This window comes from Sorex fumeus, unplaced genomic scaffold (genome assembly GCF_029834395.1).
Source record: "Sorex fumeus unplaced genomic scaffold, SorFum_2.1 ptg000045l, whole genome shotgun sequence".
Lineage (NCBI taxonomy): Eukaryota > Metazoa > Chordata > Mammalia > Eulipotyphla > Soricidae > Sorex > Sorex fumeus.
In genome coordinates this window covers 5,059,564-5,202,375 of record NW_026606102.1, presented here as the reverse complement: position 1 = coordinate 5,202,375, position 142,812 = coordinate 5,059,564, and the positions used below count along the sequence as shown (strand labels likewise).

At 51.9% G+C, this 142,812-nt stretch overlaps 2 protein-coding genes and 1 pseudogene across 2 annotated transcripts; 2 read left to right on the top strand and 1 right to left on the bottom strand.

Annotated features, from left to right (window-relative positions):
* The first annotated feature begins 18,534 nt into the window (after positions 1–18,534).
* L1TD1 (LINE1 type transposase domain containing 1) lies at positions 18,535–19,749 on the top strand. The gene has a single exon (XM_056122208.1). The coding sequence runs from the start codon at positions 18,535–18,537 to the stop codon at positions 19,582–19,584; it is 1,050 nt and encodes a 349-aa protein (XP_055978183.1). The 3' UTR covers positions 19,585–19,749.
* Positions 19,750–29,540: 9,791 nt separating this feature from the next.
* Positions 29,541–61,916, bottom strand: KANK4 (KN motif and ankyrin repeat domains 4). Its single transcript, XM_056122207.1, has 9 exons — positions 61,901–61,916; positions 57,595–59,442; positions 55,251–55,362; positions 51,665–51,874; positions 46,363–46,450; positions 43,565–43,784; positions 37,724–37,866; positions 35,396–35,596; positions 29,541–30,041 (listed from the first exon to the last, which is right to left on the bottom strand). Exons 1-9 carry the CDS (start codon positions 61,914–61,916, stop codon positions 29,937–29,939), a joined length of 2,943 nt encoding a protein of 980 aa, XP_055978182.1. The 3' UTR covers positions 29,541–29,936.
* A 26,205-nt stretch (positions 61,917–88,121) lies between these two features.
* LOC130031097 (60S ribosomal protein L27-like) lies at positions 88,122–88,539 on the top strand (annotated as a pseudogene).
* The last annotated feature ends 54,273 nt before the right edge of the window (positions 88,540–142,812 follow it).

The window sequence follows — 142,812 nt, the reverse complement described above, 5'->3', positions numbered from 1 at the left end:
GCGCTCGACCCCTCTGGCTGGAGCCCGTCCACCCCAGGTACCGGCTGGCGAGGGGCGAGGGGGCGCGGCGAGGGAGCGCGGGGCTCGGGGGCGCCCCGCACCCCTTGATTTTCACAAGCTGCACGGTTTCCTCTGCAGCCGGGGAGAAGGGCCTCCCGCGGGCCCCCTTCCCCGAGAGTGGGGAAAGTCAGAGCGAGCAGAGGCAGGAGGAGGAGGGGTGCGGGTGCTCCCGAGTCGCTGCAAAGTCCGAGCTGCGTTTCAGAGGCGGCGTGGGGTGGGGGGGGGCGGGGGGGTTGATGTTGTTTGTTTGTTTGTTGTTGTTCGCAAGTGGAGTTAGCAGAGAGCCTGGCACCCAGGCCCCTCTGGGCTTGCTCTCTGGACCCCTCCCGAGCTGCTTCTCGGCCTGGGACTTCATCCCCAGCTCACCCGGGTGGAGGGTGTCTTTCTCGGGAACTCTCTTTGGAAGTGCTAACTTTCCTGGCCCGGCCCTCATTGTTAAGGGAGAATCAGTGGGATTCTTCTGCAAGTGGCCGGGGGGATGTTAGCTTTGCTGCGGGTGCCTAGGGGCCGTCGGATCCCATTGCACAAAGAAAGTCACCTTTTCCACCCCCTTCTGCTCCAACTCCGGCCAGTTCTCATGCAAACGGTGGCACGGTTAGAACCGGGCCTTTCCCCCTCCGCCACCCCGACAGACTCGAGCTAATTTTCTCCGTCTTAAACCGCAGACGTCGGATTTTCCATCTGCACCCTGCGACGGAGCTGGCGGGGAGACCGAGTCTTGCCCTGCAGAGAACCCCGTCTTGTCCCAGGCGAGCCCCAGCGGTAAGCGGCTCAGACTTGGTTGGGGAAGGTGGGGGGGGGGGGGGGGGGAGAAATGCACGCGTGCGTGCCTGCGCATGCGCGGCCTTGGAGCCGGGCCTGCAGGAATTGACCTTTGCCCCCAAGAGGAATGAGTCTGCCTGTTGGGGAAAAAATCTGGGAGGGGGCTTCTCTGGGCACTGTGGGAGCTGCCAAGGTCTTAGATCTTCCGTTCTAGAAATCACCAGGATTTCCGTTTCACCTTAGAGTTGCAGGTATCATGAAACACTTTTTGACTTATTATTTTAAAATTGAAGGGCGGGGCAAGCAGGGATCACCGAACTTGCCTTGCTCCTGACCAACCCGGGTTCCATCCTCAGCATCCCGTTTGGTACCCAGAGCCCGCCTGGAGTAAGCCCTGAACACAGCGGGGTGTGACCCAATAATCTAAAAGTTTGGGGGGGGAGTCCCCCATTGAGCACTACATACCCTGGTTACTCAAACCTGAGTATCTCTGGCCCCATGAGGTTCATTTAGCTCTGCTGCTCCATCTTCTTAAATAAGATTTTATTTATTTATTTTTGGCTTTTGGGGTCACACTTGGCGATGCTCAGGGCTTACTCCTGGATCTGCACTTAGGAATTACTCCTGGCAGTGCTTGGGGACCATATGGGATGCTGGGGATCAAACCCTGGTTGGCCACATGCAAAGCAAACACCCTACCTGCTATACTATCTATCCAGTCCCCATTAAATAATACTTTAAATAATAGTGTTTTGATAACTGAATTGAAGTGCTCAGTGCTGGTTAGAGATTGGTAAAATAAATGTGGTCTTTTCTCTACACCCCCCCTCCCAAATAAAAATCTGACGCTCAGAATTCAAATCCTTCTGTTCAGAAAGAAGGGAAAGTCCCTAAAAAGTTTGATTGTGATTTTGTTTTGTGCCACACCTGTCAATGCTTAGGGTTACTCCTGCTCTGTGCTCAGAAATTACTCCTGGTGGGGCTTGGGAGACCCATATGGGATGCTGGGGATAGAGCAATCGCAAGGCAAATGCGCTCTGTTTTCGCTTTGGATGAAAAGAAAGGTTTTAAGGGTCGTGTTGGACCAAACTGGCAACTGGCAGGTCTAGCTTGGGCCATCAGAAAGGGTTTGGCAAAAGACTTTAAGGACATGTTAATAATTGGGTCGGGAGGGCCAGGGGCATGCATGGCTGTGCTCAGGATTTTCTCCTGGTAGAGCTCAGGGGACTATATTTGGTGCCAGGGATCGAACCTGGGTTGGCATCCTGCAAGGCAAGCACCCTACCAACTGTACTGTAAATCCGGCTGACTTTTTGTTTGTTTGGATTTGGTTTGGGAACCACCTTCTCTCCGCTCAGAAATTAAACTCTTTAGTGATGCTCAGGGGACCATATGGGATGCTGCAGCTGGAATTGGGTCTCCCATCTGCAAGGCCAGTTCCCTGCCAGTTGTACTACGGGTCTAGACCTCCTGGCCTGACTTTTTTTTTTTCACTTTTTTTTTTTAATTTAATCTTATTTTTTATTTTTTTACTAGTGAGACACCATGAGGTACAGTTGTAGACTTACAAATTTTGTGCTTGGGTTTCAGTTATACAATGATCAAATGCCCATCCCTCCACCAGTGCCCTGGGATCCGTGGTGGTGGGAACTGGCCTGACTTTTAATCTTTTCTATGGTGGGTTTTATTTGTGTTGAAATTAGAAAAGGTAAGAAACTTGTCTTTTTTTACTCTCTTGCCCCAGTCCCAGCCCCAGGCTGGGAAGGTGCTTGCTTTTCATGTCAATTCACCTAGGAACTGTTTGATTTACATTTCCTTGTCTGGAGTCAGCCACCTTTTCACATGTTTATTATCTACTGGCATTTCCTGTGGGTGGATTAACTGCAAAACAGGTTTTTGTTCCTGAATTTGCTGGTGGTATTGGGAGTTTCCTTTTAGCTGGAGAAGAAATAGTTAATATTCCCTACCCCATTCCCTGGCCACCCAAAGTTTGCTGTGGCATGACCAACACTGGGGCCTGGTGTTTTCCTCTACTCAGGAAAAGGAGGATAAGTGGAAATACTTTGATGCCTTTCTTTTTCTTGTGGTCCCGGGGCTGAGATCTCCAAGCCTGCTCAGATCGGGGCTGAGCATCCCCCACCCAGATAATCCACCTTCCAGTAGGCTGGGGTCACACCCACCAACTGGCCCCCTGGCGCCGTGTAATCCCATCAATGGCCAAGACCCAGAGACTATAAAACTCCGGGAAACTGACATCTTATTATCTCATTCTTTCTTTGGACAAAATGGCAGGTTACTGAATGTAACCTGCCCACACGGCAGAGTCTGGCAAACTCCCCGTGGCGTACCCAATATGCCAAATACCAGTAACAATGATGGGTCTCATTCTCCTAACCCTGAAAGAGCCTTTAACATGGCACTTTTTAAAAAATCTCAGGGCTAGAACGAAGGAGACGTTACTGGGGCCTGCTCGAGGCAATCGACGAACAACAGGATGGTCGTGATCGTGATCTTTTTCTTGGCTGGGGGCAGGCTCTGATTGGTCTTTTGGAGGCCCAGAGGATGGGGAGAGTTCTTGGTCAACTGGGCTGCTGGTTCAATGCAAGAGCTAAGTGTGAGAATGAGGTGCTGTGAGTGCCCGCTGGTGCCAGGAACACCCAGGCCACCCTAGGGCTTGGGAGGCTTCTGAGGTTGTACCCAGTCCTGATGGTTAGGGGACCAAAGAAGCACAGCTGCTTGCCTTATATGTGCCTGAAACTCTGTACTACCTTGTCAACGCTCAATGCCCTTTTTAGAATGGCATTATAGGGCCGGAGACATGGGACAGATGCGTAGGGTGCTTGCTTGCCTTGCCTTTCATGTCGTCGACCCAGGCTTGATCCACACATTCCATATGATCCTCTGAGCACCGCCAGGAGTGATTCCTGTGCACAGAGCGAGGAGTAACCCCTGAGCATCTCCAAGTGTGGCCCCAAAACAAAACAAAATTAAAAATGAGGGCTGGAGCGATAGTATAGTGGGTAGGGTGTTTGCCTTGCACGTGGCGAACCCTTATTTGATCCCCAGCATTCCAGATGGTTCCCCAGCACTTCAAGAGTAATTTCTGAGTGCAGAGCTAGGAGCAACCCCCGAGCACAGAGGGGTGTGGCCCAAAAAAGGGGGTGTGCTCCAAAGCAATAGTACAGCAGGTAGGGAGGTTGCCTTGCACACAGCCAGTTGAGGTTCAGTCCTCAGTACTCCATCTGATCCCCTGATTATCACCCCCAAAACTAAATAAAATGGCATTAACTAGTCACTTTGTTTTTTGGTTTTTATACCATACCCTGAGGTGCTCAGGGATCACCAAGCCGTGCTCTGGATAGCAAATGGTACTAGGGATCTAACGAGAGTCCCTTGCAAGGCAAGACTTCATTGCTGTACTATCTTTCCAGGTCCCTTTGTTTCGGGGCTATACCTAGTAGTGCTCCAGTCTTACTCCAAGTGGTGTTAGCCCAACAGTGGATTTTTGTATGCTGGTGGTAGGTTCTTGAGAATTGTGTGAAAGATTTGCATACAAAACTCGGAAGATTCAAAGTTAGTTTATTTATTTATTTAGGCTTTTTTTTTTGGGTCATACCCAGTGATGCTCACGGGTTTGTCTTGACTCTGCACTCAGGAATTACTCCTGGCAGTGCCCAGGGGAGCGTATGGGATGCTGGGCGTCGAACCCGGAACTCAGGCCAGCCGCATGCAAGGCAAACGCCCCCCGCTATTCTATCGCCCCAGCCGGATGAAAGTTAGTTTATTATATAGAAAAGGGAGATGATTTCAGGCCTCTCCTTTACCCATGAACGATGACCAGGTCCTGTCCCTGACTCTGTCCGGTCTCATGAACAACTTCCCAGTCTGGTCCCGAGATGCCCGCCTGTCCAGGCGTGTCCAGGCTCATGCCTCCCTGCCTGACCTGGGGTCCAGGGAAGTCCTTTCCTAAAAAGGCAGAAGGGAGAGAGCTGGCACTTGGGGCCTCCTTTTATCTGTAGCTAAGTCCTACCCCCAGCCATCCCATTCTACATTCTGATTGGCTACCAGTTCCAATGGCAGAGATTTAACGAGACCTGGTGCTCCACATACACCTCAGCTCCTGCTGTATCAGTGTGGATGAGGGGACCACATGGAATGGGGGGATTGAACCACGATGGCCTCATGCCCTTTGTACTCCCTCTCCAGCCCCAGGTCACTTTTCTTCATTTTTTGTGCCAATGTAGCTCAGGACTCCTTTCTCAGTACTCCTGACCCAGCTCTTGGGGCCGCTCCTCCCTGGTGGAGAAGGGATGGACCCCAGTACTCCCTCCTGCGTGCTCTCCAGACCTTTGAACTATTTTCATGTACTCTGTACCTTCCAACCCCGCTACTTAGATTTTCATTACCCAAAAGAGTCTAAAAGACGCCCAGGCCTCTTTCCAGTGCAAAAAGGGGCGTTTACCCCAGTACTATAACAAAATTTTCAAACATTGGACTCTTTTCTTACTTCCACAACTAAGAAAATCAAGCATCTTTTCATAGGTTTTCTCTTTGTTCTCATTTCTATGGTTTGGGGTGTATGCTTAACCAAAAAAGGGATGCTGTATATATTTTTCTGCAACTTGGTTTTTCCTTCAACATATTCAGGACTTGTTCAACGATGTGTTTTGGGTTTTCCTGTTTCATTTTTGGGACACACCCACCTCATGGCTCATGGCTCTGCTCAGGAATTGCTCGTTGGGGTTCCAAGGACCATACACGATGTAGGAATAGAGCATGGGTCTGCCACCTGCAAGGCAACCGCGCAAACCCCTGTACTCGGTCTCTGGCCTTAATAATGTGTTTTCCTTATTAAATGGCATTATTTCTTGCTTTGCTCTTGTTTTGGCATACCTACGGGTCCAGCCAGGGCCTCCTGCATAGATAGCATGGGCTACAGCTATCTGAACCATTTCCTGGACCAGTCTGTCTCCATTTGTCTGTATTACTTCACCCCAATTTGTGGTCTTCTTTAGCATTTGCTATCATTTCAGTCTTTTTTTTTTTTTAATTTTTTTTTGGTTCATACCTGGCAAAGCTCAGGAGTTACTCCTGCCTCTGCACTCAGGTATTAGTCCTGTGCCCGGGGACCATATGGGATGCCAGGGATTGAACCCAGGTTGTCCGTGTGCAAGGCAGACACCCTACCCACTGTACTATCACTCCAGCCCCTCCATGTCTTTTGTTAGGCATATTAGAGCAGCATGTGTCTTAATTGAGAGTCCAGTGATTTTTCTCTGCCTGTCAATTTGGGAGGAGCTCTTCTAGATAAGAGGAGTAAACTCTTGGGGTTGGAGATACAGTATAGCTGGCAGGGAGCTTGCCTTGCATGTTGCCGACCTGGATTTGATTCCCGGCACTCCAGGAGTGATCTCTGAGCACAGGAGTAAGCCCCATACCTTTGTGTTGATTTAAGAACAGGTACTTCCCCATTGTCTCCCATACCTACTTTCTTTTCTTTTTACTAAGTATTTTAAAGAAAATGATGAATATCAACTTTTTGGGTTTTCGGGGGGGGTAGGCTATACATGGTGGTACTTGGGGCTTACTCCCAGATCTTCGCTCAGGGGTCACTCTTTGAGGGCTTCGGGGTCCTATAAGGCGCCTGTGATTGAACCCCAGTCAGCCATATGCAAAGTAAATGACCTACCTGTTGTACCGGCTATCCAGTCCTAGTGTTAAGGCTCTTAAGTTGTTCCTGGCTATATGTCATTGTCCATTCGATCTGTCTGATAAAAATACATGTGGTCCCATGAATTAAAAAGTTATTTATCTGACATTTTCTATGTGGTTGGTTTTGGGGGCCCTATTGCCAGCTTTGCAACCATGTTGGGTTGGAATCTCACCCCACGCCCCCGGCCTATGAATCTTAAGCTCTAGCCCTTTGTTCTGCTTCTCCAGCATTTTGTTTTGGGGCCACACCGAGCTGTATGCAGAGACGGCTGCTGGCGATGCGGAGCTCGAACAGGCATCAGCTGTAGGCAAGACGAGAGCATTTCCCCCTATACATTTGTTGAGAAGCAGGGACGGAGAGATTGGCCCCCTCCCACATCTCACCGTGTACCTGGTGTTAAACTTCCATTAAGTGTATCACTGGCATTAGGGCTGGTGTTTCTAGGAGGTTGGTTTGGTTTGATTTTGGATTTGAGGCCACATCCCTCCATGCTCAGGAATTACTCCTAGTGCTCAGGGATGGGAGGGTCGGGCGTATGGGATGCTGGAAATTAAACCTGGGTCAGCAGCATGCAAGGAAAGTTCTCTGCTATAATAACTTTTAGGCCCCTTTTATTTATTTATTTATTTATTCGTTTGCTTTCTGGGCCACACCCCACACTGATGAATTACTCCTGGTTCTGTTCTCAGGAATTACTCCTGGTGGAGATCATGTGGGATGCCGGGAATTGAACCCAAGTTGGTCCATGCAAGGAAAACGCCCTACCCGCTATATTATCGCCCCCAGCCTCACCTTTTTTTTTTTTTAAGTGAGGTTATTCATATCCTGAGTGTTCTTTTTGTTGAATTTTTTTCTTTGTTTGATTTTGGGTTTTGGGGGGTTATTCCTGGCTCTGTATTCGGTTTACTCTCGGAGGTGTTTGGGGACCAGGCAGTGCTGGGGGTTGAACCAGGCTTGCACTCCCCTTCACTGAGCCATCTCCCTGGCCTGCTACAGTTGCCTAAAGCCTTGGTCTACTTCTTGGTCATTCTCTGATGAGTGTAACTACTTGGTAGGAAAGCCAGCCTCCCACTACTCTCCCTCATCGTCTTCCTCTTCCACTAATGCTTGCATGTAATGTTCCCTCTGCCCAGGGGGGCTCCCTCCCATCCTTTACGGCGCAGGAAGAAGAATTGGATCATAACCAGCAGTGCTCAAGAACTGCTCCTGACTTTGCCTGGTAGTCACTCCTGGTAGCGCTGGCAGATCGTATGCGGTGCTGGCAGTTGAAGCAGGGTCAGCCACATGCAAAGCAAGTGCCTTAACCCCTGTACTGTCTCTCTGGTCCTGTCCCTTTCATTCTGTTCATATTATTCATCAATAGCTGTGCAACTGGTATTCTCTTGTGCAGCTGGGGAGAGAACCCAGAGCCTGACACATGTCAAGTTTGCACTTTTATCTCTAAGCTCCATCCCGAGTCTTCTTTCTCAGGGCCAGCTCTACCTCTTTCCCTGAAGAAAGCCCTCCCTGGTCTTGAATACATCTCCTTACACCTATGGAACTCACAACCTGCACCACGCGACTATGCACAGCTGCATTTGCGGGGCAGGGTGTTTGGGCCCCACTCGGCAGTGTTCAGGCTTACTCCCGGCTGTGCTGGGGGATCACTACTGCTGCTGCTCCAGGGAACCGTGTGCAGTGCCAGGCATAGAACCCCGGGCTGTCCATGGGCAAGGCAAGTGCCCTATCTACTGCCCCATCTGTCTGGCCTGACTGCGAGGCTTCATCAGAAACATTATGGTACAGTTTGTTTTGAGAAAGCAAAAAGTGCCCTCCGGCCTCTTTGCATGCGTGAAGCCCTGGATTTGATTCCCAACACCACTCCCTCCAAAAAGTCAGTGAATAGGGCTGGAGCCATAACACAAGAGGTAGGGCATTTGCCTTGCACGCGGCCGACCAGGGTTCGATTCCCAGCATCCCATATGGTTCCCCCAGCACCACCAGGGTTAATTCCTGAGTGCAGAACCAGGAGTAACCCCTGAGCATTGCCGGGTGTGACCCAAAAAGAAAAAAAAAGTCAGTGAATGCCTGTAAGTTCAAAACTGTGTTCAGAACTTGCATTATTTATTTATTTTATTATCGAATCACCATGAGATACAGCTACAAGCTTTCCTGTTTGAGTTTCAATCATACAATGATCAAACACTCAATCATACAATGATCAAACACCCATCCTTCCACTAGTGTACATTGTCCACCACCAGTGTCCCCAGTATACCTCCCCTTTCCAACCTTCCCCCTGCTTCCATGGCAGACGATTTCCCCCATACTCTCTCTCTACTTTGGGACATTATGGTCTACAATACAAATACTGAGAGGTTATCATGTTTGGTCCTTTTTCTACTTTTAGCAGACATCTCCCATCCCGAACGATTCCTCCAACCATCACTTAGTGATCCCTTCTCTATTCCAGCTGCCTTCTCCCCCAGCTCATGAGGCAGGCTTCCAACATTGGGGCAGTATTCCTGGCCCTTGTGTCTACTGACCTTGGGTGTCAGTCTCATATTATGTTATTTTATATTCCACAAATGAGTGCAGTCCTTCTATGTCTGTCCCTCTCTTTCTGACTCATTTCACTTTGCATGATACTCTCTATATCCATCCACTTACAAGCAAATTTCATGACTTCATCTCTCCTAACAGCTGTATAGTGGTGTTTGTTTTGTTGAGTTGGATTTGGGGGTGCTCTGGGAGTGCTCCCACCTAGCACCTCAAGGATTGCCCTCTGCCCATCTTGGAGGACCATGGACACTAGGCTCACTAGCCTTTTGAGCTATGTCCTCAACCCAAGAAAAATTTCTAAATTATTATCTCTTTTGTTTGTTTGGGGGAGGGGACAACTGGCAGGGTTGAGGGTCACTGCTGGGAGTGCTTGGGACCATGTCATACTGGGGCCCAAACCCAGGCATCCTGCAAGCAAAGCATGTACTTGGGCTTTTTGCACCATATTCCAAGCCCTGTTTGACACTCTAAAGAACATAAACAGCAAAGTTGATCATATAGGAAGCCAGTCACATTCCATTTATTTGCCTTGTGCTGGCTTTTGCTGTCAGCTACTGATTCATTCCTTTTATTCCTTTACTTGAATAAGGTTTTAATAATCATGTTGCAAAAGGTAGGCTGATAGATTTTTTTTCGGTTTTACTTTATACATTTTGTTAGAGTGACAAGAAGATGTGGCACATTTTCTTTCTTTCTTTCTTTCTTTCTTTCTTTCTTCCTTCCTTCCTTCTTTTGTTTCGTTTTTTTTGGGGGGGGGGGATCACACTCAGAAGTGCTCTGGACTTCTTCCTGACTCTGCTCAGGAGTCACTTGTGCTGCTCAGGGGACCATAGGTGAGGCCTGAGATGGATACCTGCTGCATCCCTCCGGCCCCTAGAGTGGCCATTTCTATTATCTTTTAATTCAGTACACAAAGCACAATTAACAGGGCACAGTTTTTTATTTTATTTATTTATTTATTTATTTATTTTATTTTTGCTTTTTGGGTCACACATAGACATGCACAGGGGTTACTCCTGGCTTTGCACTCAGGAATTACTCCTGGCAGTGCTCAGGGGACCATATGGGATGCTGGGAATTGAACGCGGGTCAGCCGCATGCAAGGCAAATGCCCTATCCACTGTACTATCGCTCCAGCCCCAATAAGGCACAATATTTAAAATTTTTTTGTTTTAATGAAGGCACTGTATTTCCAAGTTATTCATGACTGAGCTTCAGGCTTACTCTGTTCCAACACCAGTCCCATCACCAGTGCCAGCTTTCCTCCAGTGTCAGCTTTTTCTTAATGTCTCCAGTTTCCCTCCCACCCCCATAGCCTGCCTCTAATGGTAGTCACTTTTTCAAAAAAATGTGAGCACTGTGGTTTACAGTACTGTTACTCATGGGGCTTCATGAAACACATCTCAACGCCACTCTCTCCACCAGAATGATCACATCCTCTACCATGATCCCACTGTCCCTCTCCCCGTCCTAAACCCCCTTCCTTCCCCTGTGGTCTGCTCCCTACTGAAGACAAGTTCTCAGCAACTGTCAGGCACATATTCTTCATTTTTGTTTGGGGGACATACCCTGTGATACTCAGGGGTTACTCCTGCTCTGCACTCAGGAACTAGTCCTGTTGCTCTGAGATATAGGATCTGGGATGCAGGGATCAAACCTGGGTCAGCCACGTGTAAGGTAAGTACCTTACCTGCTGTATTATCTCTCCAGCTTAACAATCATTCTTAACAATCACGTTTTTAGAGGTAAAGCATTATTCAGGGGGGTATGGTGCCACCAGCAAGTCAATCTGTACCTGTGAGGCGAGTGCGTCAGCAGCCTCATGGCGCCTTCAGACTTCCAGATACCCCCAAATTGCTGTTGTGCCTTTTGCCAGACCCCAAAAACTTGGGGCAAAGTTTACCCAGAAAGTAAGCGGCCAAAAGTTAGGTATGTGGGAGACACACCCACAAACCACCTCTGGCTCAGCTATATAATTGGAGGAATGGCCTCTCTGGTTCCTGATCGAACTGCTTAATGGCCATGATCCCAGAGACTCAGAAACGAATCTCAGAACCCAAAGGCTTTTGGCAGAAAAGTGTCCTGTTCCAGCAGCAGGTTACTCGCGCTGGGTCACTCCAGGTGGAAATAGGTTTTGTGCCTTGGCCTCTTACCCCTGATGACCCAGTGGCCACCATCCTCCAGAGGCCACTGGACAGTCAGGTTTGGACCTGCAGTGACGAGACACATGGGGCCTCATGGGATGGAGGTGGAGCCGGCCCTTTCCTCCCCATCCCAACAAAACTCTGAGTCGTCGCCCACGAACGGCTTCTCTGGCTCCTGATCGAGCTGCTTAACAGCTATGATCCCAGAGACTCAGAAACAAATTTTGAAACCCAGCGGCTTTTGGCAGAAATGCATCCTAACCCCACAGTAGGTTACTGTCGCCGGGCCACCCCAGGGGGAAAAGGGTGCTGTCCCTCCACCTGCTCCCTCTTGGCAGCTCGATGGCTGCCATCCGCCAGAGTCCACTGGACAGTCAGGTTTGGGCCCGCAGTGATGAGACACGCAGGGCCTCATGGGATGGGGGTGGAGCCGGCCCTTTCCTCCCCATCCCAATGAGATCCAGAGTTGCTGCCCATGAACAGCTTCTCTGGCTTCTGATCAAGACGTTTAATGGCCATGATCCCAGAGACTCAGAAACAAATCTCAAAACCCAACGGCTTTTGGCAGAAATGTGTCCAGTTCCTGTAGTAGGTTACCAGGGCTGGGCCACCACAGGTGAGAATAGGTTTCGTGCCTTGGTTTGTTCCCCATGGCAGCCCAGTGGCTGCCATCCTCCAGCGGCCACTGGACAGTCAGGTTTGGGCCCACAGTGACGAGACACTCGGGGCCTCATGGGATGGGGGTGGAGCCAGCCCTTTCCTCCCTGTCCCAATGAGACCCCAAGTTGCCGCCCGCCCACAAATGGCCTCTCTGGCTCCTGATCAAGTGGCTTAATGGCCATGACCCCAGAGACTCAGAAACAAGTCTCGGAACCCAGTGGCTTTTGGCATAAATGCGTCCGGACCCCACAGTAGGTTACTATCACCGGGCCATTCGAGGGGGGAAAGGGTGCTGTCTCTCCGCCTGCTCTCCCTAGGTGGCTCGGTGGCCACCATCCTCCAGAGCCCATTGGACAGTCAGGTTTGGGTCCTCAGTGATGAGACACACGGGGCCTCATGGATCAGGTGGAGCTGGCCCTTTCCTCCTCATCCCAACAAGACTCCAAGTCGCCGCCCACGAATGGCCTTTCTGGCTCCTGATCAAGCGGCTTAACAGCCATGATCTCAGAGACCCAGGAACAAATCTCAAAACCCAGCAGGTTTTGGCAGAAATCCCTCCAGATTTAAGTGTTAAAATTTCGGAATTTCAAAATCAGGCAGCCACTATGACAGCCACGTGACATCATATGTTATTCATAACCAGCAATAGAAAACAAATTTTCCACTGTTGCCTTTTCAGCAGATCTGAGTGTTGAGGTAAAATCCCAAATAGTAATGGTGGGTCTGGTGTCAAAATATTGAATGTGATCAAAGTAGAGAGAGAGTAATGTGGAAATCATCTGCCCCACAGGTAGGGGGAGGATGTGGGATGGGGGTATACTGGGGTTTTTGGAGGTGGAGAATGCACACTGGTTTAGGTACGGGTGTTTCATTGTATGACCGAGACTTAGACCCAAAAGCTTTGTAACTGCTCTCACAGTGATTCAATGAATAAAATTATAAAAAATGAAAAAAAGCATTATTTGATAAACAGTTCCTTATCTTTTTATATTTTCAGGTATTAATTTTTAAAAATTGAGTTTGAGAAGGCTAGCAGTCCTACGAAGGAAACATTACTGTCCAGGAAACAGAATTCCTATTTTAACAACATTTGCAATGTCCACTGTGCAATCCAAAATTCCTAGACTTACAAAGAAGCAGGAGGAGGCCAGCCAGGAGGAGGCCAACCATATGGAAAGCATTACGTTGCTAGAAAATGATCAGGAAATGGCCCAGATAATGAATTTTGAATTCAGAGATGTGTCAACTATTATTACAGACAGGTTTAAAGAGTTGATGGAAGATCTGGACGCAATGGTTGACAAGATGAAGGAATCCCTTTTGAATGATATGAAGAAAATTTTAGGAATAAGTGCAATGTCTGAAATGAAAAATTCCAAGAATGCCAGTCCAAGAAAAGAATGGCAACGAAGAAAACATTCAGTCTCACAGAATCCAGGGCTGGTAGAGAAAATAGGCAACTCTAAAAGTAAAACTATTAGTCAAGTGAGTAAGAGGTTAGAGAAATCTCAGGAACATAGTATTTGCCAAGGCAAGGAATTGTTCCAGAATACATCAGAAAATGTCAAAGCCATGGAAAATATGCAAGAAACTATGAGCGAGAAAGATGACCAATACGGAAATTGCAACACCTGTGAAGTTATAGGTGAGAGCACAGAGCTTAAAGAAGATGGACTGGTCAAAGGAATGAGACGGAGGGAAAGCCCACATCACTTCACAAATAAAGGAAACAGTCTCAAAACTTCCAGAGAAGAAAATGAATTGACAGATGAAGGGGCAGTTTTCCGGCTGGCAGCCGACTTCTCATCAGCAACACTAGATGTTAGTAAGCAATGGAGTCACGTCTTCAACCTTCTAAGGGAAAATGGTTTTGAACCAGAGTTTCTCTGCCAAGTGAAATTAGCATTCAACTGTGATGGTGAAATGAGGACCTTCTCTGAACTGCAAAGCCTCAGCAAATTTGCCAGCCAAAAGCCCTTTATGAGAGAATTGCTGAAAGTGCTCCCGGAAAGGAAGAAAACAAAGCGAGGACGGAGAAGATACAGGTTTCGAGAAAAATCGGTGAGTGTATACTTCAAAAATTGGTTTGGGGCTGGAGCGATAGCACAGCAGGTAGGGCATTTGCCTTGCATGCGGCCAACCCGGGTTCGATTCCCAGCATCCCATATGGTCCCCTGAGCACCGCCAGGAGTAATTCCTGAGTGCAGAGCTAGGAGTAACCCCTGTGCATTCCCGGGTGTGATCCAAAAAGCAAAAAAAAAAAAAAAATCAGTGTGAGGTATCATAGTTGGCACTGTTATTTTGTTTGGGAGCCACACCTGGTGATGCTCAGTAGTTACTCTGGCTCTGCATTCAGGAGTCATTCCTGATGATGCTGAGGGGACCATATGGGATGCCCAGGAACGAATCTGGGATGGCTGCATGTAAAAGGATGGCTGCATGTAAAACAAACATCTTACCTGTTCTACTGTCTCTCCATCCCCAGTTGGCATGGTTATTTTAAAGGCTCAATCAAGACTTTGAAATTTTACATATATTTATACATTTTGCTATTTGGTCCAAACCTAGCTGTGCTGAGGGCTTATTCCTGGCTCTGCTTACTCATAGCAATGCTCAGGGGGACCATATGGAGTGCTGTGGATCTAATCAGGGTGGTCATATGCAATGCCAGTGCCTTGATCACTGTACTGAAGCCCCTTAAAGTTATTTTTTTAAAGGTATTTTGGTTTTTGTTTAGGGACCACACCTGGCAATGCTTAGGGATTATTACTCCTGGCTCAGCATTCAGGATTTACTACTCGTGGTACTTAGGGGACCAGGGATACTGGGGATTGAACCTGGGTCAGCTATATGCAGGGCAAGTGCCCTACCCACTGTACTATATCCCTGGCCCAAAAAAGGTATTTCATTTTTTTTAGGGCTCATACCAGGGTTAGATTCTCTGTGGTATTGGGTTGGGAAAGGGGCCACGAGATGTTTAGGGTTGGGCTAGGTTGGGCTATGAGAGAACATATGTTTGCATGTGTAAGGTTGTAATTTCTATTCCTCACATGGCAAAAAAGGGGGGAGATTATATGTATTTCAGATATTGAAAATGTTACTTTATGCGTAAATAATGAAAGTAAATGCAAGAAGAATAGATTTAAAATCATAAGGAAAATGGACCGAATGAATTCACCTGAAAGCCCTCATAGAACAGGAATAAAAACAAATATTCGTTGGGGCCAGAGGGATAGAGCAGCAGGCAAGACAATTGCCTTGCAACAGCTGACCTGGGTTTGATACCTGGCATTCCATTGGGTCCACTAGCTTGTCAAGAGTGGATCTTGAGGGGGCTAGAGCGATAGCACAGTGGGTAGGGCGTTTGCCTTGCACACTGCCGACCCGGGTTCGATTACCAGCATCACATATGGTTCCCTGAGCACCGCCAGGAGTGACTCCTGAGTGCATGAGCCAGGAGGAACCCCTGTGCATCTCCAGGTGTGACCCAAAAAGCAAAAAAAAAAAAAGGTGAATCTTGAACACAGAACCAGGAGTAAGCCATGAGCACTGCTGAATGTGTTGCTTCTGCCTCCCTCGCAAAATGCACCAAATATTAATGGACCAATTTTTTTTTTTTTCTTTTTGGGCTGGAGCGATAGCACAGCGGGTAGGGCATTCGCCTTACAAGCGGCCAACATGGCCGACCCGAGTTCGATTCCTCCGCCCCTCTCGGAGAGCCCGGCAAGCTACCGAGAGTATTTGATATGCCAGACACAGTAACAACAAAGTCTCCAATGGAGACGTTACTGGGCCCGCTCGAGCAAATCGACGATCAACGGGAGGGCCTTTACCTTTACCTTTACCTTTCTTTTTGGGTCACACCCGGTGATACTCAGGGTTTATTCCTGGCTCATGCACTCAGGAATTACTCCTGGCAGTGCTCGGGGGACCATATGGGGTGCTGGGAATCGAACCTGGGTCGGCCATGTTGGCCGTATGCAAGGCAAACGCCCTACCTGCTGTGCTATCGCTCCAGCCCCTGGACCAAATATTAATGCTTGTCCTGCAATAGATATAAATAATTTAATTCAGTTTGTTTTCCTGTTTTGTGGGTGGATTGTTTTTGTTTTGGGGACAATACCCTGTGGTGCTCAGGGCTTACTCGGGCTCTGCTCAGAGGACCATATAGGATGCTGGGGATTGAACCCTTTCTGCAAGGTAAGTGCCCTACCTGCTGTATTTTTTTAACCAAATCACTGAGATAATGCAGTTACAAAGTTGTTCATGACTGAGTTTCAGTCATAAAATGTTCCAACACCCATCCCTTCACCAGTGTACATTTTCTGCTACCAATGCCTCCAGTTTCACTCCCTCCTGCTCCCCTTCCCTGCCCCCACAGCCTGCCTCTATGTCAGACTTCTCTCTCTCTCTCTCTTTCTCTCTCTCTCACACACACACACACATACACACACTCACACACCCACACATACACACATTCACACACACACACTCTCTCTCACACACACACACTTCCTTTTTAGGCACTGTAGTTTGCAATACTGTTACTGAAAGAATGTCATGCATATCACTTGACCTCCTTTCAGCACTCAGTTCTTGTCCAGAGTGATCATTTCCAACTATCATTGTCACAGTGGTCCCTTCTCTGTCCTAACTGCCCTCCCCTTCCCCCTTTGTGGCAAACTTCCTACCATGGACCAGTCTTCCTGGCCCTTGTTTCTGTCTTTGGGTATAATTCACATATTATGCTTGTTTGTTTGTTTGTCTTATATCCTGCAAATGAATGCAATCATTCTGTTTATTATTCTCCCTCTGACTCATTTCACTCAGCATGACACTCTCCATGTTCATCCATGTATAAGCAAATTTCATTACCTCATTATTCCTAATAGCTGTGTAGTGTTTCACTGTGTGAATGTACCTCAGAGTCTTATTTTTATTTTACTGTTTGGCTTTTTGAATTATACCTGGCGATGCTGAGGGGTATCTGCACTCAGAAATTGCTCCTGGCGGTACTCAGGGGACAATATGGGATGCTGGGGATCGAACATGGGTCAGCCGCTTGCAAGGCAAATACCTGCAAATACCCCACCTGCTGTACAATTGCTCTGGCCCATCTGTTCTTGGGCTCTTGGGTTGTTTTCAGATTCTGGCTATTGTGAACAGTACTGCAATGAGCATAGGCGTGCAGATGGATTTTCTGCTATTTTGGGTCACTAGGGTATATTCCCACGGGTGGTATTGCTGAGGTCTTAGGGAAGCTCAATTTCTAATATTTTGAGGAAAATCATACCGTTTTCCAGAAAGGTTGGACCATTTGGCATTGCCACCAACAATGAATGAGAGTCGCTTTCTCCCTGCATTCATGCCAATACTGATCATTCTTTCTGATTTGTTCCAGTCTCTGTGGCATGACTGCTATATTCTTTCCAGTGGCCCCTGAACTCATTATCATGGACTTGGCTGGCAATCACTTTATTTATTTATTTTATTATTGTTTTGGGGCCACATCCTACAGTTCTCAGGGCTCACTCCTGCTCTGTGATCCCCAAAAGGAATCATTCCTTTGGGGCTCGGGGAACCATATGGGGTACTGGGGATCTGGCAAACACTTTAAACTGCTTAGCAGCCTAAAGTCCCAGAGATCTTTTTTGTTGTTGTTGCTTGGTTTTGTTTTTTTGCATTTTTGCCCTTTATATCCAGCTGTTGTAATTGACAAATTAAGTAGCTCCAGGTTCTGGGGACCATGAAGTTCCTGGTACCACGATTGGCAGCATGCCAGACAACATTGGCCTTAACCCCTGCCCTAAAGGAATTTTAAAAACTGCACATTTAAGCTACTTTGTTCATCAGATCTGACAATTACATGACTGTCACCTAAACTACAATAAAGTAAAACTACCTATAATAAGCAGATATTCATTAAGGTCGTGATTTGGTCTTGTACACTATGTTGGGAGTATGGGTTCAGTCCCCGGTACCCATATAGGCCTTGAACCCTGCCAGGAGTGATCCCTGAGTGCAGAGCCAGGAGTAAGCCCCAAGTACTGCTGGGTCTGGTTCAAAAGACCCAAACTGCCACCCCACATCCCCAAATAGTAATAATATAGAAGTAGTTTTCTACATATTTCCTAATTGCCAGTATCATGGTCCTATTAAATTCAGAGTCTGATGGAAGACTTATTTCATTTAAAAGTTAAATAAGCAATTTTTTTTTTTAACTTTCAGGATCAAACTATACCCGACTCCAAGTGTGGATCTGGGGAACCTCCCCATGAGGGCTTGAGCTTTCTATTCATTAAAGAAGTAAAGGTTCCTAAGTCGGGAGAGAACAGGGACTTCAGGACGCAGGAAGAGGAGTCTTCTGTCTGGAAGGAAAAAGAAGATCCAGAGAAGACAGAGTCCTCGGAGCTAGAGGAAGAGAGAGAAGAGGATTCTGAACTGGAGGGGGTAGAAAAGGCCTCTGGCTTTGTGGGGGAAGGAGACGAGACCTCAGTTCTGGATGCAGAAGAAGAAACCTCAGGGCTGGAGGAGGAAGAAGAGGAACGGGAGGAGGTGGAAGAGGGAGATGAAGACGAGGGGGATGAAGAGGCCTTTGGGTTGGAGGAAGAGGAAGAACAGTGGGCATTTGACTCAAGCTATCACCATCACACCATGGTGGTGTCAGAGCCTGGCGTTGAGGAGATAGCCATGGTTGGCCTGGAGGTGGCAGCTGTGCCCAGCAGTCACAGGGGTGGAGCACTCTGTCCACCCTCTGCTTTCACCTCTGGCTTTGCATCAGTAGAGATGAGTTCTGACGAGCAGAAGCATCACTCATGGACGGATGAGAGTATTGCATCTGGAATCATCCGTCTCTTAAACAACACAGAGGAAGATGAGAGAGACAAAACTTCCCACACCGCAGAGCTCATGTCGAAAGGTGCTGCTGACTCAACGCAAGAAACAAAAGACTTTGGAAGCGTTATTAGTATCTTCAAAGAGCTACAAGAAGGAATCGGGAATATTAAACATTACCACCCAGAAGTCTTGCAAATAAAGAGTTCAATCGATGCCCTGAATAGCAGAATAGATGTCTTTGAACTGAGAATGAACAATCTAGAAGATCAAATTGAAGATGGATCCAGGAACTCCGTGGATCCAATCCAAATGGCCAAGCACATCATCAACAAAGAGAGGCTAAGAGATATCGAGGATACATCCAGGAGTGCCAATATCCGTTTGATTGGGATTCCTGAAAATTATAATAAAGAAAATGGAGCAGAGGATATAATCAAAGAAATAATTGAAGAAAACTTCCCGGAACTCAAAAGAGATTCCAGCCTTGAAATTGTCAGTGCCTACCGCGTCCCCAGTAAATTTGATGAAAATAGACTCACTCCTAGACATATCTTAGTGAAGTTTTGGAATTCTCATGACAAAGAGAAAATCTTACGGCTTTCCAGAGAGAGAGAAGAGATAACCTACAGAGGAACGAGAATCCGGCTGACAGCTGACTTATCATTGGGCACGCTGGATGCCAGGAGCAAATGGGCCAACATCATACGAGTTCTACAGGAAGAAGGCTTTAAGCCTAGAATCCTCTACCCCGCCAAACTGGCATTTAATTTTGAAGGCAAAACAAAGATCTTTTTTGATATTGAAGAATTCAAAGACTTTATTTTTTGCATACCCTCTTTAAAAGGATTACTGGAGAATATACTTTAGCAATCGAGAGTGACTCTAAACACTTAAATTTCTGTTTCCCTTCCACGACCAAGTAAAACAAGGGAAACTAGAAAATAAAATGCTATACCTCTCCAGGGTGATGGACAATTTAAAAGCATGCTTAAGGACGGGGCAAGGGTCATATATTAAGCAGATGTTGGTCAAGTTAAAAAATTGGTGGTAACCATGTAGCTTATGTAGAAATAAGTTTTCTAAATCACTGTGGGAATCTGTTCATGTAATCATAGACTAGAAAGTGTGTGTTGTGTGTTGTGTGTGTGTGTGTGTGTGTGTGTGTATACGTGCACGCAGAGAGAGGGGGGAGGAATCCATGGGGAAATGTTCGAGATAATTAACAAGATGAGATAAATGGGGAAGAAGGCAAAAAGTTGAAACTCAACAAAATCTTGGTCATTTGTCACATGGATCTTGAACTTTTATTAAATCCTTTGAATTGCTAAATTGCTTTGCTTCTTAAAGTTTCTGAGATATTTGATCACTGGTGCTATCGTAACTCTTTTTTTGAGGGGGGAGGGGAGATCTTGGGCCATGGCCTGCACTGCTCAGGGATTACTCCTGACCCTGCTTGGGGAACTGTTGACACTCTCCCTGCCACAAGCCCTTGACCACTAGAGGTCACTGGGCCTGTAGGGAGTAACCCGGGTCCTGTCTTCTCTGGGAACCAGGCTGTTGCCTGTGGAATCTGATATTTCTAAGAATAACATAGGTAAATTGGCCTTGATTTGCCGGTAGCCAATAGCTTGAGATGTGGGAAACAGACATCTTTGGGTGTCAGCCATACTTCAACCATAGAGCATCAAGGACAGAGCTCCAGCAGCTTCTTCCTAGTCAAACACCCTGCCTCCCTCAGCCTCTTTTTAACCCTTGCTTTTCCTAATAAACTCGGTCATGTGTCTACAAGTCTATGGCCTTGTGAATGTGAGTGGCCTTGTCTCAGCTATGCTGCATGCGAGTCTTTGAGCATCCATTGCCCTAAACCAACAAATCGTCTCCTCATTCCCGGGATCCCTGTCATTACTAGATAACGACGGGGACCACATGTGGTGCCAGGAATCCTAACCTAGTTCAGTGAGATGCAAGGTAAGTATCTTATCCTTGGACTGTCTCAGAGCTCCCTTATTTAGAGCCTATTCAGATGTGCCCAGATAAACTCCATTATCTCATGTCATGTGGTATACTGGGCAGACCCATATCCTTGGGCCCCAGCACTGAACCCTCAGCCTGGTTGGCAAAATGTAGCTGGGAGTATCCCCTGAGCATTGCTTACGAGGGCCCACAAATAAACCCCCATCTCCGATCCCTTAGTGGAAGTTATACTACAGAGTCACTTGCCGTGGAAGGTGTCACGTACAGGCTTCCCTTAGGAGCAGATGCTTCTGGAGGCCAGCCAGACGACAGGCTTTCCTAGAGCCCACTGTGACTGCCAGCCTGGGAGGCTCTACCACTTCCTTTGTAGGTGGGGAGCCTGTAGGCGTGGACCTGTCCAGCTCGTGTTAGGCCTGTGTCCAGCCTTAAGCCTGGCAAGCACAAGCTTTTGATGATTGTCATTTCACGAAGGCTGTCTGGGTGACAGCAGAATGACCCGCACCCCGGCAGGGCTCTATGCCTTTTGGGAATGAGGCTGTTTGCAGTGACTGAACTTGCTCCCAGCTGCAGAACCTGAACCTGCCCTTGGAGGAGGGGAGCCACAGCTATTTTCCCGCCTTTGGAAAAGAGTAGGAACTGCTGAGAGTCAAGAAGCAGAGGGCATGGAGAGATGGAGCACAGGATCTGCATGTGGGAGGTTTAGTTCCCCAGCACGGCATGGCTCCCACAAGTGTTCCCAGGTGCGACCCCCTATAGAAATCCAGAGCTGGGGCTGGAGCAATAGTACAGCGGGTAGGGTGTTTGCCTGTCATGGGGCTGATCCAGGTTTGATTCCCAGCATCCCATATGGTCCCCTGAGCACCGCCAGGAGTAATTCCTGAGTGCGTGAGCCAGGAGTAACCCCTGTATCGCCTGGTGTGACCCAAAAAGCAAATATATTTATATTTATATATATCCAGAGCTGGCTCCTGGCTGAGATCTTCAACACATCTCAAGGACTTCACGTGGTAACTTGGAGATGTTTTCAGAGCAGCCAGTCAGCAACATAGCAATGTGATGTCCTTCTAGTGGCTCCTTGAAATTGGTCACAGTAGGTTGAAGCAAACTACCAAAACACCAGTTTTCCGCCCCAGTCCTGGCCATGAAACTGCAGATGTCCCCAAGTGAAGGCCAAATAGCTGCTTATCCTCTGCACTGGAAATCAAAGGTTTTTTTGGGGGGGGCTTTTTGGGTCACACCTGGCGATGCACAGGGGTTACTCCTGGCTCTGCACTCAGGAATCACTCCTGGTGGTGCTCGGGGGACCATATGGGATGCTGGGAATCGAACCCGGGTTGCCGCGGGCAAGGCAAATAAATGCCCTACCCGCTTGCTATGCTGTGCGGACGCGCCAGCCCCTGGAAATCAATTTGAATGGGACTAAGTTTGAACCTAAGGGATTGGTTGGTTTGGGATTTTTGTTCTTGTTTTGTGGTTTTGGCTGTGGGTGAGGGTGTTACATCCTGGATGCTCAGGATGTTACTCTTGGCTCTGAATTACTCCTGGCTATCCTTGATCCTTGGGGGACCATAGGGGATGCCCCAGAGGATCAAATCTGGGTCAATTGTGTGCAAAGCAAGCAGCCTACCTATTGTAAAAGTAAGTAAAGGCCGTAGCATTGTTCATAGATTTGCTCGAACGGGCCCAGTAATGTCTCCATTGGAGATTTTGTTGTTACTATGTTTGGCATATGGAATACATCACGGGTGGCTTGCCAGGCTCTGCCATGTGGGCGAGATACTCTTGGTAGCTTACCGGGCTCTCCGAGAGGGGTGGAGGAATCGAACTCGGGTCAGCCATGTTGGCTGCATGCAAGGCAAATGCCCTACCGCTATGCTATATGCTATATGCTATATGCTGGAGCAATAGCACAGCGGTAGGGCATTTGCCTTGCATGCAGCCAACTACCTATTGTACTATTCCTAAAGCCCCTCCTGGGATTTGGGAGGGTGGGTGGGAGGGGTTTACTGAAACAATGCTGAGTGGCAGAACAGCAAGGACACCAGGCCTGTCAAGCCAGCAAAAGGGTTTGGGGCCACACCTGGTAGTGCTCAGGGCTACTCTTTCCGTTGCTTGGGGATCAGAGCTGGGGGTGCTGGAGGGATCAGGTGGTGCTGGGGATTGAACCTGGGCCTCCCACATCACTTATCCCATAGTGCCCTACAGCCCAGACAGGGTCTGTTTCTAAGGGGGACATGGTTTTCCCAGTCACCCCTGGGCTTATGATGCCTTCATTCCTGAAGTCAGGACTGCTTATACCAATGCTGATACCGGCAGATATTTCCAAACCCTGCATGTGAGATCCCAGGTTTGACTCTCTGCACTGCAAAATCGAATATAAAACAATGACAGAAACTTACCTACCTTTCACATGTGGTCCCTTAAGCACAGAGCCAGGAGTAAGCCCTGAGCACAGCCATGTGTGGCCCAATCCCAAGCAAACCACCCTCCCCCCGCCCAACACTACCACCTCTGCCAAGTATTGTAGTTGAGGTAATATGCTAATAGTGTTGGCATTTATGGTACTGGAGTACAAGATTACTGCACTTTCACACCACTAAAGGGTCCAAGACCACTGTTCATATTTCATCTTAGTCCCCGAGTCAAAACCACACAAAGACACACACACACGTGCACATATAATACAGAGTATATATATATATATATATATATATATATATACATATATATATATAGGGCCACATGGGCTGTGCTCAGGGATTACTCCTGGTGTTGCTTGTGGGGCCATATGAAGCACTGGGGATTGAGCTTGGATCCACCTCATGCAATGTAAGTGCCCTGCCCACTCTACTATCCAGGCCCTAAATTTCTGGTTTTAACTTCATTGTTTCATTTCGCTTTCTTGGAAATTATTAGAATAATAATAACAATAGTTCTTGTATTTTCTCCCCTCCCGCACACATGGCCCACTGTTTGGTGCCCCGTCAGTGTTCTGTGATTTGTTTATGAATGGACAGGTGAAATGACTTGGAGCCCACCAGCCCCAAGACCAAACTGAAGAGCTTTTCTCTTTGACATCTTTGGCCCTTTGAAGTTTGAATCTTCATCCAGTGGCTCATGGGATGGGCCTTCCTCTCTTGGAGTTTGGTCCTTGTGAAGGTCTGTAATGGTTCTTATCAGTGAGGGCTCTCTCTGCACTTGGAGCAGTGCCTTCAGGGCCAGAGAGCTGATGGGTGCTCCTGGCACTTGGCAATAATGTGTCTCTGCTCAGATCTTCCTGAGGGTCAGTCCCCTTGTTTCCTCATTGGTAAGAGTTAACTAAGTTACTGTTGTATTACTTAGCCCTGTAGTTTCTATTTAATGGCATGACTTGTAAAGAACCGTCTTAGACATGCTTCCCTTTACCTTTCACATGAATCCTTTGGGGTTTCATAAGAGAGAAGGAAATGAAGATGGGAGTCTTGGTGTCACAGATCCTCTACCACCTCCAGGGAGGTCTCGCCTTGCCCCAAGCTGATGAGTGAGAACTCCCTCTGCAGAGCCCCCACTGGCCAGGTCACTTTCCCATTAGATAAGTCCAAGTTACAAATCCTTGCCCAAGAGCTCTCCTTCACTTCCCAATTGATTCCTGCCCCTTAGGACTCTGGAAATGCCATGTCAGTCTTCAGGGGCATCAAGTATTCTTCCTCTCTCATGTACCCAGAGGCCTTGAAGACCTACAAAAGAACCTAGATAGTCTCAGCTCTTCCCAGCTGCATTCTCACCTAATGCCTGCAGGTTTCCCATGTGGACTCATCCCAGTTAAGTGGGACAGGCAAAGCGTGAAAGCAAAAGAAGGACACATCCCTGGGGAACCAGTGGTCCTAGGTCCACAGTGCTCCTCAGCTATAGTCTGAGACTGATCATCTTGATTTATCTGTAATAGAAACATAAGATAGCACAGGGGTAGGGCGTTTGCCTTGCACACGGCTGGCCCGGCCGACCCAGGTTCGATTCCTCCGCCCCTCTCGGAAAGCCTGGCAAGCTACCGAGAGTATCTTGCCCACATGGCAAAGCCTAGCAAGCTACCCGTGACATATTCGATATGCCAAACACAGTGACAAGTCTCACAATGGAGACGTTACTGGTGCCCGCTCAAGCAAATTGATGAACAACGGGAGGACAGTGCTACAGTGCTTGTTAATATTTTAGTTTTTAATAAAACTATTATCATAATTAAAAAAAATATTTTAGTTTTTGAGCCATATGTGCTGATTTCCAGGGCTTACTTCTGGCTCTACACTCAGGTATCCTGGTAGACAGAGCTCGGGGGACCATATGGGGTGCTGGGGATCAAACCTGGGTCAGCTACATGGAAGGCAAACACCCTACCTGCTGTGCTATCTTTCCAGCCCTGAATAGTGTTATTTCTAACCTCTAGAAGTAAGGTGATTCTTCATATATGTTTTATGCGATTGCAGTAACTGGTTAATAAAGAAGATAAGCATCTTCTGCGGGTGTGGATATGCTCCATCTGTCGCCTCTCCGGGTGGGGTGTTACACCCATCAAGAAGGCTTGGGGTGCCTTAAATCAGGGGTTTTTGGTACCTTGGAAGGCGAAAGGATAAGAACTCTGGGGCGGGGGAGGGGGCGATCAAAACATACAGGAATTGGGCAGTAAACAGTCTAGTAATAGAGAAGTCATGACTAGCTAGCCCTCGGATGTCAGGATCTGACCACCTAGCACCTCACTTGCCCACGGGGGTTAGATTCTAAGTGAGGAGGGTGTAGAGAGCCCCAGGGTGTTCCGTCCCCTCAGCCTCCAAGCACTGCTGGGGGTGGCCCTCAACAAAGCCGAAACAAAAGGTTGTCAGTGTAGATTTCCAGATTCTTCTGCTTCAGCTCGAGAATTTCATCCCCTGGTGCCTTTTTTCCCAAGACCCTTCGGCTCCCCCAGAAGAGGCCTCTGCTTCCCCATTGCGCTCCGGGCTCAAGGCCAAGTTCCCAATTTGAACTGAAAGTGACATGTGGCTGCCAACCCCCTGCGCTTCCTGCCCCCCAGCTGCAGGCCACCTGCGGTGCTACGATGCTGGGGTGCACCCCCAACCCCAACTCCCTACCACCCTCCCTGCAGCACAGCTGAGGCCCCTGTGCTTTGGGAAGGCCCCGACCATCATCCCTACACATACACACACACACACATACACACACACACACACACACACTTTATGGCTTCTCTCTAAAGCTCCCACAGGGGCACAATCTCCCGGACTCCCTCTGGCAGAGACGAGCACCCCAACACAGCCCAGAACCTCTCTAGTCAGCCTCCTCCCCCAAATCTTGACCACTGTCTGGGACCCCAAATGGAGAGGTAAAAGGTTTGGGAGCCTCTTAGACTCAGCTCTGAGCCTACGGGTTTGCTTCCCTCTTAACACACACCCATTTCCCTGATCGCTCCCCTGTTCCCAGGAAGCCTTCCCCAGGCCACGCAGGGGGCCCTGCCTGGGTGTCCCCAAGAGTGCCAGCTACTCCCCAGTGTCCCCGTGAGACATGCTGAGCTTACTTTTCTTTGAGTTTGGGGTCACAGGGATTTACTCCCGGCTCTGTGCTCAGGGATCCCTCCTGGTGGGCTTGGGGGGCCCTCTGGGGTGCCGGGGATTATACCCGGGTCAGCTGCATGCATGGTGAGCACCCAGTGGTCCTCCTTCCCTGCTCAGGTTAAGTTCTGTGTCTCTTATCGGTCAGTTCTCAGTCTTTCCACTGCCTTCAGAACAAAGCCTGCCCTGACTGCAGAGTGGGCTGTTGGTAACTGCTCCCCTCGTATTTCCGGTCTCGTCTAAATCTATATCTCACTCAAATCCTGTGTGACAGGCCTAGGTCTCAGACTCCCGTGGTCCCCTTGCTCAGCCCGGGCAATCCAGGCTGCCATGCCTGGCCCTCGCTCACCCCTTAGCTCTCCTCTTCTTCACAGCTGTTCACCTCAAGTGAGTGCTGTGCTGCAGACCTTCCTCCAGGAAGCCTCACTGGGTTTCTCAGGACTAGCTCAAGTGACCTTTGTTGTTCTCTGGAGTATCATGGGCTTCCTTCAAACCCTCAGTCTCCCCAAGAAAAGGGTCAGATGACAGTGTGGTCTGTGCCACTCTGCGTCCCCTCTGCAAGTCCAGCCCCAGCACAGTGAGCCGTCTGAATTGTTTGGTTTTGTTTTTTGAGCCGCAATGGGTGGTGCTCAGGGGATCAGATGTGGTGCTGGGATCAGCCCCAGCTTGGTCATGCACTCTACTGCATTATTTCTCCAGCTTTTCCCTTAAAAATAATTTTGGGGCTGTGGGTGGTGGGCACAGCTGTTGATGCTCAGGGTGTATCCCTGGCTCTGTGCTCAGGGATCGCTCCTGGCAGACTCAGAGGACCATATGGGGTCCCGGGGATCAAACCCGGGCCAGCCATGTGCAAGGCAAACACCCTGCCTGCTGTACTATCGCTCTGGGCCAACTTGAAACCCTTAAATTTAACTTCTCTGCTGAAGAAAGTGTCATGGGTTTGGGGTTTTTGTTTTGGCCTTCTAATTTGAGGGGGCTATATCCACCATGGTGCTTGGGGACCACACAGTGTCACGGACAGATGGGATACAGGCATGCAAAGCATGAACTATAGCACTTCCCCGGCCCTAGTAAGTTCTTTTAGTAGGAACACACACACACACACACACACACACACACACACACACAAAGCTACCTGCAGAGACACAACAGCAAATAAGGTTTACACGAGAAATTACAGAGAAAAGCTCAACACAGTGAGACAACAGGCTGACAGGCGGCATTTTAATTAGTCAGAACAGGCCAGAGCCTCACTCTCTGGGTGGTGTGGACCAGCAGGCAGCATCCCTTGGAACTGGTAAATGCAGAATCCTTGTCCTCCGGCCCAAACAGCGCTTTCTACCGGGATCTTGGGCGATCCAGAGGTTCAGCCCCCTTTGGGAAGCATTAGGCTAGCACATCGACGATGCAAAGTTTTGCTCTTACGCAGTGCTCAGAGATCAAACTTAAGTCACTGAAAGCGTATCAAGTCCTTTCGGCTCTTCTCTCTGCCTCTGAGCAAGGCTGTGTCCTTTCTAAGCGTCCTGCTCTGGGCCTTGGAGCCTCTCCTGGGAATCATGACACACAGCAGTTCATCATGCCATTTCTGTAGATGCCCGTAGGATGGCAAATCGGATTCTGTTGTTTGTTGTTGTTTGGGGACCCTATCTGCTGGGCTGTGATACTCACTGCTTTGTGCTCAGGGGTCGCTCCTAGTGGTGCTCAGAGGATCACGCAGTGCTGGGAGGTTAAACCAGGACCTCCCACATGCAAAACATGGGTCAGCCCACGGAGCTCCCTCTCGGGCCTCCACCCTGGATTCTCAACCGTCCACCAGCGGTTCCCTGTACAGCGCCCCCTGGAGGCAGGCTGTTTGAGTTCCATTTTCAAAGACTCTCATACAACCCAAGGTTTTGAGATTGCCCCACCAGGCACTAAGCCAATTGGCATCGGAATTAAAATGCCACCCCTTCTTGCATTCCTTCCCTGTTTCATATAAGGGGGTTCATTTTTGCATGAATCGGAACATTTTCATAAATCATCTTGTGTATTACTGAACATGGCGCGGGGAGCCCGTAAGATTAAGGAAGTGGAAGGAAGAATTGTTCAGTGGGTTGATACTAGCCCAGAGCGCACCAGCCTTGCCTGGCTGGCATGCGTCTGGCCAACCCTGGCTGCCAATCCCGTGAGCAGGAACCTGGAATCTCCTAGGGGCTTACAGTTCACTCCGAAGGGTGGTGAGGGAAAGCAGGGGGGTGAGCAGAAGCCTTGGTACTGCTGGAGGAAGGACAGGCAGTGGCTTCGGAGGATGATGCCCCATCCCCGGGGCGGCTGCATCGGTCATTTCACAGACTCAGAGCAGCTCGCATCGCTGGACTCCCCTGAAATCTGCATCCCCACTGGAACGGATTTCTAGCTCATTCCACTTGTCCCCAGTGCCAACTGGATTCTCTAGATGGCTCTGAAACGGTCAAGATAATCTCTGGCAATGATGCCAAAGTGCATCTAACTCCGTTAAAATATTTGCAAAGGGGGCAGGACTGGAGAGATAGTACAGTGGGTAGGGCGGTGTCCGCCTGGCATGCAGCTGACCTCAGTTCAACCCTTGGCACCTCCTGTGGTTCCCTGAGTCAGGGAAACTGAGTCAGTATGGTTCTACATACTCAGGGGTTACTCCTGGCTCTGGTGCTACTCTGGTACTCAGGAATTACTTCTGGCAGTGCTTGGGGGACAATATGGGGTGCTGGGGACCGAACCCGGGTTGGCCACATGCAAGGCAAATGTCCTACCTGCTGTACCCACTATACTATCGCTCTAATCCTCCTATAGTCCTCCGAGTTCCACTAGGAGTGATCCCTGAGCACAGAGCAAGGAGGAAGCCCTGAGCACTGCTGGGTAATTTTTAAAAATAATTTTATTATTATTATTATTGTTTGTTTTTTTGGTCACACCTGGCGATGCCAGGGCTTACTCCTGGCAGTTCTTGGGGGATTGGTTGGCTGTGTACAGGGCAAACATCCTCCCTACTATACTATTGCTCTGGTTCCAGGTGATTTTTATTTTGTTTGGGGGCCACACTGGCAATGGTCAGGGGACCCGATGTGGTGGTGGAGGATCAAACCTGGGCTGGCATGTGTATAGCAAGCGCCTTACCCGCTATACTATCTCTCTAGCCTCTGCACCAACAATTCTTCCCAACTAAAGTCCCACTTCCCTTTAGCTGTCTGTGGACCGATCCTCCCAGGGCACGATTCCGGGGGGTCTTCACTCTCCCTCCTCTCTGACATGCAGACTCACAGGGACACGGTCCTATATCCGGGTTTCCGAAATGACCAGACGGTGCAGTGGCAACTTCCTTGCTTGGCTTATGTGTGCCCGCCTGCCCGCCTGCTGGCGATCCCATGGGTCGAGTCCCGGGAATTCAAGGCTGAGGATGTTTAGGGTTTGTGGCAAACACCCCAGCACCCTGTACCTTGCACCCTGCTCTTACCCTGAGTCGTCTGGGGGCTGGACCTAAGGGGGCAAACTACAAAGCTCTCGCATGATCAGAACGATCCATCAGGGATGGATGTGCATAGCTGACATAGTTCCTCCTCGCTGGCCGTGACCTGTGCCCTCTCCGTGGGCGGGCGGGCGAGGAGTGCAGAGAAGGAGTCCCTTGTCTCCCCGCGTCCAGTTCCAGCACAGCCCCTAGGGCTCTGGGGAGCGGCCTTGCTCCGCGTGGGCTTGCAGCAGCCCGGCAATTTCCACATGGGCGGGTGACTTCAGAGCAATGGACAAAGCTGTCTGGCCAGCCTGCAGAGGCGAGAGAAAAGGAGGAACACAGTTCACCTGCCTGCCCCTTACCCCAGAGTGGCAGGGGGGGATGCATGGGGCCCGGCATCCCGAGACCCCAGGAGACAGGGGAGGCCAAGGGCACAGGATCCTGAGGAAAATGCCCCTTCTGGGAAATGCGGGCCCAGGGGGAGGGAGATGTGCTGTTGATGTTTGCATCTTGTAGTTTTGGGGGCTTGATCCCAGAGCCTCACCCCTGCGAGGTAAGTGCTCTACAGTTGAGTCATATCCCCCACACTTGCTGCTTGATTCTTTTTTTTTCCTTTTGGGTCACACGAGCATTGCACAGGGGTTCCTCCTAGCTCTGCACTCAGGAATTACTCCTGGCGGTGTTCAGGGGACCATATGGGATGCTAGGAATCGAACCTGGGGCGGCCGCGTGCAAGGCAAATGCCCTATCCACTGTGCTATCGCTCCAGCCCCTGCTGCTTGATTTTCAACTCTGAATTTTTATGAATTTTTAATCTGGAGGCCATGCCTGGTGGTGCTGTTGAGGACATACTCCCGGCTCGATGCTCACTGCATGCATGTGGGCACGCAGGTGTGTGTATGCACTTGGGGGACCATATATGGTGCAAGGCAAGTGCCCTGCTGGCTGATGGATCACTCTGGCCCTCTGATTATTATTTGTTGGGGCGGGGGCCACAGCCAGTGGAGCTCAGGAATGACTCTTGGCTCTGCACTCAGGGAGGGCTTGTGGAGGGCTTGTGGAGTCTTCTATGATGTTGGAGACGGAACCCAGCAAGCCAGGCAAGAGCCCTACCAGCTCTACAACCTCCTCTCTGACTATCCTCATTTTTCTTTCTTTTTTTTTCGGCTTTTGGGGTCACACCCAGTGATGCTCAGTGGTTCCTCCTGGTTCTGCACTCAGGAATTACTCCTGGTGATGCTCGGGGGGACCCTATGGGATGCTGAGGATCAAATCTGGGTTGGACATGTGCAAGGCAAAAGTCCTCCCCACTGTGCTATCACTCCAGCCTCTCCCCTCGTTTCTAAGACCTGAGCCTTAGAAACGGGCTCCAAGCATGGCAGGACATGGGCACTAATACCTCCTGCTGTCTTCTGCACAGCAGGCCATGGCCATGGCCATGCAGGAAGCTGCTGATAATGCTGTGGAAGAAGCTGTGATCAGGGGCTCTCGCTGGGCTGTGTCGGCTTCTCTGTGCAGACTGCTGAGCAGAAAGGCCAGTGAGATGGAATGAGACATGGCTCAAGGGTGGCTACAGTCTTTTTAGAGAGGGATCAATTGGGCTGGAGCGATGTAAGGGGGTCAGGACATCTGCCTTGCATGTAGCTAACCTTGGGTCAATCTTCGGAATCACATGGTCCACATGAGCACCACGAGGAGGGCCCTGAGTCCAGAGCTAGGACAGTCCTTGAGCACTACTAGGTGTGCCCACCCTTACTTTCTCCCCCAAAAGAGTGGGTCAAGGGCTAGTGTTAGTAGAAGGTTTGTCTTGCATGTGAGAGGTGCTGGGTTTGATATTCAGCACCACTCTCCAGAAAAAAACTAAGAGTGGCCTGGGCTCAGTGCCCTGTGCAGAATGCTGGGGTGTAAGCAGCCACGTTTCCAGCAAGAGATTCTCTAGGATTCCTACTCAGCATCGCTGGTGCGTCTTGTTTACATTTTGCCGCACAGCTACTAATGGTTTGGCAGATGCGGTGAGTTGCTGTAGATGGGGGCATTCCCCTAAAATGAAAGATTCCACCAAGAAGCAGGTGTGCAGTGTTCCCAAGTGGCTTCAATCTGTCCTTTTGTGTCAAGAGGGGTTCCCGCCACCGAGGACTCCACACACCCCTGGAGATGATGGCAGCGCACAAGGAGAAACCACAGAAGTCCTAAGAGGATGCTTCGGAGAGGTCAAGAGTGCGTGTGCAGGCATGCAGCTATGTCTATATGCATGAGTGTGTGCATGCGTGTATGTAGGCACGTGCACGCGTGCAGGTGTGTGTGTATGCACGAGTGTGCATGCATGTATATGTGTGTGGGCACGCAGGTGTGTGTATGCATGAGTATGTGTATGCATGCATGTGTGTATGGGCATGTGCATGTGTGCCGATGCATGTGTGCACGCATGTGTGTGCATGCAGACACGTGCATGCATGCAGGTGTGTGGGCATGTGCATTGATGCATGTGTGTGTGCACTAGTGTGTGCACGCATGTGTGTATGTGGGCACATGCATGTGTGCAGGTGTGTGTATGCACGAGTGTGCATGCATGTGTGGGCATGTGCATGCATGCAGGTGTGTATGCATGAGTGTGTGCACGCATGTGTGTATGCAGGCACGTGCATGAGTGCAGATGTGTGCTTGTGCATGAGTGTGTATGCATGTGAGTGTGCATACATGTATGTGAGTGTGTATGCATTCAGGTGTGTGTTTGTGTGAGGGTATATGCATGCATGAGTGTATGTGTGTGGGCATGTGCATGTGTGCAGGTGTTTGTCTGAGTGTGTGTGCATGCATGAGTTTGTGTGCATACATGTATGCGTATATATGTGCATGCAGATTTATAAATGTGAACGGCCAGATTGGTGGGGTTGAGCAGAATAAGAAAGGGCCTGCCAGTGGGACCCCAAGAGAAGGCATGTGGGCTTCATAAAATTAAGTTCTAGGACCCAACCCAGGCACCACATGGTCCCTGAGCAGATATCACTAGGTACAGCCGTGGAGGCCCCCAGAACCACTGGGGTGGCCCAGATCTCTGTGGCACTACAGGTCCCGAGCCATATCACGTTCTCAGGCCTGTGCAAATGAACTGTGGCCCAGTTGGTGGGAATGGCCAGTGGGGGTACCAGGCCTCCCGAGGACTGTTCAGGAAGTCCCCAAACTTCTGGGGCCCTGGGTGTAGCTCAGGTGGCAGAGCACATTCCATGCATGAGGAAGTCCCTGCGGCTGATACTGGACATGGCCTGGCCCCCTTCCTAGCCATGCGCATTGCCCTGCACGGCCCCTACAACAATAACAGTAAGACAATAAGAACCTTTCCCGAAAAGGATTCCCCATAGGTTTCCTCTGAGTACTGTGTGTTCATGGGTATTTGCGGGGCTGCTGGGAAACTCTCTCTGAGGGGGACAGTGGAACTGGCCTGTTCCCCAGGGCCCAGCAACCCCAAGCTGGCCCCAGCTTTGGGTTCCTGGGTCCACTCTCACGTACTGTTGGAAAGGAATGTTGGGTAACATGAGAGATCCTTCCCACGCTGATGAGGAACTTGAGCCAGCTAATTCCTAGTGAGTCTTGTCTTAGATGGAGCAAATCTGGATCAACATTTAAGTTTTCAGCCCAGGAGTCTGGAAAGGCAGCATGTGGGTTTACTCCGCCCAGCCCCCAGGATTCCACAGGGTCCGAGGCGGCACGCAAACACCAAGTGTGGGATGATATTTACCATGGGAACGAGCCCTGGGCCCGCCTTGGGGGACCCGGGGCTTTGGACAGGGACCATCTGGCCTGGACAGCCTACGTGTGTGGGCTTCTCATCAGCAGACGCCAAGTGTACGAGCTCCGTTCTGTTCTGAGGAGGAACAGGGGGCCTGGAGAGCGTGTCCTCCAACTTCTCTCCCAGAGACTGAGAAAAGGATGCGGGAGGCAGGGCCGTGCATGGGCACGAGGCTAGGGACACTGCATCCGGGACTGGTGTTGAGGGAGTTCTTCCAATTTCTCACGGGAGAGCAGCATTTGTCACCGTGTACGGGGATGGGAACGTTCCCAACACAGACACATGCGAAACTGTTCCCTTGTATAGCCGGACCTAATACAACAGCAAGTGGCAATATTAGCTGTTTTTCTGTTGTCATAGTTCATTGGGAAGGGGGGCAGGGGGAAACATCTGATGGTGCTCAGGGGCTACTGCTAGTTCAGTGCTTGGGGTCACTCCAGTGGTGCTCTGGGAGCCATGTAGTGTAGGAGACTGAAACAGGGCCTCCTGCATGCGAAGCACGCACAGGCCCATGGAGCTTTTTCTCAGTCCCATTGTTATCTCAGTTAAAAAAACAACAACAGGTTCGATCCCCAGCATCCCATATGGTCCCCCAGAACAGCCAGGAGTGATTCCTGAATGCAGAACGAGGAGTAACTTCTGAGCATTGCTGGGTGTGACCCAAAAAGAAAAAAAAAAAAGAAAAAAACCAACAACAAAAAAAACAGAGAAGGGCCAAAGTGATAATTCAGTAGGCAGGGTGCTTACTTGCACGTGGCCGACCTGGGTTTGATCACCAGCATCCCATATATTGCATTCTGAGCACCACCAGGAATAATTCCTGAGTGCAGAGTCAGGAGTAACCCCTGAACATCATTGGACGTGGTCCCCCAAAATAAACATTTTTAAAAGATTTTTTTTAAATTAAAAAACAGAGAAGTCAGCTACCAGCCCTGTTCCAGAGACTCATAAATAAATCTTGAAAGAGATCAACTCGCCACAAAATTTTCTCGGATACCCAGTCCCAGCTGAGACCTCCAGGTGATCTTGGGAGGGTGGCGGGCCATGTTCCCACCCACCCAAAGCCCCCACAGCTGCATCTAAATCCCAACAACTTCCGCCATGCCTCTGGACGGACTGCACACGACTGAGCTCCACAAGGACACTAACCTGCTGAAAACTTTCAGGTACATGGGGTGTCTTTTATCTGAAAACTCCAGGCCTTCTCAGAGTTGGGATGGGTGACCTCCCCCCAACTCCCTGTACCTCCAAAAGCCCTGGCAGCCATGGCCATTCTCATTTATTCATATTATTAATGTCATTGGTTTCTTTTGGCTTTTTGGGTCACACTTGGTGATATTCAGGGGTTACTCCAGGCTCTGCACTCAGGCATTACTCCTGGTGGTACTCGGGGGACCATATGGGATGCTGGGAATCAAACCTGGGTTGGCCACGTGCAAGGCAAATACCCTACCCACTGTGCTATCACTCCAGCCCCTAATGTTCATTTGTGGGCCATGCCTGGCAGAGCTCAGGGACTATACTTGGTTCTGTGCTCAGGAATAACCCCTGGTGGTGCTGCGGGGACTATATGCCATGCCAGGGATACGAACCAGCATGTAAGACAAGTGCCTTAACCTCAGGATTACCTCAGTGGCCCCTTGCAACATTGTAACACTCCCTTCCGTGTGAAGTCAAGTTGAGGGCCACCTGCTCTCTCAAACCAAGGGAAGGAAAGGGGAGCGGAGTGGTAGGGAAAGGAAGAGAGGTGGGCAGAGGAGGGGAAGGGAGGGAAAGGAAAAGAGGGTGGGCAGGGGAGGGAAAGGGCAGAGAGGGAGGGGCGTTACTTGTTGGTGAATCAACAAGTTGATGAGTCAACATTCCATCCATCCGTCTCACCTTGTCGGTCAGGCTACTGTCGCAGGCCGGGTGCGCCAGGAGCAGCCGCACCATGTCCGTGTTGCCGTGGTGACAGGCCAGCATGAGGGCGGATGCTCCGTCGTGGTCCTGCAGGTTGACCTCTGCGTGGCAGCTCAGCAGCGCCTGCACCATGTCCTCGCGGTCGTGGCTCACACCCAGCATCAGCGCCGTGCGGCCCCCCTGCACGGAGCACGTGGGCGTGGGGAGGCTGTGGCCAAGCAGGGGGGAAGCCCCTGCCCGCTGGGTGGTCTCGGACACTGTGGACAGGCACCTCCTCCAGCTCCTGGTGCAGGACATGTCCCATCCACCCAGTCGGAGGCTCCCTCCTCGCAAGAGTCCCTGACCCGCTAACGCAGGGCCACTTTCTGCCCATCTTGCTCAAGGACTATGCTACTGCTACTTGGCGTGGAAAACATCTGTCAGTGCTCAGGGTCAATCCAGGCTGTGTTCAGGAGTCACTCCTGCTGGATCACAGGTGCTGATGGGGACGAAACTGGGGTTGACTGTGTTCACGGCGAGTTCCTTAACCCCTATTCTAGCTCTCCGACCCCATGTGCAAAAAAAAAAAAAATCTTTTTTTTCTGGGCTAGTGATGAAATCCAGACTTCCTTCCCTGCAGGCGAGTGCTGTAGCCCTGAGCCTTATCCCCAGCCCCGGATGTGAATCCGGACACATTAGCTTCTGCTGGTGTCCTCAGGCAGAGACACTAAACAGAGACATCGCGACTGTTCCCCCTTGTCATCGCAGTCAGCATGGAACAGCAGCAGGGGCTTCTGGGCACAGACACTAGCGTGGGCAAACTGGGGTCAGGAGTCAAGCCAGATGGAACTCGCCAGCTTTGGGCGGTGACCTGGACGCCAAGTCCACTGACCTCTCTCCCAGTCAGTCCTGGTCTCGGAGGTTTTGTTTGTTTGGGTTTTGGGGGCCACAATCAGCAGTGCTCAAGGTTTACTCTTGGCTCTGTGCTCAGGACTTACTCCTAGCTCTGTGCTCAGAGATATCCTCCTGGTGAGGCTCAGGGCTCACTCCTAGCTCTGTGCTCAGGGCTTAATCCTGGCTCTGTGCTCAGGGCTCACTCCTGGTTCTGTGCTCAGGACTTACTCCTGGCTGGTGCTCAGGGCTCACTCCTGGCTCTGTGCTCAGGGCTCAGTCCTGGCTCTGTGCTCAGGGCTCACTCCTGGCTCTGTGCTCAGGACTTACTCCTGGCTGGTGCTCAGGGCTCAGTCCTGGCTCTGTGCTCAGGGTTCACTCCTGGCTCTGTGCTCAGGGCTCACTCCTGGTTCTGTGCTCAGGGCTGAATCGAGAAGGAAATGTGAACATCCAAGCTACTCAGGTAGGCCGTGCATGGTTCTGTGCTCAGGGCTCACTCCTGGCTGGTGCTCAGGGCTCACTCCTAGCTCTGTGCTCAGGGCTCACTCCTGGTTCTGTGCTCAGGGCTGAATCCTGGTTCTGTGCTCGGGGCTCAGTCCGGGCTCTGTGCTCGGGGCTCACTCCTCGCTCTGTGCTCGGGGCTCACTCCTCGCTCTGTGCTTGGGGCTCACTCCTGGCTCTGTGCTCGGGGCTCACTCCTGGCTCTGTGCTCGGGGCTCACTCCTGGCTCTGTGCTCGGGGCTCACTCCTGGCTCTGTGCTCAGGACTTACTCCTGGCTCTGTGCTCAGGGCTTACTTCTGGCTCTGTGCTCAGGGATCCCTCCTGGCAGGGCTCAGGGAACACCTTAAGCAGAGCTGGGGATCATATCCGTGCCAACAGCATCCAAGACAAACCATGTATTATCTGTCCATCCCTGAGATCTTAAGGTTAGAAAATATTCAGGCATAGGAACGATGTTACACAGAGGATCCAGGGTCCTTTTGAACTAAAAACTACAAGGGGTTGGGGGGTAGGGGGGTGGTTGGAGCAACAGTATAGCAGGGAGGGTGTTTGCCTTGCACATGGCCAACCTGGGTTCGATTCTTGGCATCCCATATGGTCCTCCCAGCACCACCAGTAATAATTCCTGAGTGCAGAGCCAGGAGTATCCCCTGAGCACTGACAGGCGTGACCCCGAAACAAACAAAAAAAAAACCCTCTACACAGGTCTGTGGAGATGGCTCAAGCACACCCCAGGCCTATGCAAGACTCTGAGCTCAATCCCCGCCACCACGTGGTCCCCAAGCACCTCCAGGTGTGGGCCCTGAGCACGGCTGGGGATGACCCCTATTTTGAGAAACCCTCTGTGGAGAGATCCACCCGGAAGTCCTCACCTACTGGCAGGATAAAGCAGGGAATGCCTATCAGTACTGCAGGAGCTCCCATGCACGGCCTACCTGAGTAGCTTGGATGTTCACATTTCCTTCTCGAAGGAGCTTCCACACGACAGCCATGTCTTCGTCGGTCTCTGCAGACGCCAGGGGCGTGATCATCACGGCCGTGTAGCCAGCTCTGTTCTGTAGGTCCACGTTGCAGACGCCTGGAAGGGCAGCAGGGGAGCTGGGATGGCTGCTGAGAGGCTGAAGGGTGGGGGGTCCCCTGGGGAGAGTCCCTCTCACAGGGGTGCTATCGGTACTGTGTGCTTAACGTATGTTTGTTTTTTCTTTTTGGGTCACACGGGAGATGCTCTTGGGTTACTCCTGGCTCTGCATTCAGGAATTATTCCTGGTGATGCTGGGGGGGACCAGGGATCGAACCTGGGTCGGCTGCATGCAAGGCAAACACCCTCCCCGCTGGACTATTGCTCTGGCTCCATTTACGTTTGCTCTCCGGAGCCGGGTACCTCACAGGTACAGAGCAGCTGCCCTGGGGTAGAGCTACACCCCTGACTTGTAACGGTGGTCAATTTCTTTTTGGGTTTTTCTTCTTTTGGGGGGTTTGAGACACACCTGACAGTGCTCAGGGCTTACTCCTGGTGCTGTGCTTAGGGACTGATCACTCCTTGCCAGTCTTGGGGACCATGTAGGGTGCCAAGAATCAAACTTGGATGGTCATGGGGACAGCAAGCACCTTCTCCATATATGGTCGCTCCAGCCCCTCTTTCTAAGTTTTCTGAAAGGACCCACTGGGCAAGGTCAGAGATAACGATAGCCAACTGCCACGATTCCCAGCAGGCGTGATTTCTCATAGTGGATGCAACCCTGCAGGTTAGTGAAGCTGCAGGAGGCGGAGGCGGAGTAGCCAACAGGCAGCAGCTGGTTTCTGTCTGTCTCCTCTCACTTGTAGCTAGACTCTAGTTCGTTTGTTCTGGAGCCGTGCCCGGCAGTGCTCAGGGCTTATTCCTAGCTCTGTGCTCAGGGATTATTCCTGGTGGGCTCAGGGGACCATATTGGGGTGCTGGAGATGGGACCAGTTGCAAGCCAAGTGCCTTACCCGCTACACTACCACTGCAGCTCCTGCAACTCTTTTTACTTTGGGGGTGGTGGGGGCGTGGGCCACGTTCCTGGGATGCTCGGGAGAAACCCTGCGGTGCTAGGGATCAAACCCAGAGTACCTGCCCACGTGCAAAAGTGCTCTCCTGCTCAGAGTTATCCCCCCAGTGCTCTCTGTTTCTGTCTGTCTGTCTGTCTGTCTCTCTCTCTCTGAACAAATTCGCAGATGGTTCGGGCTTAGGGGACTTCCCCAAGTACCTAGTGATCTTGTGCAAGAACCTGGAGGCACGGAAAATGCCACAGGGCAAACACAGAAAAGCTTCTGCAGAAAAATGGAAGGGAACCACGCCTTCCTTTCAAATTTGTCAAATGTTTCAGTTTGGGAGTCATACCCGGGGATGCCCAGGACTTCCGCAGGGATCACTCTGGTGGTGCTTCTGCCATACTATCTCTCCTGTCCTTTTACTTCCTTTTTATTTTTTTTGTGTTTTTGCTTTTTGGGGGGGTCACACCCGGCAATGCACTGGAGTTACTCCTGGCTCATGCACTCAGGAATTACTCCTGGTGGTGCTCGGGGGACCATATGGGATGCTGGGAATTGAACCCGGGTTAGCCACGTGCAAGGCAAACGCCCTACCTGCTGCTGTGCTATTGCTCCAGCCCCTACTTCCTTTTTAATATTAAAGCAACTGGGGCTGAGAGACAGTACAGCAGATAAGGACATTGCCTTGCACAAGGCTGACCTGGGTTCCATCTCTGGCACCCCATACGGTTCCCTGATCTTCACCAAAAGTGATCCCTGAGCACAGACTCAGGAGTTAGCCCTGAGCACCACCGAGTGTGGCCAAACCACCAGCTTCCCCCCAATAAAACAATTGTGAATAGACATGTATGTGTGTGTATATATACAGATATAGATAGATAGATAGATATATCTCAATTAAGAATATATACACACATCACATTTTAAAAACATTTTTTAAAACATCCTTTTTTAAAGACGTGCTATTAAAAGGAAACTGAAGAGATTTCTGCATTGTGACCCACTGGGAGAACCTTCAGGTACAGACCCTCGTCAGTGGCACACAGGACCCCTCAACTGCATGGAACACCCAGAGCCCCGTGACTCCTGCTTCAGGGAGAAACCTGCGTGTCTCTGTCTTTGGGGAGCTAATCAAGTTCTCCTGGTACAAGGAACCACTCGCCTTTCTCAGCATTTCCTCTCTGTAACTCTGAAAAAGAACCAGACGAACTGCCTCGGGTTATAGCAAACTGAACATGGATAGACTTTAAAGCACTCAGAATGGCGCCGACGACATTTTTATGGGTGTTTTCACCCAGGAAGGGAACAAGAGTGGGTAAGGCATTTGCCTTGCACACATGCAACCCTCATTCGATCCCTGCGTCCCATAAGGTCCCACCAGCACTGCCAAGAGGGACCCCTGAATGCAGAGGTAGGAGTCAGCCGCGCTAGGTGCAGCTCCAAAACCAAAACAACAAAGAGACTGTCACTGTTCATCGAATTGCTGGAGCGGGCCCTGTAACTTCTCCATTGGAGACTTTGTTGTTACTGTGTTTGGCATATTGAATACAAAGAAACAAAGAAACAAACATGAAAAAAACCCAGCCGGTAAGGGCTGAGTGTGGCCCCCTCCTACTGCCAGAGAGTCTTGTTCTTACAGTCTTGCTCAGGAAGAATTCAGCGCAATAAATCTGGTTTATGGAAAAACGTCAGTGGGGATCCTGACAAGTTCTGTGCAAAGGGAAAAACTGGCATCCCAATTCCGCCCCCCCCCCCCGCCCCCCTGCAGAAATGAGCTCTAATAACAGCGGTTTGCTAGAGGCTAAGGAAATAATCTGCTCGCTTCCGCTCTGGGGCCCCTCTGGAGTACTGACTGGATTCTGTAGACAGCAGCTGGGGGCTGACCATTAAGTAACAACGGACAGACGCAGCTGCCTGACAACACTGTCCAGTCCTGGGAAGGCTGTAAATATTTGCACTGCCTTGTGCATTAAGATCTTAAAATATTTTAAAGTATAACTTACGATATTTACATAAAATCCTTTATGTTTGCCTTTAAGATGCAAAGGAGGTTGGCTTGCAGCTCCTTGCAGCAAGGGCTTGATCCCAGGGGCTCAGAGAAGGGCCCAGGCATTCCCTGGGAGCCTCCCTGGAGGAAGGGGGGAATGGGCAGACAACTGAGCATGCTCAGACTCAATCTACTTCTCGGGCAGCCCAGCAGGGTCAGAGCCCAAGGACATACCATGTCCAGGTATGCTGCAGGCGCCTCCCTTTACAGTTAGCCAGAGGCCTCTTACCTTCCCCTTAAGGAGTCCAGGCCTGGATGGACGGGCTTGCCCTCCTGCACACCCCTTTCATAGCAGGGCTGCAGTGCCCATGCTCTCAGGCCCCTCCCCTGCCCCAGCAGACCTTCTGCTTGTGGCTATTTCACTGTGTCCATAAGTGAAAGTGACACGTGTCCAGCCACTTGAAGGTTGGTGGGTATTGACTGGATTCTTAGGCAGCATCTGCAGAAATAGCCACCACCACATTCTCTATGACCTGCTCCCTGGCTTGGCCTGGCCTGGCCCCACCAGCAAGGCCCTGAGCTACTAAGAGAGGTTCTAACTCACTGATGTTTCCAGCATCTCAGTGCTCACCCCCACATCCCGCACACTCGTCCCCACCCTTCCAGCCCACACACACACCCAAGGCGAGAGAGACGGATCTCAGTGGGAATTCTGGCTTAGCTACTTCATCGCTCTGCGGCCTGGTCCACACGACAAGTGCTCTCTCTCTCTCTCTCTGTGTTCTCACTAAAAAAAGGCAAGTTATGGGGCTGAAGAAATAGTTCAGTGGGTAGGGCACTTGCCTTACATACAGCTGACCCAGGTTTAATCCCCGGCATCCCCTATCATTCCCTGAGTACCACCAGGAGTAATTCCTGAGTGCAGAGCCAGGAGTAACCCCTCAGCATCGCTGGAGAAGGCCCCAACACACACACACACACACACACACACACACACACACACACACACACACACAGAGGAGAAAGGCAAGTTAAACCTACTTCCCGGGAGAAGGCTGGAGAGAGAGCCCAATGGCTTGAGTGCAGACTTTGCAAACAGAAGTCCTGAGCCCAAGCACGATGGGGTCACCTGATCACCACTGTAGTAATGCCCCAATCCCCAGCCCCCGCCCCCAGAGCTGGGAGCAGCCACTGAAGAGTGCCAAATATAGCCCAAACACCACTCCCTGCCCAACCTAGCACACCATCCCTGCACAGACTGTCTACAGCACTGCTCTGTGTCCGTGGCACCATGCTGCATGGGCCACACAAGGCATTTAGAAGCTGCGGGTGTTACCTGTAATGACAGTCCCTAAGTCTGCTGTCACGGGGACACTGGCTCCAGGAATCATGCACCATTTTTTAATTTTTTGCGTCACACCCGACAATGCACAGGGGTTACTCCTGGCTCTGCACTCAGGAATTACTCCTGGCGGTGCTTAGGGGACCAAATGGGATGCTGGGAATCGAACCTGGGTCGACCGCGTGCAAGGCAAACACCTTACCCACTGTGCTATCACTCCAGTCCCGAATCATGCACCTTTCTCCATCATTTACCACCTTCAAACCATCCCTGGACCCAGCCAGCAGTGGGACCCAGTGCCTGGGAGACACTTAAAGTCACAGAGCACATGCTTTCCAGGTTCCATCCTTGGCAGGATCGGGGCTGTGGCTCAGTGGTAGAGCACACGCTTTGCATGTGGGAAGCCCTGGGTTTGACCCCTGCACTCTCTGTCTCATTCCTCCTGGCTTCTCATCCACCACCGTCAGTCACAGATGCTCTCGGATCCCTACCCTCCTGACTCTGTGCTCAAGGACCACTTCTGTCACAAGCCTCCCCTCTCACTGTGGCCCCCTGCCAAGGCACCCCCTTGGTCCTGCCCTACAGCCCTGCTCCCCTTGGGTCCCCAAGCCTGCTGGTGACCAACTGATGCTTCCCAGGGCACTGGGGTGTGCCTTATCTAGACCCAGACCTGCTTCCCCCAGGGGAGCATTCCTGTGATTGACCCTCCATACCAGGGTCACAACAGTCCCACTCCCTTGTCACGTTAAATCTCACCCTAGCTGGAAGCACTCTGGGGTTCAGTTTCCGGTTTCCGACCAATCTCCCGGGTGCTCCCACACGGGACTGATCTCTGCCAGCTGCCTTGCTTCCGGGCACCCTCATCTCCCTTCTCTTGAGTCCCACAACCACATCCTGGACCTCTTTCTTAGGAGCCAGGGTGCGACTTCACCTGAACTATCTGCTGACCGCCCCTGGGGTGCAGAGGGTTTTCACCCAGCTCCCCTTCACCTCCCTGAGAGTCTCTAAGCATGGCCCTCCCTATCTGATGAAAACGAATTCGATGGAGACAAACTGGGCAGAGGCAGCCCGGACAAGCTGCCACCCCAGAGCTGCCTGGATACAAGATCTCTGCTCTCTGCAGCACTGTGTGACCTGAGCAAGTTTGTTTTTTTTTTTTTGGGGGGGGGGGAAATCCGCTGGTCCACACCAGCTACGCTCAGGAGTGAGCCGGTGGCGATGCTTGCTTGAAAGACCACAGAAGAAGATGCAAGGGGTCAGCACCAGGGTGGGTGGGCTGCAAAGGCAAACGCCTTGCCCCTGGCCGTCATCTCTCTCCCTGCCTGCGTTTTCCTGTCCCAACACGAGAAAAAGAACGCTCCGCCCGTGCTTCCGTGCGCGGGGGAGGGAAGCCAGCGAGCTGGCAGGGGCCGTGCCCGGACCACAGGGTCCCACCTGTCTCCAGCAGCAGCCGCACGATGGCGAAGTTGGAGTGGGACACGCTGTAGTGCAGCGCCGTGTTGCCGTTGCCGTCCGCCAGGTTCACCAGCAGCCTCAGGAAGGGGGCCGGGTGGGGCTGCAGCCCCCCGAGGTAGGCGGCCACCGCCGCGGGGCTGGACGACTTCCGGCTGGAGATGCGGAACCACTCCTGGCTGACGATGCGCAGGTTTTGCCTCTGAAAGCCCGGGAAAAGGGGGCGTGTCACCTGGCTGCGGGCCAGCCCGCCCCGCCGAGCCACGCCCCGCGCCACGCCTTCCCGCCCCGGCCACGCCCACGCCCACGTGATTGGCTCCCGGAGGACTCGCCTCCGCGTGATTGGCTCCCGGAGGGCTCAATCTCCAGTGATTGACTCCTGGAGGACTCCGCTGATGAGGATGGGCGGGCAAGCACCTTGGTGTGGGTCTAGGGGAAATTCCTGCCACCATCCCACCATGGGAAGCAGCAACAGTGATAAGAGGGATGAAAGGGAGGGGGGTTGGGGTCCTTGGGGGGAGGAGTTGGGTACACCGGTGATGGGTGTGGTGTTGGAATGATGTGCATGGGAAACTATGACTGACTATAGAATCTCAACTAAAAATTTTTTTAAATTTCTTTTGGTCTTTGTTTGTTTGTTTTGTTTGTTTGTTTGGGCCACATCGGTGGCGCTCAGGGCTTACTCCTCTGGCCCTGTACTCAGCGGTCACTTTTGGCAGGGCTTAGGGATCTATATGGGAATGGAACCTGGGTGGATGGTATGCAAACACCCTACCCAATGAACTATCATTCTGACCCCAAAATAAATAATTTAGTTTTAAAAAGAAAGGATAGAAATATATATAAATATATATATTTATATATGTGTATGCATATATATAATTTTTTTTTGCTTTTTTGGGTAGCTATGCACAGGGGTTACTCCTGGCTTTGCACTCAGGAATCACTCCTAGCTATGCTTGGGGGATCATATGGGGTGCTGGGAATCGAACCCAGGTCGGTCGTGTGCAAGACAAACGCCCTACCCACTGTACTATTGCTCCAGCCCCAATTTTTTTTTTTTTAAAGAAAAGAAAGGAGAGCCACACTATACCTAGTCACACAGTGCTTTATAGCTTGAGTCACGGTAATGTGGGTCAGGTGCCAGGTGTACAAAGGAGAGGTGAGCCTGTGTCATGCAGGATGGCCCTCCTATTCGGCCCTCCCCAGACTCCATCCTGCATGGTTTTATTATTTGCAGTGACGGGTGGTGTGTCACTGTGTCACCCCCTGCTTTCCCACATGCAAAGCACACGCTCCAGCCCTTTGAGAACCGCAACCCCCCCACACACCCGCCACAGCCCCCCTGAATGTTTTTCATCTCCTAGGCATGACTTCAGACACCACATTTGACTAATGACAAAAATGCCCGCTGAAAGTGAAGATCAACAACAGATTCGAATGATGCTGGACAGGAAACCCAAACAGCTGGGCCTGAGTTCCCCTTGGCTTTTAAAAAGCTTTGCTAGGACCTTGCTGAGAAAACGGGTTACTCGACCGTGCTTGGCCGCATCTCATCCCCACAGGTAGGAGAGGCTGGAGCACGGAGCGTGGGCTCCATGGGTCTGAAAGGAATCACGTTTGCTTTATGACAGTGAAGAGTGTGGGACTAGGAGATGCTTTCACCATCAGAAAAGATCTCAGGGCCTGGGAGATGGCTCAAAGGGCTGGAACACCTGGTTTGCTGCACAGGAGGCCTAGGTTCAGTCCCCAGCACTGCGTGGAGTGGCTCCTGAGCACTGAGCCGAGAGTCACCCCTGAATACTACCAGCTGTGACACCTTCCCCACCTCCCCACACAAAAAGAAATGATTTCATTCTCACTTGGGACTCCATCTGGATTCACTAACCCACGAGGCCAGGCTTTAGTCCTGGCTCGGATGTGTGACCTTGGAAGTGAAAGACCATTTTCCTGTTTTTGTTTTGTCTTTACCATATCAATGATGACTTTGGGGGCCACTCCTCCTAGCTCTAAGATTGGGGATCTCTCTCTCTCCTCATCTCTTTCTCCTGGCCTCCTGCACACAAAGTATGCGCTCAGCCCACTGAATTATCTTTCTGGCCCCTGAAATACCTTTTTTGAACTTCATCTAGAAAACTGAAGCAAACCGACAGCTGATTCCTGACTTAAGGCAGCTCTGCAAAGTCCTTGCATACCGAGCTTCTTCTCTATGTGAATGCTTTGATCCTAACAGGAAATTGCTGTCAGTTTGTAAATCCTCTGACAGGGTTCAATCTCCATGGACCATGGAGTTAAGGAGCAGACTGCGGTATTTTCCAGGTTTTGGTTGCTTGGCCCAATGCTGTGCTTGCAGAAAATCCAGCAAAGACTGCAAAGCGAACTGGCAGGATTAACATAGGTACAGGAGACCTTCATTGTTTTGTTTTGTTTTGTTTTGGGAACACACCAGACGGTGCTCAGGGAGACCAGATGTGGTGCCAGGGATCAAACCTGGGTCAGCCACATGCAAGGCAAGCGTCTTACCCCTGTACTATCTCCTGAGCCTTTGGAAGGAATAATTTTTTGGGGGGGATGGGGCTTCTTTGGGTCACACCTGGTGATACACAGGGGTTACTCCTGGCTCATGCTCTCAGGAATTATTCCTGATGGTGCTCAGAGGACCATACGAGATGCTGGGAATCAAACCCGGGTCCGCCATGTGCAAGGCAAACGCTTTACTTGCTGTGCTATCGCTCTAGCCCCAAGGAAGGAATAATTTTTAACCATGTGGAAATCTTTACCAAGAGAGGGTCTGTGATGGGGCCTGCATCCGGCAGATGTTGGCTCAGCACCTGGCACGCGTTAAGAAATTCTTCAGAGGGTTTATACCTAAACAACGACAACAAGAAGTGTGTTTGTGAGTTTCCAGGCCCGAGAATGAAGTGATCCTTACCTTGACTTTCATTTTCTGTTTCCCTCTCAGCAGTTTTCGTGCCCAAGCCAGGCAGGGCCCTAGAATCGGAGGCTTCTCTCGAGACAACGGGCCAGAGGGCAGAGACTGACTCAGGACTAGACTCACTGCCGGCTCGAGGCCCTGAGTTTGATCCTCAGTGCAACCCTGCTGGGATACCCAGCGCCACATCCTAAGTGCGAGCCCCTGCCGCCCTCAGCATGGCAGAACACAGAGAGGAGTTGGGTAGGGGGAAGAAACATGGGTGAGTGTCACGCCTGAGGTTCTGAACTCTCCCTGGGAGAGATCGAGCAAGTCACATCAATCTTGTTCAGCTGTATTTCGGGGCTGGCGCCAATCATGAAGCTTCCTGGGGCCCACTCCCCCCTGCAAGTCCTGATGTGCTGGGGAGTGGAGGGGTGTCTTTCTGATTCTACTTTCAGGTCTCCAAACTGACCTGGCCTCCTTGCCTCTTTTCAGGAAAACAAATCCCTCAGCACTGGCCCTGGAAATCTACTCCCCTCCCCCCTACTTGCTTTTGTTGTTGTTGTTCATTTTGGGGGCCATAACTGGCAATGCTCAGGGCTCACACCTGGCTATGCTCAGGGGGCCCATATGTGGTGCTGGGACTGAATCTCAGTTGACCATACACATGATGGGTGCCATAACCTCTGTCCTATCAATCAGGCTCCAAAATCTGCCTTTTAAAAAAGGTGAACAGAGGGCTGGAGTGATAGCACAGCGGGTAGGGAGTTTGCCTTGCACGCAGCCAACATGACCGACACAGGTTCGATTCCCAGCACCCCATATGGTCCTCTGAGCACTGCCAGGAGCAATTCCTGAGTCCATGAGCCAGGAGTAACCCCTGAGCATCGCTGGATGTGACCCAAAAAGCAAAAAAAAAAAAAAAAAAAAGTGAACAGAAAGTGCCCCCAGGGCTGGAGAGAGAGCACAGTGGGTAGGGCGTTTGCCTTGCATGTGACTGACCCGGGTTCGATTCCCAGCATCCCATTTGGTCCCTGGAGCACCACCAGGGGTAGTTCCTGAGTGCAGAGCCAGGAGCAACTCCTGAGCATCACTGGGTGTGACCAAAAAAGAAAAAAAAGAAAGAAAGAAAGCACCCCCAATTGTACATGAGAATACTATCATTTCTCCCTCTTGTTCCATGCGCCTTCCCTCCAACCTGGGGGAACGGTAGCAACCACTCTGGGAAACACTGCTTTAGACCAATTTCTTTGTGTGTTTGTTTTGGGACCACGCCTGGTAATACTCAGGACTTACTCCTGACTCTACACTTGGGGATCACTTCCAGTGAGCTCGAGGACCATACAGGGTGTCAGGGATCGAACCTGGGTCTGCTACATGCAAGACAAGCACTCCATCCTCTGCACTCTCTCTGACCTTGCAAATGTTTTACATCTTATTTTTTTTTTTGAGAAGGCCCACACCTGACAGTGTGCAGGGCTTACTCCTGGCTCTGTGCTCAGGAATTACTCCTGGTTCTGCTCAGGGAACCATGTGTGGTGCCAGGGATAGAACCTGAGTTGACAGCGTGCAAGGCAAGTACCCTACCTCTGCACCATTGCTCCAGCCCCAAGGTCAAATATTTTCTGCTTGAGTGACTGGAAAAACCCAAATCTCCATTCATGATGGTGCATTTCTTCCTACCGCTCTTTCCTGAGGGCCTCGAAACCTGGTGGGCGCATAGCAGGAATAAAGCGAGACACTCTTGCATGGGGCTACTGGCCAAACTTGGCCCTCTTCCCACATGGGGCAAGGGGCGACTAGACCCCACCTTGGGGAGCCGAGGTGGGACTCTCATTGCTTGGCTTCACACACTCTTCAGTCCCAGGGCACTGCGAGGTTGGAGCAGCCCTGTGTGAGGGTCAGCCCCCTCACCCGTGTTCTGACACTGGTGGGCCCAGGTGGTAATCCCGGCCCCTCCTATTCTTCTTGAGACCATGACTGGTGTGGCCAGTGCAGCTTGGGACACTGGGACCTACTTTCCTCAACCACTTCTCAGCTCAAGTGCTTAGGGAGAAGGCAGTTGGGATAGAGGAGGACCCACTACGACAATAAGAGCAGAAATGATCACTCTGGAGAAGAACTGGGTGCTGGAAGGAGAGGACGAAAGGAATAGAGGAATAAAGGAATAAACATCATCAGACCTCTCAGTATCTGTGTTGCAAACCATAATGCCCAAAAGGAGAGGGGTTGGGGTGGGGAGAGAGAGAGAGAGAGAGAGAGAGAGAGAGAGAGAGAGAGAGAGAGAGAGATGCCTGCTCTGGGTACAGGCTGGGAGAAGGGATGGCGAGAGGGAAACTGAGGACATTGGTTCTAGAAAATATACATCCCTGGAGAAGGGATGGGTGTTGGAATATTGTATGACTTAAGCCTGATCATGAACAACAGGTTTGTAACTGTGTATCTCATGGTGATTCAATTAAAAATTAATGAACAAAATATGACTTCATAAATCAAGAAAACAAAACAAAAAACATCAGCCACCGTTCCTCAGATGAGGGCAGGAAGCTAGGCGTAGGATTCCAATCAAGGTGTGCCCAGTGCCAAGGGCACTTTTTCTATTTTTTTCACCATGCCACATGCCCTCCCCCCATCACTTTAAAAAAGCAAGGTAGGGCTGGAGAGATAGTAGAGCGGGTAGGATGCTTGCTTGCCTTGCACACTGTGGACCTGGTTTGATCCCCAACATGGTATATGATCCCCTGAGCACTGTCAGGAGTGATTCCTGAGTGCAGGGCCAGGAGTAACCCCTGAGCATGGCGGGATATGCCCCCCACTCCAAAATATTTTATTTTAAAGGCAAGGTGTGTTTGAGAGCTAGTACAGTAGGTAGGGTGCTTGTCTTGCACACAGCTGACCTGAGTTCAATCCCTGACACCCCATAGGGTCCCCTGAACCCCACCAGAAGTGATTCATAAATGTAGAGCCAGGAATAATCCTTGAGCAGAGAGAGAGAGAGAGAGAGAGAGAGAGAGAGAGAGAGAGAGAGAGAGAAGAAAAGTGCCTGCCATAGAGGCAGGCTGGGGCAGGGCTGGGGATAGGGGGTGGGGGGAGGGGGGAGGAGGGAATGGGCAGGTGAGATGGGAGGGAAACTGGGGCCACTGGTGCTGGGAAACATACACCGGTGGAGGAATGGGTGTTGGAATATTATACTACTGAAACTTAATCATGAACAGCTTTGAAAGAGCCTATTTCACAGTGATTCAATAATAAAATCTTAAAAAGAGAAAGAAAGCTGGGAAGGAAGGAAGGAAGGAAGGAAGGAAGGAAGGAAGGAAGGAAGGAAAGAAGGAAGGAAGGAAAGGAGGGAGAGAGGGAGGGAGGAAGGAAGGAAGGAAGGAAGGAAGAAATAATCCCTGAGCACAATGAGTGTCCATGAACACTGCCGGGTGTGGCCTAAACACCACTCCAACCAACATAAAAATAAAGATAAATAAATGGAAAGTTCTAGAACAAAAACCCTAACAATAAATTAAAAACAGTGTGGAGAGTCAGAGACATAGCTTTAAGGGCTGGGGTATATATTTTGCTTATATGAGGTGCAAGGTCAGTCCCTGGCACCAAGTGGTCTCCAGAGCACTGTTGGGAGTGACCCCAAGCACTGTGGTAAGTGACTCCTGAACCCTCGGGGTATGCTCCTGGGAGGCTCCTGGGAGGCTCCTGGGCACTGCTGGGTGGTCTGGAGAAACTCCGGGCATGCCACTGAAGCCCTGACTTGTTCGGCCAAGAATACAGGTAAGGCTTCCAGGCCTCCTGAGCACCACCTGGGCCAACCCATAACAGAGAAGCAGAAGCACAAACAGAAGGTGAAGCGTGAGGCTGGAGAGATACTTCAAGGCTTCGCAAGCCTTGAGTCGAGTTCAGGAGTCCATCCCTAGCACCGCCCCATGCCCCAAGCACCTCTGGGCAGGATCTGTGAACCTGCAGGGTGTGGTCTAAACACCATCTCCACCAACATAATGTAGCACTGCCCTCCTGTTCATCGATTTGCTGGAGCAGGCGTTAATGTCTCCATTGTGAGACTTGTTGTTACTGTTTTGGCATATCAAATATGCCACGGGGAGCTTGCCAGGCTCGGCCGTGCAGGCAGGATACTTTCAGTAGCTTGCCAGGCTCTTCAAGAGGGATGGAAGAATCGAACTCGGGTCAGCCGTGTGCAAGGCAAACGCCCTACCCGCTGTGCTATCGCTCCAGCCCACCAACATAATAGTCAGGGCAAAGGAAAGGAGGGCAAGGTGGAGGCCAGGGATGGGGCGCCCCCACATGGACCAGGCCCTGGTTTCAGGCCCTGCAGCTAAAGAAGCGAGAAAGGCCCGACCCAGCTGTGCAAAGCGGGTGGGCCAAGGTCAGACCTCCTTGGGCTCACTCAGCTTCCCCGCACCTCCTTTCCCACGCCTGCTCGCAGCATCACACCAAAAGATAAAAAGGTAAAGGTAAAGGCCCTCCCGTTGATCGTCGATTTGCTCGAGCAAAAGATAAATAAAGCAAAAAAGAAAAAAGAAGAAAGAAAGAAAGAAAGAAAGAAAGAAAGAAAGAAAGAAAGAAAACCCCAATGCCTGGCCTATAGAGTTGTCTTGGCTGAGAGTGGGCACAGGTGGTTTCTTCCTCACCAAATGTGAGTTAGACCAGAGCAGGGTAGGGGGCAGAAGAAAGGGGGCGGGGTCACATCAGCAGAGGTGAGTCAGAGCCCCAGGATCCCTGGCAGGATTCGGGAAGAGATGCACGCACGAAGGCCCTCGAAGCAGGTTGGAGCACAGGATCTGCACGCAGGAGGCCTGGACCCATTCTGGGCACCATACCATCCCTCCTCCCACCAACACTAGGAGCATATCTGGAGCACAGAGCCTGGAGTAGTCCCTGAGAACAGCCAGGTGCCCCCCCCCCCCCGCAAAAAAAAACCAACAAAGATATGCCCGAGAAGTCTTTCCAACGGCCATGCCAGGCCCGAGGGGAGCTTTCCACGCAGCCAAGAATACAGACCCCACGCCTCAAGCTCTATGTGTTTATGGCGCTGTGCAAGGTCCAGCAAGGGCAGAGACTCCGCACGGCAGAGCGAGGAAGGGATGGAGAAGGGAAGGAATGGCCGGCTGCAGGGGGTCACGGCACCCCTTCTGAACCCCCACACTCACCTCTCAGCCTTGGGGGTGGGTGCTTCACCTCCAGACCTGCTTTCCTGGCCAGAGCTGGGGGGTCCCTCTGGGAGTGGCGGCCCCACCTGGTCACTGGGCTCTGTGCCCCGCCGGCTTTGGACGCCGTCACCCTTCTCCGCCTCGCTGTCGGACTTGTCCTCTGGGGAGCTGTCCTCGCCGCTGGTCTCCTCACTCGAGGTGGTCTCGTAGCTGAGAGGGAGAAAGAGCCAGAGCTTCGTTCCTTGTGTCCTGCCCAAGATGCGGTTCCCCAGGGACAGGATGAAGCTCAGTATCCCCCTTCCATCCCACCACTGGCGAGCGGCCCCAGGATGCTGGCGTCAGACACACAGCCTGGAGCTGTGGCCCTAGTCCATGGGAGTGATCAAGAATTGAGTTCTTTGCAACAAGTGTGTAAAGAGCCTGTGTGCTCACCCGCTGATGTCTCCGTGTGGCCCAAGACTTTTCCCAGAAGTTCTTGCTTCTGGAATCCATCCTGAGCCTCTGACTCACCTTTGGGACTATGCACACAAACTTACCCTCTTTTATCTCTCCCTCTGATCCTGTTCTAGTCTAACATTGATGAAGGAGAAACTATCTGTGTCCACTCCCAGCACAAACAGTTTGATTGGCTAGGTGTTGGGGTTTTATTTATTTCATTTTTGTTTTATATCTTTTGATTTGGGGGGGTCCACTCCCACTGGTGCTCAGTGATCAATAAAGGCCATATGTGGTGCTGTTCATTGAACCCATGAATAGCAAGGCCTTGGTGCAGGCAAGGCCTTTCCCGCTGCACTGTCTCTCCAGCCCTATGTTGGTTTTATTACAGGTAATCAAACCCAGGACCTCACAGAAGCATCTATCTGCTCTGTCACTGAATTCCATCCTCTGCCTCTCCATGGGATCTATGTCCAGACAAGACACCCAAGTTAAACCACTGCCAGGAATAAACCACAAGCATCCCTAAATATCCCTTCTATTCTGGCTGGAGCAGTCTTTTGATTCTGTGATGAAGAGAGTGAGGGACCTATGACATTTATTTTATTTTGGGTTTGGGGGGCTACTTCCGCCTCTGTGCCCAGGGGACCATGTGGCCAGCCACATGCAAGGCAAGCGCCTTAACCTCCATGCTATTTCTCCAGCCCTGGGAACTCCTGCCTCTAGCTAGCAGGTCCCACCTGAGGACCATTTCCCAAGAACACCAACAGAAAATGCCTCCATCCTGTCAGCAGAAATGTATAGTGGGCTGACGATGTACTTGGCCTTGTTCTGTGAGTTCTAACAACAGCTCTGTCTTCACTAACTGTATATTCTTGTAGGGACAGGCAGACAGTAATCACAGAAACGATATTCGCACAAAGTGATCAGAATAATAAAGAAAATGGAAAAGGACATGGCTAGTGGGAAGAAAAGTTACTGGGGTGAAAGCAGAAATTTCAATCGTGGCTGCACATTAGAATTCCTTGGGGGTGATCCGGGTTCCTAATACCTGGCTGCACCCAAGTCTGGAGTCTTCAGAAAGAGACTCCAAATATATATATATATATACACACACACATATATGTATATATGTATATATATATCACACATACACACACATCAATTTTTTTAGGGACCACACCTGGTAGTCCCTGCCAGGAATCAAACCTGGGGTTCTTGCATGCAAAAGATGTATTTCAGTCTTTGAGACAACTTCATGGACCACATTTGTGTGTGTGTGTGTGTGTGTGTGTGTGTAAAATTATTTTTGTGGTGCTGGGGATTATTGAGCTCGGGACCTCAAGCATGCAAGGAAAATACTCAGCTACTGAGCCACCTCCCTGACCCCGTTTGGTAGGTTTTGACGGTTCCCCCTCAGGATTTCCAATATGCCTCCACAGTTGAGCAGCACAGCAGCAGAGAACAAAGGCTGAGGCCCCTCTGGGAGAGGAGCACGGAAGCAGAGAGCACGTTCCCAAGAGGGGCCTGACCCAGCACGTCGGGGGAAGAGCAGCTGGAACCAGCAGAGAGGCCCTGAGACAGACCCCCGGGTTCGGGTGGTTGGGGGATGCATTGAGGTGCGGAGAGACAGGCCCTGCGTTAGACTGTGCGATTAGGCGCTCCCTTCCTGCCCGCACTGGGAGACGCCCTCACACACTCTGAGCGCAGGGGTAGGGTCACCACCCTGCAGCCCCGTTTCCTCCTTACTGACATGGGACGAGCTGATGGCCCCCTCTAAATCTGGAGTCTCCCTCTGACCCAGACAAGCTGGCATGCCCGTCTTTTCCAGGGGTGGGGGAAAGGGACTTCTTAGGGGACTTCCCCAGCGGCTGAAAAGTCCTTCTCTGCCAGAATTCAACCCAGAATTCCCATCAGCTTTTGTCTTCACAGCTGGTGTCACCTCGGCCGAGTCCAGACTGTGAGGTTGTGCAGGAAGGGCATCGGACCCAGGGTTTCTCAAGCTTTTCCCCACCGTGGTCCCCTTTTGCCCCTTTTCTCCCTTTGTCCCTTGCCCTACTGTTTTTTTTATTTGTTTTGTTTTGTTTTTTTTTGCTTTTTGGGTCACACCCAGCGATGCACAGGGGTTACTCCTGGTTCATGCACTCAGGAATTACTCCTGGCCGTGCTTGGGGGACCATATGGGATGCTGGGAATCGAACCCGGGTCGGGCCGTGTGCAAGGCAAACGCCCTACCTGCTGTGCTATCACTTCAGCCCCTGCCCTACTGTTTGAGGCCCTCGTTTCATGCCCTCTCTCCATTTATTTGATTTTCACCAGGTGCCTCCTTGCAATATTCTGGGGGTCCCAGTGGGGCATATGGCTCCTTCTTAAGAAACATGAGTCTATTTTGCCTGTCTGGGGGGGGGGGGCTACACACAGCAGTGGTCGTGGGTCACTCTTAGCTCTGTGTTCAGGAGTCACTCCTGGCCCTGTGCTCACTCCTGGGAGTGGGGAGGGGAGAGCTCAGAGGACCATATATCATATGGGGTATTGGGGATCAAGCCTGGTTGGTGCGTGTGAAGCAAGCACCTTACATCTGTATCTTTGTGGCCCCTGACATTTTGACATTTAATAAGTGTCTGTTAAATGCTCAGCTTAGCAAATATTCTAAATCCAGGGACCTCTTCTCCTGATCAGAGGTGGGACCCTGGCCCCGTTCCTGCTTGCAAAGACTTCGCTGGCTTTTCATCACCCCAAAACACACTGTCTGCGTTGGCAGTCAGGGAAGAAAACAATTAAGAGGATGAAATTTGTAAGTTCAACTCATTTGGAGTGTGTCCTACTTTCAGTATGTGGTTCTAATTAAGTGTCTTCCTCAAAGGGCCCAGCTTACTCTCTCCCCCACCCCCTCCAAGCTCCTGGGAGCCCCCTGCAATCCTGACCCCGGGAGCCCCAATGTGCCCTTGTAAGACTGCCTGGGCTCCGACAGACCCTGGCAAGAGGCCCCGCGCATGCAAACCCAAGCAGCAGTTTGAAAGGGCCACGGAGATGGATTCGCTTGAGGGAGGATGCAAAGCAGCTGCAGCCCGCTGGGAAAGTGGGAGAGTGAGGGAAGGGCAGTGTGGGAGAGGGGGCAGGGAGGTCATCTGGGCTTCTCGAGGATGCTTACCCACCGTTAACCCCAACAAACTGAAGGTTCTTTTTGGTCCCATTACCTCCTGCACGGAAGCCATAGTCTTTCTTTTTCATTATGGATTTAAGGCTGGTCGTTGGAGAGAGCTCTAGGCAGACACAACATCACAGGTTAGAACCATCTGGAGGCTGCCCCGGGGTGCAGCAAATGGACTTTCAGAGGGGGAGGAGTAGGGGGACGGGGGAAGAAGTAGGAGGCGGCAGTCGGGGACCAAGCTCGAGAGGGTGCAAATCAAACTTTCGTTTGCCTTTGGGTCACACTGGGTGGTGTTCAGGTGGCTCTGGGGTGCCAGGAACTGAACTTGGAGCTCCTTCATGAAAAATATAGGCTCCAGCACCTTTTTTCTGAGGGGGGACATTTTTTCAGGGTCATACCTAGCGATGCTCAGGGGTTACTCCTGGCTCTGCACTAAGGGATCACTCTTGGCAGGGCTCGAGGGAACATAAGAGATTCCAGGGATCGAACCCAAGTTGGCTGCATGCAAGGCAAATGCCTTCCCCGCTGTACTATCGCTCTGGCCCCGGCTCCAGTGCTTTGAGCTGTCTCCTGGCCCCTAACTCAATCAACAGATTCCTTTGGGTTGCTTTTGTTTGGGGGTCATGCCCTGCGGTGCTCAGGGACTCTCCCTGGCTCAGTGCTCAGGTCGTTATGTGGTACAGAGGTGGATACTGGTTCTCCCATTTGCAAAGTAGGCACTACAGAGGTGGATACTGGTTCTCCCATTTGCAAAGTAGGCACTACAGTCCTCTGAGATTGCTCCCTGGTCTCTAAGGACATGGGGCCAGGGAGGAGCATGCTGAGGGTCTCTGAAGGGGAGTGGCCTGGCTCTCTGGCCAGTGCAAAATGGCCCCTATTCACAAGAGGGCACGGCAGGGGTAAGTTTTGCCATGCTGTCTCAGAAGAGTTCAGTAGCTTCGAGTGCAGGCTTGGCATTCAGGGGACCCAGGTCTGACCTCCAGTACCACCTGCACCTCTCCCCCGGCACTGCCAGGACTGGCCCCTGAGTACCAAGTTGAAAATAACCCCTGAGCACTGTCTGGGATAATGCCCAAATGAACAAACAAAAAGGGAGATGGTACCAGTTCCAAGGGGCATCATCCATTTTTTTCAGTCTGCCTCTTACACATAAAAATATCCTTGATTTTTTGGCGGGGGATGGGGGATAGCACCACCTTTAGTGGTGTTTAGGGGTCACTTGGGGGACCATGTGGTGCTGGAGACCAAGGCCAGGCCTCCTGCCTGTGCTTCCAGCCTGCTGAGTCATGTCCCTGGTCCTGTATTTTAGCTAACACTCCTCCTAAGCCAGGAGGGAGAAAACCTCATTTTCTTCCAGAATGGAACCGGGAAACAAGGAAGGGAGGCTGAGCAGGGCGGGGCCCACCAGCCCGGACAGAGGGTGTCCAGGCCCCATGCAAATGAGGGGGCGGAGCCTGTCCAGTCAAGAGTGGATTTCATTGCCTCCCTCTGGCTCCTCCTCCTGGTTCCCTGCACTCTGCACAGCTGTTCACTAAAACCTGCCCCTCCGACTTTATTATTGTTATTATTATTATTATTATTATTATTATTATTATTTTGGCTTTTTGGGCCATAGTCGGTGATGCTCAGGGGTTACTCCTAGCCCTGCACTAAGGAATCACTCCTGGCAGTATACTCAGGAGACCATATGGGATGCTGGGGATCGAACCGGATTGGTTGTGTGCAAGGCAAATGCCCTACCTGCTGTGCTATCACTCTGGCCCAGTTGCCCCTCAGTCTTAACCTTAGAGCAAGGCTAGTGGGGGTGGGGGTGGGCTTGTCCCAGGCTCCAACATTTAGATGAGCTTTTGTTTGGGGGGGGAGGGTCACACCTGGTGATGCTCAGGGCATCTGCACTCAGGAATCACACCTGTGCTCAGAGGACCCTATGGGATGCTGGGAATGGAACCCGCGTCAGTTGCGTGCAAGGCAAACGCCCTACCTGCTGTGCTATCAGCTCCAGCCCTCAGATGAGTTTTATATCCCACTGAGCTCCTTGAGGTGCTTAAATTAAAAAAAAAAAAAAAGAAGAAGAAATGTGCAACTAAAACCTTTTCACTTTGGTCTCATCACTTAAACGAGGAATGGTTCCCTGTCTGTGGAACCGGGGTTTTTTTATTTGCTTATTTTTTTTGGAGGAAGGGGGCCACACTGGACAGTGCTGGGTGGGGTGGGGTTGGGGGGACTAATGCCTGGATCTGGGCTTGGGGATGGCACTCAGCCGGGCACGGGGGACGCTGTGGAGCTAGAGACTGAGTCCCAGGCTCTTGCACGGAAGCACGTGCTCAGCCCAGCGGGTAATTACCCACGGGTGGCGAGGTGGCGGGCGCAGGCGCGGGGGCCTGCGCGGAGTAGGCGGACAGCAGTAGGTTGAGGGAGCTCAGCAGTTGGCTCTGGATGCTGCTCAGCTTGGACGCCGGCTGGCGCAGGGCACTGGCCAGCTCGGGGTAGCCGTGCTCCAGGCAGCTCCACTGCTCCTGCACCAGCTCCTGGATCTTCCTCACGTACTGCCCCAGCGTGGCGTCCGTGGGCGAGCTGGGGGGCCTTCCGGGGTGCGCCTGCTCGGAGCTGGCCCCCTGTCCCTCCTCTGCGGCAGCGGCAGGGTCCTTTCGGCCACCGCTCCACGAAGCACCTCCTGGAACGTCCAGCGTGGGAAGCTCTCCCTCCTGCTCCAACTCCCCCTCTTCAATCCTGAGCTCCGTAGAGAGGCAGCTCTGCCTAGAGGGGGTGAGGACCGGCTCGGCGCCCCTGGCCGGGGACAGCAGACGAGGTGCCCCCAGCTCTGCTGGGCTCCGATCCCCTCTCCGGGGACGGTCCCTTCCCCCGGGGAGGCCATCGTCCTCCACCCGTGCTGCCCCGCTCTCAGAGGCCACGCTGCCCCCAAGGGCCACCCCCACGCTCTTGTCACACGACTCCTTGGGCGAGGCTCCCGGGAGAGGGTCAGTGTTGACCATGGCATCGGCCTGGTCCATAGTGGCCCTGCGGCCGAGCTCTGCGACCAGCCGAGCCACGGTGGCCTGCAGCTCCTCGATGCGCTGCCCCTGGCCCCGGCTCTCCTCCTCCCGCTGCCGCAGCGCCTCCCTGGCCCGGGCCAGCTCCCCGCTCCTCTCGGCCAGCTCGGCCTCCAGGCTGCAGAGCTGCCGCTTGAGGCTGGCCAGCCCGTGGGGCTCGCTCCTGGCCAGCCCCAGGCTCTCCTCGGTCACGCGGATGCCCACGCTCCGCACGTGGACCTCGATGGGGGGCGGCGGCGGCGGCAGCTCGCGGATGCTCAGCTCGATGTCTTCCGGGGGCCGCTGGTCCTCGGGGATGGGAGACGGCAGAGGTGGGGGGCTGGGGCTGGGGGCGTCGGGGCCGCCCACCGCCTCCGTCCCCCCACCGTGGGCTCCGTCCTCGGCCTCTTCGAGAACACCAAGCGTCTTCTGGGACAAGGACAGAGGCGCTGGGAAAGAGGGCGGGTGGGGGGCCTCTGCCCGGCCCCGCTCTGGGACCCCCGACTCGGAGTCTGCAAACTCTCCGGCTCTGGGTTGCGTGGCTGAGGATGGGTTGGAGCCCCGGAAATCCGCGACTCCCTCCACGGGGCCGAAGTTGCCCTCCCAGACGCCCCCTCCACTGGGGGCGGCATCGGGGTGGGGACCCTGCTCCTCCGCGGCCCCGGGGGGTGGCAGGGTGGCGGGCATGCTGCAAGCCCGCAGCAGCTGGGGGCGACCACTGGCACAGCCGGGCTCCGAACCCCCCAGGCCCGCTGCGTCCAGCTGCCGGGCGGTCTCGGCCAGCAGGGCCTGGCGGTGGTAGCTGACCTCGTTCCTGCCCGCCGCGGCGGCCTGGGGGGCGTTCCCCAGGGAGGGGGTCCCCTCTTCCGTCCTGAGCGGCCCTTTCTGCAGCCGCGCCGGAGACCAGTGGAGGGGGCCTGGGGCGGCAGCAGGCCGGGTCCCGGTGTCCGGCAGGCTGAAGTTGCGGGGCAAAGTGCTGAACTTGGTGGCCTGCTTGTGCCTGCGGTGGATGGGGACCCGGCGGAGGGTGTGGCCCTTCTCGATGTCGTCCACGTACTTGAGGAAGTCGAGGTCTAAGTGGAAGCCGTAGGGGGTCTCCACGGAGTAGGGGTGCCCCTTCGGCGGACCCCTCTCATCCTCTCCCACAGGGGCCTGGTCATTGGCTGAGAAAAAAGAAAACAGGCAAGAAAGAATTGCAGGGTTAGGAAGAGTCTGGGGCGGAGAGGCTGGACTGTGCTTTTTTGCTTTTTTTTTTGTGGGGGGTCACACCCAGCGATGTTCAGGAGTTATTCCTGGCTCTGCACTCAGGAATTACCCCTGGTGGTGCTTAAGGGGCCATGTGGGATGCGGGGGATCAAACTCAGGTCAGCCGTGTGCAAGGCAAATGCCTTCCCTGCTGTACTATCACTCCGGCCCCCAGACCGTACTTTTCATTCAATCTGGGGCCGACATGTCTACCCATCCAGAGACCAAGGTGCTCAAGGCCATCAGGGAAATGTATGTGGTGCTGGGGACGGAAGTTGGGGCTCATGGATGCAGGCATGTGTTCCAGACCTTTTCATCAATTTTTTTTTTGGGGGGAGCATACCCAGCTGTGCTCAGGGCTTACTCCTGGCTCTGCACTCAGGGATGATTTCTGGTAGTGCTCAGGGAAACCAGATGAGGTGCTGGAGATTGAGCCCAGGTTGGCCACCTGGAAGGCAAGTGCCCTACCTGCTGAATTATCCCTCTGTCCCCGAGGAATAACTAATAAAAATAACTAATTATTTTCTTTCTTGTTATTTTGGTATTTTTTTGTTTGTTTGTTTAAGTCACACCTGCCAATGCTCAGGGGGGTTACTCCTGGCTCTGCACTCAGGAGCTACTTCTGGTGGTGCTTGGAGCACCATATGGGATGCTGAGGATCAAACCCAGGTTGGCTGTGTGCATCGCAATTGCCCTACCCACTATACTATCACTCTAGCCCTGAACCACTTTTTTTTTTTTGGCATCATACCTGGAGATGCTCAGCTAGGTTACTCCTAGCCCTGCACTCAGGAATTATTCCTGGTAGGGCTCAGGGGACCATAAGGGATGCCGGGAATCAAAACCAGGTCGGCTGCTTGCAAGGCAAATGCCCTTCCTGCTGTACTATCGCTCTGGCCCCTGAATTTTTTTCCCCTTTATTTTATTTTATTTTTTTTTTACAGTTGTAGATTTACAATTTTTTGTGCTTTGGTTTCAATTATAGAATGATCAGATACCCATCCCTCCACCAGTGCCCATTTTCCACCACCATGGATAATATCCCTCCCACCCCCATCCCCCCATCCCCCCTGTCTCTGTGGCAGGGCAATCCCCTGTGTTCTCTCTCTCCTTTTGGGTGTTGTGGTCTGCAAAAGAGGCACTGAGTGGCAAACATGTTCAGTCCATAGTCTACTTTCGACATGCATCTCCCCTCCTGGGAGGATCCTCCAAACATCCTTTATTTGGTGCTCCCTTCTCTATCTGAACTGCCCTTTCCTCTAGGATACCCGGCTGGCCTCTAAGTTATGGAGTAATCCTCCTGGTGCTGATCTCAGCTATTCTTGGGTATTAATCTCATACTTTGTTACTTTATATCCCCCAGATGAATGCAGTCTTTCTATGTCTATCCCTCTCTTTCTGACTCATTTCGCTTAGCATGATACTTTCCATATTGTACCACTTGCATGTAAATTTCATGACTTCATCTTTTCTAACAGCTACATAGTACTCCATTGTGTAGATGTACCAAAGTTTCTTTAACCAGTCCTCTGTTCGTGGGCATTCAGGTTTCTTCCAGTTTCTGGCTATTGTAAAGAGTGCTGCAATGAACAAACAAGTGCAGATGTCACTTCGACTATACATTTTTGCCTCTCTGGGATATATTCCCAGGAGTGGTATTGCTGGGTCAAATGGGAGCTCAATTTCTAATTTTTTGAGAATCGTCCATACTGTTTTCCAGAAGGGCTGAACCAGTGGACATTCCCACCAACAGTGAAGGAGTGTCCCTTTCTCGCCACATCCACGCCAGCATCGGTTGCTTTTGTTCTTTTGAATGTGTGGCCCCTGAATTTTTAATATGTGTGTATGTGTGTCTGTGTCTGTTTTTGTATATATATATATATATATATATATATATATATATGGTGCCAGGGTTCAAACCCAGGGCCTATATTAGCCCTGGGCACTATCTCTCTGTGCTACATTGTCTACAATGTGCTCTCTGTGCTACAAAGTTTCCATTAAGTCCTCTCTGGTTCCTGCTGAGGACACCGCCTGCAGAGCAGCAAAATAAAAGACATCTCCTGCTGATTTACTGGGCTGGAGTCACATCATTGCTGAATCTGCCCGATCAGGGAGCAAATTGGTAATTTTGGAGATGGAAGGGTTCAAAGCACGAGTTTCACAATGCTCTCTACATTAAACATGAACCTTGCCGGATGCAAATGGGCACGAGTAAATCCTGCTGAAGCCGGAGGGATCAGGAGTTATGCCTTCTACATTATTTAAGCTTCCTCAGCTGCCTGAACCTCCAGACTCCTGCAGATCGGCGAGAGCTGGAACACGGGATCATGCAGGCCCGTCGTCTCAGTACCCAAAAGCCTGCTGAGCGCCTACCAGACTCGCCATCCATTTTCAAAGATCCCCCGGCAGGTGAAGAATAGCCCATTTTTCACAGAAACAAGGCAAGGAGGGCAAAGACTAACAGAAAAGGGGCTTGGCACTGATAGACCAGGAGTATCACACCACATCGGATGTGATGTAAAGTAGAAGGCAACCAATCTCGATTACGAATATAGACATACACACGGCTTACCCTATAACACTATGTTAGTAATCTCTTGGACAAGAGCTAAATGGCTCCATGGTGAGATACAACAATCTCCATACACTTTCTTCTAAGGAAGTCTTTCTTTTTAAATCATTTTTAGCAAATTATTCATAACAAGCAATACAAAATAAATTATGTAGGGCCTGCTCTTGGGGCAGGCTTGAGAGGTGGTTGGGAAAATGGGAAATAATGGTGGCGGGAAGGGGCAATGGTGGTGGGGTTGGTGTTGGAATACTGAATGTAAGAAATCAGCATTGGGGCTGGAGCGATAGCACAGTGGGTAGGGTGTTTGCCTTGAACGCGGCCGTCCTGGGTTCGATTCCCAGCATCCTGTACGGTCCCCTGAGCACTGCCAGGGGTGATTCCTGAGCGCAGAGCCAGAAGTGACCCCTGTGCATTGCTGGGTGTGACCCCCCCAAAAAAAAGAAATCAGCATGAACAACTGTAAAAATATAAATAAGTAATTTTTTAAAAAAAAGAAAGAAAAGGGGTTTTGGTACCCACCCTCCAGGACTCATTGGCCTCCAGACTTACGGGGCAGCCCTGACTCCCAGGGCTCTGAGGAAGGGATGTTCCCCCATCACACCAAGGCTCCATGGGGGAGTCTGGACCCCCACGGGAGGCTGAGAGGAAGCCAGGCCTATGGCTATGGAATCCACATGGGCTTGAGTCCAAGCAGAATCTTTCTTAGAGTGAACAGTTTTTTTTTTTTTGCTTTTTGGGTCACACCTGGCGATGCACAGGGGTTACTCCTGGTTCATGCACTCAGGAATTACTCCTGGCGGTGCTCGGGGGACCATATGGGATGCTGGGAATCGAACCCGGGTCGGCCACGTGCAAGGGAAATGCCCTACCCGCTGTGCTATCGCTCCAGCCCAGGGTGAACAGTTTTTGTCGTCTTTTTTATTTGTTTTTTTTGGGGTCACACCTGGCGGTTCTCAGGCAGGTGGTAACCTGGCTCTGCACTCAGGAATCACCCCTGGTGGGCTGGGGGGACCCTATTGGATGCCAGGGGTTGAATTTGGGTCGATCGCATGAAGGCAAGCGCCCTACCTGGTACCATCTCTCTGGCCCCAGTCTTTGTTCTCTGGAGATTGTCAAACGAGAGCCCTCACCATCCCTACTGGACAGTATGAGCTCAGGAGAGCATCTGAGCCATGAAGACAGACTCTGGAGCCTGGTCTTGCCCTCACATCAGTGACCTTAGGAGCTCACTTAAACACACCCTGTGCTTCCTCATTTGGAAAATGCGAAAAAACAATGGCAAGAAGAGACTTTTTGTTTGTTTGCTTTTGGACCACACCTGGCTGCGCTCAGGGACCACTCCTGGTGCACTGGGGTGGGGGGGGGGGGCGGGGGGGAACTCTATGTGGTGCTGGATTGAATCTGCGTCGGCTGTGTGCAAGGCAAGATCCCGACCTGCTGTATTCTTAGGCCCCAAGATGAGACTATTGTGAGGATGCATCATTGACACACATAAAGGGCTTCAAAAATAGGCACCCGCTCTTCAGAACACACTCACTCCTGCAAGGTAAACCTGGGAGAGGCCCCCATGATGGAGAACTGGAAGGTTCATACTGGAAGCTGACTTTCTGGATACAACGGAAGGATCCCTACACATTCTTCTTCTTCTTTTTTTTTTTTTTTAAATTTGTCTGTTTGGTTTGGAGTCACACCCAACAATGCTCAGGGGCTATGCCTGACTCTGTACTCAGGAATTAAGTCCTGGTGGAGCTTGGGGACCATATGGGATGCCAAGGATTGAACCTGGTTCTGCCACATGCAAGGCAAGCTCACAACCTGCTGTACTATCTGTACTATCGCTCCACCCCTCCCCCTCCGCCCCCACTACAAATTCTTGAGGCTGACTGATGACTTGGTTGCAAGGTAACAGCGTAGGGGTGAAATCACAGAATGGCGGTTTTTGATTCCTTATTCCACCACTATTTACTAGGCATAGATGTGTTGGTTGCTAAGACAGGGTCTAAGAACACAGAGATGCATCACTCCCAAAACATCTATGGTCAAGAGGCCCCCAAAGGAGCAAGTGCAATGCAGTTTGACAAGGATGCTTGGAGGGCCAGAGAGGGGGAGCAATGCGCAGAGACGTGCTTTGCAGGCAGGAGACCTGGATCTGGTCCCTGGCACTGTATGGAGCAACCAAGCCCCTCTAGGAGTAATCCCTGAACACCAAGTTGGGAGTAGCCTCTTGGTCATACCACCAGGTTTGACCCAAAACCAAACAAGGAAATGAAAGTTACAGGCAATGTGGTCAAGTTCAATCTTCCTTCCTGGCTTCTTTCCCCATGTCTCCAGAATGATTTTCTTAGACTCCGAGGTTAAATATGGGAGGAAAAACATCAAATGACGGCCTGAAAGTGACTTGTGATGGGGCACTGAGTGAGAAACAATCTGCCAGAAGAAGGTTTGCAGCTGTTGTTCTCCAGGAAGGCCACCCTCGGTGCTGGCCCTTCCTAGACAGCTCAGGGGATCGCCCATTGAGAGGCGGCAGCGATTTCTCCATTGCTCTGCACACGGGCTGGCCCAGGACAGCTCTGACCACGAGAAAAGGAGAGAAGGACACCCAGACAATCCCTGAGCAGCCTGGAACTGCCGTTGGGACGCTCGGCTGGAAAGCCGGGGGCCAAAGCCAGAGCCCCGCTTCCCTGAGACTGCAACGCCGGGGAGAGTCAGTGGGGAGAGGCATCTCGCCGGCCTGACTGCCCAGCCTTGGTGCCTCCGTAGGACTCCAGGTCCCTGACTTCAGGGCAAGAGGGACCCCTGGTGAGACTGTGGAGGGTGGAGCTGGAGTTAAAAGAGGGTTTTGGGGCAGCAGGAGAGAGCCAGGATGGGACATGCGGAAAGGCATGGGGGAAAGCCCCCTCAACAAGGGCAGCAAATGCGGCTTCAGCTTTCGGCAGAGCAGAGAAGGCTGCACCAGAGCCAGACCACAGAGCAGCCTGTGCACGTGCCATGCAGCTCTGCGCCTGCCTACTGGGCCAAGGGCCTCTGCCCAAGGGCGCCTTTCCCGAGCACACACTGTCAGAGGGGTGGAAGAGAAACCAAGGCCAGAGCCTGCTGCCAAGGGGGAGAAGCTGAGGGCAATGGGGGGAGCTGAGAAGGGGCAGGGGGGCGGGGTGGGGAGGGAGGTGTACCCAGGCATTGGGGCTAGGTCTCCCCAACAGCAGGGAGACCTACTGGGGCTGAGCTCTCCCCTCTCTGCCTGCCTGCCTGGCTCCCCATCACCAGGCTGGTGGACGTGACGGTCAGGAGACCCTCAGCGACCCCCAGGAGTCAAAGTGCAGCCGCAGCTGAGCCCTGAGCATGACTTGACAGAGGCCCCTCCTCGGTCTCAGTGCAAAGTAAAACCGCAGGGGCTGTGGGCACCTTCATCCTAGAGACCAAGCTCTGCCCCGAAGGAAGCACGTCCACCAGTTTAGTAAGTCAGAGCTGGTTCTTGGTTTTCAAGCTACCCCCGGTGGTCCGCACAGCCTCATGGTACATGTAGGAGCCTCCGGAGACACTTGGGGACATTTGGGGACAACCTGAGAAGATGAACTGTGGCCAGGGTTTAAGTGGGGAGAAGGTCTGTGACCCGGACTGCAAAGTTCCCTCCTGCGGGAGAGGCTGCCATGTCACCTGCTTCATGCTGCCCGTCAGCAGGAAAGCACGCCTTTACCCTGCAGCCTCCGGGAGCAGGGCCAGGCACGAACCCAAGCCGAGCATCAAAGCAGAACCAACACGTTTGCAAGGAAACCTTTCCACAAGAGAGATGAGGGCAGCCAAGGGGATCTGGGCACTCCCAGGGAGCCACACTGAAGGAGGTGCTTCCTACTTCACACACACACACACACACACACACACACACACACACACACACACGCACACATGCACTCACATGCACCCAAACAAACATGTACATACATATACACACATGCCCCCACACATGCACACATGTGCACACACGCACAAACATGTACACACAAACATGCACACACATGCACACACTCACATGTACCCACACAAACATGCACACACATACACGCACACTCACGCATACACACACATGCACACACATACACATGTGCACACACATGCAAACACATACACACAGACACACACACACAGAGGAATACACACACATACCTGCCTCTGCGTACTCTCTCTCTCCCTCTTCCCCCTCCTTACCCCCTCTCCCCCACAAGGCACAGGAATGCTGAAGCTGGATTTCTGGGTCACCTGTGGCAGGTGCGCAGGAACAGTGTCCTGGGCACAGGGCCAGAGTAAGCTCAGGCCTTACTTCTGATACTGTGGCCCAGGATTCACTCCTGCGGGGCTCGGGGGACCATACCCAGTGCTAGAGATTGAATTCTTGTCAGCCGCATGCAGGGCAAGTGCCTACCCGCTGTACAGTATCACTCTGGCTCCTGCAAATGTTTGTCAGTTTTGTTTTGCTTGGGGCCACAAACTGTGCTCCAGGGCTCACTCCTGGCTCTGTGGTCAGGCAGGCTCACTCCTGGTGGTACTAGGGGACCATACAGAAAACTCTTAAAATACACCGGTAACCCAAGCAATGCCTGTGAGCTGCCCTGGAAACTGACCTGGACAGAGAGGGTGCAGTGGGAATCCTGACTTGTAGCCAGTGGCCTGGACCTTGGGACTGGTGTCCAGATAGTGGCCATCTTACTCACTCAGGGATGTGTCTGCTCTAAAAGAGGCAAACATTGATGGAAGGAATTGGTGAAGGGATGGGTATCAGAACTATGTATGACTGAAACCCAATCATGAACTGTTTTGTAACTGTATCTCACTGTGATTCGATTAAAAAAATTTAAATAAATAAATTTAAAAAGGACCTTCCCACCATAGACACCTAGGCCAGCCTGGCCCCATCTGCATCCTGGCTCTGTTCTTTCCTCTTGAGTGATTCTGGGTACAAAGCATTTCCTTCCCTTCCACCTCCGTTTCTCCATTCCAGTGTGTCCGATCTCCCCTAACTTCCGGTTGGGATCCCCAGGTGGGGCTGGACAAGGCCCAGATATTCAACCTGCTGGAAAGTGGGTCTGGAGGGTTCATTGAACACACATTCTCCCCCAACCCCGCACCGGGGGTGCAGGGAGTGAACTCTTCCAGGAGCGCTGACTCAAGAGGGAATGAAAGTCTCAAAATTAATTCTGGAGCCACTAGGAAGGCGAGTCAGGGGAAAGAGCAAAATCAAGATCTAGGAGACTCAGACGTAGCCGTGGAGTACTCGACTCTTACAAAGGGTGCTCATCCAGAGTCCCAGGAGATACCAGTGAAGGGATGAGGAGGAGGCTCGGGATTGAGGGAGGTGACACGGCATTGCCTTGAGGGGCCGAGGAAAGGGTAGCAGGCGAGCAAGCAGAGACATTTCAAGGAAGCAAAGAAGGCTCAGTGGCTGGAGGAATCACTTGGCAGCTGCGAGAACACGAGTTCAATCCCCAGTGCCTCCCACATGCGTACGCTCTGCTTTCTGGGGACCCCAGGCACCACCCGGAGTGTGTGACCCCAATTCCTGGTCAGTGTCAGCAATCTGGCCAGGAGGCCTCCCTCTCCCACCAGATCACCCCAGCACCCCTAGGCCAGCACCAGAAGCATCAGAGACACCACAGGCACAAGGAAAGGGTATGCAACATCCCACCCCCTCGCCCGAGACCCACACCCCCAGCTCACCCCGCAACCAAGTGTGGCGGCAGCAACTCAACCAAGCAAGTGGAGCCCCCATTATCACAACAGCTGCCATGATGGGAGGGGAAGAGGCGGGGAAAGCAGAAAAAAAGACAAAAGCTGAGGCCAGTTTCCAAAGGAAATGGGAAAAACAGAAATGAAGAGTGTAGCCGGAAAAACAATTTAAAAAAGAGAGAGAGAGAGAGAGAGAGAAGAGGAATTGGGTGGTAGGCAGTGGTCTTGGACTGGTCATGGGTCCTCAGGGCAGAAGGGGCCCAACAGGGAGAAACAAGGGCAGTGCCAGGTCCCACAAAGCAGCCGCACATATCTTAGGGATGCCCTGAAAATTCAGTCCTGGGGTGAGGGGGCAGGCTCGTGACCTGTGGGGTTTAGAGGAGGGGGCGTCTGGTCCCCACATCCCATGCCAGCAGAAAGCCACGTGACTCCAGGCTGACTCTGGTGCCCCCATCACTAGGGTTGGATAATCTGGAAAAAGCATTTCCTCAGAATCCGGGAGCTGGTCCCGTCTCTGGCCTGTGGGTGCCTGCCCCGGGAGCAGACGTGGGGGACAGGCAGGACTCGTGTGTGGTGCTGGGGAGTGTGCATTCAGTCCTGGACCTGCCCCAGGTCGGAGGGATTAAATTAACCTCAGCCCAGTGAGGCCGTGCCAGAGTGTTTTCAGAAGCAGCCCCTAGCACACCCTGACCCGGGGTCCCCCACCCCAATGCTGGTCTTGGCTGCTGAGTCCACAACACACACTGTCCACACAGACCCAGGCTTGGGTCATACCCAGTGACCTCAGGGGTTACTATTGGCTCTGCACTCAGGAATTACTCCTGGCAGTGCTCAGGGGACCATACGGGATGCCAGGGATCGAACCCAGGTCAACCACATGCAAGGCAAACACCCTACCTGCTGTGCTATTGCTCCAGCCCCGCACTCTGGCTGTTCTGCTCTCGCCTGTTTGATCCAGCTCATTGGCGGGGGATTAACAGCCACAGGGCTGTCACAGACACTGCTGGTGACCTGTACTCAGCATCTGGGATGGCCATGGTGACCGACGTCCCCGGCTGACTTCCCGAGACCAGGGGCACCAAAACAAGTTGAGCAAGGTCACGCTGGGCCCAAAGAATAACTGAGCAGCCCGCCACAGGCTCGTTCTCCGTGTTTGTGTTTTGGGGGCCACACCCAGCAGTGTTCACTGATTTCTTCTGGCTCCATGCTCAGGGGATGCCCAGGTTCAGGGGACCAAATGGGGTCTCCCAGGGACCAAACCTGGCAGAGCCCTGTGTGAGGTAAGTGCCCTAAACCCTGTAGTATCTCTCCAAAGAATCTTTTTTTTTCTTCCGTTTTTTTTTTTGGGGGGGGGGGTCTTTTGGGTCACACCCAGCAGTAATCAGGGATCACTCCTGTCTCTGCTCAGGAATCACTCCTGACAGTGCTCAGTGGAACCACATGTAGTTCTGGGGGGTCAAACTCAGGCTGCTACGTGTAAGACATGCACCTCATCCACCAGGATGTCCTCGTCCCCAAGTTGGCAGAATCTTTAGAGAGGGAAAAAGTCTTTTTTTTTTTCTTTATTTTTGTGGGGGTAAAGGGTGAGGCTTGGGCCACACTCTGCCATGCTGAGGTGCTACTCCTGGATCCGGGGACATAGGGGGCTCACTCTTGCCCATGTGGTGCTGGGAATTGAACTGGGGTTGGCCAGATGAAAGGCAAGCACCTTAGCCCTAGTCTATGTTTCCAGCTGGAAATAATTGTCACTGTCACTGTCACTGTCCTCCCATTGTTCATCGATTTTTCTTGAGTGGGCCCAGTAACGTCTCCATTGTGAGACTTTGTTGTTACTGTGTTTGGCATATCGAATACGCCATGGGGAGCTTGCCAGGCTTTGCCATGCGGGCGAGATACTCTCGGTAGCTTGCCGGGCTCTCCGAGAGGGGCGGAGGAATCGAACTTGGGTCGGCCATGTTGGCTGCGTGCAAGGCAAACACCCTACCCGCTGTGCTATCTGGAAATAATTAATATCTTATTTTGTTTTTTTTTCCTTTTTTTCTTTGGAGGGTGGGGGGCATCGCCAGTGGTGCTCAGGGTTGACTCCTGGCTCTGTGCTCAGGGCTGACTCCTGACGGTGCTGGGGGACCATATGTGGTGCTTCAGATGAAACCGGGGTCACTTCAACACCTCTACTATCTCTCGGGTGCAAAATAGGTCCATGTCTTAAGTCAATCCAGAGATGAGCAGTTTATCTCACAGCCAAGTCAACTGATGGGGCGGCTCTGAGAAGCAAGGTACAGGGTACAGGGTCTTACAAGTATGAATGGGGACTGTGACCATCAATTCTTCTTCCCTAGAGCTCAAGCTCCTCACGCCCAAAAGATAGTAATGAACATCCTGCTCCCTATCCAGGCTCAAAACTCCTAAAAATCACACAGAAGGGGCTGGAGCTATAGTACAGTGGGTAGGGCATTTGCCTTGCACGCGGCCAACTGGGGTTTGATCCCCAGCATCCCATATGATCCCCCGAGCACTGACAGGAGTAATTCCTGAGTGCAGAGCCAGGAGTAAACCCCTGAGTGCTGCCGGGGGTGACCCAAAAAGCCAAAAAAAAAAAAAATCACACAGGAAACGGAAAATAGAATCCAAGGCCGCAGGCTCGCTCCCTAGCGCCCCCTACTGGTACTGATGAAAATGGCAGGTTTGGGTCAGCCCTGCCTGCGGGCACACTGTCTCCTGCAGCCGCCCCAGCTCTTCCAGACCCCAGACGGGGGATCCCACCCCGATCGTGGGGGAAACAAAGCATCCTGCCTACCTTCGGTCTTCTCCATTTTAAGGGTGCTGCACTCCGACCGGGCTCAGCCACTCTTCATGCAACGGACTTGAAAATTCAGCTGGAGAGTTCTGGAAGAAAGGAGAGAAAAGTGAGTACGGAGAGTGCAAGGCACCCCAAGTCATGCCCAGGTCAAAGGCTGTGGTTCCACGGCAGGGCACTGCAGGTGCAAGACCCTGAGTCTGATCCCCAGAACAGCCCACATGCCACGTGGAAGCCCTGACACTGGTTGTCTGTTCCCCAAGGCCCTAAGGCCATGATCCTCCAAGCACCACGAAGACAAAAGGAAGAAAAGAGGGATTTTCTTTTACCAGGGGTGAGAGGGAGCATTTTGGGATCACACCCAGATGTGCTCAGGGCTTATTCCTGGCTCAGTGCTCAGGGGTCACTCCTGGCATGGCTGGGGGGCCATATGTGGTGTTCAGGATGCAAGGCAAGTTCCATACCCACTGTACTATCTCTCTGCCCCCCCCCCCGAAATAATATATATGTTATATATTACTTCTTTTGAGGTGACAGGAATTGAACCTAGATCTTACCCAAGCATGGTATAAACTTTACTGTTAGCCACATGGCTGGCCTGAAAACCTTTTTTTTTTTTTTTTTTTTTTTTTTGCTTTTTGCTTTTTGGGTCACACCTGGCGATGCACAGGAGTTATTCCTGACTCATCAGGAATTACCCCTGATGGTGCTCAGGGGACCATATGGGATGCTGAAAATTGAACCCGGGTCAGCCGCGTGCAAGGCAAATGCCCTACCCGCTGTGCTACTGCTCCAGCCCCTGAAAACCTTTTTTTAAATAAGGAAAAAAGACAGCAAACGTTCACTCTTTCACCCTACTTTTCTTCTCAGGCTGCCTGGGAGCTCACAGCCCTGCCAGGAAGAGTGAACGCCATAGACCCTCTTGGCGTCTTGGGGGGGGCGTGTCCCTCATGGAATCTGATCCGTCCCGCAGGAAACTGAGGAGACTGAGGCTCAGAAGTCAATTGCTCTGTGAAAAGTCCCTCTACTTTCCTTTGATAATACCAAGAATAGAAATCTACTCACGCCCCACCCCAGTGGAAGAACTACAGGGGCCAGGACGGAGCTCAGTGGTAAAACTCTTGCTTTGCAGATATGAAGTCCTGGGTCTAATCCCTGGCACCACCGTAAGCACTGTCCTCCTGCTGTTCATCGATTTGCTCGAGCAGGTCCAGTAATGTCTCCTTTTTTTGAGACTTGTTACTGTGTTTGGCATATCGTACACCACGAGGAGCTTGCTGGGCTTTGCCGTGCAGGCAAGATACTCTCAGTAGTTTGCCGGGCTCTCTGAGGGGGGCGGAGGATTTGAAACTGGCTCAGCCGGGCTGGGCGGAACGCAAGGCAAATGCCCTACCAATAATAATAGTAAAGGTAAGGTAAAGGCCCTCCCGTTGATCGTCGATTTGCTCGAGCGGGCCCAGTAACGTCTCCATTGGAGACTTTGTTGTTACTGTGTCTGGCATATCGAATAATAATAGTAACAATAATAATAAATAATAACAACAACAAAGATGCACTTTGTGACAAGGCTGGCACCCTGACCAGGAACACCCCAATCCAGACAAGACAGAGAGATCTTGGCATGAGCTGCCAGCAGCTAGATTGGCAGGAGATTTCCTGTTCTCCGAGGAAGACTTAGTTCCAGTCAGCCAGTCGGGGGACATCCCAACCGCTCCTGACCGGGAACTGAGTGCCTTGGGGACTCATCACAAATTCTCCCCAGAGCTATGGTATGGAATTCACAGCCCAGGTCCTGCCCTGTACCGGTCCCCAAGGGCCTTTGGGATTGGACCACACTGACATTGCATTAACACACGTTGCCACTGGATGTAGGAACAACCTGGGGTTCCAAACTGAAAATTCAGACCCAGGGTGAGAGGGTTGTGGGTCCCTCAGAGTGAGAGAAGATGCAGTCCTGGCCCAGCCAGGTGGAAAAGCAGAGACAGCACAGCAGGGAGGGCACCAGCCATGCACGTGGCCAGCCCAGGTTTGATCCCTGCCACCCCAGAGGGTCCCCTCAGCACTGCCAGGAGTGGTCCCTGAGCACAGAGCCAGGAATAAGCCCTGAGCACCCCACTTGGCATAGCCCCCAACCAAACAAATATAAATAAATAAAGCAGAGGGCAAAGAAGCAGGCTGGACCCCCAACTGCCCACTGTACACAGCAGCCTCAGGTGGGACCAGGTTCCTCTCCGGCACTGTGGCCTTCCTGCCATCTCCTTGGAGCTAACTCCTGCCCTGCCTGCATCCTGCCTAGGTACAGGGATTGAGCCTTGGTCAGTTGCCTGCAAGGTAAGCCCCCCCCCCGCAGGCACCCCTGTTGTACTATCATGGGTGCCCTTGTTTTATTATTTATTTTTTTGCTTTTTGGGTCACATCCAGTGATGCTCTGGGGTAACTCCTGCCCCCTGCGCCTGGCTGTCCTCGCCGGGGCCCCTTGGAGGGGGACGGGTGGTTGAGTTTCCCTCCCTGCCCTGACCAGGGCTCTGGCAGCCGAAGACCTCCAGAACCAGCCACCACCATGCTGAGACCACTCTCCACACGCATGAAGGTACCGGCAGAGGAACAAAGGCATGCGGGTCCCGGGGCTGAGATCTCCAAGCCTACTCGGACTGGGGCAGAGCATCCTCTACCCAGATCCTCCAAATTCCAGTAGGCAGGGGCCACACCCACCAACTGGCCCCCTGGCGCCGTGTAATCCCATCAACGGCCAAGACCCAGAGACTATAAAACCCAGCTCCTGGAAGCGTGCGGCCGCATTCGTGGCTGCGCGACACCTTATTATCTCATTCTTACTTTGGACAAAATGGCAGGCTACTGAATATAAACTGCCCACACGGTAGAGTCCAGCAAACTCCCCGTGGCGTACCCAATATGCCAAATACCAGTAACAATGATGGGTCTCATTCTCCTAACCCTGAAAGAGCCTTGAATATGGCACTTTTTAAAAAAATCTCAGGGCTAGGACGAAAAAGACGTTACTGGGGCCTGCTCGAGGCAATCGATGAACAACAGGATGGTCGTGATCGTGATCGTGATTGTGGGTCACATCCAGTGATGCTCAGGGGTAACTCCTGGCTTTGCACTCAGGAATTACTCCTGGCAGTGCTCGGGGGACAGTAAGGGATTCTGGGAATCGAACCCGGGTCGACCACGTGCAAGACAAATGCTCTACCCGCTGTGCTATCACTCCAGCCCCTGTTTTTTTTTTTAAGCTTTATTTTACTTTCATTTGGGATTACACCCAGCAGTGCTTGGGAGCCCAAATGTGGTGCTAGGGATCTAACCAGAATCAGCCACATAGAAAGCAAGGCTCTACTACTTGTTTTAAGGGGGCCTGGGGTTGGGGTCACACCCAATGGTGTCAGGACTTACTCCTGGCACCACTCAGGAACTGCTCCTGGTAGGACACAGGGATGCTGGGGATTGAACCTGGGTTAGCCACAGGCAAGGCAAGTGCCCTTATCCACTGTACTATGACTCTGGTCCCAACACTACAAGTGCCTTAACCCCTATATTATTATAGTGCGTATTTGACAACTGCTAAGAGACTGGATCTTGAAAGCTCATAGCATGGAAACAATTGGAACTATGTATGATGACGGATCATTTCATGATCTAGATAGACATGAGATCACTCCGTTGTCCTCCTAAAACAAACCCAAGGATAAGCAATTATTCTTGATATTATACTAGTCACGAATCACAACCATCCTGTTATTCGTTGATTGCCTCGAGAAGGCCCCAGTAACGTCTCCTTCATCCAAGCCCTGAGATTATATTCAAGGCTCTTTAGGAGAATGAGACCCATCACTGTTACTGGTATTTGGCATATTGGGTACACCACGGGGAGTTTGCCAGACTCTGCCGTGTGGGTAGGCTAAGTTCGGTAGCCTGCCAGTTTGTCCAAAGTAGGAATGAGATAATAAGATGTCATAATAAGATGTTGCGCGGCCGCAAATGTGGCCGCGCAGTTCCGGGAGCTGGTTTTTATAGTCTCTGAGTCTTGGCCGTTAGAATGACTAAAATCTTTAGAATGACTAAAGATTAAAAATCTCCCAAAGTGAGATAACTTGGCAACTACATCGAGACTGCACAAGTAGGCACAAAAGTAATCTTACAATGAGGGTCTTACAATCTTACAATGATTATACTATTAAAATATTATAATTGTTGCAAACAAGATGGCCAGGAGACAGCTCACGGACAGTTCATACTCTTCTCCCCATACACCTAAACCAGAGGGCATGGCCCTGGTGACCTCCAGCATTGCTGGATCTGAGCACTGAACCATGAGTCAGGCTGAGGATGGGAGAGTGGTCCTGGAGTTTCAAAACAAATGAACGCAATTCAGATGAAAAAGAGGCCCCAGGAGAGAGTGCGCAGGACCGAGACACATGCTCTGTAGGGAGGAGGAACTGGCTTGATCCTTGGCTGGGCATGGTCCACGAGTGGGGCTGGAGAGACAGTCCAGTGGGCCAGGCACTTCCTAGCATGCGGCTGACCTGGGTTCAAGTCACGGCCTATGGTCCCTGAGCCCCACTAGGAGTGATCCCTGAGAGCAGAACCAGAAACAAGACCTGAGCACTGCTAGGTGTGGCCCTGAAACAAACCAAAGACCATCAAGAGTGTGCCAGAATTAGCCCCCGAGGGCTGCCAGGTGTGACCCCAAAACCAGAAAAGAAAAGGAAAAAAAAAAAAGAAGAGGCTCCCAGGCAGGTAGGACTGTCTGGCCCTGTCCACTACCGTTCGCAGCCTGCAGCCCGTGGGGGTGGCCGCCCAGAGGCTGGTGGGTAGGGAACTGGGACATTAAAGTGACACCTGGGCTGGGACCAGAGTAAGAGGACAGTGAGGAGGGTTCCTGCCTTGCTCGACGCCCACCTGGGTTCAATCCCCAGCATCCCATTTGGTCCCCCGAGCACCACCAGGAGTGATTCCTGAGTGCAGAGCCAGGAGTAACCCCTGAGCATCACTGGGTGTGACCCAAAAACCAAAAATAAGTGAAACCTGGGGTAGACAGAGAGGAGGACGCACACAGCCCACGCTGATCCCTCAGCCTTCCTCTGCCCTCAGCTTCCTCTTCCTCCCACCCCATAACATGACTGAGCAACAGGCTGAGCTCCAAGCACTTAAGGGACGTGCATGGACTTCAAGAGGCTCATCATCACCCCATTTCTCAGATGGGGAGACGGAGGCTGAGCACCTTCACGGGCCACACAAGTGGCAGAGCAGGATGCTTTGTCCTCAAGTCTTGCCCACGCCAAGCCTGGGTCCAAGATTGAGTCAGGAGATGAGATTTGTAAACATCAGCCCACCCACGGGAGTCAGCCAGATGTGAGGGCCGAGCCCTGGCTCTCTCCCTGGGATAGCAAATGTTCCAGATGTTGCCCTAATTCTCCCACAGGTGGAGGTGGAATCTACTTCCCAAAGTCTTCATGGGACAGGCTTCTTCCTTCCTCCCTGGGAAGAGGGGCCCGGGGTAGACGGCCGTCTGGCTGCAGACTCCTCAGCTCAATCTCACACTCAGGCCTCTGTGACTAGGGATTTAGCCTCGTGTTGATCAACTCACAGGCCACCAAAAATTAGGCAGCAGAGAGTCAGAATGTATAAAAGAGAACGAGAGAGGGAGAGAGAGAGAGAGAGAGAGAGAGAGAGAGAGAGAGAGAGAGAGAGAGAGAGAGAGAACTCTCTGATTTCAGTTCAGTTCAAAGGCATCATTGCAAAGTGACAGAAATGACAAGGAGCTGACCCCCAGCCCCTGTAGGATGGGCCCTCAGAAGGGCTCTAAACACGGGGGACCAGCGGGAAGGGAGGTTGGAGGCATGTCCAGCCCCACCACTGGCACCTTGGTCCTCAGTGCTTGCTGGGGGCTTCTGCAGTCTGCCTAGATGGGTTTTCTTCGTGTGGGTGGATGGTGGATGTGGTTAGGTGAGAGGAATTGGAGAGGAACCGCCTCACCAACACATGGCCCTTTGTTTGCCATCCCACAGGCTGTGCAAAGAGCTTTGCTGGACAGGACTCCTCTGCAAAAGGGAATCTTGCAAGTTCTTGGAGCACAGAAAACTGAGACATAAAGCAATTCATCACTCATTGTGGTAGGCTCTGCATGCCCCCCAGGGCTCAGAGCGTGCACACTGGAGGCACTCTGCTAACTTTTCCTTTGCTTATGTCCCATCTGGAGAACAAGGATGGATGGTGAGACCCCACTCACACCAGCACATAGTACTCTGGGTAACGGCCGTGTCTAAAGCCTTCCCACTCCGAAGCCCTTCTCCCCTACTAATCTGCAAGCGTGGGAAGGTCAGAATCCCTGCAGGAGCACACACACACACACGCATGCACATACACAAACACACATGCATGCACATACACAAACACACATGCACACACTATCATCATCATTCAAGTCGTGGCAGGGGTACACACACACTCACCACCACCACCATCATCATTTCTGGGTCTCCTCTCCCATCGCACCCCTACAATTTCTCCTGGGAGACAGGTATCACATCCACAGCCCGGAGAAAAAAATCTAAGACACCAAAAGGCAACAGAGTCCCACCAAAATCTCTCCTTAATGACACTGTTAACTCCCTCACTCCACACTGCCTCTCAAAGCTAGGGGGCAGAAGAGAGTTGAGGGGCTGAGACAGCTGGCTCAAGCTCACCCCCAGACGGTCACTAGCAGCCGGCAGGTCACAGCACAGTTAAAAACGGCCCCGCAGGGTGCATAGCAGGAGACTGCATTTTCCAGCGGGTCACCTCCCCGCCCCCCTGCCCGCTATCCCCCCTCCACACGCTCCTTCAGCAACGCTGGAGGAGCTCACCTTGCTCACCTCCAGGCCAGCGACAAAGAGACCTCCCCTGGCTTCGTCCCGAACCGGAAATCTAGGTCTGCACTCTGCTCCCCTTTCCAACCCCTTCATTCTGCGATAATAAAGCGCCACACTTCATCCCCGAACCGGCTGCGCGCCAAAATAAACTGCATCTCAGATTCCCTGGAAAAGAAAGCTTGGCTCAGAGCCCCGCTTCCTTGCCATGAGAATTCTTGAAGCATCCAACCTTACCAGGTCAAAACCCCGAGCCAGGTTGCGCACCCGCACCCGCAGCCAGCCTGCCAACACCTCCCTCCCCGCCGCCTCCCCCCCCCAGGTGCGGTCACTCTCAAAAAAGACAAAGCAGATGGTCCCCAAAAGGAGAAAGATGGATTACCGCTCTCCCTCCGCTTCCCATGGACCGATCCCGCCGGGAGGACGAGCTCTCTGTTTGTCCTTCAGGGTCCCATGCCTCCCAATGTCAGTGTCCGCGACTGCAAGGAGGAGGAGGGGGCTTGGACGAGGCTCGGGGAGACCCGAGACACCCCCATCGTCCAGCGATCCCCGCCCACCCTCCCACGCCCCAACCTCCAGCTGTGTTCTCCTCACTTTCTTCAGCCAGTTCAACTGCTCCAATGCCCGGGAAACAAAGACAGAATTCGGGCTGGCTTCCGCAAGGAAACAGTCGAGGACACTCTCCCAACTCGCCCTCACCTTCTCCCCGCCAGCAGCGGTCCTGGAAGCCTGCAATGCAGCAGCGGGCTCCCCAGCCTCCTAGGGAAGAGAAAACTGTCGGGGGGAGAGAGCAGGGCACCAGGACCACCCTGGGTAGCCTCTGGGTAGCTGCCTGGCGGGGTCTTGGAAACAAGACAGGGCTGCAGAGCAGAGGGCAGCGGACACCCTGGGAGTTAGAGGCGCGAAGTGTGGGCTTTACTTCCCCCTGGCTGGTAGAGGATCCCGGTCAGGGGATCAGCGCCTTTGCGGGCAAAGTCAAGCCGGACTTCCTTTCCACTTCGGGGAAGAGGGGAGCAGGCTTGGGCGGGCATTCAATGCCCCGTCCACAACGTCCCGCAGAAAGAGGAACTCGGCTCGGATCCCACCAGAGTCAAGCTCCGTTCCCAGAGCTGCCAGCCCTTAGGAGGGACACACCTTCACCTCCTTTTCCCTTCTCACCCCAATCTGGGTGCTCACCTGGGGCTTCCGCGGGGAGGACAGGAGGTCAGAGCAGGATGGAGTTGTGGGAAGGGTTTCCTAATTAGTTATACTTTTCCTCCTTCCTCCCTGCAGCAGGCTCATTTAACAAGTTTTCTAAGGAGGACGCAGCATCCTTAGGAGTTGAAAGACCCTAAAGGCGCATCTCCTTCTTTTTCTCTTTCTCCTCTCTCTCTTTCTCCTGTCTCCTTCTCTTTCTCCTCTCTATCTCTCTCCCCCTCTCTCTCTTATCCCTCTCTCTCATCTCAGCACCACTTTCAAAACTTTCTCTCTCCCTCTTTTATCTCAGTAACACTTTCAAAACTTCCTCTCCCCCCTCCCTCCCTCTCTCTCTTTCCCTCTCTCTTTCTTATCTCAGTACCACTTACAAAACTTTCTCCCTTCCCTCCCCTTTCCTGGGCCACCATGCCACATCCCAGGGACTAGGAGTGTAGGGCTGAGCTGGGGACAAGAACAATGACCCATGAATTCCCGGGGCCAGACTGGCAGCTCCCTCTTCCTGCTGCTCTACCAAACTGCTGTGCCAACATGACAGGCACCATTCCACAGAGAGCAGCAAGGGAGATGGGACCGGAGGACCCAGGACCCAGCTCTAGGGAGACTTCAAGCTGCAGCCTGGGGCAGAAACTTTGCTTTTTCTTTTCGATTTTGTTTTATTTATTTTGCTTTTTTGGGCCACACCCAGAGATGCTCAGGGGTTACTCATGGCTCTGCGATCAGGAATGACTCCTGGTGGTGCTCAGGGGACCATACGGGATGCCAGGGATTGAACCCGGGTTGGCCGTGTACAAGGCAAATGCCCTACCCACTGTGTTATTGCCACACCTGGTGCTCAGGGCTTTGCACTCAGGGATCATTCCCAGGGGATTCAGGGGACTATGTAAAGTGTGTGGGACTGGACATGGGTCAGCGCATACAAGGCAAGCGACTTATCCACGATACCATCTGGACCCAGGAGGAGACCCCAGACGCAGGTGCAGGAGGCTGGGATAGGTTTCTGGGGTGCATAAAGGGTCTGAGAACCCCAGGTGGGGTCCCCTGTAGCATAATGCAGCTCTAGGGAGCAGAGGCAAGTGGAAGGTATTGGGACAGAGACTCCGGGCTCCCCCAAGCCAGCTCCACTGCAGGGCCTGGAGGAACTGTAGGCGGATGGGGTGGGCGAAGGCTTGGGGGCACCTGGGGGCTCCTCTGCAGGCTCAGCAGGACCTCCCGGGCTTCTAACCCAAAGAGGTGGTCCTGAGTGATATGGAGCGATACCACACCGCAGGTGAGGCCCTGTGTGCAGCCAACCTGGCCTTGATCCGTGGCATCATGCAAGGTCCCTCAACCCTTGCCAGGAGTAAACCCTGAGCACTGCCAAGTGTGGCCCCCAAATTACTAAACAACTGAAACAAAGAGGAAAAAAGGGCTGCTCAAGGAGATGAGCCTATCCCATCCCATCACAGATGCTGTGCTGGCCAGGCCGGTCCTCCGTGCTGCTCCCAGGCATCCCCGCCCCACCAGGGTACAGCGCCCTGTACCTTCCTGCGCCCCCACTCCTGTGCCCCCCCCAGCAAGCATCACCTGAATGCTCTTGGCTGCCTCAGCACCTGTGTCAAAGCTTCGCTCCCTGCAAAGACCCTAAACACAGGTGCTCTCTCTAGAAGTCCTTGGTGAGCACCGCTCCCCTCAATAACTCAGAAGCTGGCACTTGGGGATCGGTGGGGGGGGGGGCGATCACACACACATGCATGATGCGCACACACACAAGCACACAAACACACAGGCACCACTCACAAACCTCGTCAAGGATGCTGTCCTGATGTCTTCAGACCTTCTGGAAAGATCCCGAGCCCCTCCTGAGATGCTGCCTTTGGCTTCTCTGAGGGGAAGGGGTTCTCTTTGCTTCTGTGGGCTGCCCAGCCCCCCCGCCCGCCTTGGTGTTGAGGGACTGAGTGGGTGGGTGAGTGAGGGGCCTCTCCAGCAATGCTCAGCAGCTGGGACAGTGGTTCAGTGAGCGCCTGGCGATGCAGTGATATAGTGCTGGGGGCGTCCTGCGCCGCCGTGGCAACGCTCAAGTGGGGGGCAGGCAGTGTTAGTCACAAGACGCAGGTCTGAGGAAAGTTCCCGAAATATAACCTTGCAAACAAGGCTGTGTCAGGCCGCACACAGCCCAGGAACTACGTGACAGGCCGGTGGTCAGCAGGGAGGATTGCAGCTGCTCTGTCCCTGGTGCTTTGCTTAGACAATGATTCACTGGCCCCTCGAACATATGAGAACATCCTGCTGACACAGGAATGCAGATGATTAAATGTATGATGTTCATGTTTTCGGGCTGGAGCGATAGCATAGCAGTAGGGCGTTTGCCTTGCATGCAGCCAACATGGCCAACCCGAGTTCGATTCCTCCACCCCTCTCGGAGAGCCCGGCAAGCTACTGCGAGTATCTCGCCCGCACGGCAGAGCCTGGCAAGCCACCCGTGATGTATTCGATATGCCAAACACAGTAACAACAAAGTCTCCAATGGAGACGTTACTGGGCCTGCTTGAGCAAATCCATGAACAACGGGAGGACAGTGACAGTGACAGTTCATGTTTTCATCATATGCCCTTCGATCGCATGACCCGAATGATGTATGCCTTTGTGTATCGTTTTACGATGAAAGTAGGCTGCAGAATCGAAACAGTGCTCAACAGCCTGAGTGGGCTGCAGCCCTCCGAGCCTCACTCGTTCCTCTCGCCCGAGTCTGTCTCTGTGCCTCCGACAATACTGATCGATCAACTTAACAAGCAGGAGCGGGTGGGGAGGGGCACTCCAGGACTATACTAGCAATGCTCAGGAGATCACCTGCCTACCCACCACCAGCTCCTCTCTGATTGCCTACTTTCAGGTCAAGACTGCACTGGGCTGCAAAGGACTTTGCAGGTCCTCTAATGTGGAAGTTCTCAAACTTATATGGCTACTTCCCCCTTTCTGAAGAAAACAAAAACAGCATCTCTGCAAGAGATGCTCCAGGAGCATATGTGCAAGACCTGGGTCCAAGCCCTGGTTCTAGATGGTTCCCATCACACAGAGCTGGGGGTAGTTCCTCAGCACCCTCAAGTGTGGCTCCCCAATAGAGTAAATGAATCTTTCATTCACACCCTCGGCCCCCTGAAACTTACCTTCTTTGGGAGGAGATAGGTTTTGAGCTGTAACTGCTGATACTCAGGGCTTCTTTTGGGGTCCTCACTCAGGGATCACGCATGTTGAGTTTGAGGGACCATTTGGGGTGAGCCTGGGTCAGCCACATGCAAGGCAAGCTCCCTGCTCACTGTATTCTCTCTCCAACCCTGGAATTTTACCTTTTTGTTTTGTTTTGTTTTGGGGTCATACTGGCAATGCTCAGGACTTACTCTTGGCTCTGCTCAGGTAAGTGCCCTACTCGCTGTTCTATTTATCTGGCCCCCTGAAATTTTTCTGTTATTAAGCAAACAAACAGAAAGTATGGTGATACTTTGGGCAGAAAGTACTGTGGGAGGTGGTCCCAAGGTTGGGACCATGGCCCACAAGGATCATTCCAGTGCTACCCCCCAGGGGGCAGTATCTCCCACTTGGGGCAACAACTCTAATGCAATCATCCTGATCTGGAAACTTGCCTCTGGGTGTGTGACCTTAGAAGGGCACTACCAAGTCTGCCCTCCCTCTGCCAAGCCCGGGGCCACAGGCCTGGCCTCCTTAACCACCACCCTCTCACCACACACACACACACACCCCGTCCCCTCTCCACAGCAAGCTTTTCATGCCAGTGTGAGTCTCCATCCTCTGAAATCCCACGCAAGAGAAATGCTTTTCATTCTCCAACTGAGCCACATTCCTGGGCCCCAACAAATGTCTCTATTAAAGGCCAGAGAAGTGCTCCAAAAGGTTTGGGATGAGCTTATAGAGCTGTGAACATTCAGATCACTGGGTTCTACTGCCAGGAGGAGATCCACAGATCCCTGCCCCATTGCTGTCTTTGATCCGGGCATAAGCAAGCTTGGAGATGCTGCCTTCTCTGTATATCTGGATCTTGGGCTAATTCATCCACCTCATGGTACTGCTGAGGTGCAAAAGAAGGCATTCTGACACTCTGGGATCCTCAGAGGCTACACAAATAATCATATAGCATCACCAGGCGCCCGAGAGAGAGGGCAGGAGTTAAGGTACTTGCCTTGCATGGGGCCCCTCTATGATTTGATTCCCAGCACTGCATATGGTTCCCTGAGCACCGCCAGGGGTCACTCCTGAGCATAAAGCCAAGAATAGCCTACAACCCTCCCCCTATAAACCCACCCATAAAAAAGCACCATAAATAAACTAAAGATATTAGTCTATATATATTAATATATTAATTATATTAATAACCAGTGTATTAATATACCAATCATATTACTATATTGCTACATTAATATATCCCAATATGCATATATATATTCGTTTGTTTTGTGGCCACACCCAGCCAGGGCACAGGGATAATTCCTGGCTCTGCACCCAGGGATAACACTTGGAGGACGTGGGGGACCATATAGGATGTCGGAGATTGAACCTGGGTTGGCCATATGCAAGGTAAGTGTCCTACCCATTGTACTCTGGCCCCAGTTGTCAGTATATGAATAGCAGGTATACTTCCAGTACAAGTGGGAGAGACCTGGTAAAGCTGCACAGTTCACCACGTGGGCCCAGACACCATCTTTAAGAAGCTCTGTGAATGCAGGGGATTTGCAGGGGAAGGAAGGGAAGGTCAGTTAGGAAGTTACCCGAAAGGCCCACCAGGGAGGCCATTTAAACTCCACATCACTGTAGACAGCTGGTCCCCGTAAGAGGGTCCCCAGAGTAAATATCCTTCCATGTAAAATATTCCTCTGCTCTGCCTTCGAGATTCATCCCAGGAAGTGACCTTTGGCAAAATCAGATTTAGGAATGGAGGATATTTGCTTTTTCATACCTACCAGTTATTGCCTTCTACCTTGTCACTGGCCAGTTGACTAATGTGCCTTGAAGGACTGAAAACTCCTTGATGATGAGAAATAAAGGTTTCTTTATCCGAGTCACTCGGAGTGCCCAGGAAGTGCCCTCACAGGGTCCTGGCAATGAGTCTGCTATCAGTGTCTCAATTTTTGAAATCTACTTTTCTCAAATCAGAGTCCCTCATCCAGGGGTAAAGAGGAAGGGTTTCCCAAGCATCTTAAGTAAACCCTCTTCAGTCTTTATAGGCAAGTAACAATTATGTAGAATTTCATCTTTATAAGAAAGTCAGAATATAGCAAGTTATTAAGAGGTAATAAACCTTGTCTATTCATAGACACAAATTAGTTCATCACAAAAGTGGATGAGAACATTCATTCTCTCTTCTGCAAAGAACAGCGACCTCCATCCATCATTAAACAATGTCACCAAAGGTCACCAATGTCGCCTGGGTCCTGTGTGGGCGCCGGGGCCAGGAGCTGGAATGTCCCCTGTACTCTGGACGGGCACTTTGTGAGCACGCAGAAGACATTGTCACACTTTTTTTTTTCTGGGCTGGTGGGGTCTTGTGAACACCCTTCCTTTGCTTCAGGAATTTCCTTCCTTAAGAGTCCACTCCCTAGGGCTGCACCAGAGTAGGGGAACAGAAATGCTAGCCCCCCTCCCCCCAAATATGTCTTTGACAAAAGGTTATGCCAACGCCTCCCTTAAGGCCTTCTCCCTAGAATGATCTGATCAGTGAAGAAGCAGAATTCGAATGGTCTCATGGGCCTGTTTCGGTAAATTCCTAACTGACCTTCTCTTTTTCTTCCCGAGTTCTTCGTCAAGTTCACGGAGCTACTCAGGCTGGTGTCTGGGACCATGCGGTGAGTTACTCAGCTTTGCTGGTCCCCTTCCACCGGTTTGGAAGGTTTATGTGCAACTAATAAATCTTCCTTTCATTATTTTTAATGGGGGTCACACCCAGTGGTGCAGGAGAGGGGCGGGTGGTGCCAGGAATTGAACTCAGGGCCTTACTGATCTCGATCAAAAAACAAAAAAATATTTGCACAAAGGCTCAACCTGTAACAACACGCTAGTAATCTCTTGTATAAGGGTTTAATGGCTCCAGGATGAGATATAACAATCTTCACACACTTTTTCTAAGGAAACTTTTTTGGATAATTTTTAGCAGATTATTCATAACAAGCAACACAAAATAAATTATTTAGGGGCAGACTTTAGGGGTGGTGGGAATATTCGAAATAAAGGTGGTGGGATTGATGTTGTGATATATTGAATGTAATAAATTATTGTGAACAACTTTATAAAAATAAAATTAAATTAAAAAATAAAAAAGATTAAACTCAGTGCATTACATATGCCAGGAGTGTGCTCTGCTTACTAAGTCACATCCTCAGCCCCTTCTTTTCAATTTGTCTTTTTTAATCAGTTTGATACTTGGTTATCTGTTCAGTTTCTGAAAAGCCCAGAGGGCACAGGATGATACATACATACATATATGTATTTTTTCTGTTTGGAGTCATATTCACCAGTACTCAGGGCTTACTCCAAGTGAGGCTCAGGGAACCATACAGGAGTGGTCGGGGATCAAACCTGGAGCGGCCACTTGTGAGACAAGTACCCACGTAGGCAGAGGCACCCAGGGGTGCCCAGACCAGACTCTACGCTGGAAGAAAGTGTTCTGGAAAAGGCAGGGCTGCAGGCTAGTGGTTCTGGGGAAACCTGGCTCCCTCCAACTATTCCTAGAACAGCTTCTCTTGGTAACTCTCTCCCAGCACTGCTATAACACAGCACTACCATTGGCTTGAGTTTTTGTTTGTCTGTTTTTGTTTGGGGACCACATCTGGCAATGCACAGGGCTTATTCCTGGCTCTGCACTCAGGGTTCACTCCTGGTGGTGCTCACTAGACCATATGGAATGCCGGAATCAAAACTCAGGTCAACCTCATGGAAGGCAAGCACCCTACCCACTGTACTATCTCTCTGGCCCTCGTTGCCTTGATTTTTTTTCTTTTTGGGTCACACCTAGCAATGCTCAGGGATTACTCCTGGCTCTGCACTCAGGAATTACTCCTGGCGGTGCTCAGGGACCATAAGGGATGCCAGGGACTGAACCCAGGTTGGGCGTGTGCAAGGAAAACACCCTACCCACTGTACTATTGCTCTGGTCCCTGGCTTGACTTTTAATCCATTTATATAACTTGTAGAAAACACTTTGAAGGGGGCAGAGAGAGAATGCAGAGGAGAGGGCACTTGTCTTGTAGGTGGCCAAGCTGGGTTCAAGCCCCGACAATCCGTACAGTCCCCTGAGTAGCACCAGAGTGATGCCTGGGTCCAGAGCTAGGAGTAAGAACCTGAGCACTGCTGCGTGTGGCCCCCAAAACCAAAGCAGACAGAGAAAACTTTCAGGAGCTTCTGTTGATGCTTGGCTCAGCAACTGCTGCCCGAGAGTTCTGATTCCTTTTCTCTCTGCCCTTCAGCCTTTGCCATGATCATTTTCTCTTCCACCAGAAGTGGGACGCAGCGCTGTGGTGGTGGGTCGCAGAGAGAGGGCCCCTGACGCTGAGAGCTCAGTCCAGCTGGACAGAGTCAGGAGGACTTGGGAACCACCGTGTGCAGTGAACCCAGAAAATCAGCTTCGCCATCCCCCCCACCCCCAGTCCATGTCATGAAAGCATCTCCAGGCAAGCCCAGGCACAGCCTGGTGCCCCTCTCCTGGGGCGGCCCCCGCGTGCCACCGCTGCCCTAGGGTGGAATCCAGCTGCCGCCTTCACGGGCAGGCTGGCTGGCAGCAAGTGGCACAGGCACCAGCAGGGCAGAGCCTGCGTGGGCAGGGAGGAAGGTTTGTCTTGGCACACGTGGAAAAGTCGTTGAAGCAAACCCTGCCCCGATAAGTAATCTCTAGGCACCTGGGGAGAGCTGGCCATGCTTCGAGATGTTTCGGGCAGGCTGGCAGACTTTCTGGTGTGATTTCCCAAGCCAGGTGCCTATCAAGGGGGGTCTGAGCAGTGGGGGCGATAAGATGTGGCTCCCACAGGGCTGAGGGTCCCCAGCTACTGCGGCAGGTGACCCAGAGACAATAAGAGAGGACGGGGTCTAGAAACTTCAATCAACTGCAACCTTGGTCCCACTGGGCAAAGAAAGGGAAGGGCATACATCGCTTCTGTTTGCGTTTTGTCTAGATGTAGATCAAGCCACTAGTTGCCGAAATGAGCATCCGATGTTAGTATCACACACAGCAGCTTACAGAGGTCCCAATAAGGCAGGGGGCAGCTTTAGGACACTTTTTTTGTTTGGGGGATATAGCTGGTTGTGCTCAGAGGACCATAGGGGATGCCAGAGACCAAACCTGGGCCAGCAGTGTGAAGGCACTAGTCTATCTATCTATTACCCACTAGTCTATTTCTCCAGCCCTGGAGCAGACTTTTACTGGGTTTAAAAAAAATAAAGCTGAGATCACTTGTCCTTTCCCAGAAGGGAGCACAACATGACGCTTGCCATAACCATGCCACCAGCCCCTGAACCAGGCTGTTTCACTCGGGGCGCCTCAGAGGGGGGTGGATGAGAGCCCTCCCTGCCCTAAGGGCTCCAGTCCCAGCAGACAAAAACCTCCAGAACCCAACCATTGCCATGCTCAAGACTGCTTCCAACATGCTTGGGCTGGGCCTCACGAATGAGTGAACCTATTCCTGGACTGCGTGACCACATTCACGGCCTCAAGACACATGATAAGACACACCTTACACATTCTCCAAGAGTACCACACCAAATTTGATAGGGTTCAAATAGTAGGCAACCAACCATAGAGGGATATATATATATACACATATATACATATATATATATATATATATCACTGTCACTGTCACTGTCCTTCTGTTGTTCATCGATTTGCTTGAGCTGGCCCAGTAACGTCTCCATTGTGACATATCGAATAAATCACGAGTAGCTTGCCAGACTTTGCCGTGCGGGCGAGATACTCTCGGTAGCTTGCCGGGCTCTTTGAGAGGAGCAGAGGAATTGAACCCGGGTTGGCCATATTGGCTGCTTGCAAGGCAAATGCACTACCTGTTGTGCTATCGCTTCAGCCCATATGTATATATATTTACAAATATATATATATATAAAAGTACACAAGGTTCAACCTTTAACAACATGTTAGTGATATCTTATAGACGGTCCTAATGGCCCCTGCCAAAATAGAACAATCTTCACTCTTTCCTCTGTGGATACTTTTTTGTAGCATTTTCAGTGGTTTTTCATAACAAAGAATACAAAATATATTATTTTGGTTCTGCTTTGGGAGAGGGACTGGGATTTGGGATGGAAACATCCCAAATATGGTGGTGGGAAGGTGTAATGGTGGTGGGATTGGTGTTCGAATATTAAGAGTAGTTGAATATTGTGAACAACCTGATTAAATAAAAAATTTTTTTAAAAAGCTGGCTGTAGGCCTGAGTGATTGCTGTTGAGATGGGCAAGTTCATGAAACCTGGGAAGGTGGTGCTGGTCCTGCCCAGATGCTACTAGGGATATAAAGAACATTGAAGAACATTGATGATGGCACCTCAGACCGCCCCAACAGCCACGCCCTGGTGGCTGGGATTGACCGCTATCCCCGCAAAGTGACAGCTGCCACGAGCAAGAAGAAAATCGTCAAAAGGTCCAAGATCAAGTCTTTCATGAACGTTTATAACTATAATCACCTCATGCCCATGAGGTACTCCATGGACACCCCCTTGGACAAAACCGTCCTCAACAAGAATGTCTACAGAGACCCAGCTCTTAAATGCAAAGCCCGAAGAGAGGACAAGGTCAAGTTCGAGGAGAGATACAAGACCGGCAAGAACAAATGGTTCTTCCAGAAGCTGCAGTTTTAAATGTTGCTTCAATCATTTAAAAAAAGTCAAATAAAAAAAATAATAAGAAAGCTGGCCATGATTCTTTGGGGGAGGTGGTTTGGACTACACTCGGGCTATTCCCCACCTTGTAGTGCCCAGGGTCCCTACCTTTGAGCCATGTCATTTTTTTTTTTGGACCACACCCAGCAGTGCTCAGGACTTACTCCTGACTCTGTGCTCACAGGTTTATGGGATACTGGGAATTGAATGCCATTGGCTCGTGCAAGGCACAGAACCTTATCTGCTGCACTATCTCTTCAGCTATTATATCATTCGTTTTCCCCTAAGCACCCCCAGGCATGCTCATGACTTTTTTCCCAACCTGTTTCTGAGGTTTTCCTAAGTCAAGGCCCCTCTTCAGTGTCTCTTGGGGGGGGGGGGGGGCCCAAGACACTTCTGGAGGCCATTGTTCCTCAGGCCTGGTGCTGAGCCACAACTGGAAACCTGGGACGGTCTCTTCATTTACTCCCAGGAAAATTGCAGTTCCGTGATCTGCCTGAGCCAGTAGTCCCAGCGTGACCCTGTCTGACCATCAGGCTGGTGGCGCTGGCCTGCAGTTGTGCTGTTCAGGGCACCAAATGACAGTCTGGGTTTTGTTTGTTTTAAGTAAGCAATGTGGAGGGTCTAGGTAGATAGTCCAGTGGGTAAGGCAATTGCCTTGTGCATGGCCTATCCAGCTTTGATCCTGGCGTGGCATATAATTCCCCGAGCACCTCCAGGAATAAGTAGTTCCTGAGCACAGAGCCAGGAGTAAGCTCTGAGCACCGCAGGGTGTCACATTAAATTTAAAAAGCCATGAGGGACTGGGGAGAGAGCAGGAAGAATTGGAGAGTGTGTCTTGCACACATGAAGACTTGAGTTTGATCTTTGGCATCCTGCCCAGACCCAGCACCTTCAGGACGGGGTGGGGGGTGGTCCTGTTGACCCCCAGCACTGCTTGGCTTGAGTAGTGCTGCACGGCCAGGGCCAACCACTGAAACTCTTGTCCTGGGTCCCCCAAACCCCCTGGGCACTGTTTGGGAGGATAAAAAGTAAGCTGATGGGCTGGAGAGGTGGTATAGTAGGTTGGGCATTCGCCTCGCATGCACCTGACGCGGGTCCTATCCCTGCATCCCATAGCCTGCCAGGAGTGATTCCTGAGTGCAGAGACAGGAATAAGCCCTGAGCACCCCCAGGTATAGACCCCAAACAAACAAACAAAATACACCAATAGATAAAAACCAGCAACGTGGCAGTTTCCACATGGAATAACGCAGCCGCTATTGTGATCTGGGAGCCAAGCACGGCTCACAGCCCGACTGACAACTCCTGCCCTGCCCACAGCCTCAGCTGCAGGACAGTGAGACCGGCAAGGAGCATACGCCCGCCTCACAAGGTGCTCCCCCCGACTCCCCCCTGCCCCTTCCCTCAGCCTGGCTTGGCCTGGGACAGCATCATCAGCCGCTAAGCGAGGGAGAGTTGTGAAAGAGGAGAAAGGATTGAGCCCCCCAAACCCTCCCTGCAGTCTCCGGGGGAAATGCCAAAGGGATGTGCGTACTCAGGACATTTCTTCCTTTCCACCCTCAGCCAGGGTTGTTCACTACCCTCACTGCCCCGGGAGCACTGTGTGCTGTTCCCAGCTTTCCTTCCACCCTTCCGCCAGCTCCCAACCTCTGGCATCTACCTCCTGGCTTCAGGTGGCCTCTCTCCCCTCTTCAGTGGGAATCCCTCTATGGGCTCCCTTTGTCTAGTGCTCGCACATCGCAAGAACAGAGAGCAACAGCCAAGCAACGTACATTAGAGTCTGAAGTTTCCATAAGTGAGCGCATTTGAACACTCATGTCTTAACTGCTTCAAGCCTGGCATGCCCATAGCACAGATGGGAAAACTGAGACCTAATACCAACAGGATAGGTGTGAATTCTTTACGCTGCTCTACGAACAATAGCCATGAGGACTGTTTTAGCTGTGCTCTGTCTGATATTGCACACATGGCAACTGTTTTAACGATCTCAGGCCTGGAGGAATGGCATAGCGGTTTATAGCTTCTACAAATGTGGTGTTTGAGTGACCTGGACCCCTGATGTGCCAGGCGTGATTCTAGACCAGAGCCCACTATGCGTTACCACCAAAAGCAAGTGACAATCATGACATAGCTCATCAGTGAGCATGTGCCTTGCATGCCTGATGTCCGGAGTTGGAACCTTAGCAAACAAAGAAGCCGACTTTCTGGGGCTCGGACGTGCGCCCCTAGAAAGGACAAACACGTTCCAGGCTCAGTCCCCAAAGCCACAAAACAAAAAGCAAAAAGCTCAAGACAAGCATCGTTTCTCACGATACACATGCCAAGAACCATATGGGGGGGGGGGGGCGCTATTATTTTCTTTAAACGGCTGACAGGTTGAAGGCAAAAAGCTAGTCAATGGCAGGGTTAGAATTTAAATTGGGGTGCTTCTAACTCTAGAAATCAAGTCAGGGTTTGTTTTGATATTTTTGTGTGTGGGGGGGAGGGGAAGGATCACATCAGCAGTGCTCTGGGACTGCTCCCAGCTTGGTGCTTAGGGTATTCCTGGAGATGCTCAGGGGACCATGTGGTTCCAGGGACCAAAGCCAAGCTCCAGGCATGCAAAGTTAGTGTTCTTGCCCACTGAACTACGTCTCCGACCCTAGGGAACAAGCTGTTAGGTTTGTTTTGTGACAACCCCTGGCTGTGCTCAGGGTTCATTCCTAATTCTGTGCTTGGGGATCACTCCTGGTGGGGCTCAGGGGACCATATGTGGTGCCAACTATCAAACCTAGGTTGGCTGCATGCATGGCTAGTGCGCTACCCCCAACACTACCTGGCTGGTCCCAAGAACAAACTGTTAATACCCTGTTCCTGGTCCTTGCAGATTTGAGCTCTGTAACCTCACACAGCGAGCTGCCAGTGGAGTCCAAATACAAAGAGAAGAAAATTAGACTGAAAGATTTGGCAAAGGAAGGAGTCTAGCCTTAAAGCACCATCCCTACTCGCGATCACTAACTACACACGGTCATTAAAACATAAAGAATGTGGGTGGAGGACCTACGATAGGTCTATAAATAAGATCGATTTATTCACAAAGGAACAGATGAACAAATGCAGCGGCTTTCTAATTAACTTAAAATGATTTAATCAATACCCCACGATAACATTTCAAATGATCCTTGGATGGTTCAAGGAGTCTTAGGGGTTTAATTGCTCTTGAATGAGAGAAGCAGCCAAGTTCCACCGAGACCATTTTCACAGGAAATGCCCCTTGCAGATAAAGCACTCCGTCAACCTTTTCATTAGAACGACACATGGTCCAGCTGGACGCAAGGGCTTGGGGTTACAAATGAATTTCCTCTGTTGTTGCTGAGTAGAGAGGAGGCTGGTGGGAGGGTCCAAAACTCCAGGCATGTGTAAGTGGGGAGAAAGATGCTTGTCCCTGACAATGGAGAGTCCCCCAAAGCAAAGTGAGGTGGGCTGGGATGAGGCCCGTTGGCAGAGCACCAGCCTAGCAAGTGTGAGGCCCTGGTTTTGACCCCTGTCAGTGCAAAAAAAAGAAAAGTAAGCAAAGCGGGAAATGTTTCTGATAATGACTCCATGAAGGGCCAAGTTCAGCCCGGGCTAGGGTGGATGTTCATCAGGAACGGCCTTGAACCACTTTGCCCTGGTCCTCCTCCACACCCCGGAAGTTTACAAACAACGAACACAAAATCAGAGTCTTGGGAGTGGGGAAAAAGTACAGCAGCGAGGGTGCTTGCCTTGCATGCAGGTGACTTGGGCTCAACTCTCTGGGCCCCGGCCAGGAGTGACCCCAAAGTTCAGAGCCAGGCTTTGCCCTGAGCACAGCCAGCTGTGGCCCCAAAGCAAAAGAAAAACAAATAAAAACCCCAATTAGAATCTCTGCAGATGGGAATGTGCTCTGGGATAAGTCTTCCGGGGATCTGTGCACATGTTCTGGTTCATGAAATCCTCCTCTAGCCTCTGCTAAAGAACCTCGGGCCATTGTGGCCCCGGGGCGCTCAACAGCTGGATGTTGTGCTGGATGACACACACCCTCCTGAAGCAAAGGCATCTGCTTCTATTATTTGGGGTGGGGGACCTCCCAAAAAGTGCTCAAGGGGATCAGTTCCGGTGCTAGGGGCCAGCTGGGCCAGCCCTATGGTTTAATGATGGAACCAACGATGCAATGTAGGTGATCCTGGGGTCCAGCAAGACCATACCCTGCAGTGTTAGGGGTCGCCACGGGCTGATGCTGGGGATTTAACTTAGACCACTCACATGCAAGGCATGCACCCCAGCTTTTGAGCTACCCCCTAAAGGCAGATGCTGTCTCAGGATGGGTGGGGCAGGTTCTGCGCCTGTACAAGCTTTGCCACACATCCCGGCCCCAAGAAGTCAGCTGGCGGGCAGGGAAATGGAGGGGCCAGAAAGACCTCAGCATGGTCCTTAGCACCCCACCTCCCAGACTGGGCCACCTTGACCATGTCACGACCTCTGGAAGCACCTTGCTCAGCTTGGAAAAGAAGTCAAACACTACCGGACACACTGCAAGGCTGTTCGGCGGCTGACGAGCTGGCACTTAACAGCCCTGGGATGGAGAACAGCCCCAAGCTGCAGCTGGAGTGGCAGTTTCCACAGGAGATCACTAGCAGGGGCTGCCATCCAGACAGAGAGACAGACCGCAGGCACCCATGGTCCATCATGTATGGCCAGACCCTCTGGCTGCGTGGGGCTCTCCTGCCCTGCAAAGTGCTGTGCACTGTTTGGTCATCAGGCATTAAGAGCTGATGTGGGGAGGGCGGGCGCATGGCCAGGGGTTTCCTCCACCCGTTGTCTCCCCCTGAGGCCTGGCCGCTGCAGGTTTGCAGATGAAAAAGTCAGTGCCTGGTACAGAACAGCTGGGTTTGAGGACAGGGAGCAGCAGGGCTGGGGGTTACATCCAGGGCTTCCCGCAGGAGCTCCAAACCTCCTAGACCCAGAAGTCCGGCTCTGTCCACACCCAGGTGTGGAGAACCATGGCAAGGGGAGGTGACACCAACCAGGACCAGGCTGGGCCAGGCAGGAGCCCAGCAGGACAAAGGGAACTGGACCCAAGAGACGATGGGGTGATTCCCCAAGCATCTAGACACCAGACTCCAATGGGGACACGGGCTGTGTCCTAGGGATTCAGTCTAGCTGTGTTCCCCAGCAAAGCCCCCCAAGCGAGCGGTTGCATGAATAAAATGACAGCTCTGTGGGTTCCTATCTTGACTTAGTTTGGGGCCACACCCAGCACTGCTCAGGGCTTACTCCTGGCTCTGCGCTCAGGGTTCACTCCTGGCAAAACTGGGGGAACCATTGGGGTGCCAGGGATTAAGCCCTGGTGCGTTCAGGGAAGGCGTCTGCCCTCTGTACTATCGCTCTGGCCCCTGTTTAAATATTTTGAAGACCAGAATTGATTTCGACTGGGGGAACGGGGTACAAGGAGGAGGTGTGGGAGCCGGGGAGAGATTCCCACTTCTGAACTTTTCTTCCTTAAGGAGGGAGCGGTTCGGCACACAACACAGGAATATTTCCCTTGGCGCGCCGCCAGCCCACACAATGCCTCCCTTTCTCCCCGGCCTGGGCAGGGGTGTGGGGCACGGGCCGGGGCTGCATTCTTGCCCCCGTAGGTTCTGCAGCCCAAAGGCCCCTCCCTGGCCGCCTTCCTGCAGCCTTGCTGAAGAGACTGAAATGCTTCTCCCCTGCTGCCCAGAGACACTTTCTCAGCCCCAGACTCACGTTCCAGCCCTGTCCAAGAGCAGGTAAAGAGACAGGCCAAGCCACAGGCAAGGGCTTTTGGTTTTTTTGGAGTTTTTTGTTTGTTTGTTTGTTTGTTCATTTGTTTTTTACATTTTATTATTTATTTATTTAATTTTTTTTTTGCTTTTTGGGTCACAGAGGGGTTACTCCTGGCTCATGCACTCAGGAATTACTCCTGGCAGTGCTGGGGGTGGGGGGCAAAGAGGATGCTGGGAATCGAACCTGGGTCGGCCATGTGCAAGGCAAACACCCTACCTGCTGTGCTATCACTCCAGCCTCTTGTTTGATTTTTAAGTCTGGGATCCACTGCCAGTGGTACTTGGGGGACCATGCCATGACAGGGATGAACCCAGGGCTTTCATACACAAAGTGTGTTCTCCAGTCCACTTTTCTATTGTTGTTCTTTAAAAAAATTCTTTTTTGTGAAATTTGCTCAGGGTTTACTCCTTATCTGCACTCAGGAATCATTCCTGGGAATGCTCGGGGGACCATATGGGTTGCTAGGGATCAAATCCAGGTCAGCCATGTGCTATCACTTGGGCCCCTGAAGAAATCCTTTAAAGCCACTCAAAGACCCAACTCAGCAAAGAGGCAGATAGGTGGTGGCAGTGGGTGCTGGCACTGACCTGGGCTTTGAAGAATGAGTAGGAGTTCACCAGGCAGATAGAAGAAACAGTGCCCCAGCATGAATCTTGGGCGGGAGGAAGGGCCAGCACTTTGGCCAAGAGCCTGGTCCGTCAGCAGACGACAATGACAGATGGAACCAGCCAACGCTGCCTAGTGGGGAGAGGGTGAGAGCACCACTGTCCTAGATCTGTCATTGGTCTAGAACGGCAGCGTGCCCTGTGGCCCTTACGGAGCCGCCACAAATGTATCCAGCCGGAGATCTCAGCTACATAGTGTCCTGCGCTGGCACAGAACAATGAACACTACCTTTGTTCCTGGGATCCTTCTGTCAGCTCCTGTTCTGGTTTCCTGGGAACCCACAGGGGCATCTCGAAGGTGCGCCCAGCTACCCTCCTCTTGCTGCTGTAGGCCTGAGGGTTCAGTGCCAGCGGCTGGCAGTCCTGGCGGTCAGCAGAGTCACAGGTCACTTGGGGAGCCATGCAGTCTCCGGTGCTGGGCCCCCTGTGAGGATGTGCTCTGCTCCAGTGTCGGTCACCAGCTCCTTGGCAGATGGGGCGATGCCTTTCTTGGCAAAGTGCAACTCGGGCCAGGAGACATAGCCACAGAGCTGAAAGCTTGTGTCGTGAGCCGCCTCTTTTTACAGAGAGGTGCTGAGAACCCCTGGCTCTGCATGACAGGGGGACCCTCTCAGCCCTCTTCAGAGGCCTGGGCATTTCTCAGGGGCGAGCTGGGGCAGGTCTGCCTTTTAGAACCTATGGCCATGGGGTGCAAGGGGGAATTGGGAGGAGATGAGGAAGTGGCCCTAGGAAAGGAATTATTGGATGGAATTTTACAAGGGTGGGCCTGGGGGGTGGGGTGCTCAGTGACCTGGATGACCAAAGCCCTGCCTGGTAACCCAAAATGAATAATCTGGATGACGGGACACCAGCACCCTCATGCCTGTTTCAGTGGCCCACGTTCTCGGAACCCGATAAAGAAATGCTCACCCACTCACTCCCTGTTTTGTTAGAAAGGTATAAAAGAGGAAAGAATTCTGCCTTTCTCTGGAACCCTTCTTCGGAAGACCCCTCCCACAACCTGTGGGCTCTCCTGCATTCTCCTCCCTTCCTTTCCTTCCCTTCAGACCTTCACTGAATCCCACCACTTCATCTCCTGTCTCTTGCTTTTTTGTTGTTTGTTGTTTTTCTTTTTGGTTTTGCTTTTGTTTGTTTGGGTCTTCCTTCCTTCCTTCCTTCCTTCCTTCCTTCCTTCCTTCCTTCCTTCCTTCCTTTCTTTCTGTCCTTCTTTCTTTTTTCTTTTTGGGTCACACCCGGTGGTGCTTATGGGTTAACTCCTGGCTCTGCATTCAAGAACTTCTCCTGGCAGTGCTCAGGGGACCATATGGAATGCCAGGGATCGAACCCAGGTTGGACGCCTGCAAGACAAATGCCCTACCCGCTGTACTATCATTCCAGCCCCAGTTTTGTTTATTTTGTTCTCTGGCCACATCATGCTGTATTCAGGGCTTACTTCTGGCTCTGGACTCAGGGATCACTCCTGGGGGTGCTCGGGGGACCCTATGGGGTGCCGGGGTCAAACTCAGGTCGGCCGTTTGTAAAGCAAGTACCCTCCCTGCTGAACTATCACTCCGGCCCCCAATCTTGACTGCTGGAGGACAAGAGCCTGAGCTGTGCGCCTGCTGGAACCCTCCGAGTCTGAGAGACACATGTGCCCAAGGAACAGCAGGCCAAATGGGACACGGTCACTCGCCCCTACAGACTCAGGCTGTCCTCAAGGTGCCCAAAGGAAGATTCTCCCGGCGTCCACTTGGTCGGGGTGGAACAAACCTCTCTGTGGGCTCAGCACACATGAGGCCTGTGCCTTGTCCCTTGAGCCACGTCCAGGCCTTCTCCGTGTCACCGCACAGGCTTTCTCCCTCTCAGGCCAAACCCAAGCCACCAGTGCAGGTGGCCCAAGAGCAGGTAAAGCGTGGCTGCTGGGAATTCACAGCAGTGAGGTCTGGAAATGCACACTAGTAGCAAAAAAATGTTGCAAGAGGTCTCCCTCACAGCTTGGGACTAAAGTCAGGCTGAATGGTATGCTGGTTACAGTAGATGAAATAGAAAAGTCAAGTTATTTCACCTCTTGCTTGTGAGTTGGCTCAATGTGCTACTTTGAAACGCAGAACGGAGCCTTCATGCCATTCCCCTTGCTGTGAGCTGATCTGTAGGGCAACTGTAATGTGAAATGCACACTAAACGTATGAAGTAAAGGAATTCTCTGAACAATTCGGCTCTGGCCGGAGACCTAGTACAATGGGTAGCACAGAGCTGTGTTGGTTTCAATCCCTGGCATCCCTTATGATCCCCTAAGCAACATCAGGAGTGATCCCTGAGCACAGAGCCCAGAGGAAGCTTCAAGTATCACCAGGCAGATGTGAGTCAAAACCCCAAATCAAACACTCTCAGCTCTTCCCTGAAAGAATGGCAAAGGGGGCCAGAGAGAGAGAGAGAGTGAGAGAGAGAGAGAGAGAGAGAGAGTAGAGGGGGGGAAGGCACTTATCTTACATGCAGCCAAGCCCAGTGTGCTGCCCGGTGTCACATATGATCCCTCAGGGCACTTCCCATGGGAATGCCCCAAGCACAGAGTTAGAAGTAGCCCCCAAGCACTGCTTGGTTTGACCCATGGCCCAAATATATATTTTTAAAATTTTTATTAGTGAAACACCATGAGATACAGTTGTAGACATACAAATTTTTGTGCTTGGGTTTCAATTGTACAATGATCAAACACCCATCCCTCCACCAGTGCCCATTTTCCACCACCACTAATCCCAGTATCCCTCCCACCCCCCATGACCCAAATATGTTAACATTTTTAAAATAAAATTCTTTTTCTTATAAAGAATAGAAAGGGCAGAGAAATTTTGCTTTTTTGGATATAGAAAAGAAGGCACTGGGGAATGTGAACTGAACTAGGAAAGGGTGTCCTCTGGGGTACTGGAGGGGGATTTAAGGGAGTGGCACACCTAGCTGTGCTCTGGGCTTATTCCTGACTCTGTGCTCAGGGATCACTCCTGGTGGGACTCAGGGGACCGTGCGTGGTGCAGGGGACCAAACCCCAGTCAGCTGTGTACAAAGCAAGCTCCTTACTTACTGTACCATTTCTTCAGTCCCCAGAACAGGATTTTATGGAGTGTCATAGATTTGGGCGGGGGTGGTGGAAACGGGCCAAACATCCCAATGGCTCCAATGCTGCCAAAGTCCATAGGCCTGTGAGGGGCAGAAGATGCTGGTCCAGCTCTGCAATCAGGTGCTTCCATGCCGCCAGGCCACTGACCTCCGAACCCATCCTCTCCATCTGCTCCCCCAGGCGTCCCCAGCACTGGGAGCCCAACAACCTTACACATTCCAGAAAGGCTTTTCCCGCCGGACAGTCCAGCGCGCGTTCAGACAGCCTCTCAGGTGCACCCGCCAGGAGCAAGAGAGGCGGCAATCCAGCACGGCATCACCAGCAGGTCACAGTTCCCCCTCCCCGCGCCCCCCTCCCCCGGCCCCCAGCTCTGCCGTGTGATGTCACAGCCCAGCGCAGTCTCTCTGGGCCTTCCCTGGTTCCTCTAACGCGGAATAACCACACGGGTCCCCCGAACACCACCACTGAGCCTGACCCTTGAGTTTGTTGTGGCCCGGAGCAGGCCCTGAGCACCACCAGTGGGTGTGGACTCCCCCCCCAAAACAAAAAGCAACAAGAGTCAAGATAAGAAATGTAGATAGGGAGAAGGAGGTGCTTCCTGCAAAGGGCAAGGCAGGAAAACTGTGATCCCAGGGGACTTTCCCCAGAGCCAGAGCAGCAAGAGGGTGTCTGTCCCCCTCAAGGGCAGCCACGGTCACAGCTCCGCTCAGACGGCCACATACCTGGCGTCAGGAATGTCCCTGCAGCTGAATAAACACAAGTGAGTCCAGGAAACCCCTGGGCCAAACCCCAACACACGGGTTAATGAGCTGCGGGCCCGGCCAGCATCACCAAGCATTTTCAAGGGTTTCGTTTTCCACAGTTCTAATTGGTGCCAGATTCACCCTGGCCTCCCCCTGTGTCTTCCCCCACCACGGGGAAGGGTGGAGAATGAGGAATCCCAGGAATGGGAGATGAGAATGGCCATGGGTTTTTCTGGACGGTTCTGAGGACTTGCCTCACTCGTACTCCCAATACTCCCAATATGCAGAGCGCTCGGCACTTGCCTGAATTCTCACTCTACCCTTTGATGGAACAGGTCTCCCCATTTTAGAGAGAAGGGACCGAGGCCCGGCAGGGTACAGCAGAGGCTTAAGAATAGTTCTTTCATTTGCCTATAAGCGGATGGACTTGGAGAGTAGCGTGCTGAGTGAAATGAGTCAGAAGGAGAGGGACAGATATAGAATGACTGCATTCATTTGTGGTATGTAAAAATATGTAGACATAGTAGAAGACTAATATCCATGGCCAGGGAAAACAGGGGTTAGGAGGACTGGTCAGTGGTTGGAACTAACCACAAGTGTGTAGGGGGAGGAGGGCAGGTAAGATAGAGAGGAGATCGTTATGACAATCAATACTAGCCGGGAATGATCACCCTGGACAAGATCTGAAGGTTAAAAGTAGGTAAGGGATATTCTGGATAACCTTTCAGTATCAATGTTGCAAACCACAATGCCCAAAAGCAGAGGAGGAGAAGGAGGAGGAGGAGGAGGAGGAGGAGGAGGAGGAGGAGGAGGAGGAAGAGGAGGAGGAGGAGGAAGAGGAGGAGGAGGAGGAGAAAGAGGAGGAGGAGGAGGAAGAGGAGGAGGAGGAGGAAGAGGAGGAGGAGGAGGAAGAGGAGGAGGAGGAGGAGAAAGAGGAGGAGGAGGAGGAAGAGGAGGAGGAGGAGGAGAAAGAGGAGGAGGAGGAGGAAGAGGAGGAGGTGGAGGAGGAGGAGAAGGAGGAGGAGGAAGAGGAGAAGGAGGAGGAGGAGGAGGAAGAGCAGGAGGAGGAGGAGGAGGAGGAGGAAGAGCAGGAGGAGGAGGAGGAGGAGGGGGGGAGAGAGAGAGAGAGAGAGAGAGAGAGAGAGAGAGAGAGGCAGAGAGGGAGGGGGAGAGGGAGAGAGACAAGAAAAGCGCCTGCCATAGAGGCAGACAAGGGTTGTGGGGGTGGGGGGTGATGGGAGGGAACCTGGGGACACTGGTGCTGGGAAATTACACTGGTGGAGGGCTGGGTGTTGGAACACTGCATGACTGAAATTCAATCATGAATGGCTTTGTAATGCTCTTTAAAAAAATTTTTTTTTAATTTAAAAATAACTTAGCACTGTCATCCTGTTGTTCATCGATTTGCTTGAGTGGGCACCAGTAACGGCTTCATTGTGGGACTTCTTGTTACTGTTTTTGGCATATTGCATACACCACGGGGAGCTTGCCAGGCTCTACCGTGCGGGCGAGATACTCTCGGTAGCTTGCTGGGCTCTCCGAGAGGGACGGAGGAAGCGAACCCGGGTCAGCTGTGTGCAAGGCAAATGCCCTACCTGCTGTGCTATCGCTCCAGCCCCAAATTAAATGAATTAATTAAAATAGGCAAAAAGAAAAAAAAGAATAGATCTTTCTACCTAATGCTCTGCTCTTTTTTTCTCTTTCTGGGAGGAGAGTGGGTGAGGGAGTCTCCCAAGCAGCATGTGGGAGGTCCCGAGGCAGGGCCAGCAGTGTAAGGGCTTGAGGATTCAGAGCTGGAGGGCCCAGGATTATCCGGGGATGGGGGTGATACAGGGGTGTCCTCTGGGATCACACCTGGAGGTGCTCCAGGCGACCGTGTGGTAGCTGGTATGGAGCTGCCGTCGGCTATGTGCAGAGCACACGTGTAACCCCTGCATGATCAACCCAGCCCCTTCCTTCCTCTTTTCATTGTGAGTCACTCTCGGCAGTGCTGGGGTGGGGAGCATCAAGGGTCCCCCATGTGCCAAGCAGGCGTCTGAGCCCTTGGACCTGTCCCCACCCCCGCTGGCTCCAGCAGTTTCCCATCATGCATTGGGAAACAAGTGGCGAAGGAAGGACCAGGAACAGGTGTAGATGGAGCATCAGGAGAAAATGCAGGACCCAGAGCCAGTGGAACCTCTGTTGGTTCCACCGAGGGCTTTTTCCTATCCGTAAATGTACCAAGATGAATCCGCCACTGGAGCTGTATCCTCACTCTCCCCTTTGATGGAATGGTTATTCCCATTTTAGAGAGGAGAGACTGAGGCCCGGTGGGGTCTCACACAGGCGGACACGGCTCAGTCACACGCAGGCGTATGGCTAAGTCCAGAACACACTCCAAACGGTTCCACACATGCTGGTCACCCCGTTCCTGCAGTCTGCAATTTTCTTCCTCTTAAGCTTCTATGTCATCTTAAATGTAGACTACCTACTGGCAGACTTTCTAAAAAGTTCTTCTCGTTTTTCTCTTGGTTTTGGGCCACAGGTGCTCAGAGCTCACTCCCGTCGGGCCTCAGAGGACCGTATGGGATGCCGGGGTTCAACCCCGGGTTAGCTGCACGCAAGGCAAGTGCCTTACCTGCTGTTCTAGTGCTCTGGCCCATCTGAAATATTTTAAATAAAAAGTTGCTCCCTATGGGTTATTGAGCTGCTCAATTTAGAAGGATGGCATGATATCCATTTATATGTAAACACAACCCAAACTAGTCTTTTATTTTGGGGGGCTGAACCGGTGGGTCTTGGGATAATATATGATCGAAATGGGATCAGCTGAATACAAGTCTAGTGCCCTAACCCTAGTACTATCTCTCTGGCCCCTCCTCCACTTTTTGGCTTTTTTTGGGTCACACCCAGTGATGTTCAGGGGTTCCTCCTGGCTCTGCATTCAGGAATTACTCCTGGCAGTGCTTGGGGGATCATATGGGATGCCAGGGATCGAACCAAGGTCAGCTGTATGCAAGGTAAATGCCCTACCTGCTGTACTATCACTCTGGCCCCTCTCTGGCCTCTGCTTACCAATTTGAAAATACTAGGGCCAGCCAAAGACGCAAGAGAGAGAGAGAGAGAGAGAGAGAGAGAGAGAGAGAGAGAGAGAGAGAGAGCAAGCACTTGCACGCAAGGATTTGATCCCCAGAGCCACCTACACACAAAAGATACTGAAAGGTCCAGGAGGAGGAGCACGGTGGCTCCGAGCACCTGCCTGGCAGCCCAGGGTCACAAGTGCCAAGAATGATCCCAGCAGCTTGGCCATCTGGGCTTGGCTGCTCTGCCATCCACATCCTGGTCACACGGCAGCAGTACTGTGTGAGCATCACACAAAGGGGTACAACTCTTAGGCACCACCACTAAAATGATGTGGGGGCACCACGTCCAGGAAGTGCCAGCTCTGGCAGTGGCCGTAAGCTCTTCAGTGACCCCCAACAAGCACCAGCACTGGATCCTCAACAAAGAGCGTGACCCCCGGTCCCAGCACCACAGCTCAGGGGGCGCAGGTGGGACACGCATCTGGTGTGCAGCTGACCCAGCTTCAATCCCCAGCACAGTATGGGGTCTCCTGAGCAATGCCAGAAGTGACCTCTGAAAGCAGGGCTAGGAGTAATCGCCAAGCACTGTGGGTCTGACTCCAAAATATAAATAAATAAATAAATAGATAAATAAATAACGGAAAGGCTGGGTGAACCCCGAGCCACTTGTGTAAGCACTGCAATCTGATGTCCTGTCCTTGGTGGGCACCATGGCTAGGGGTCAGAGAGTGTGTGAGCCCTGTTTATCACAAGAGGAGAGGGGAATAGGAAGGGAGGAAAGGAGAAAAGGAGGAAGGAAGGAGAAAAAGAGAGGGGAAGGAAGAGGAAGGAAGGAAGGAGGGAAGGAAGGAAGGAGGCAGACAAACAGTCAGGCCGACGGGCAAATTCACCTTTATCCTTCAAGAGTCCCACTATTGAATCTGACAAGTTTTCTAGAGAAAGGTCTAGAACACGCAATGCAGTAAACAGCCGCTAAGGGCAGGTGTCCAGGCATCTTCGCAACTGATCCAAAAGCCACGGCTGAGAGCTGTGGGCACAATGTTCATCAGGCTCTGCACCCCTATTTTCCAGGCATCCAATCCCCCCCCACACACACCCCAACTCTCCTCCCAGAGCCCACACACGCCAAGCTTCTGGAACTACCTCACAGGCAAGCTTGCCCAGGAGAAATGAAAGCGTTCCCTTGTCTGATCGAGGGTTTCCAGCGCTGAGTGTTCAGACCTTTCCTCCCCTCACTGCAGCGTGTTAGCATTTGATGAGCAGATTTTTGACACCCTGTTAACTCCGTGTGTGGCCGGGAGTTTACGCACAGGGTACCTAAGGGCTCATTTCCGCCAGGGGCTGCCCTGTGGGGGTGACTGGGGAAGGGGAGCTGCCAGCCACCCTTTTTTACCTAAATAAGCCAGGAATGTTAATTTATATCAAATCTTATTTTAAAATATTGATTTGATTTGCATCATTGCGGGGGGGGGGGGGCGAGAGGGGCACACCCAGAGTGCTCAGGGCTTCCTCCTGGCTCTGTGCTCAGGGGTCACCCCGGTGGGCGGGGGAGATGCTTAGTGGTAACAGGGATTAGCCACACGCAAGGGGCAAACCCCCACACTCTCCCTTCCGCTTTGGTTCTCTCTATCAAACTCTGCAGGTCAAACAAGGTCCACCCATAGACCTTGGATGAGCCTCACGCATAAAAGAACTGACAGAGGAACCCAGGTGTGTGGGACCCGGGGCTGAGATCTCCAAGCCTGTACAGTTTGGGACTGGACCTGCCAGTAACTAGACAGTTACACCCACCAACTGCCGTGTAACTCCAACAACGGCCTGGATCCAGAGATTATCACACTCAGCTCCCGGAAGCGCGCGGCCGCATTCGCGGCCGCGCGACATCTTATCATCTCATTCCTAATTCGGTCAAACTGGCAGGCCACCAAATGTAACATGCCCACACGGCAGAGTCTGGCAAACTCCCCGTGGTATACCCAATATGCCAAATACCAGTAACAATGATGGGTCTCATTCTCCTAACCCTGAAAAAGCCTTGAATATGGCACTTTAAAAAAAAAAAATCTCAGGGCTAGGACGAAGAAGACATTACTGGCACCTGCTCGAGGCAATCGACGAACAACAGGGTGGTCGTGATCGTGATCGTGATTTTTGGGGGGCTGGAAGGAGGGATGGATGGGGACCCCAAGCAGTATTCTGAGAGCCCAGGGCTACTCCCAGTGAATCTTGGACTTACTGTGTTCTTATTTGGTTCTCTCTATCAAACTCTGCAGGTCAAACAAGGTCCACCCATAGACCCAAAATCACACAGGCGGCGAGGCAGAAGGGGTCCCGCCTCAACCCCTGCACCTCTGTCCTGCTGTCTCCCACCTCCACCATGCCCAGGGTGCCCTGTCCTGTCTCCACCACCTGAGTGTGAGCCTGCCCTAAGCCACGCTTCCTGCAGACCCATCGCTCTGCAGAAATTCTTGACTTCCTCTGCCCAGCATCCTCCTCAGCCTCCTCCATCTGCAAGTCGGAGTCAACCCTCGAGACAGCTCTCTCGACCCTTTCACACACCACTCGGCAGTGGACCCGCAGTTCTGTGCTCCCGCAGCACCCAGCAAAGATGTGGTCATGGGGCCCCATCAGCATCTGACTCCTGGTCCCTCCACATCCCCAGACTGGCCAGTGCTTGGGAGGATGCAGCCCCTTTCGGGCCTGGGGAGATGCTGGCTCCGCTCCTTGGTGCTTCTGTCCCAGAGTGCTACCAGGCCTCTAGCTGCAGCAGGTGTGGGGGAGGGGCGCGGGTGGCTCAGCCTGGCTTTGGGGGAACCCAGGAGTCACCATTCACTTCCCCCTACTGACTCAGGGCCTTGGTCAGGCTCTGCTGCAGTTATGAGGGGGGGCGGGGGACAGCCCCTGGGCCATTCCGAGGCCGGCAGGAAGCGACCTGGACGGTCTCACTGCAGGCTGGCAGGTAAAGGGGGCTCTGAGCTCTGTGGGTGGCCAGGAGGACTCTGCACAGGAGCCCCAGCACCCTCCATCCCAGGCCAGGAGGACTCTGCACAGGAGCCCAGCACCCTCTCATCCCAGGCCAGGAGGACTCTGCACAGAAGCCCCCAGCACCCTCTCACCCCAGGACAGGAGAACTCTGCACAGGAGCCCAGCACCCTCTCATCCCAGGCCAGGAGGACTCTGCGCAGGAGCCCCAGCACCCCCCATCCCAGGACAGGAGGACTCTGTACAGGAGCCCAGCACCCTCTCATCCCAGGACAGGAGGACTCTGCACAGGAGCCCCAGCACCCTCTCACCCCAGGACAGGAGAACTCTGCACAGGAGTCCCAGCACCCCCCATTCCCAGACCAGGAGAACTCTGCACAGGAACCCCAGCACCCCTCCCACCCCAGGCCAGGAGGACTCTGTGCAGGAGCCCCAGCACACCCCACCCCAGTCAAGGAGGACTCTGCACAGGAGTCCAGCACCCTCTCACCCCAGGACAGGAGAACTCTGCACAGGAGCCCAACACCCTCTCATCCCAGGCCAGGAATCGGTCCCTGCTCCAGTCTCTCCCTCACCCGAGTTGGGCCGGGGCTGACCTCTAAGGAGCATGCTGCTTGGTGCCCACAGAGAGCCCAGGGAGACTGGGTGGCTGGGCGTCCCAGCAGTTCTCCAGGGGTCAGAGTGCCGGGGACTGACTGGGAGGCATCGGGTGTAGGGGACCAACCCCCAGGGAGGCAGGCATCTGGGCAAGCGGAAGGGGCCCCTCACTTCTTCCCCCTCCACTCTCCCTCCCACGGTCAGAGCAGCTGCAGGAATCCGCTTTCTCCAAGGTCCATTTTCTCCCTGAGTGCTTCTGGCCACTGGCCTCTGCAGGGCTGATTCGGGCACAGGAAGTGCTCGTGGGAGCACTGAGGCTGGACAGCTTTACTGGCCGCAGAGGCAGGGAGAAGAATGGGAAAAGGGAGGGCCTGTGAGACAACCAAGGGGTGAGACCCCCACATGGTCCCCCAACAGAGCCATGAGTGACCTCCCCACCCCCAGTGCCGAGTCAGAAGGAACCCCTGGGCATTGCCTGGGGTGGCCCAGAAACTGAGGGAGAAAATTAGAAAAGGGGGAAAAAGTTAAGTGAAGAATATATACTTACATAAACAAAATATTGATACAGCCAAGACAAACTGGGGCCAGGGAACCACTCCAAGGGCTGGAGTATGTTCTTGGCTCTACAATTCCGAGTTTGATCCCTGACACTGTGTGGTCCCTGTACCTCTGGGGGTCTCCTCGGGGGTGGGGGGATCTCAGCATCGCGGGATCCAAGTACTGACCCACCTGACCCGCACAGTAAGTCCAAGATTCACTGGGAGTAGCCCTGGGCTCTCAGAATACTGCTTGGGGTCCCCATCCATCCCTCCCTCCAGCCCTCCAAAAATACACTAATAAAAACTGAAACTTAAGCTGGAGAAGAGAGCCAATACTCGCGCTGGCTTCCGAAGGAGGGGAGCTAGTTTTACCGATGATTATTCTAGTTCATCCTTTGGCTAGCTCGCAACCTCAAACTCGCTGTTTTCTGGTTTTGTTCCATTCGGATGCCGGGGATCAAACCCAGGGTCTCAGACACGCGAAGCATCTGCTGACCCGCCAGCTCCAGCTGCAGCCTGAGAACCCACATTCCAGAGAGAAGAGCTGAGGGTGCCAGTGAGTCCCCAGCTGGGCGAGGGCACCACAGTGCGGTCCGGGCTTCTTCTCGGAGAGTGCCCTGAAGCACACCAAGGGATGCTAAGTCAAACCCTGGCCCCCCCCAAAGAAGCCAGAAAGATAGTATGGGGGGGGAGTGGAAGAGACTAACCCCAGCCCCATCCCCGGCACCCCAGTTGGTTCCCCTGAACACCAGTAGGAGTGACCCCTGAGCACAGGGCCAGGAGTAACACTAGATGCGGCCCAAAGAACAAAGCACCAAAAACACCTTTGCTAAGGATGTTCAGCCTCGGTGCTGCCGTGGAACGAGTTCTCAGGGCAGGAGCCTGCGGGCACCACCAGGCAGTACCCACCGGCCTGGCCCACCAGGGGCAACAGCAATAGGCAGAACTGAAGGCCCGGGAGAAGGAGCTCGGAGATTGGATCTGGCTGAGCTCGCTCCCGGCAGGCACGAGAAGGGGCAGGGGTAATGGGGTCATGGTGTAGGTGGCTGCGGCATGTGCTCTGCATGAGGGAGACCCGGGTTCAATCCCTGGCACTGCCTGGTCCCTCCAGCACCAACAGAGAAATTCCCCAGCGCAAGCCAAGAGAAGCCCCTCAGCACCACTGGGTGTGGCCCCAACCCCCCACTCCACCCCCCAAATTGAGTGGAACAGGTGAGCACTGCCGGAAGAAGGCAAGTGGGTCCCTTACAGTCATCTACTCAAAAAAAGGAATGGATGACTTGGAACTGGAGCAATAGCACAGCAGGTAACATTTGCCTTGGATGCGGCCAAGCCGGGTCTGATCCCCAGCATCCCATATGGTCCCCCGAGCACTGCCAGGAGTAATTCCTGAGTGCATGAACCAGGAGTAACCGCTGAGTATCTCCAGGTGTGACCCTCCCCTCCCCCCCTAAAAAAAGAATGGGTGACCTTCAGCTCTCCCACCCGGCCCTGGCACCCCTGAGATGCCACACCCCAGTTCTGGGGGCCTCGTACCCCTGGTCTTTCACCTCCTTTGGTCCCTGCTTCTCTCTCTCTCTCTCTCTCTCTCTCTCTCTCTCTCTCTCTCTCTCTCTCTCCTTCAGCCTCCAGTGAATTTATTTATTTAGTTTTTTTTTTTTTGTACCACATGTGGCGGCACTCAGGGCTTACTCAAGGCTTCCTCCCCCAGGATCGATCACTCCCGGCAGTGCTTAGGAGACCATTTATGGTGCCACCAATTGAACCCAGGTCAGCCATGTGCAAGGCAAGCGCTACCCGCTACACTATCGCTCTGATCCCTGCTTTTCATTTTTTATGCCAACATCACTCCCCCAGCAATGGCCTGGGGGGATAAAGCATTGGGTGGAAACAGGCACAAGAGTGGAGAGAGGGGAGGGGAAGAGGGATAGAAAAATTCTTTTCGTTTAGTTTTTTTTTGGGGGGAGGGGTTCAGGGTTTACTCTTGGCTCTGCCCCTCTGCATTCAGAAATTACTCAGGAGGCTCAGGGGACCATATGGGATGCGAGGGATCAAACCCAAATCAGCCCTGTGCTATGCCAAGTCCCCACTGTTCTCTCTCTCTCTCTCCTCTCCTCTCCTCTCCTCTCCTCTCCTTTCCCTCCTCCTCCTCCTCCTCCTCTTTCTCCTTCTCCTTCTTCTTCCTCTCTCTCTCTCTCTCTCTCTCTCTCTCTCTCTCTCTCTCTCTCTCTCTCTCTCTCCCTTCTTGGTTGTCTTATTTTATTCTACAAGGTTCTGGAATCAACCAGATTTGGACTGAGCTGCTATCTCCACTTAATCTCGGGGGGGGGGGGGGAGATCAATATTTAACCTCTAGGTACTAAAAGCTGTGTACAAAACCAGTTTTTAACCACTTTCCTCACCAATGCAATGGGAATCCCAGCATCAGACCACACTGGGCAACTGATAAAGATGAAATAACAACGGCTCCAAGAAGGCCTGGGGCCAGGGTCTGGCAAAAGTTAAACTTCAATAAAAGCAAGTGAAACCCCAACCAAGATTCTGACATCGCCTCTCTCGCGCCTTCCTCCTCAAACTCCACATCTGGCCAGTCCTTCCCCAGCCTCACCGCCTCCCTCCTGCCGCCTTCTCTCCCCTCCACTTAAGAGCCAGCTTCAAAGCTATCTTCCCCAGCAGCGTTTGCTTCTGTCGCGGGATTCTAGTCTGCATTCGATCCAGGGGCTCATCTATTAGTCCCCCGGCCTCCCAGGATCCTCGCTGTCCATTCAGGGGTTTGTTTCCGTCGCATGGGGTGGGGGGAGGTAACAGAATCAGGTCAGCGATATCTCCAGGTGAGGTGGGATTGTGGGCTGCTAGGAGTTGCCCCAACCAGCTGCCCTTGCGAGCCTACAATTTGTAAATTAACCTCTGGCTCGATATCAAAACCTTCAACCGAAACCCACAAATTAAGTGCTCCTACAAATTTGCCCAAGCGTTCAGCAGAACTTCCTCTGCTCGGGATGGCCTGGCGCTAATGAGACAAAGATGAATGGGTCCACACAAGATGAGGGTTGGAAGAAAGAAATTAGAACTGAATGCTGACTCACTGCTGCCAGGGGCTCTTAACCCTTCCTGTGCCACGGACACAGCTCAGGGAAGTCCCAGCACGGCAGCCCGGGTCAAAAAAACCCAACGGAAGCATGTGGCTGGCGGTCACCAAGCAGCCTGTCTGAGCCCCACGGGGAGTGCGTGCATGTGAATCCCCCCAGGATTATCGCAACAACAACATCCCCAGAGGGAAGGGAAGGGCAAATGGGATCAATAGAGATGCCGAATCTATCATGTAAGCTGCAGAGCACGGAGCCCGGGACGGGACTAGGCGGTAAAGTGCTCACTTGGCATGTTGGAGACCCGGGTTCCATCCCAGACCCACTGGAAATATGAAACGGAAGGAACTCAACCACCACAGAGCTCAGCTCCAAGAACAGCCTGTGACAGTGAAATAGAATTATTAAAACATGTTCGATGAGCACAAAACAATTGTACTCTAGGAATGCAGGAAGGGGCAAGTTTCAGGAGCCAGGACCCCACCCCCCACCCCCATCTGCCGTCATTTCAGAGCTGTGAGGACCAGGAATAGGGTCCAGATACCTACGGGGGCTGGCGAGGGTGAGGGTGGGGGCAAAATCCTTGTGGCTTCTGTTCGTGACCGTGTCGGAGGTCCTGCGAAGCCACTGTGGTTTGTCACTGAGATTCACTAATGGCCAAAAATGCTAAATAAAGATGTCATTTCCGTGCTGTTCCACCACCACCCCCCCCCCCCAGACTGAATTCTGCACAGTCACCAGGTGCCCCGAGGGAGCCCCAGCTTCTCACTCACTCTCACCTCCTGGCCCACTAAGGTCAAGTTCAAGTGCTGCCAGAGAAGACCCCCCCCTCCTCCCCTTCCGGGTGATTGGCCCAGAGCCCACCCACCTGAGGCATCTCAGGCCTCAGGGCAGCCCCTTGGCCCACAGAACTGGGGGCCAGGGAAAGCTCATGCAGGGCAGGGGGGGGTCCCCTCTGACCCCTGAGTGTAGTGACAACGTGCTGTGTGCAGAGGAGGACAGCGGGCTTGGCTGCCCTGGAGAAAGTAGCGGGGAGGGTGGTGATGGTTTCCGGGGAGGGGCATGCTCAGCCCTTCCTGCCCCAGACCCACTTCCTAGTCCCTCCCCCCTCCCTTAGAGCTGGCCTGGGGAAACCCCTCTGTCTGCTCAAAGGGCTTCTGCCTCACCACCAGCATCTACCAGAGGAGCCTCCAGGAAGCTCTTCTTCCTGCTCTTGCCCTCCTCCATGTCTTGGGGCATAAGGGGGGGTGATGGCTTTTCACCATTCACTTATTTTTGTTTGGGGGCCACACCCGGCAGTGCTCAGGGTTTGCTCCTGGCTCTACACTCAGGGCTCATTCCTAGCAGTTCTCAGGGTGCTGGGGAGTGAACCTGGGTTGCCTGTGTTCCTGGTAAGCCTCCTGTCCACCTCCTCTCTCTCTCTCTCTCTCTCTCTCTCTCTCTCTCTGGGCCCCATTCACTTGTTTATGTATTTGTTTCTTTAGAGTCACACAAACGACGCATGCATATAATCTCTGAAACAAACCTCAGTGTTACTGATAAAATCCTTCCACCCCCCCACCCCGCATGCCCAGGACCCAGGCTGGAACCCTGACCCAGTATGCATGGTCCTAACCACCCTTTCTTTTGTCCTGGGTGTGGTCCTGACAGTCAAGGTGTCCCTCCTGCTTCCTGCACTGCAGGGACCAAGCAGCGGGACATCTCAGGCTCTCACTGAACCATCAGCTTGGGTGACCAGGAACCACCAGGGGAGGACCCTGAGCTCCTGAGCACTGCCTGGAAGCCCCCCAAATCTCCCTCCGCACACACTCTCAGCACCTTAGACCCTCACCAGTCTAGACCTGATTCAGTCACCTCCCATTGTGACATTCCCCATTTCTTTTTTAAAAAATTTTTTAATTTTATTTTTTATTTAAAATTTTTTTTAAATTTTAAAATTTTAAATAAAAAAGTTTTTTTTTAATTTGGGGGTCCGGAGAGATAGTTTAGCAAATAGGGTGCTTGCCTTGCACAAGGCTGACCTGGGTTCGATCCCCGACAACCCATAGGGCCCCTTGAACCCACCAAGGAGTGATTCCTGAGCACTGAGCCAGGAGTAAACCTTGAGTATCATTGAGTATGCCCTTCTCCCCCCAATAAAACAAAATAAAAAATATTTATAGGGGCTGGTGGGCTCCATACAGGGGCCATTCCTGCCTTTTAACTCAAGAGGGATGCTTTGGGGGTGACTCAAAGAACCAAATTCTGCGCCCTGATCAAACCAGGGCTGGCTGAAGGGGCTGCACACAAGACATATGCCTTGGTCCTGTTGTCACACTCCAGCCCCGCTCCTCTTCTCTGAAAACCCTTTGCACGTGCAGGTTGGCTACAGGTAGAGGCAGAGGGTGGAATGAGAGTGATGCTGACGGTCCCCGACCCTCAGGGTCCACCTCATGGAGAGAAGCACTCCAGTCGCTAGGCAGACCCGGGGGAACTGTGCCCACAGCTACTCTTCTTTCCTGCTGGAGCAAATTCGCCACAACTACAAGTCATTCAGCCCCCTGGTTGCTAAATACCAGAGCCACAGACTAGAAATACAAACGCAAGGGGCCAGAGCAATAGCACAGTCAGGCGTTTGCCTTGCATGCGGCCAACCTGGGTTCGATCCCCAGCATCCCATATGGTCTCCCAAGTACCACCAGGAGTAATTCCTGAGTGCATGAGCCAGGAGTAACCCCTGAGCATCACCAGGTGTGACCCAAAAAGCAAAAAAACACAAACAAAAAAAAAAAACAAACCAGAAATACAAACCCAAGGACAGGGCAGACACAAAGGATTCTGACTCACATCCAAGAGAGGCCAGAGGTAGCCCCCAGGGACTAAGTTTTATTGGAGGGAGGGAAAATGGGCTGGGGTGGGGGTCGGGATCTGCTTTCTCTCATAATGCCTGAGTCCCCCACCCCCCTTCCCGACTTGGAACACCTGGAGAGATGGGGCAGCTTCCACGGGCAAGAAGTCTTCCGGAGGAGAAGGAATGTTCCAGCCAGCCAGTGTTTCTGGACCCATCCGTAAGTGCCCGCGTCTCGCATTAGCCATTCTACTTGACATCCAGGCGTCTCTTTCCTCCTGCAAACTGCGGCTGGCCTATTTTTAGCGAGAGGGCCCCCGCTCCTCTCCTTTAATCCTACTTTGAAATATTATCCACGCAGCTTGGAGACTGTTCTTGGTCCTCCTCGAAGTCACTTGGTGTAAACCCGTAGGTCTAGGAGATTAGCCGTTTGGAGCACAGAGAGGTAAGGCTCCGGGCTGTAAATCACACAGCTCCTTAGTTCGGAGCTTAGTTTATTTTTATTGCCGGCAGAGTGGGGACAGGGGTTTCTCACGCAGGAGCCCGGGGGAAGCAACTCAACTCTCCGAGTCTGCAGGGCCACTGCAGGAGGAAACAGCCTGGGCCTGGGATGGGGCGGCCTTAGGCATTGCCGTGAGGATGTGTGCGGTGAGGAGGTCCACAATGTGCTCCAGACCCAATTCTTCACTCCTATTGTGCACAGACTCAAACCTGCCATGGGAGACTCGGAAGCCATATCCGCACAAGGCCACAGAGAAAGGCTAGGAAGGGCTAGCCTCTTCTGGTTGAAGTGAAGAAAAGTTAACTTCAGGGGCTGGAGCAATAGCACTGCGGATAGGGTGATTGCCTTGCACACAGCCGACCTGAGTTCAATTCCCACATCCAATATGGTCCCCCGAGCACTGACAGGAGTAATTAATTCCTGAGTGCATGAGCCAGGAGTAACCCCTGTGCATCACTGGGTTACACTTTTTCACCCAAAAAGAAAAGTTAACTGTAGGTGTGACTCAGCAGAGACACCTTTATTTTTCTGGTAGGACCTGGGATCCAACCCAGGATTTAAAATTTTTATTACCAAAAAAAAAATTTTTTTTTTGGTTTTGGGACCACACCTGGTGGTGCTCAGAGTTTACTCTTCTTCTGTGCTCAGGTACCACTTATGGCAAGGCTCGGGGGTCCACATGGAGGGTTGGGGATCAAACCTGGGTTGGCAGTGTGCAAGGCAAGTGCCCTACCCACTGCACTATTGCTCTGGCCCAATAAAGCACTAGCTTTATCAGAGTCACAATGGGAAACAACTTGTCTTGCCTGTGTGCGGCCCAGATCCTAACCCCTGTATCATGGGATGTAGGGAAGCAGGGGGAAAAAACTAGAAAACTTTGGGGCCCAGAGAAATAATGCAGTGGCTTTGAGTCTGCCTTACAAGCCTACAGCAGAGAGCCCAGGCCCTCAGAGTCCCACACGTGCCAACCATGGTCCCAGAATCTCTGCTGCTTGAGCCCAGCAGTTCTGCTCTCCAGGACCTTTGGGTCTAAGCACCACAGACCCCCGGCCCCTACAAGCAGGGATCACAACTAAAAAGAAGTCGATGCTTTGTGGCCAGGAAGTGTGATCCCTGCTGAGCACAGGCAGCTGTGCAGCCAGTAAAGGGCACCCACCTGGGTGAGCCCCACGGCCTGATGGAGGGCCCTGTGAGCACCACTGCTGGCCACGTGTGAGCACCACAGCCAGGTTTGCGTGTCCCGTCACCATAGCAACAATGACGACAACTATGAGGATGATGACAATGACGAAGATGGGGGCAGGACTTTTAAAACAAGTTTCTTCCCTCCCGGCCCCACCTTAGGATGCTACTGAACTGAAGCAAAGCCAAGTCACCATTCTCCAGCCAGGACAGCGGCTAGGAGGAGGAGGGATAGAGGGAGTGAGGAGAGATGAGAAAGAGAAAGAGGGAGGGAGGGAGAGATAAAAAGGTTGGGAGTCAGGAGCAGGATGGCGGCAGGGGATGCTCTTAACCAGCTAGAGTCATCACCCAGTCCCTATATTTCATTGGTTCTCAATTTTTGAAAAACACCCTTCCAAAGTCCTGCAAACAGTCAATGAAGGGGGTTTTGAATCCTGTCATCTTCCGAAACCAAGATCTTTTCGGAGCCATGCATTTGGACAGGTAGCCATAATTGTCATCAGGACCTCAGAGATAGAGGCAACCCCCCCCCCCCCCCCATACACAAGCCGAAGCACACGAGACGTGGTGGTTTTTATCCAAGAAGCATTTCTTGAGCTCCCCCTGTGTACCCTCTTCGGCTCTAAGTATTTGAGACGCAGATCTGACTGCAACGCCCTGTATGGCAGGGTCAGGCCCGGCGGTACTCTGCGCTACTCCGAGCTCAGTGATTGGGGGTCACTCTGAGAGGTGCTAGGGGACCTTGTGGTACCAGGGATCAAACCTGGGCCTCCCACGCACAAAGCATGTGCCCGGCACATCGAGCCTGCTGCAGTCCAAGCTCCTTCTAGTGTCCACTTCCTGGGGCGAGCACAGCTCCCGGCAGAATCTTCCCAAAGGCTGTGCCGAGGCCCTGGTCAGTGGTGAGCCCAGAGGCCATGAAAGGGGGTGAGTATAAGAAAGCCCCGCAGGGGCTGGAGCAATAGCACAGTGGGTAGGGCGTTTGCCTTGCACACAGCTGACCCGGGTTCGATTCCCAGTATTCCATATGGTCCCCTGAACACCACCAGGAGTGATTCCTGAGTGCAGAGCCAGACGTAACCCCTGAACATCACCAAGTGTGACCCAGAGAGAAACAACAACAACAACAACAACAACAAAAAGAAAGCCCTGCGGCCTCATGGCCACTCTGGAGTGCCTGGGCTGCCCGATCCAGCTCAGGGCTGGCCCCGGCTGTCAGGAATCCATGCAGCAGGGCTGCGTCTACACTCCCTGTGAATGTCCCCGGTCTGTGCCCCCCCGCCCCCCCTCAACTGCTCGGGATTAAACCTGAGGAAGGAAGGTGTTGATGGCCCAGAGGATGTAGAATAAAGGAGCCCACCCACTCCAGCCCCCGAAGACCCTTATGGTAATGGCATCTCAGGCCAGGGCGATGACTCTGAGGGCTGAGCGCACCCCTGGCATGTAGAGACCCCCGGATTTCATTCCTGGCAGCACACGATCCCTGAGCAGCACTGGGTGCCTCCGGGGGTCCTAGCCTGGCTGGGAGAGGCTCCAGGCACCCCCCTGAGCATTGCATGCAAGACTCCCTACCTGCACCCCCCCCAAACCTCTCTCAGTCCCAGGAATGAATGAATTCTGCCTCTGCCACATGCCCCTGGCCAGATTCTTTCCAAGCAGCTGATGCCACTGGCATTTCCAAGTGAAGAATCCGCCCTGGCCCCACGTGCCTGCGTTTATTCACAAAATCTGGATCTCTTGCACGGCAAAGGACAGCGCTAGTCTATCCCGCCCCTCGCCGTCCCACTCCCCAGCCCACTGGCTGGACACAACAAGCGTATGCCCAGTGACTGCAGTTCTGGTCTGCCCTGCGCCCCGTGGCCCCACGGGCACTTAGAATGACCAGAGGGTTGGGTGAAAGGCAGCGGCACAAAGCTACTCCTCTCCTCCGCCTCCCCGTGGCTGGGGTCTTCTTAAGCTAGGGAGGCTCCGGGAGGAACCACCTTCACTTTCCTGCTGCTTACCAACGGTTTCATTCAAGTAGCTTTCTCCCAGCTGGTCACCCAGCACCAGACCCTTCCTGGTCCTGACCCAGGGCAAGGTTCATCCTCAAAATTGGGGGGCGGGGGCGGGGGAATGTTCTCCTCCTTTTTCTCCAGGGAAACGCCTCCTTCTGTTCCTCCAGGTCTGCACCCGAGAGCGCTTGTGAACTAAGACTCGAGTCTCCCACCCGGGTTTTCAGCCTTAGAAAAACAAACAGAGGCTGGAGCTATAGCACAGCGGGTAGGGCGATTGCCTTGCACGCAGCCGACCAGACCGGGGTTCTATTCCTAGCATCCCACATAGTCCCCCGAGCACCGCCAGGAGTAATTCTTGAGCGCGGAGAATTCCTGAGTGCAGAGCCAGGAGTAACCCCTGTGCATCGCCGGGTGTGACGCCCCCCTCCCCCCCCAAAAAAGCAACAAACAAACAAACACCGGGAGGCACAGACGGCTCCACATTCCACGTCCTGTACTCGGGGACCCGAGCGAGCAGTGGGGTCAAAGGCCTGACCTTAAGGGAGAGGCAGACATCCAGGGGATCTCGGCAAGCGGGGCGCAAGCCGAGCCAAGCGCTCGCGGATCCCCGAGGGGGCCCCTCGGTGCGCCCACGCCAGGTCCTGGCCCCTTGCGAGCGCCGCAAAGTTTGATCAGCGGCTCCGGGGGCGCGGGGGAGCCTGGCGGGGGAGCGCGGCGTGGCGAACGCGGGGACGGCGAGGCGCCCGGGAGTCGGCGGTGCGGACGCGGGGGCTGCAGCTCGGACCGCAGCGGCCGGCTCGGGTCCACGCTGCACCGCCGCGGCCTCCGGGCGCCGGGTGGGTCCGGGCCGGGCGGGTCCGCAGCCAGGGGGAGCGGCGCCGGGTGCGGGCGCGATGGGCCGCGGCTGCCGCAGCGTCCGGCTCCCCGGGGGTCCAGGCGGCGGCTGGGGAGCGGGGGGCTTACCTGGGCCGGCCGCGCGGGTCCGGTGGGCGGCGGCGGCGGCGGCGGCGGGCGCGAGCCTGCGGCCGATTCGGGGTGCACGGCGCTCGGGGCACAGACTCCGGGTCACGGGCGCGCACCCCGGGGCCGGCGCACGCGGCTCGGCAGACGCACCCCCGCGGGCGCCCTCTGGCCGGCGGGCGGGGACGCGGCCCGGGGAGGCCACCGCCGCCGACGCGGGTCCGAGCGGGGCTGGGACGCGGCCGGGGCGCACGGTGCCACCGCCGACGCGGGACCCGAGCTGGGGGCGCCTCTCAGCCGGCCGCCCCCCGCCGCCCAGTCCCCGCCTTGGCTGGGGGGTTGGGGTGAAAGTAGCAGCCAGTCGCCTCGCGGGCGTGGGAAGGGGCGGCCTGGAGAAACCGAGGGGAGGGTCTTAGCCCGTTGGACGCAGACGCCCTCGGACGCGCGCCGAGAGGCAAACTTGTGCAGAAGGGGAGCGCGCCGAATGAACTCCCAGCCCACGTCCAGCCAGCCCTCAGCACACGTCCAGGGCGCGTCCACCCCGTTTCTCCCGGTTACGGCAGTGGGGGCGGGGTGGGGGGAGTCATGCACGTCCCCTAGACGGGGCGGGGGCTGCCAGCCGATCCGGTCATGGTGTGCCCAAGCCCAAACTCGAACCCAGCACTCGGAGAAACAGGCAATCCCCCACCTCCTCCCCGTCACATGGCAGGGGTGCAGGGGTGGAGGGGTGGGGGGAAGTTGTGAGCCGACTCTTGTCTCCCGGGTTCTTACCCTTCTGCTGATTTCCTCCCAGTCATTGTTTTGTTCAGCCCAGAGTGGAAGTACAGCAGAGAAGGCGCTCGCCTTGCACGCAGCTGACCCGGGTTCAATTCCCCAGCACCCTGGATGTCCCCCCTCGGATCCTCCCCTCCCCCAGTTCATCAGGATTGATTCCTGAGCGCAGAGCAGGAGTAAGCCCAGGGCCCTGCCACAGCAACACGAAAGAGGAGAGAATTCCAAATCTCCACTCGACCCTACCGAGGGTCTTGGCAAGGAGCCTTGGGTCCCAGGAGGTACCGTTTTAAAACATTGTGTCCCTCAAAGGGGGGAGGCTCTGGGCACTAGGGACACTTTGAGGACCTGTATTTTCCCACTTGGATGAAAACATGATTTCTATGCTGACTTCCCTTTCTGGGGAAGAATGCAGTAGTGTCGGGCACTGGCTGGGATTGGAGAGGAACGAGAGATGGGGTGGGGGGGGGGGGCGGGGGACGAGGTCTGTGTAGGCTCCTGCCCGCTGGAGGGTCTGTAGCTACCGGGGGAAGTCCATTTTTGTCACTCAGGCCAAAGAGCTCATACAACCAGGTCTTCTCTTTGCTTGGGTGTGGGGGGAGGGGCACACCCGTTGGTGCTTGGGGGTTTACTCCTGGCAGTGCTTGGAGGACCATATGATACAGGGCATCACCTCAGGCATGTGAAACCGGTGCCAGCCTGCTGAGCTATCTCGCTAGCCTTTCTTCCCTTCTTTTTGAGTTTCCCGGTGGGGCTGGAGCGATAGCACAGTGGGTAGGACATTTGCCTTAAACGCGGTCCACCAGAGTTTGATTCCTCCGCCCCTCTCGGAGAGCCCAGCAAGCTATCGAGAATATGTCGTGGACACAGCAGAGCCTGGCAAGCTCCCCATGGCGTATTCGATATGCCAAGCACAGTAACAACAAGTCTCACAATGGAGACGTTACTGGGTCCGCTCGAGCAAATCGATGTATACCAGGAGGCAGGAGGACAGTGCTACCGTGCTATAGTGGGGCTTGTAAAGGGAGTTTGTGCCACACCCTATGGTACTCAGGGAGTAGTCGTGGTTCTGTGCTGCGGGGGGTGGGGGGGCAAGCTGGTAGTGCTCAAGGGATCACACGACAGAGGGGGCAGGTGAGGTTTGAACCAGCAGCATGGGCTACTGCAGCGCCACGTGGCCCTAAAGTCTTCTGGGTTTTTACCTTTGTTTTCCTTTTTGTTTTTTTTTTTGGGGGGGGGGGTCATACCCAGCAATGCTCAGGGGTTACTCCCGGCAGTGCTTGGGGGATCATATGGGATACCAGGGATTTGAAACCTGGTCGGCTGTGTGCAAGGCAAATGCTTTACCTGCTAGTCTTCTGTTTTTAAAGAAAGGTGTACATCTAGATTTTGTTGCTGTTGTTGTTGTTGTTGTTTGGTTGGTTTGGCAATGCTTGGGGCTTATTCCTAGCTCTGTGCTCAGGGATCATTGCTGGTGGGCTCAGGGGACCGTATGGGATCTCAGAGACTGGGACCCACATGGTCAGCTGCATACAAGGTGAACACATTACCCATTGAACAAGCTCTGTGGCCCTCGATGGAGATATTTAAGTGAAGTCTTTCGATTTTTTGATAATTTTTATTTGTTGTTGTTCTTATGTTTGGTTCTGGAGCCACAGCCAACAATGCTTGGGGCTCTACTTCTGGTCCTGTGCTCATGGTCATTTTTGGAGGTGCTTGAGGGGGACCACGCACAACTGGACGGAACCCAGGCCTCCCGTATGCAAAGCATACACTCATCCCATGGAACTCCATCTCCATCCTATAACTTCTTTGAAAATAGTAAACAGATAGGCAGCATTGTTCAAGTCACTGGGATGAATCTACAGACTTTATCTGAGCTGTGGAGCAGGGATTGCACCCCGGAATTTGGGGACACCTCATACTATTTCATAAGAGCTTCTTCTGAGGGACTGGAGAGGTAGAGAGTAGGGCAGGTAGAGCATTTGCCTTGCAAGCGACCAAACTACCTTTGATGTCTGGCATCACTTATGGTCCCCCAAGCCCCATCAGAAATAATCACCCCTGAGTGCAGAGCCAGGAGTAAGCCCTGAGCATCACTAAGGATGGCTGAAAAACTAAAAGACAAAGAAAAGCTCCGGTTACCCCTAATTGTGGGAGAGACCTGACGGGGTCATTACTTCTGTTTTATGGCAGACGACACAGTCACATGCATTCAGGAAGGATCTGTGACTAAGGTGCCGGTGAAGAAGCCCACCTTCTGGGCATTCTGACCTGGGGCCTGAAGTCTTAGTCCTGGGAGTTGTCTGATCTCATTAAGATTTTGCTGATGGGTGGGGGTGGGTGGGGGAGGCTGGAGCGATAGCACAGCAGGTAGGGCGTTTGCTTTGCACACAGCTGACCTGGGTTCGATTCCAAGCATCCCATATGGCCCCCTGGCACTGCCAGGAGTGATTCCTGAGTGGAGAGCCAGGAGTAAGCCCTGAGCATCGCTGGGTGTGACCCTCCCGCAAAAAAAAAAAAAATTTGCTTTTTGGGCTGGGGAGGTGGCACAAAGGCTGGGCGGGGGGGGGGGGAGGGGGTTATGCTCTGCATGCAGGGACCCATCCTGGCTCCCAGAGAGAGCAACCCCTGAGCTCAGCATTAGCAGTAACCCCAGCTCTGCAGGGGGTGTCCCCTCTGGCAGCAGCAAATGGAAAAGCCAAGGAAGGTTTTGTAACTCGGATTTGAGGCTTTGTGAGCCAAGATTCATGAGCGTGAGGCCGTCACACCACCAGGGTCTGGAGATGTCGCGCCTTTCCTGGGAAGAAGGAGCCGGTTGCCAGATCCCAGCTTCCCATCCTCGAAAGCTCAGCCCAATGACTCAGGGATGAAGCTATCCTTGAGGGGAAAGCTGAGTCAGAGGAAACCAGGTCAGCATGGGGACAGCTGGGACTTTAAAAGCCCGGATTAGGGTATCGAGAAACAGGGGTGGGGTGAGAGGGGGAATGGACTACTCAGCTGTAGCCTCCTCTCCCCCTCCCCAAGAAAACCTCAGAAACCACAGACAGGACACCAAGACACTCTTGTTCTCCTGCCATGGTGGGAAAGCCCCAAGAGTTAGCCTAGAAACGGGCTCCCATGTGTGGTCGTGGGGAAGGGGGCCCCATGCAAGTGTCAGATCTAGACTCTTGGCACTGGGCCTTTCACAGACTCTGACCAAAACTTCTAGAAAGCCCTTGAGTGATGTCCTGCATGAGGCAGCCAGAAGCTCTCTCAGTCCTTCAGGCTCCCACAGCAGGTCCTGGCCTTTGGCTGGAGTTTGGAGTACAATCCCGGTGCAGGAGGAAACATATGTACTCCCCATGTACAGGCTCTGCATGAAGGGGGATCCTTCCCAGTCTTTAGCTTCCCAGGGCGGGGACCCTCCCACCCAGACCCACGAGAGCAGAGCTCCTACCCAGGGGCACACAGTATGTGCCCTGGGGAGTGCCCTGAAAACTGTAGTCCTGGTGACTTCAGATACTGACCCTGGGGCCAGGGAGAAAGGACATCAGACAGGGCACTGGCCTTATACAGGGTTGCACAGGATTTGATCTGAGCATTGCACTTGGTGCCCTGGGACACAGAGCCTGGAGTGAGCCCGAGCACTGCAGGGTGTGGCCCCCAAGCAACAACCAATTTGAAATGACTTAACTCTCCGTCCGAGGGCCTGAAGATTAGAAATGAGTCTCTCAGATCCAGCTTCCAGAAAAGACTGCACAGCTGCAAGGAGTATAGTGAGCTGGGCATGCTCTCAGCCCCCACCTCCCATGTCTCTGTCTTTCTGTCTCTGTATCTTTGTCTCTCTGTCTCTGTATCTTTGTCTCTCTGTCTCTCTGTTTCTCTGTCTCTCTCTGTCTCTCTGTCTCTCTCTCTCCCCCCCCCCACCCACTGTCTCATGAACCCTGAGCAGTATCTCCTCCAACAATGACGTGTTGACAACCTTTAACAACTGCTCTGAGTGTGGGGAGCATGTGCCTAGAACGGTTGATTGATTTGTGTTTGTCCCACAGTGGCTGCAGTCACTGAAATGGCTCCTATCGATCCATTGCCCCCAAGAGAAATACAAGGGGAGCTTCCTCCCGCACGTCTTCAGCCACTGATCAATGCATAATCTTGCTTTATGTTTGTCTAAAGGTCACAGGCGTAGATGGCCTTGACTCTTGAACAACACCGCGGCTGGATGCCCCAACTCCCCCAACCCCAGCCCAGCGGAAGGTCTATCACCACAGTTTGTTTGTTTAGGGTCACTCTCTGCCATGCTCAGGGTTTACTCCTGGCCCTGGACTCAGGGAGCACTCCCGCCAGCTCTCAAGCAAGGCAATGCCTTAACCACCCTACTATGGCTCCAGGTTCTGTAGCGACTTCTTTTGGGTCACATACAGCAATGCGATGCACGGAGGTTACTCCTGGCTTTGCACTCAGGAATTATTCCTTGCCATGCTCTGGGGACCATATGGGATGCTGGGAATTGAACCCCGGGTTGGCCACGTGCAAGGCAAATGCCCACTGTGCTATCCACTGTGCTATCACTCCAGACCTCTGTAGCAACTTTTGACTTCCCAGCTAACTAAATACGATTCTGCTGCTACTGACCAGAAAGTCTTGCCAGACAACAATGTAGCAAATGAGCACAAACTTTGTTCCTTATATGCTTTATATACTGTGTCCATACAGTGAAGTAAACTGCAGCACATACTTTTCATCTGGGAACATATGCTTCCAATTCCTGCACTTCGTGTTCCCCTGAGCACAGAGCCGGGAGTAGTCCCTGAACACTGCACAAAGCACCCAGGAAAGTGACTCAAGTGATATATATACATATATATATATGTATATATATATATAACATGTGAGAGGCTCTGGGTTTGATCCTTAGTACTGCATTACTGCATGCCCCCCAAGCCCCTCTGCCAGCATCCCTCCCCTCACCCCATGACCACAACCCAAACCCAAAACAATATCAACAAAGCACAGATTGGATCATATCACCTAAAGCTTCTCCAAGGTATCCCATTGGTCTCTGGATAAAGTCTGATGCTTCCGGCACTGCTGTGGGTCTTTCTCCTTCGTCCCCGGCTCCCTCATGTAAGAGGATCTCTGGCTCCTTTCCCGCAGGAAGTTCTGTACACACACCCCGTGTGCTCTTTTGCCTAGATTTTCCCTCTCGGGTTCTTTGTGTAATGAACACTCACCCCAGCTGACACCTGACTTTTGCAAGGAAGCGGCTCTGACCCACCGCAGCCCTCCGATGAAGCTGGAGTTGCTGCTTTTTTGTTATTTTCTTTCCGGACACTCAGCACAGTGCAAAGTGTGTGTTTGCCGCCTGTTCCTCCGCAAGGTTGTAATTACACAAACCCAGGCTTGTGTCTCCTTGGGTGTACTGCAGCTCTGCATTTAGCACAGGGCTCGTGGAATGTCAGTTCTGGCTCTCGATCAATATTTCGCAAATGAAAAAAATAACCGAATCTCATTGTCTTGAGACATGTGGGGGAGAGAGAGGGGAGCAAAGAGGGAGAATAATGATGAAGATTGCAAGTTTTCTTTTACTTACTTGTGCCCTGGTGTTTTAAACTGCATACTTCGAGTGGCCGGAGAGATACGGTAAGGTGCTTGCGTTGCATAGGACCGACCTGGATTCCATCCTTGGCATCCGGTATGATACCCTCTTCTCCCCAAGCACTGCCAGGAGTGATTCCCGAGCACAGAGCCAGGAGTAATTCCTGAGCATTGCCAAGTGCAACCTAAAAACCAAAACCAACCCCCCCCAAAAAACCCCAAAACTTTCATACTGGTAAATTTAAAAAAGTTATAGTTCTTAAATTCAAATATATATCCTGCTACTATGTTATGTTAAAACTCTTTCTATAATAAGATTGGAATGCCAAGGCCAGAGAGCGCTCAGAGAGCTAGAATCATGCTTTGAACTCTTAGGTTCATTCCCAGTACAGCATGACTCCCCTCCTCAAACCCACCAGTACCACTGGAAGACCCTCCCCAGCACTGATTCAGAAATGAACAGTTGCCCCCTAAATACAATAAAAATGAGAAATGTTTGAACTAAACTTCTGAAATATAACATAAGAGAACCCCAAGGTCCTAAGGTAGGCAAATCTTTCTTTTTTTTCTTTTTTTTTGGGGGGGGGATCACACTTGGCGATGCACAGGGGTTACTCCTGGCTCTGCACTCAGGAATTACTCCTGGCATTGCTCAAGGGACCATATGGGATGCTGGGAATCGAACCCAGGTCAGCCGCGTGCAAGGCAAACACTCTCCCTGCTGTGCTATCGCTCCAGTCCTGCAAATCCTTTAAAAAGATGCAGGGAGTACTAACTGTAAGTTGAGAAGGTGGGGACATATAAAAATGAAGGGCCTTTGGAAGCTAGAGTGGTAGTACAGTGGGGAGAGTACTTGCCTTGTACGCCGCTGACCCAGGTTTGATCCCAGGCACCCCATATGGTCCCCCGAGCCTGCCAGGAGAGATCCTTGAGCTCAGAGCCAGGAATAAGTCTTGAGCACAGCCAGGTGTGGCCCCCCAACAAAACAGAGCAGACAATGAAGAGTCTCTGTTAGTCAAACATACATAACAACCAGCTTGTTCGCTCCCATGAGCTGGGCTGAACTGCATGGGTCAGCAGCCTCATAGGATGCTGACTGGCGCCGCCTCAGTGAAAGTTCATCTGGGCTGAAACACCCAAGATGGCCTCACACAAGGCTGGTTACTGCACCTGTCACTCTGTTACTCGCTGGCAGCTCAGCTGGGGCTGCTACCTCGGTGGGTCTCCACATGGCCTCCCCATTAGGACACCAGCATCCCATAGGCCCATGTCCACGAGCAAGTTCCCCCAAAGTGAAAGAAATAGAAATCGCTGCATTTTCAAAAGGCTCAGCCTAGAACTGGTGCAATTTTTCCCTCCACATGTCCTACTGGTGAGCAGACACAGGGAAGCCTGGATTCAAGGGACAAGGGTACTGACCAACAGCTCTCAGTGGGGACAATGATGCATGGAGAGGCATTTGTAGGCCATTACACCGGCCAGAGGACACACTGCAGGGGCCAGGGTGTGGCTCAGTGGTCAAGTAGGGTGGAAAGAAGAGAGGGAGGGGGGCTGGAGCACAGTGGGTAAGGCATTTACCTTGCACGCGGCCAACCTGGGTTCGATTCTCAGCATCCCATATGGTCCCCTGAACATGGCCAGGAGTAATTCCTGAGTGCAAAGCCAGGAGGTAACACCTGTGTGTTGCCAGGTGTGACCCAACAAGAAAAAAAAAAAGAAAAAGAAAAAATAGAAGGGAGGGAGTAAGAGAGCAAGAGAGAGAAAGAGAGGAAAAGAGAGAAGAGGGAGGGAGAGGGAGAGAGGGATAGAGGAACAGAGGGAGAGAGAACTGTAGATTGTTCTGGTCTCTTGACCATATCCCGAAGCGAGCCCGGGGGCTACTCCTGGCAGAGTGCTTCAGAGTTGTTCTCTGCAGTGCTTTGGGACCATACGGTGGTGCCAGGGATCGAACTCCAGCTTCTGGCATGCGTAACATGATCATTAGCCCTTTGAACTGTCTCCCCAGTCCCTCCAGACTCTTTATTAACCCATACATGCTGTGGGTTCGACCGTGTGCTCAGGCTTAGAATATGCTCATTTTGATGCCATTACAATTTAGTCATTGCCGAGCTTGGCTTGGGGCCCTAAGCCAGTCTTACTGGTGTCTTGGTCTTTGTGAATGGGGACAAGGGAAACACCCAGCAGTGCTCAGGGCTGACTCCTGGCTCTGCACTTGGGGATCATCACTCTGGAAGGTGTTCGAGGAACCACATGGGATGCCAGAAATCAATCTCAGGTCAGTGGCAGGCAAGGTGAGCAGCTTCACCCTTTCAGACACAAGCGTGATGGCACAGAGACATGTACTCAGGAGAATGCCTCGTGAAGGCAATGGAAGCAGAGCTCAGCAACAATGAAAGCACCAGCAAACCACCAACGCCGGGAGCAAAGCAGAACAGATTTCCTCTCCCAACCTCAGAAGGAACCAACTCTGCCGCCACCTTGATTTCAGATTTCTAGCCTCCAGTACTGTGACACGATGAGTTTCTACTATTTCATGCCCCCCATCCATGGTCCTTTGTAAAGCCTGCCCTAGGAGATGGCTATAATATAAAAAGAATGTCTGCCAAACAGGGAGATAGAGATGATTCTGTAGATAAATGAGCAAGAGTTAAAACATTTCACAAAAGATATTTCGAAGGTCAATCACTTGAAAAAGTGCTTACTCTTACTGTTGTTAGAGAGAAAGGCAAATCAAATTTCAATAAGGTATCATTGTCCTCCACAGTATAGCTTACAGTAAAAATATGGGATAAATGAAGCATAGGCAAGGATGGAGAGCCAATGGGACTCCAAAATATTCCTCCTGGGAGTGTTCATTGGTCTGATCACCTTGGGAACTGTTCAGTATCTACTAAAGCAGAATATATATAGACTCTTATCCAGAAATTTTGCCCTGGCTCAGATCCACATAGAAATGGATACATAGGTACACGTTATGGGTTATGCTAATGAAAATTATTATTTACAAACTATTTAAATATCTGTCCTTGGTGAAAGAAAAACTGTAGGTTAGTCTTGTAATGAATACAGGCGGCGGAGAAAATGAATCCGTGATCGCTATGTCAAAGCACATGGATCCATTTCAGAAAATAAAGGATGAGTAGCAAGTACAAAGTGCATTGACTGTAAGATGTCATTCATATAAAATTCAATCAGGCAAACCTACTGTGTGATGATAGAATTCAGGATTCTCGGAGAAGAGAGAGTTAGAAATTGGGAGGTGATACAAAGAAAATTTAATGGTGACAATGTCCTATTTTTTCAATCATGGAGCTATTTATGCAATCATTACTTTGTAAAAAATATAATTGAATTGCATGTTTATATTTGTGCACTCTTTCCTGTGTTAGCATTCCACAAAAAATTTTATTTAAAACTCCAACAAATACATTCCAATCTGTCAGGTGACCTTCAACTGCAGATAACTGGAAATTCTAGTCATGCTTTTCACCCTCGTAATGATTTATAAATGTACTCTGCGAAAAATCGTTTGAAGCATTTTTTGAGGTTTAATAAACAGGAAAAGGATTGTGAGTTCCTTTACCTTCTCATATAATGAGGCTTTGTTGTGTGGGTGAAATAGGTAACGCTGATTTAACTATTCATGAACAGATTGAGCAATGAACTGCATATGAAGTTGGGAGTTTGGGCGAGCCTCTGGATGAACCATCAGCAGCTCTCTGGAGTCCATACCCCAGCACCCCAGCCTTCCTGAGAGTTGGCCTTTCTTTCATTCTTCTCTCTTCTAGGTGATTTCACTCACCTGAGGCTGATGTAGCTCTCCACCTAGCAAAGACCTGAATCTGGGAACTGACTCTAGTGATTGACAGCCTGGGATTCTGTGATTCCCTCCCCTTGGTCCTGAGCTGGACCTGGTGAGTCATTGCTAACTAGTAGAAGAGAACAACCGATATGGTTGTCCCTTATAGGAATCAGTTACAAAAAGACTGGGTGATTCAAGTCTCTGTGTGTCTGTCTGTCTCTTTCTCCACTCTCTTTCCTCTCTCTCTCTCACTCTTTCTCTCTCTTTCCCTCTCTCTCTATCTCCTCTTGCTCTGATGGTTATAGCTTTATGGATAGGTTCACATCGCAAGAAGTTGATGCCTCTGTCAAACAGTCACTGAGGATTTGACTGTTAGATGCCTCTAACAATCACTGAGGATTTGAATCTGCCAACAGGAGCGGGTGGGGGGGGGGGATGTCCTGCTGGGTAACCTTCCTCTAGTCCAACAGGCAGCTGGCTGAAGTCCCAGGGGGCACTTTTTTTTAAAACCACCCCCTCCCCATTGTAGATGGGGCAGACCCAGTGTCTGTCTGCCCAGCTGTGTTGCTGGCCAGGGAATCTTCCCAAAGTAGGGAACTTGCACACAAGTTTGGTGTCATTTGTCACTCAGCAATAGCTAACTAATATATCCATTCCTATCTTCACTCCATTCACTCTGAGTTGGGCTGTTTGCTCCTATGGCATCCAAGGCTTCCCACAATCACAGTTCTTATTACACTTCCCCCATCTAACTGTTAACATGCTTATACCTCCCAGAAGAGGAACCAGAAACCATATTTTACAAGCTTTTCCCATTCCAGCTCCTGAAACTAAGTTATATGCAGCAAATGTATAATCATCAAAAGAAAGAATAGGGGCCAGAGAGATAGTACAACTGGTAAGTTGCTTGCCTTGCATGCAGCTGACCCTGGTTCCATCTCCAGCATCCAGTTGATTACCCCAAGCTCTGCCAGGAGCAGTCTAATAGTAAGCCCTGAGCACCATTGGGTATCACACACACAATATGTGATAGTTATTAAATCTTGGGAAATGACAAATGAAAATTCATAATTTTTATTAGTAAAATTATTTTAAACAAAATTTGTATAAATATTTAAGAGACAGTACCTGGAATGTAACTCAGTGATGGAACACTAACTTCTGTGTGTGAGGCCCTGGGTTTGATCCCAGGTAATGTAAAAATAAATCATATACATATATATGTGTATACACACATATATAAACACATATGAAACAAAATGAACAATTGAAAGTTTGGACAATTTGGTACCCCTGTGAGAGAAAGCAGAAAAAGAGCCAGTAGAAAATATGGGACTGGAAGAGACTCAAAGGACTGGAGCAAGTGTTTTTGTTTTGTATGTGTGAGCCCTGGATTCATTTCCTGGCAGAAGGATCCCCTGAGCATCTCTGGGTATGACTCCCCTTTTCCAAAAAAAGTGGAAAATGATAAGTTCCACATTAGACAAGGAGAAACTAACATTTCTTTAGGCACAGCTATTACGCTGATAGGTATGCAGTCCAATGCTAAGAAGTTTATGATAGGTAGCCTATTGAATAGAATAGAGGAAGTCTATTGAATAGAATAGAGATGCACTGTGAGAAGCCAGAAAGTGAAATAAGCCTGAGTTTGAGTCCAGAACCTTAGGGAACATCCTCTGTTGGAGGCCAGGGACTGGGAGTGTAGCTCAGAGGTAGAGGGCTGGACATGCATGTGTGATGCTGTAGGTTCACTCCTTCTTGCCACTAAATACATAAATAAATAAAGGTCCTCATTGAGAGGGGCACATGAAAGTGGGAGAGGGAGAACAATGACCAGTCTAAAACTGAAACAGTTGGCCACCCAGATGGACAGATGCAAGGAATGACTCCCGCTATCATATACAACAGAACTAAGCTAGCACTGAAAACCACTGTTGAATTCAGTAACAGAACATCATTAAAGACTGTGACACACTCCACAGTCATCACCATGCTTGATTGGGATGAGCCTCATCCAAAAATGAATCTGTTGAAAAACTCAGGTATGCAGGTCTTGTGACTGAAATCTCCAGGCTTTCCTGGAGTCAGGGCTACCTCTCCCCATCTTCCTGTACTTCCGAAAGCCTCAGCAGTCATGCCTATGAACTGCCTCTGGCACCAAGTAAGCTCATTAACCAGCATGATTCAGAGACTCATAAATAAATCTCAGAAATCAACAAGTTGCAGAGGTGCTTCCAGACCCCAAGCCAAGCTGAGTCATCTGCCGCACCCAAAGTCACCAGCTAGCTAAACATTTAACTCCAGCTGTATCACCTCATTAAAATTGTTGGTATCTTGGAGCGCATGGCCACATTTGTGGCCGCACGACATCTCAAACTTTACATCACTGATAAACCAGGAGTAGCACACCACATTAGATGGGATGTAAAGTAAAAGACAACCAATCTCAATTAACAAAATACAAACACACAAGGCTTAACCTGTAACAACATGTCCGTAATCTCTTATACAAGGGATTAGTGACTCCATGGTGAGATACAACAATCTCTCAGACACTTTCTTCTAAGGAAGCATTTTGTGATCATTTTCCTCAAATTATTTAGGACAAGCAATGTTAAACAAATTATTCAGGGCCTGCTGTAAGAGTAGGCTTGAGGGGTAGTTGGGAAAATTGGAAATAATGGTGGTGGGAAGGTGAAATGGTGAAATGGTGTTGGAATATTGAATGTGACAAATTATCGCCAACAACTTTATAGAAAAACAAACAAATTAAACATGCAAAAAAAAAAAGACTGTGTCAGGTCATTCAGAGAGGACTGCAGTGGTCTTTCTCATTCCACACATCCTCCTATGGTGTGAGCTCAGTACATTCCATTGAGAAATAAGGTCCGTGTACTTTCTCCTTGATCCTGGGGGGGAGTGCTGGAGCCACTTTGACTAATGAGTTTTCGGTTGTTGGGTTTTTGTTGTTGTTTTGGGAGGGAGATAATGGTTAGACCGCACCTGGCAACACTAAGGAGCTACTGGTTCTGTGCTCAGAGATCACTCCTGGCAGTGGTGAAGAGAGCACACAAAGTGCCAGGGGTCACTTAGGGTTCATCTACATGCAAGGCAAGAGTCTTAACTCCTGCATTGCCTCTCCAGTCCTTGCCAAAGGAGTAAAAGAAAGAACCCAATGACACTGAGTCTTCCTGTTTCATCTTGTTTGCTGGAACCCATCTAGACAAAGCCAAGTGCGAAGCCAGACCCCCGGTGGCTTCGACGATGTGAAGAAATGGAGCCATTTAGAGAGGTATGCAGACATGTCTGGGTCTGAGGCCAGCAGACCCCCATCTTCACATCATCCTCACTCAAGTGTAGGCAAGGATGTGAAAGAGTCATCAGGGGACCATGCTAGCCATTCTGAGTCCCCCCTAAGACTTGCCAAAATGAGACCCCAGAAATCACAAAGTAGAGACAAGTTATATTGTGTGGCCCATCTGACTTCTGCTTCTCAGAATGCAAGCGCGTAACACAATAGCTGCTTTATGCCCCCAAGTTTGAGACAGTTTGTCCTTGGTCACATGATGCCCAGGACAATGTCCTCAGAGAACAGTTTCCATGGCATGGTGAGGACAGAGGCCAGGGTGTAGAGGGCTGGGGGCTGTGTGGAAAGTGAGGAAGGGAATGGCGCTTGAATAGAATCAAGGGTGGACGTCAGGTTGATGGTTAGTGGGGAGGCTTTGAGGGACTCTTGTCAGATGGAGACAGGATTCTGGACAGATTTATAGAAAGAGAGGAAATGTGGGACAAGAGGCAAGTTAAAGGTCAGAGGACAGGACCCCATAGAGGTGCAGCAGGAAGATGCCAGATCCGGGTCAAAGAAGGGACCTTGGGTGGCCGGGAAACAGTAGAGCAATTAGGACACACACGTAGGAACCCGCCCCACCTGGGTTTCACGGCCCCTCACCGCAGTGTTAGAGAAAAAGTGAGGGGGAGGAATAGGATCAGTAGTTACCTGTAAGTCCTTTCTGCTGTCTTATTGGCTGCAGTGCAAACCCTCACATGAAGGGCAACCAACTAGAGGGCAAGGGAGGGTGGCGTGTTAGTAACTTCTATAGGGGTAGGGGGTGGTGGGTGTCCTGGACTCTAGGACCTTTATTTTTTTTCCTTCCGGATTTTTTTTCCTGATGGGATTTTTCCTGGGGGAGAGGAGGAATAGAGGGTCCCCTGTCTCTACTGCCACACTGCTGCCTGGGCTTCAGGTGCTTCCTCTCCGCTGTGGCCTCAAGCTGGAGGCTTTCTCAGCTTCAAGTTTTGTCTTGGGTTTTACCACAGCATCTCCCCACCTCCCCTCAGTAACTGTTGCCATTTTTGCCTTTATCAGTGGCTTCTGCTGCCTCCACTGCTGAGGAGGAGAGAGGGCGTGGTTTCTGGTGGTGGTGGGGGCCAACATGGGGCTTGCTGAAAAGAGCTTTGATGCTACAGTCCTCTGTGGTTCTTTGGGGCGCTACGCTTGCACACCATTGAAAGGACCACCGTGAAGCTAGTCAGGTCATTCATATTCTGACTGGGAGCAGCTCCAAGGTCAGCCGACATTCCTGGGACTTTCAGCATTTACAGCTCTGCAGTTCCAATCCGCTGTAGCAGGAGGGCCTGAGTATAAAGCATCCTCAGGGCCTTGCACTGCAGCTGATCAAAAATGGCAGGTAGGGGCCTGGGCGATAGCACAGCGGGTAAGGCGTTTGCCTTGTAAGCGGCCAACACGGGTTCAATTCCCAGCATCCCATATGGTCCCCTGAGCACTGCTAGGAGTAATTCCTGAGTGCAGAGCCAGGAGTAACCCCTGTGCATTGCCGGGTGTGACCCAAAAAACAAAACAAAACAAAAAGGCAGGTAAGCAAAAGAGAGAGAGAGAGAGGGACAGAGACAGAAAGACGGAGAGGAGTAGGAGGAGGAGGAGGAGGAGGGAGGAGGAAGAGAAGATGGGGAGGAGGAGGAGAGGAGGAAGAGGGGGAGGAGGAGGAGGAGGTAGAGGAGGAGGAGGAGGAGGAGGAGGAGGAGAAGAAGAAGAAGAGAAGAAGAAGAAGAAGAAGAAGAAGAAGAAGAAGAAGAAGAAGAAGAAGAAGAAGAAGAAGAAGAAGAAGAAGAAGAAGAAGGGGAGGAGGAGGAGGCAGAGGAAGAGGGGAAGAGGAGGAGGAGGGGAAGGAGGGAGAGGAGGGAGAGGAGGAGAGTGTCTGTCATAGAGGCAGGTGTGGGGGAAGAGGTGGGAGTGGTGGGAGGGAAAAAGAACATTGGTGGTAGTAAAGGGAGGGTGTTGAAACATATGTCACTGTCCTGTCACTATCTTCCTGTTGTTCATCTATTTGCTCGAACGGGCCCAGTAACATTGTGAGACTTGTTACTGTGTCTGGCATATCGAATATGCCACGGGTAGCTTGCCAGGCTTTGCCGTGCGGGCAAGATACTCTCAGTAGCTTGCCGGGCTCTTCGAGAGGGGCAGAGGAATCGAACTTGGGTCAGCCATGTTTGCTGCATGCAAGGCAAATGCCCTACCTGCTGTGCTATCACTCTAGCCCTTGAAACACATGACTGAAGCCAAATCATGAACAACTTTGTAACTGTGCATCTCACTGTGGTTCAATATGAAGAAAGGAAAGAAAAGAAAAGAAAAGAAAAGAAAAGAAAAGAAAAGAAAAGAAAAGAAAAGGAAAGGGAAGGGAAGGGAAGGGAAGGGAAGGGAAGAAAAGATAGAATGAAGGAAGGAAGAAAGGAAGTGAGAGAGAAAGAAAGAAAGAAAGAAAGAAAGATAGAAAGAGGGAGGTACTGTGTCTCTTGAGCAACTCTTGGGAGCCCCACCATTCAAACCAAGGAAAGGTACTGAATGGTTTCTACTGTGACTGAAGGAAAAGAGCTGAAATGTGTTGGGGGAGGAAAGGCAGCCATGCAAGGAAATGCAGAAGTAACACGAGTACAGTGACTAGACACACAATCACCACAAGGTCCTGCAGCAGGAAGCCTGATGGATGAAGGAAGCTGAAGGGGCACAGACTGGATTTCTTGGATGCCAAAGTGCATACGTCACGGGCATGAGGTCTTGCAATGGCTCAGAGCATGGGGGGACAAAAGCATAGAGGAAGGTTCTGGAATCTTTGATTTTGTCATCCTAGACTTTACCCCATCCTGAGACAAGATCCAGCACGGGCTCTGGGTGTGGTGGCTAAAGAAGGAGGGAGGAAAACGCCTCACCCCTAGAGGTAAGGAGTTCCAAGAAATATCAATCTCTGACTGGTCTTCCCAGGCATTGCAACTCCTCAGGGTGACACAGAGCTTGACGTGGAGCAGAAGTCCGAGGGCCAGAGCTCGAGTGAGTGTGAGCGTGAGCTCCAGATTGTGTCTGGGGAGGGTAGGAAGAGAGTATAGGAAGGTGGGGATATAAGTGTGGATAAGAAGCGATGTTGGAAGTGATGTCATACCACCAGGAACGACCCATCTATCTTATCTGCTTATGGGTTGGGGGTGTAGGTCTGTTGGGATGAACGACTTTCTTTTTATTTTTTCCCTAAAATTAAAATATACATATATATTTTATCACTTAATAAATGGAAATTCAGCTACGGATACAGGATGATATATGATGGAGGAGGCAAAATATAATGTAAACTTAGAAATAGAATTGATAAATAGAAGATACTCTGCAATCTCATTTTCTCTCTTGCTTTTCCCCGCTCTGTGTTTGGGCCATATCTGGCAGTGCTCAAGGTTTACTCCTGGCTCTGCACTCAGGGTTTACTCCTGCCTCTGCACTCAGGGATCACTCCTGGCAGGCCTCAGGGGACCATCTAGGATGCCAGAGATCAAATCCAAGTCAGCCACTTACCCACTATGAGCGACTTTGTTCTGAAAGGTTGTAGTGAAAGTGGAGACTTTGTTAAGATCAAGAATGGTGAGTGGTTCCCTTGAGATTCTGGGGTAAGAGTTGTGTGTGTACGTGTGTGTGTGCGCACGTGTGTGTATGTGTGTGCCTGTGTGTATGTGTGTGTGCATATGTGTGGGTGGATGTGCGTGTGTGCAGATGTGTCTGTGTGTGTATGAGTGTGTGTATGTATGTGTATGTGTGCGTGTGTGTGCTTGTGTGTTTTCACCATGGAAGAGGGTTCATGGGGGCCAATAGTTGAACAATGTTTGGGAATGAAAGAAGAAACATGAGGAGGCTGGAGCAATAGCACAGCGGGTAGGGCATTTGGCTTGCACGCAGCCAACATGGCTGACCCGGGTTTGATTCCCAGCATCCCATATGGTCCCCCGAGCACCACCAGGAGTAATTCCTGAGTGCATGAGCCAGGAGTAACCCCTGAGCATCGCTGGGTGTGACCCAAAAAGCAAAAAAAAAAAAAAAGAAGAAACATGAACAGGGAAGGAAATGGTGAGGGTAGACTCAAGTGGAATTTGAAGTCCCAAAAGGTCCCACTGAGTTGCAAAGCCTGTGTTCTTGGCATGAAGGCCTTTAACGTATTTAAAACAAAGGCCAAAATCAAAATCAGGAAGTCCCTGGGGGTCTTGGTCTAGGTCAGGGTCCTTGAGCCCATTCTAGTGCCCCTTCCCCAGGCAGGCCCTTCCTGTTGGGGCCAGGAGTGGCCTTGACACCCCTTGCCTGGCGGAGGGACACTGAAGCTGAATGACTGTGACTCAGGGCCCAGGAAAGGTGGGCGCCGTGGGGGGCTGAGGCCTCTCTCGGAGACACCCCTTCCCCAGGCAGACAGCCAGGCCATCCTTGACTCAGGATGCTCCACAGACCAGTGCGACTTCCTGTTATGACGGCTTCGCTCCAGATGAGATAGGGAAATATGAGTGTGCTGTAGCACTCCTGAGAGGAAGACAAGAAAAAAAAAATCTGACCACCCACCTGGAAGCTCATTTGACAGCCTTCTGTGGTTATTTTAAGACGGAAGTGGAGGGTCTCCTGTTGTTAATAAGCCTGGCTCCGGGCGGGCTGGCTGTGGCCAAGCTGCCTCCGAGTCTCTCTCCCCAGAGCCCTTGAGGTGAGAGTACTGGCACCTGGTCGGGCCCGTGACGCCAGGCATTTCGAATAGAAATTTCACCAGAGAGAGAGATTCCTCAACTTCTTCCTCTTGACGGTCAAGGAGCCCTTTTGCAAGGCTTACAGGGGGGAGTCCGAGACCAGGCACCTCCTCCCAACACTTCCAGTAACTGAGGGAGCAATGAGGCCCCGTCCATTCCCCATCTGACAGATGAGAAAGTGGGGGTCAGGAGATTCCCATGACACCCCCCCCCCCCCGCACACCCCCAGTTAGCAGGAGAAGCTCGGGCTTTGAGGAGTTAAACAACCACGACCCACTTCAGTGGTTTGGTGGTTTGTTTTGTGGGGGGGTACACCCAGCCATCCTCAGGGCTTTCACTGACTCTGCTCAGGGATTTCTCCTTTGGTTGTGAAGAGCAGGTGGGGTGCAGGGTCAGCCAAGTGCATAGCAAATGCCTAATCGCCTGGACCATCTATCTGGTCCTCTGCCAGGGTTTTGTTCCGTCCCTGTGAAACCCTTCCTGGCTCTCATCCTCTCTGTGGCGCTGGGCTGTGGCTGGGAGGTCACTGCTCATCGCCGACCTGCTCTCTCTCTCTCTCTCTCTCTCTCTCTCTCTCTCTCTCTCTCTCTCTCTCTCACACACACACACACACACACACACACACACACACACACACACACAGAGTTCTTCGGTGTCCTGGCTATCACCTGCAAAGGTGTCCTGGATTCAATTTGGGTTTCCTTCAGAACAGAACCTCTGCCACCATCTTGCAGGGATGGCTACTTCTGGTTCCTCAAAGCTGTGCTGGGTGACCAGGTGTGCTGAGAGCCAACTCCTGTCACCTCAGGAGAGAGGGAACAGGAGGAAAGGCGGCCTGGGTGCTCCTGGGCCTCTTCAGCCACGTGTCTCCATCTCAGCCACTGCCGTTCCCCGTCCTTTCCAAGGACTGACTCCCCCACCCCCACCCCTTCCCTCATTCCTTTGCTCCCTCCCCCTCCTCCATGATCCAGGCACTGGAGAGAACCTTCCAAAGCATTCCAGGCCTCGGGCCCTGCGGCTCCCTGCCTGCGAGGCTCAGCGTTTTTCGGTTCAAATTCCTGAAGTGGAAATCTGATTGGCCCAGCTCCCGGGTTTGTGCCGGGTCACAGGTCATAGGTTATGGGCCAACGAGTTGGCTCTAATGACTTCCCCTGCGGTTGGACTGGACAGCCAGGAGTGGGACCAAACAAGCTGAGGAATGTGCCTCCCCCCTCGACCAGGGCAGTCTGCTGAATTGTTCCTTTGAGAAGGGACAATGGCCAACATTTGTACTTAGGAAGCTTCTAGAGCGCAGCCTTGAGGCCTCTGCTCAGGGCTAGACAGGGCTTCTGAGAGCCTGCCAGCTCTCTCCCTGTCCCCCTCCAAATCCCCTTGTCCAGGGAGCTCCCAAACGATGACTTTGGTGTGTGCAGGGCTGCGGTCCAGGAGTAGTTTCTGCTCTGCACCTGGAGACCCTCTTCCGCTCCCACTTGGTGCGTGACTGCTTCAGCTTCCTCCAGCTCTAGCCTTGTGCATCTCTCACTGTACCCCCAGCCCAGGGTGCCCCCCTGGGCCCCATCTCCACACACTAAGGCCTGCTGAATTTTCCCCATTTCTGTCGCTCCTGTTGTAAGGAATCCAATGCTGCATTTCCTACACATTCAGTTTTTATTTTGTTTTGGGGGCCGGCAGGACTCAGGGCTCTGTGCTCAAGGATCACTCCTGAAGGGGGTCGGGGAGGGCATATGTGGTGCTGGAGATCAAAACTGGGTCAGCCACGGACGAGGCAAATGCCCTGCACACTGTGCTACAGTTTCAGTTTTAATATCTGTGAAGATTGTGTTCCTCTCTCTGGGAATCTGGAGAGAGACAGAGAAATGGGGAGTCTGGCAGGGGCTGGGGCGAGGGAACGGTCTTACTCTGCAGCCGCCTCCTTTGGGTGACCTGGGGATGGACAGGCCTGCCCCAGCTGGCCCTCACGGTGAGCCAGGCTTGGATGGAGCATCAGCCACCAGCTTCCTTCCTGGCGGTGTAGAGCAGAGTCATTTTCCTCTCGAGCGAGAATCCAGGGTGAAGAGGAGCAAACCAAGAGTGTGCTGTATGCCCAGAGCTCCAGCCCAGCCTACCCCCTCTGCGGCATGGACCCTCTGGTCCGTGAATGGAGGGACAGTACCCCACAGCTGATCAGGTGCTGAGCTGCCTGAGAGTGCCCTACCTGGAAATGTCACCAGGTCCCAGAGAACTAAGGTCCCTCCATATCCGGACTCAAAGACTCCACTCCCCAGACTGGTGTGGGCTTGAATCGGCAGGAAGGAGGCCTTTGGGGTGAAGAATGCAATGGGACCAGCACCCCCATATTGGAAGGAGGGATGAGAGGAGGCTAAGGAGCAAGGGGAGGGATTGGCCCTTAGGTTTACACTGTTCTGTCATCCTCTCTGCCTGGGCTCACGGTGACAGGAGAAGAAAGAAGGCAGGAGATTAGGGAAAGGAATGGGGAAGAGGTTGAGCCCAGGAGGCAGGAGAGAAGAGCAGGTGTGCCCCCAATAACACCTGATGTTTGTTGACTCTCTCTCTCTCTCTCTCTCTCTCTCTCTCTCTCTCTCTCTCACACACACACACACACACGCACACACACCTCCATACATTTATATACCCTTATGGGTTCAATTCCTCCACCCCTCTCAGAGATCCCGGAAAGCTACTGAGAGTATCTAGCCCGCACGGCAAGCATATTCGATATGCCAAACACAGTAACAACAAATCTCACGATGGAGACGTTACTGGGCCCGCTCGAGCAAATCGATGAACAATGAGAGCACAGTGCTACAGTGCTACAGTGCTACACATCTCTGGGCTGGAGCGATAGCACAGCGGGTAGGGCGTTTGCCTTGCACGCAGCCAACCCGGGTTTGATTCCTCCATCCCTCTCGGAGAGCCCGGCAAGCTACCGAGAATATCCCGCCCACAAGGCAGAGCCTGGCAAGCTCCTCATGGCATATTCGATATGCCAAAAACAGTAACATTAAGTCTCACAATGGGCACGTTACTGGTGCCTGCTCGAGCAAATTGATGAACAATGGGAGGATAGTGTTACAGTACTACACATCTCTACTTACCCACTCAACCCTTCAACACACACATAGACACACACCTACACCACCACCACCACCACACACATACACACACACACATACACATACACACACACACACACACACACACACGAGCATTATCAGGGGACCCAAATAAATCACTCTGTTTCCTATATCCTCAGAGTTCTTCAGAGTCCAGACAATTTCACAAGCATCATACACATGAATAAAATAAAAATTAAAGGGAAATTTATTAGTACAAAAAAAAGAAGCCCTGCACAGCTGAGTAACTCAACACATTGTCCTCAAGGTCATCTTTAGATAGCTCAGCGAAAGCAGAAGACTCTGGGAAGAAGGGAAAGTCAGTTAGGTAATTACCCCCACAGGCCCAGGAAACCACTGAAATTCTGCTTCTCCACTGAGTAGCTTTTTCCAGAGCAAATGCCTGTAAAGAGGTGTTGACAGGTAAACATCTCAAGGTCAGTTCCATCTGCCTCGGAAAGCGATAGCACAGTGGGTAGGGCGTTCGCCTTACAAGCGGCCAACACGGCCGACCCGAGTTCGATTCCTCCGCCCCTCGCGGAGAGCCCGGCAAGCTACCGAGAGTATTCGATATGCCAGACACAGTAACAACAAAGTCTCCAATGGAGACGTTACTGGGCCCGCTCGAGCAAATCGACGATCAACGGGAGGGCCTTTACCTTTACCTTTTATCAAAAACCTATCTTGGGGGGCTGGAGTGATAGCACAGTGGGTAGAGCGTTTGCCTTGCACACGACCTACCCGGGTTTGATTCCCAGCATTTCATATGGTCTCCTGAGCACTGCCAGGAGTAACTCCTGAGTGCAAAGCCAGGAGTAATCCCTGTGCATTGCCGGGTGTGACCCAAAAAGAAACAAACAAACAAAAAAACAAACAAAAAAACCTATCTTGTGGATGGAAGATATTTGCCCCCCGCACAATTGAAGGAATATAATTTTCTTCTGTTCTCTCAGGCCACAGAATATGGTGAGCTTGGAAAAGAAATCTGCCTGCCGGTTGCTTGGTTTTCTGCTCTCACCCCTTCCTGTTACCCACCAGTCCCTTTCTCTCCAAGCAGGCCTGCACCTGAATTCTCAGGTGCCTGGAGAGTGAGGTCACAGGTCAGAGGTTACCCAGAGTCAGAATCTTCTTCAATTTCCTCATGGCAGGCTAAAGTTATTTGGGCAGAAACACTCTGAGACTTCCACGGCTATTGGGTAGAAATGCTCTGAGAAGGAGGAGAGCTTTGCTGCCCAGGAGCAACTCAGCCAACTCAGAGAAGTCTTGCTCATTTCTGTGATGGTTTTGCCTCTTCTGAAGGACAGCAGAGGAGAATGGACTTGTGTTTAACACAAATATTGGTTAATAAGACTTAGCCTGTCCTTATCTTTGCAGACATCATGTCAACCTCATGTCACAATAAGACTGAGTTGTCCTGTTTTTGATATCTGAAGAATGGAGCACAGGTGTTCTGAGACTGGTCTATGGTCACAGCAAACAGAAGATCGAGCTAGATTCTTCTGACTCCAAAGCTGCATCCCAAAAGGGAATCATCTGAGTTTCCGCAAACAGGGAAATTTAGGAAAGTTAGCCTGAGCAGGACCTTGCCTTGGCACTTGTCTGGTGACATATAGCCTTTTTCTGGGGTGCACTTCAATGTTAAGTTATGTGGGACATGGCAGCTCTGCCTCTGGGAGAGATAAGATTAATGCCTCTGGACTCTAGAAAAGTGTTTCATTGTTCACCCACCTGTTCTTACATTCATACACATCCCAACCACTAATCTAGTCATTTATTCATCAGTCTCCCTACCATTCAGCCACCCAATCATCCATTTGTCCACTCACCCAATTCTCCATCCGTCCATCCATCCATCCATCCATCCATCCATCCAAACATAAATCTATCTACCCATCCATCTATTCATCCATCCACCCATCCATAAATATATTCATCCATTAGCTCATCCATCCATCCATCCATCCATTTATCCATCCACTCATCCATCCATTCATCCATCCATCCATCCATCCATAAATCTATTCATCCATTCGTTCATCCATCCAGCTGTCCATTCATCCATCCATCCATTTATCCATCCATTTATCCATCCATCCATCCATCCATCCATCCATCCATCCATCCATCCATTGCAGGTGAGGGAAGTGGCTCTCTAAAAGTAGTTCTTTTGCAGTTCACTGACTCTTGGGTATTTTGTCTGGTGTTGCAGGTAACTTAGGTGAGGTAGGAAGTGAAGGAGTTAGTTGACTCAAGAGAGGAGGCATGCTATTGCCTTCCTGCTTGCCCCACTTCAGCCACTGAGGGGTAGGACTAGTAAAGTCAGCCACAAGTACCTATCTGGCATGGGAGCTTATGTCCCACAACCCCACTGAGCAGCTGTCAACATGCACCCAAATTCCACCTTCTTGGCAGGGGAGCATGTCCCCAGTGTTAGAGATCCCAGGGAGCTGTAGTCTCTGGCTGGAGTGAGCAATTGCTCTTTGCAGGAAAAGGAAAGTCAGTCCTGACCTCTGCCCGATTCCTCGTTCATCATTTATCCTTGCCAAAAGGAGCTTGGGGAAGAAGATGAATAGTGAAGGAAGGTATTTTTAGCAGGGAAACAGGAGGGGAGAGAAAGAGAATGTTCAGAGAGAACATGGGCTTCACCAGAGAGGATAGTGCCAAGAATTTGAGGGGGGGGGAGTAGGGGTGACCTCAAAATGGGGATATTGCTGCTTGCCTCTGCAAAGCTATTTTGTAGGGGTTCCCTGGCCCCCACTTGATGTTTTCTCTGCAGCTAAGACTCTGTCGCTAGGTTGTTGCCAAGGGGCAGAGTTCGGAACTTTTGGTGTCTTTCATATTCTTAGCACAGTCTTCTGTCTCTGCTGAAGTTTCTCCTCTCCTCTCAGGGTCTAGTCTGAGCTGGCCTCAGTGAACATTTTATCTGACTTTCATTTCTGCATCCACATCTTTAATCCACATCTTGGTTTTGTGACTTCCGCCTAAACTCACTGCTAGCCCTGCACCCTCACCTATGTGCAACTTACTCAACTAAATTATGCGCCTCAATATCCTTTATAAAATGGATCAATCTTATGCGATGCTTAATACCCTACCTATAGAAGATTCATTAATGTTTACTCCGTGGTTATCTTTTGCCACATGTCATCTTAGAAAAAGCACTGAAAGAACTAATGGAAAAGAGTAGCGATTTAACAGGAGGGACAGCCACCAGCAGGAGCTGGAGAGTGGCTGCAAAGAGAGGGACCAGGGGCCTGGGTTGATTCTCATCAGTGAAAACGTGACATCACAGTTTCTGCACATTCCAGTCGTTTTCCAGGAAACTCATACATCTTCATGAGGGCGAACCATGAGGATGCACAATGGAGGAACATGACAGAGCACTCAAGCCTACATGTTGCATACAGTGAATACAGAGGAACATTATCGCGGGAGAGTGTTTCTGTAAGGTAAAAAACAAACACTGTCCTCCCGTTGTTCATCGATTTGCTCGAGCAGGCCCAGTAACGTCTCCATTATGAGACTTCTTGTTACTGTGTTTGGCATATTGAATACTCTCGGTAGCTTGCCAGGCTGTCCAAGAGGGGCGGAGGAATCGAACCTGGGTCGGCTGGGCTGGCTGCGCGCAAGGCAAACGCCCTACTGCTGCGCTATCTCTCCAGCCAGACTGAAAAGGTTAGAGGTCCAGAAAGGCTCTACTGCACTCTCCTGTCGGCTGCTAAGGTCCAGTCAGAGACTGGGCAAAAATGTTCTTAAGTTGGTGCTGGAGCAATAGCATAGCGGGTAGGGCTTTGCCTTGCACACAACTGACCCAGGTTCGATTCCCAGCATTCCACATGGTTCCCTGAGCACCGCCAGGGGTAATTCCTGAGCGCAGAGCCAGGAGTAACCCCTGTGCATTGCTGGGTGTGACCCAAAAAGAAAAAAAAAAATGTTCTTAAGTTTCCACTTGGCACAGTCAGAGCCAATGGACAAAAAGGGTGCAGCTTCACCCAGAGAGAAGGTGTCGCCCCTCCAAACGCCAAGCCACAGGACAGTCTGTTTTAGCTTTTTTGGGGGGGAAAAAAAAGACCCATAGAGGCCTTCTGTTGAAGGCAGATAGGGAGGGAGGCCATGGTTATGTATTTGGGAAAATAATGGAATTTAGAAAAAGATTGCTGAGCCTTGAATTAACCCAAAGACATGACAACCACAATTTGGGGGACGCTAAGAAGTGCCAGTCAAACCTCAGTCAGCCGTGTGCAAGGAACGCACCCCAGCCCTTGTAGTACCACTCAGCCCTTCTCCTGAAATTCTTTATTGTAAGGGAAAGGCAATGGATCCAGAACAACTTCCATAAGGTTAGGACCGACTTTCTTTCTGGAAAAGAGCAATTCCTCCCTGCAGCCTGAGTTGCCCCAAATAATTAGGTACAAGGATCATTTCCGGCTTGATGCAGACAAGAGGATTTCAGTTGCAGCTTGATGGCGGTCTCAGGGGGCTGATGGCACGTGGTGAGTGTCTGAGCTGCAAGATACCTTGCTCATCCTGACCTGAGTCAGGCATTTTCCTGGGTGCGTGGCTGAAGTGGGTGGAGCAGAGGGGGGGATACTTCTCTCGAGGTCATCTTCCTCACTCCCCACTCTGCAAGCCCCCACCAGCACTTCTAGATTTTTTTGGGGGGGTGGGGATGAGACGGAAAGAAGGGCAAAGTTGCAAACAGCTCTAGTACTTATTAAGGAGTCTGTTTCAGCAGGATTTTTAAACAAAACTTTGTATTTTTTAATCCCACGTCTGGAACTGGATCCTGTTTGGTGACCTCTGCCCTTTGATTCATTGTTCTGGGTGATGGGGAGGTGTTGGGTCTTTTTTAATAGCTGTGTTTCTGGTTTCCACTGAGACAGCAAGGGGGT

Coding starts and splice junctions, on each gene's coding strand:
- KANK4 (XM_056122207.1), bottom strand. Junction 35,597..37,723: donor TGAACATCCAAGCTACTCAG/GTAGGCCGTGCA, acceptor TGCTCCGTGCAG/GGGGGCCGCACGGCGCTGAT. Junction 30,042..35,395: donor ACAGTAGCCTGACCGACAAG/GTGAGACGGATG, acceptor TCGCCTCTGCAG/GCTGGCCAGACAGCTTTGTC.
- L1TD1 (XM_056122208.1), top strand. CDS start 18,535: ATGGTGGTGTCAGAGCCTGGCGTTGAGGAGATAGCCATGGTTGGCCTG.